Source organism: Pseudophryne corroboree, chromosome 10, assembly GCF_028390025.1.
Source record: "Pseudophryne corroboree isolate aPseCor3 chromosome 10, aPseCor3.hap2, whole genome shotgun sequence".
NCBI lineage: Eukaryota > Metazoa > Chordata > Amphibia > Anura > Myobatrachidae > Pseudophryne > Pseudophryne corroboree.
The window spans coordinates 61,056,451-61,200,629 of record NC_086453.1 but is presented as its reverse complement, the minus strand read 5'-3'; the positions used below and the strand labels follow the sequence as shown (position 1 = coordinate 61,200,629).

The 144,179-nt window shown below is 47.3% G+C and overlaps 2 protein-coding genes across 2 annotated transcripts in view; one reads left to right on the top strand and one right to left on the bottom strand.

The window, feature by feature from the left end:
• Positions 1-18,760, bottom strand: part of GYS1 (glycogen synthase 1) — a 120,782-nt gene extending 102,022 nt beyond the window's left edge. Inside the window, exon 1 of the mRNA XM_063942452.1 lies at positions 18,398-18,760. Coding sequence (XP_063798522.1) covers positions 18,398-18,515 — 118 coding nt within the window. The 5' untranslated portion in view covers positions 18,516-18,760. The remainder of the gene's footprint in view (positions 1-18,397) is intronic.
• A 42,641-nt stretch (positions 18,761-61,401) lies between these two features.
• On the top strand, positions 61,402-124,412 carry RUVBL2 (RuvB like AAA ATPase 2). The gene is made up of 15 exons (XM_063942451.1): positions 61,402-61,566; positions 64,151-64,199; positions 67,961-68,016; positions 78,332-78,473; positions 79,919-80,048; positions 97,122-97,188; positions 97,570-97,676; positions 97,868-97,961; positions 98,042-98,165; positions 108,479-108,573; positions 108,708-108,826; positions 109,250-109,369; positions 109,504-109,633; positions 111,425-111,539; positions 124,258-124,412. Exons 1-15 carry the CDS (start codon positions 61,552-61,554, stop codon positions 124,281-124,283), a joined length of 1,389 nt encoding a protein of 462 aa, XP_063798521.1. The 5' UTR covers positions 61,402-61,551; the 3' UTR covers positions 124,284-124,412.
• Positions 124,413-144,179: the final 19,767 nt, after the last annotated feature.

The following is a 144,179-nucleotide window of genomic DNA, read 5'->3' as shown; positions in this document are numbered from 1 at the left end:
TCCCTTCACAAACCGTGCAGTTGCTCTTTCCTACCTGGAGTGTCGCTATCTGCTTTGGTGCTTCTAGTACAGTCTGGTCTGTATCTCAGCACTGAGATACAGACCAGACTGTGCTAGAAGCACCACAACAGAGAGCGACACCCCAAGCAGGAAAGGAGGAACTGCACAGGTTTTGAAAGGTATAGGGTGCTAGAAAGAACACTACAAAAGGCCATTCACTTGCTGTAAAGCCCTACATCAGTTGGTGGGGTCACAGGGACATTTCAGGCAGGTATATCAGCCTCCATCTTCCTTATACACATCTACACTATGATTCAGGCATTAGTGATTGCTCTTGTATATACAGGACACGGAGACATTATGGGCCCGTCACGCTGCATTTACCTGCTCAGTAATAGATGGTACCTGTAGACTATTATTTAACCCCAGCTCTCAGTCACTCCCAGCTGCCTTCTGTCACCTTCCCAATGATTCATCAAGCTTACTCATTTGGACTTAATCAGAAGTCACTTTCAGTGTGGGAGAAGTTTCCCCAGCACTGCCAGATTGCCAATTAATTACACAAATGGCCAAAAGATTAGCCCGGGTTAGGTGTACTCAGTAATTATTTGTGATATTCACTCTCCAGCAATACTCCGCAGGTGATTGTCCATGGGTTTTTTTTTTTTTTAAATCACATTGTTTGTAACGTTTCTGCTTTGTTATGTTGTTTTCACTTAAGGGCCCCATACACTAGAACGATAATGCCCGATTTAATCCGATTTCGGGCATTCGGCCCAATATATCGGGTGAAATCGGGCATTTTGGAGGCGTTTCCGATCCAATCCGATGCGCGTTCCCATGAGCAACGGATCGGATCCTCCAGATTGAACGTGCTGCACTCGTGATAGGTCGGACCCCGCAGGCATGGTGGCATCGCCCAAGCTATATCGTATGCAAAATGACAGCATACGATATATCTTGGCCGATCCTGCCGCCCGGGAGGCTGCCGGAGTGATCGCCTGCGATATGTCAGCTCACTGCAGTTATTTTGATGCTAATACAGAGCACGTTGCCTACACTACAGCAGTGTTACGGCAATTGCAGGAAATAATGACTGACATTTCTAGGGTGAAAAGTGGAATATTAAGCAAGATACACAATCATTTTGACAAAATGTTGACTAAGGTCCTGGTTAGATTGGGACACTAATGACGCCGCAGCTGCAAATGTGTACACAGATACTTTGTGCAAATATGCAAATGCCGCAACAGCCTGGACTTGTAAAGAGACATCCACGGTGATCAGTCAGGGAATCAGCAAAATGCAGCATGTTAAATTGCATACCTTTTTTACTAATGGCTTTGGATGGATATCTCCCCGAATGCTATGACATGGCAATCACAGCAATCGGTAAAGAAACGTGCTTTTATGGGACAGCTCAGACTTCATTGCATTAGTAAAGCATTATCACAATGATAAAGGTTTAGGGGCTTGTTAAGTGGGTTGAGGAGTCAGAGCCAGCCCTAGGCATAGATAAACTAGACAAATACCTAGGGCATTTGGGATGCCAAGGGGCATCCCAAGCCTAGGACCGGCTCAGCTTAACTGCAAGCAGCGGCCGTTTGCGGGACAGACCGTTGCGGGGTACTAGGACCCAGCAGCTTGCCGGAAGGGAGACCCAGCTCCGACCTGCACTGGCTCTGTCCTAAGTTACTTGGGCGGCAGTCCAATAGGGCTGTAAGTATTCTGTGTTACTGGGAATATGATTGTCTGTGAATAGTACTATGCAATGTGTGTGTGCGTGTGCGCAATCTGCATGGTAGTGTGCAACGTGTCTGTGAGTGTGCAATCTACATGGTAGTGTGCAATCTGTATGGAGTAGTGCAATGTGGCTGTGAGTGTGCAATCTGTATGGAGGTGTGCAATGTGGCTGTGAGTGTGCAATCTGTATGGAGGTGTGCAATGTGGCTGTGAGTGTGCAATCTATATGGAGGTGTGCAATGTGGCTGCGAGTGTGCAATGGTGTACATTGTGATTGATTGATTGATTGATTGATTGATTGATTGATTGTGCATTTCTACTAGGGCTGTGATAGTCTAATGTGAATGTGATTGTGCAGTGTGGCTGGTGATGTACAGGGTTGCTATCAGGTGGGGGGACTTCTGGGACTGGAGTCCCGGGCCCTGATAGCTGACAGAGCCCAGCCGCCGGCAGAGTTCATCATTACACAGAACAATGCAAACGGCTAGCACTGGCTAGAGAGGGATATGAATGAAGGACTCATCACTCCGCTAAGCTGTGTGATTAGTTATTCATTAATTAACAAATCAACCAGCGCTAGCAGGAGCAAGATCAGAGAATGCCTCCATTCTGCCTCCATAGTTGATCCACCTGCAGTTCTTCTCCTCTCCTCCCCACCTGCTTTCACTGGCTAAATAGTGTGCACTGCACTGAAGATGCAAATGTGAGATTGCAGCTGCGGTGCACAGCGGTACCTCTGCCCCTCTCTCCTACAGTATGTCCCCTTTACTATTTCTGTTTCTGCCCCCTCCCCACATCTGTGTCTCTGGGACCCCGAAATCTGTTTACCTGCCCCTTCCTGTTACTGTGTCTCTGCTCTCTTCCCCCCCCCCCCCCATACCTGTGTCTCTACACAATACCATATCTGTGTCTCTGCTACCACCCGTGGAGGTGGGGGGCCCAGCCCTTTTCATTTGTACTGGGCCCCACAATTTCTGTGGGGCCCAGTACAAATCAATGGCTGCCCTGGTGATGTGCAATCTGTACAGACATGAGCAATTTAGCTGTGGCCAGAAGCATAGAGAGGGCGGAGCTTAGAAGGAACTTGACAGTTGCCAGGTCACATGATGAGCAGAGCCTGTGTGAGGCCTACACACAGTATGCTGTCACTGGAATGCCAGTGTCTCCCCTCTCAGCTGTGCCATTCATTCTCCATCCAGAGCCTGGTCCAGCTAGCACTCACACCCTGCCAGCACAGGTGGGTCTATGAAGAGTACTGTAATGTAATGTCAATAAGAAGCAATGCGGTTTAATGTAAATAAGGAGCAATACAGTGCAGTGTAATGTGAATAAGGAGCAATACGGTGCAGTGTAATGTGAATAATCACCAATACTGTGCAGTGTAATATGAATAATCAGCAATACGGTGCAGTGTAATGTGAATAAGCGGCAATACGGTGCAGTGTAATGTGAATAAGCGTCAATACGGTGCAGTGTAATGTGAATAAGCGGCAATACGGTGCAGTGTAATGTGAATAAGCGGCAATACGGTGCAGTGTAATGTGAATAAGCGGCAATACGGTGCAGTGTAATGTGAATAAGCGGCAATACGGTGCAGTGTAATGTGAATAAGCGGCATTACGGTGCAGTGTAATGGGAATAAGGAGCAATACGGTGCAGTGTAATGTGAATAAGGAGCAATACGGTGCAGTGTCATTTGAATAAGGAGCAATACGGTGCAGTGTAATGTGAATAAGGAGCAATACGGTGCAGTGTAATGTGAATAATCAGCAATACGGTGCAGTGTAATGTGAATAAGCGGCAATACGGTGCAGTGTAATGTGAATAAGCGGCAATACGGTGCAGTGTAATGTGAATAAGCGGCATTACGGTGCAGTGTAATGGGAATAAGGAGCAATACGGTGCAGTGTAATGTGAATAAGGAGCAATACGGTGCAGTGTCATTTGAATAAGGAGCAATACGGTGCAGTGTAATGTGAATAAGGAGCAATACGGTGCAGTGTAATGTGAATAATCAGCAATACGGTGCAGTGTAATGTGAATAAGCGGCAATACGGTGCAGTGTAATGTGAATAAGCGGCAATACGGTGCAGTGTAATGTGAATAAGCGGCAATACGGTGCAGTGTAATGTGAATAAGCGGCAATACGGTGCAGTGTAATGTGAATAAGCGGCAATACGGTGCAGTGTAATGTGAATAAGCGGCATTACGGTGCAGTGTAATGGGAATAAGGAGCAATACGGTGCAGTGTAATGTGAATAAGGAGCAATACGGTGCAGTGTCATTTGAATAAGGAGCTATACGGTGCAGTGTAATGTGAATAAGGAGCTATACGGTGCAGTGTAATGTGAATAAGGAGCAATACGGTGCAGTGTAATGTGAATAAGGAGCAATACGGTGCAGTGTAATGTGAATAAGGAGCAATACGGTGCAGTGTAATGTGAATAAGAGGCAATACGGTGCAGTGTAATGTGAATAAGAGGCAATACGGTGCAGTGTAATGGGAATAAGAGGCAATACGGTGCAGTGTAATGTGAATAAGCGGCAATACGGTGCAGTGTAATGTGAATAAGCGGTAATACGGTGCAGTGTAATGTGAATAAGCGGCAATACGGTGCAGTGTAATGTGAATAAGCGGCAATACGGTGCAGTGTAATGTGAATAAGCGGCAATACGGTGCAGTGTAATGTGAATAAGCGGCAATACGGTGCAGTGTAATGTGAATAAGCGGCAATACGGTGCAGTGTAATGTGAATAAGCGGCAATACGGTGCAGTGTAATGTGAATAAGCGGCAATACGGTGCAGTGTAATGTGAATAAGCGGCAATACGGTGCAGTGTAATGTGAATAAGCGGCATTACGGTGCAGTGTAATGGGAATAAGGAGCAATACGGTGCAGTGTAATGTGAATAAGGAGCAATACGGTGCAGTGTCATTTGAATAAGGAGCTATACGGTGCAGTGTAATGTGAATAAGGAGCTATACGGTGCAGTGTAATGTGAATAAGGAGCAATACGGTGCAGTGTAATGTGAATAAGGAGCAATACGGTGCAGTGTAATGTGAATAAGAGGCAATACGGTGCAGTGTAATGTGAATAAGAGGCAATACGGTGCAGTGTAATGTGAATAAGAGGCAATACGGTGCAGTGTAATGGGAATAAGGAGCAATACGGTGCAGTGTAATGGGAATAAGGAGCAATACGGTGCAGTGTAATGGGAATAAGAGGAAATACGGGGCAGTGTAATGTGAATAAGCGGCAATACGGTGCAGTGTAATGTGAATAAGAGGCAATACGGTGCAGTGTAATGTGAATAAGCGGCAATACGGTGCAGTGTAATGTGAATAAGGAGCTATACGGTGCAGTGTAATGGGAATAAGGAGCATTACGGTGCAGTGTAATGTGAATAAGCGGCAATACGGTGCAGTGTAATGTGAATAAGGAGCAATACAGTGCAGTGTAATGTGAATAAGAGGCAATACGGTGCAGTGTAATGTGAATAAGAGGCAATGCGGTGCAGTGTAATGTGAATAAGAGGCAATGCGGTGCAGTGTAATGTGAATAAGAGGCAATACGGTGCAGTGTAATGGGAATAAGGAGCAATACGGTGCAGTGTAATGGGAATAAGGAGCAATACGGTGCAGTGTAATGGGAATAAGAGGAAATACGGGGCAGTGTAATGTGAATAAGCGGCAATACGGTGCAGTGTAATGTGAATAAGAGGCAATACGGTGCAGTGTAATGTGAATAAGCGGCAATACGGTGCAGTGTAATGTGAATAAGGAGCTATACGGTGCAGTGTAATGGGAATAATAAGAATTTACTTACCGATAATTCTATTTCTCATAGTCCGTAGTGGATGCTGGGACTCCGTCAGGACCATGGGGAATAGCGGGCTCCGCAGGAGACAGGGCACATCTAAAAAAGCTTTTAGGTCACATGGTGCGTACTGGCTCCTCCCCCTATGACCCTCCTCCAAGCCTCAGTTAGGTACTGTGCCCGGACGAGCGTACACAATAAGGAAGGATCTTGAATCCCGGGTAAGACTCATACCAGCCACACCAATCACACCGTACAACTTGTGATCTGAACCCAGTTAACAGTATGATAACACAAACGAAGTAGCCTCTGAACAGATGGCTCACAACAACAGTAATAACCCGATTTTTGTAACAATAACTATGTACAAGCATTGCAGACAATCCGCACTTGGGATGGGCGCCCAGCATCCACTACGGACTATGAGAAATAGAATTATCGGTAAGTAAATTCTTATTTTCTCTAACGTCCTAGTGGATGCTGGGACTCCGTCAGGACCATGGGGATTATACCAAAGCTCCCAAACGGGCGGGAGAGTGCGGATGACTCTGCAGCACCGAATGAGAGAACTCCAGGTCCTCTTTAGCCAGAGTATCAAATTTGTAAAATTTTACAAACGTGTTCTCCCCTGACCACGTAGCTGCTCGGCAAAGTTGTAATGCCGAGACTCCTCGGGCAGCCGCCCAGGATGAGCCCACTTTCCTTGTGGAATGGGCCTTTACAGATTTAGGCTGTGGCAGGCCTGCCACAGAATGTGCAAGTTGGATTGTACTACATATCCAACGTGCAATCGTCTGTTTAGACGCAGGAGCACCCAACTTGTTGGGTGCATACAATGTAAACAACGAGTCAGATTTTCTGACTCCAGCTGTCCTTGAAATATATATTTTTAATGCTCTGACAACGTCCAGTAACTTGGAGTCCTCCAAGTCGCTAGTAGCCGCAGGCACCACAATAGGCTGGTTCAAGTGAAATGCCGAAACCACCTTAGGGAGAAATTGAGGACGTGTCCTCAATTCTGCCCTGTCCGAATGGAATATCAGATATGGGCTTTTGTATGACAAAGCTGCCAACTCCGAAACTCTCCTGGCTGAAGCCAGGGCCAACAGCATGGTTACCTTCCATGTAAGGTATTTTAAATCTACCGATTTTAAAGGCTCAAACCAATGAGATTTGAGAAAATTTAGAACCACGTTCAAATCCCACGGTGCCACTGGAGGCACTATTGGGGGTTGTATATGTAGTACACCTTTGACAAAAGTTTGTACTTCAGGCACTGACGCCAATTCCTTCTGGAAGAAAATTGATAAGGCCGAAATTTGAACTTTAATGGACCCCAATTTGAGGCCCATAGACAATCCTGCTTGCAGGAAATGTAAGAATCGACCCAATTGAAATTCTTCCGTTGGAGCCTTCTTGGCCTCACACCACGCAACATATTTTCTCCAAATGCGGTGATAATGTTGTGCGGTCACTTCTTTCCTGGCTTTAATTAAAGTAGGAATAACTTCCTCAGGAATGCCCTTCTCTTTTAGAATCCGGCGTTCAACCGCCATGCCGTCAAACGCAGCCGCGGTAAGTCTTGGAACATACAAGGTCCCTGCTGAAGCAGATCCCTTCTTAGAGGTAGAGGCCACGGATCCTCCGTGAGCATCTCTTGAAGTTCCGGATACCAAGTTCTTCTTGGCCAGTCCGGAGCTACCAGTATTGTTCTTACTCCTCTTTTCCGTATAATTCTCAGTACCTTTGGTATGAGAGGCAGAGGAGGGAACACATACACTGACTGGTACACCCACGGTGTTACCAGAGCGTCCACAGCTATTGCCTGAGGGTCTCTTGACCTGGCGCAATACCTGTCCAATTTTTTGTTGAGGCGAGACGCCATCATGTCCACCTTTGGTTTTTCCCAACGGTTCACAATCATGTGGAAAACTTCTGGATGAAGTCCCCACTCTCCCGGGTGAAGGTCGTGTCTGCTGAGGAAAACTGCTTCCCAGTTGTCCACTCCCGGGATGAACACTGCTGACAGTGCTACGACATGATTCTCCGCCCAGCGCAGAATCCTTGCAGCTTCTGCCATTGCACTCCTGCTTCTCGTGCCGCCTTGTCGGTTTACGTGGGCGACTGCCGTGATGTTGTCGGACTGGATCAACACCGGCTGACCCTGAAGCAGCGATTTTGCCAGGCTTAGAGCATTGTAGATCGCTCTTAGCTCCAGTATATTTATGTGAAGAGACGTCTCCAGGTTTGACCACACGCCCTGGAAGTTTCTTCCCTTTGTGACTGCTCCCCAACCTCGTAGGCTGGCATCCGTAGTCACCAGGACCCAGTCCTGTATGCCGAATCTGCGGCCCACTAACAGATGGGCAGTCTGCAACCACCACAGGAGAGACAACCTTGTTCTCGGTGACAGTGTTATCCGCTGATGCATGTGCAGATGCGATCCGGACCATTTGTCCAGCAGATCCCACTGAAATGTTCGTGCATGGAATCTGCCGAATGGAATCGCTTCGTACGAAGCCACCATCTTTCCCAGGACTCTTGTGCATTGATGTACTGACACAGTTCCTGGTTTTAGGAGGTTCTTGACAAGTTCGGATAACTCCCTTGCTTTCTCTTCCGGGAGAAATACCTTTTTCTGAACCGTGTCCAGAATCATGCCCAGGAACAGCAGATGTGTTGTCGGGGTCAATTGAGATTTTGGAAGATTTATAATCCACCCGTGTTGCTGAAGCACTACTTGTGTTAGCGCTACACCGACTTCCAGCTGTTCTCTGGACTTTGCCCTTATCAGGAGATCGTCCAAGTAAGGGATAATTAATACGCCTTTTCTTCGTAGAAGAACCATCATTTCGGTCATTACCTTGGTAAAGACCCGAGGGGCCGTGGACAACCCAAACGGCAGCGTTTGAAACTGATAATGACAGCCTTGTATCACGAACCTGAGATACCCTTGGTGTGAGGGGTAAATCGGGACATGTAGATAAGCATCTTTTATGTCCAAGGACACCATGAAGTCTCCTTCTTCCAGATTCGCTATCACTGCTCTGAGTGACTCCATCTTGAACTTGAATTTCTTTATGTACAGGTTCAAGGATTTCAGATTTAGAATAGGCCTTACCGAACCGTCCGGTTTCGGTACCACAAATAGTGTGGAATAATACCCCTTTCCCTGTTGTAGGAGGGGTACCTTGACTATCACCTGCTGAGAATACAGCTTGTGAATGGCTTCCAAAACCGACGTCCTTTCTGAGGGAGACGTTGGTAAAGCAGACTTTAGGAACCGGCGAGGGGGAGACCTTTCGAACTCCAGCATGTAACCCTGAGATACTATCTGCAGGACCCACGGGTCCACTTGTGAGTGAACCCATTGATTGCTGAAAATCTTGAGTCGACCCCCCACCGTTCCTGAGTCCGCTTGTAAAGCCCCAGCGTCATGCTGATGGCTTTGTAGAAGCCGGGGCGGGCTTCTGTTCCTGGGCAGGGGCTGCTTGCTGCCCTTTCTTACCCTTTCCTCTGCCTCGCGGCAGATAAGACTGTCCTTTTGGTCGCTTTTTATAGGAGCGAAAGGACTGCGGCTGAAAAGACGGTGTCTTTTTCTGTTGGGAGGGGGTCTGAGGTAAAAAAGTGGATTTGCCGGCAGTTGCCGTGGCCACCAGGTCCGAAAGACCGACCCCAAACAATTCCTCTCCTTTATATGGCAATACTTCCATATGCCTCTTGGAATCCGCATCACCTGACCACTGTCGCGTCCATAAACTTCTTCTGGCAGATATGGACATCGCGCTTACTCTTGATGCTAGAGTACAAACATCCCTCTGAGCATCTCGCATATAAAGGAAAGCATCCTTTAATTGCTCTAGAGTCAATAAAATACTGTCCCTATCCAGGGTATCAATATTTTCAGTCAGAGAATCCAACCACACTACCCCAGCACTGCACATCCAGGCTGAGGCTATTGCCGGTCGCAGTACAACACCAGTATGTGTGTATATACTCTTCAGTGTAGTTTCCAGCCTCCTATCTGCTGGATCCTTGAGGGCGGCCGTATCAGGAGACGGCAACGCCACTTGCTTTGATAAACGTGTGAGCGCCTTATCCACCCTAGGGGGTGTTTCCCAGCGCGCCCTAACCTCTGGTGGGAAAGGGTATAATGCCAATAACTTCTTGGAAATTAGCAGTTTTCTATCGGGGTTAACCCACGCTTCATCACACACGTCATTCAATTCCTCTGATTCTGGAAAAAATACAGGTAGTTTTTTCACCCCCCACATAATACCCCTTTTTGAGGTACCAGCAGTATCAGAGATCTGCAAAGCCTCCTTCATTGCCGTGATCATATAACGTGTGGCCCTATTGGAAAATACGTTTGTTTCTTCACCGTCGACACTAGATTCATCTGTGTCGGTACCCGTGTCGACTGACTGAGGTAAAGGACGTTTTACAGCCCCTGACGGTGTCTGAGACGCCTGAACCGGTACTAACTGGTTTGCCGGGCGTCTTATTTCGTCAACTGACTTTTGTAATGTGCTGACATTATCACGTAATTCCATAACTAAAGCCATCCATTCCGGTGTCGACTCCCTAGGGGGTGACATTACCATCATCGGCAATTGCTCTGCCTCCACACCAACATCGTCCTCATACATGTCGACACACACGTACCGACACACAGCAGCCACACAGGGAATGCTCTAATCGAAGACAGGACCCCCTAGCCCTTTGGGGAGACAGAGGGAGAGTTTGCCAGCACACACCAAAAGCGCTATAAATGTATATAAACAACCCTAGAAGGTGTTGTTTACTATATATGCGCTCTTAATATATAAATATCGCCAATTTATGCCCCCCTTCTCTTTGTTACCCTGTTTCTGTAGTGCAGTGCAGGGGAGAGACCTGGGAGCCTTCCTCACCAGCGGAGCTGAGCAGGAAAATGGCGCTGAGTGCTGAGGAGAATAAGCTCCGCCCCTTTTTCGGCGGGCTTTTCCCCGGTTTTTAAGAAACTGGCCTGGGTTAAAATACATACATATAGCCTTAATGGCTATATGTGATGTATTTATTTTGCCACTAAAGGTAATTATATTGCTGCCCAGGGCGCCCCCAGCAGCGCCCTGCACCCTCCGTGACTGAGTCAGTGAGCCGTGTGACAACAATGGCGCACAGCTGCCGTGCTGTGCGCTACCTTCAAGAAGACTGAGGAGTCTTCTGCCGCCTGCTTTCCGGACCTCCGTTCTGCCGTCTCTTCAGCGCCTGTAAGGGGGATCGGCGGCGCGGCTCCGGGACGAACCCCAGGCTGACCTGTGTTCCGACTCCCTCTGGAGCTAAGTGTCCAGTAGCCTAAGACTCCAATCCATCCTGCACGCAGGTGAGTTGGAAATCTCTCCCCTAAGTCCCTCGATGCAGTGATCCTGTTGCCAGCAGGAATCACTGAGATTGAAACCTAAAAAAAAACTTTTCTAAACAGCTCTTTAGGAGAGCCACCTAGATTGCACCCTCTCGGACGGGCACAAAAACCTAACTGAGGCTTGGAGGAGGGTCATAGGGGGAGGAGCCAGTACGCACCATGTGACCTAAAAGCTTTTTTAGATGTGCCCTGTCTCCTGCGGAGCCCGCTATTCCCCATGGTCCTGACGGAGTCCCAGCATCCACTAGGACGTTAGAGAAAAGGAGCATTACGGTGCAGTGTAATGTGAATAAGCGGCAATACGGTGCAGTGTAATGTGAATAAGGAGCAATACAGTGCAGTGTAATGTGAATAAGAGGCAATGCGGTGCAGTGTAATGTGAATAAGAGGCAATGCGGTGCAGTGTAATGTGAATAAGAGGCAATGCGGTGCAGTGTAATGTGAATAAGAGGCAATGCGGTGCAGTGTAATGTGAATAAGAGGCAATACGGTGCGCCAATGTTCCTTGTGGCAAGGGTACCAAAATGAGGATTGCTATGGGTGAGGGGTGATGGGTGTTGCTGTGGTGTGTGTTCCTGGGTTATGGGTGCTGTGCTCGGAGATGGGTGCTGGGTCAGAGGTTGAAATAGTGGCGGTGCTAGAGGGTACCAGCCAAATTATTGCCTAGGGAAGTGGTTCCCAAACTTTTTTGAATCACGGTGCCCTACAGTATCAGAATTTTTTTCACGGCAGCCCTAGGACAAAAGTTTCTTATTTTAGAAATTTTGAAAAAGATATTAAAATAAAGTAATGTGTCTATATGTCATCCTTAGGCTCAGTTATCTGGCGAGAGACAGGATTTGCGTCTGTTTGTCCACATATTTTATGATTAGCAGCCACTGGCACTGGTTTTGCCTATTATATTGACAATACATAATTTTAATTGGTCCTGTACCACCACTCCAAGGCACCCCTGCAGGTTCCCTAAGGCACCCCAGGGAGGCATGGCACACAGTTTGAGAACCACTGGCATAGGGCATCAAATTGGTTAGGGCCAGTTGAGGGTATTGCTTAACTGTACCCCATGGGACCACAGCTGGATACACAGTATGCGATTCTCGGCCCGGCATGGTCAGATAGGGCCAATAATTGTGTAGTGTGTATGCAGCACCAGGGCTCATTGGATGGACTCGTGTTGCACGCGTTATGTCGGCCCAGTTGTTTTGGTATCAGAAAGTGCAGTGTGCAGACCTCTAGCAGACATCTGCCGACAGTTGTACGGAGACACTGATCAGCTATGGGATTTGGAATGGAAAGGGTCTGTAGGGTGTAGTATGTATTTTGCCCGTTTACAGGATGGCTTTGGTCAGTCTGATTCGTCCTACTCATTAATATCATTGGGCAAAATCTTATAGTGTACACAGCTTAACGCCGTGTAGACCCTGGAACTTCCAGCACCCTAAGGAATCAAGCAGGGAGCAGGTGTCTCTGTCCTGATCCAGAGGACTTAAGGCCCATACACATTACACGATGTCGCTCTGTGAGCGACATCGTCTAACGTTTCCCCCTCCCGGGCCGGCCGGTCGGCGGCCGCCTGTACGCACTGAGCGATATGACCGCTCATATCGCTCAGTGACGTCACACCCCCGCCAGCCCTGCATGAAGGTCGTGGACGACAGTCCACATCCTTCATGCATGCCCTACCGACAGCGACGATCGTTGCCGACCCGCGGGGCCGCGCATCGGTCGTCGCTGGCGGCATACACACTTAACGATATAATGAGCGACGTCGCTCAAGGAGGGGGAAAATGAGCGACGTCGCTCATTATATCGTTAAGTGTGTATGGACCTTTACACAACGCACTTGCATCACAGGCATTTATCTCTGTTTTACACATGCCAGGACTTTATTTGCCTTTGCAAGCGCTGGCTGGCACGGGGTGTGCAGCTATTCAGCTTTGTAAATCCCCTCTCAATCCTAGTTCTCCAACTGTATTCCATTTATTACACGAGCAGCATAGGTCAAGGTGCATAGCCTTATAGTTATCTGTATTATATTTAATGTGTAATTGCACAGCCCCATTAGACAATAAACCCTCTCTGTAGGAACTGACTACCTGTGCCCTGTGTAACCCTACGTAGCTTAGGGTCATCAGCACATGTGGACAAATGACATCCTTAGCCACCTACAAGCTCATAATGAAATTAGACCGTCCCCAGTAGTGGTTCTAGGAGGAAACTACTAATGGCTGCACAATGTGTTCCGTTTATGCCTCTACGCAAGTTCAAACCTTATCCCCTAGACATAGGACACTTATCTTGGGAACAAGACTATTATATGGAACAGAATTGAATGCTTTGGAAAATATCCCATTGATTGCATTACCAAGATCCTGTTCAAACAACGATACAGCTGTCTGCACTGTTCTCTGCTGGCTCATTTCCATACATCACAATGTCCTTGAAAGTTCAAGGTCTCCCTGGGCTTCCCTTCTGGAATCTGTGCTTCCCCCATCATCCTCCTCTTTCCATCTTTCCAGAAGGCAAATAGAATTACAGACATACTGTATAAAGCAAAGATCAGGGAGACCTGGTCAAAGAGCTTACAATCCAATGGGAAAATGTCATGGCAGAGACAAACTGAGCGAGTGAATGTCAGAGTAGAGACTGAGAATGAGGGTGAATTAGTGACTGTTTTGTAAAATTTATTAAAAAACATTCATTTAGAATACACCCTCCCCATTAATTATAATCTGCTATTTAATCTTGCCTTTATTTACAGATGTCCATTATATTTGCTGAAGAATCAGGCGCTTCTATACCTTATTTTTGACAAAATAAATAAAAAAATCGAAAAATAAGATTACAATTTAAAAAAAAAAAACGAAAAAAAAAAAAATTACACCGGCATACGCGGTCACTTTTCAGTAGAACAATCCTAACGCCACGATTCCCCATAGAGCAAATAATTTCTATTAGTCTCCAATTTATAAGCAGATTACACTTCCCATTTGTCACTAGACTGATAAGGTATTCTCTTATCGCTTGATAAGCATAATTTAATAGCACAATTGGTGTTTCCGCATTACTGCCTATTTACCTATCTCCTTGTTCAGCACATGAACACGCAAGTGTCTCACCGCAATGAGGAATATGGAAAAACGTCTCAACCCAGGAGGCACAATCCATTTCCAAGCGGTGCGATCTCTATTGATAGCAGCCTTTAGACAGTAGCTGGCCGTCTCGAAGATTTGCACATTAAATAGATCAATATTATCAAAACTGCATCTCCGTTTTTTTCTTAAAAATGCAGAGCTATTTATGCAGCTACCACTTTGCACAAGAGTATAGTATATGGGGGGGGTAATTCCAAATTGATCGCAGCAGGATTTTTGTTAGCAATTGGGCAAAACCATGTGCACTGCAGGGGGGGCAGATATAACATGTGCAGAGAGTTAGATTTGGGTGGGGTGTGTTCAATCTGCAATCTAATTTGCAGTGTAAAAATAAAGCAGCCAGTATTTACCCTGCACAGAAACAAAATAACCCTCCCAAATCTAACTCTTTCTGCACATGTTATATCTGCCTCCCCTGCAGTGCACATGGTTTTGCCCAACTGCTAACAAAAATCCTGCTGCGATCAACTTGGAATTACCCCCATTGTTTTATTTTATTCTTGGAGCTGCAGCTAATTCTCTCTCTGTCTTGTTGCCCTCTCAGTATTGACTATGCTGCACTCAGTGGCCAGCAATTAACGGATAACACAGGGGGTGAGTCAGACTTGATCGCTGGGCTGCTAACTTTGCTGTCCTGCGTTTAGATAGTCGCCGCCTCCAGGGGGGAGTGTAAATTTGCTGTGCAAGTGTGCGATCACATGTGTACGCCGAGCTGCTAAATTCCACTGCGTGCAGTCTCTGCGCAGCCCAAGACTCACTCCTCCAATGCGATCAGAACGGGCTGATTGAGGCTGGAGCTGATGTCAGACACCCTCCCTGGAAACGATTGGGCACACCTGCGTTTTTCCAGACACTCCCAATAAACAGTCAGTTACCACCCACGAATGGCTTCCTCCTGTCAATCACCTTTTGAACGCCCGTTTCGCACCCACCCGTCGCTGACCGGTAATAAAGATCATTATGATGATAAATAACGTGAGATATCACACAGCCAATAACAATCATTTGGGCAGTACGGACGGTGTAATGGTTAGCATTACTTCCTCGCAGCACTGAGGTCATGGGTTCCATTCCCACCAAGGACCTAGCGTGTATATGTTAATATAGAGTGTAAGCTCCACTGGGGCAGGGACTGATGTTAATGGCCAAATAGTCTCTGTAAAGCGCTGCGGAATATGGGGGTCATTCCAACCTGATCGTAGCTGTGCTAAATTCAGCACTGCTACGATCACTTACACTGACATGCGCGGGGACGCCCAGCACGGGGCTAGTCCGCCCGCATGTCAGGCCGCCCCCCCCCCCCCCCTCCGTACAAGTACAAAAACATCGCGCAGAGGCAATGCTTTAGTACTTGAAGAGTAACTCCCAGCCAGCGCACCTCCTGTGACGGCACGCAGCCGCTGCGGCCCGCCCCCCGCACGCTCCGACCACGCCTGTGTTGGCCGGATCGCGCTTGCAAAACGACGGCGTACCGCCCAGCGATCGCCTCTTCCTGTCAATCAGCCAGTGGCGATCGCTAGGCAACGACAGCCGTCGGCTGTTAGCCATGCGCCGGCGCATGCACAGTTCTGACCCGATCGCTGTGCTGCGATGAACTGCAGCGAGCGATCAGGTCGGAATGACCCACTATGTGCGTGCTATATAAATAACTGGTAATACATAAATAATATGGAACAGTACACAAATTGTATCATGAACTCTATACCTGTATTTAAAAGCAAAAAGATCATTTTTCTGACAATGTTGTGTGTGCGCCCTGGGGGCATTGCTGTAGACTGAAGCATTTTAGACAATTGATGAGAGATGCTGCACGTATGCTTTGTACATGTGCCAGACGAACATACTAAATTACTACATGCAGAGGCAGAGCATGCTACAACCAGGACGCCTTGCTCTGCAAAAGCATGGTGTAACCCTGGCAGGAAGAAGGTGCAACCTCAGTATCCAGGCCCTCATCTGGTGCATTGCCTAAACTGTGCCATATGTAGGCAAGACATGTACTCCCAGCACAGTAGCGGCTCTTGCCACGGGCAAGCAGGCTTTTTGCCTGGGGTGCCGCTGTCCCGAGGGCGCCGCCGCCGTGGCAAGAGCCACTACTGGTGCTGTACGGTGCGCCTGACGTCATCGTGCACCGCACGGCATTGCGGGAGCGGAAGCACGGCAAGGTGGGTGCAGTGCTATGGGAGAGTCCGATGAGCTGCGCCTGTGGCCGGAGACTGAGGGCAGCAGCGGTCGGGAAGCAGGAGCAGGTGAGTTTTTTTTATTTTATTTACTTACATTTTTTTTTGTTAAGCGGCGCTACTAGGGGCACAACTCTACAGGGGCCACAGTACTGGGGGCACAACTACAAGGGCGCCCCTTTCCATGAAGCCACACTCCTATTTTTTGCCGCGCGCCTACCACGCACACTAAGCCTGTTTTACCTGTCGGGGGGGACATAGGAAACTTTCGTCCTGGACGCCACAAGGTCTACAACCGCCCCCCCCTGTCCCAGCAACAAGCAGCACAGGCTGTAGATAGGCTCTCTGATGTGTCCTCATTGTTGAGATCCACAAATGTGCCGGGGAATGTATCTCAAGCCATTTCCAAATTAATTATTTTATATACAGTATAGGTTTCGGCTATAAAGTCATTTACCTGGTATACACTGTACAATTATCCATCCAATATGCAGTTTATCGCTGATCGGCCAGATAATTGTACAGTGTGTTGTTCATTCATAAGCACTAACAGGAACAGTCCCGCACCAGTATATGATTTTACTGTAATATCAGATTATTAAGGGCTTAACTCACAATCAACATATCTATATTGGTATCCAATTAAGGGGTCGATTTACTAAGCCTTGGATGGAGATAAAGTCGCTGGAGTTAAAGAACCAGCCAATCAGCTCCTAACTGCCATGCCACAGGCTGGGTTTGAAAAATGACAGCTAGGAGCCGATTGGCTGGTACTTTATCTCCATCCAAGGCTTAGTAAATAGACCCTTAAATTCCTATGAAATTGGTGTTGAGGTGCTACCCACTACTCTATTGAGATCAAAACACCAACACAAGACAGAGTAGTCGTGTATGAGCACTAAGGGCTGTTTCACACGCAGCGTTTTTGCCCGGATGGCAAAAAGCCGGACCAACTTTGTCTGGCTTTTTGTCATGCGGCAGAGTCTTTCACACACAACGGCTTTGCGCCGTGTGTAATGCTGTGCGCATGCGCAGCAGCAGACACGGCTTGAGAAAAAACAGTTGTGCGCGAAAGCTCCCATTCACACACACGGTTCACTGCATACAAGGACGTCACGGCCCCGGCAGCCGGACTTTTCAGTGGATATTTCCGGCTGCAACCCGGCAGCCGTTCCGGGGCCGTGCCATGTGAAAGCACCCTACACTTTACATAATTAAATACAATACAGGAACGGGAAAAAGCCCTAAGGGGCCTATTTGTCACCATAGGCTGCGGATGACAGGTGATAAAATCGTCCATATTCGCACTCCGATAATTGATTACATTGCACGGATGTATCAATTATCGCATGCAGGCGCAAGCTGTCCCTGCGATAACAATTCGCAGCATCATCAGTGTACAAAATCATCGAGCATGACCGAAAGTTAGAAATTAGTGAACCCTTGACACCTGGTGAATGCCAGATGACTATACTTGTATCTAAAATTAAATTTCACAATACTAGCACACATATATCATGTAGATATTATATCATGTAACCATGATGTATGCACTATGTAAGTATATCCTGTATGCTTTATGTATATTATCGGGTGTAGTATGGTATGCCGGCGGTCGGGCTCCCGGCGACCAGCATACCGGCGCCGGGAGCCCGACCGCCGGCATACCGACAGTGTGGCGAGCGCAAATGAGCCCCTTGCGGGCTCGCTGCACTCGCCACGCTGCGGGCACGGTGGCGCGCTACGCTATTTTATTCTCCCTCCAGGGGGGTCGTGGACCCCCCCCCCCCGAGGGAGAATAAGTGTCGGGATTCCGGCGCCGGTATACTGTGCGTCGGGATCCCGACAGCCGGCATACTGAAGACCACCCATATTATCTTTATGCAGCCTGCCCTGCACCATGAAGTGCATTATGTACACCATATAGTGCCTGCAGACTGCTGCCCTATGCTTGCTGGCTGGCAGAGTGATCCCCATGGCATGCTGTGCAATCTCCTGCTGGTTGCACCATATAGACAGATGCTTCCTACATCCTGCATATGACACACTGACATTGCACTAGCCCACAGAGGTGCCCAGAGGGCACAGCAGGGTTACCTTTATTGGCCACTTCCCAGGCCACCTCGAACAGCACAGTGTTGTCCAGGTCCAGGTCATCGTCCCAGTCCTCCAGACCGGTGAGGGAGGTGACGGACAGGCTGCGGGCGAGGGGCATCTTGCAGGAGGGTGACAGAGCCGGGCTGCTGCACTCTGAGGGCTGGTTACCAGGGTCAGTCAGCGGTGGCAAGGGTGGCCTGTCCTTGAACTGTCACCTCCTGCTTGCACCCACTAACCCTCCACATTGACTGACTCCGCTGCTGCTGCCCCCTTGCAACACTGTGACAGCCAGCAACACCTCCGCTCACCACCAGCCCTCACGCACGGGGCACGCCCCCACTGCCCGGAGTTAAAATGGAGACGAGCGTACTCGCCCTGCTGTGTACGTTTCCCTGGCCAGAGATTGGTTTGGTGATGCGGACACGTGGGTTGAAAAATACGGCATTAGAGTAGAGGGCGGAGCTCTGCTATAGGCAAGGAAGAAGAGGAGGGATTGGCTAATGTTACTGTCAGTTATAGTGAGTGGCAAGTGTCTGCGGCGCGTGGTGTACGTGCAGGCAGGGGGTGGGAAGAATTGCGCAATATAATTGTATGTAGGCACAGACCCTTGCTGGTCATGTGGACCCTGGAGCGCAACCTTTTATAAAATCATGGCCACACACCCTTTGTTGCTGAGTGGGTGTACCTAAATTAGGCCCTTGGAGCACTAGAAATCCCAGAGTGTCATGTTTCCTCCATTTTATTCTAGCATGTTGTTTGCAAATTTAAATACCCCTCCTCAATAAATATTATTCTACATATCCCAGAATATCCAAATATGCTCTGCCATGGCCATATTAGAAGATGACAGGTGCAGTCTCCATCTGGTCCCCCTCCTCTTTAGCTCGGAGCCCAGGGCAAGATGAAGAGTGGCGCCCCCCCCTAAAAAAAAACCTAAATGAAGCACCATCTGGCCACGCACCAGAAGGGGTGTGGCCACATACCAGAAGGGGCATGGCAACTGAAAATGGGGCGTGCCAACATGACTATCACCTACCCCCTGTGTTGCTTTTCAGCATACTATCACATACCCTCCAACTGTACCTTTTTAATAGGTACAGTACCTTTTTTTGATGGTCTGTACCGATTTTTGGCTCTCCAAACTTCCATTGAAAGTATAGGAAAAGGTGCAGGATGAGCAGTGTGGACCTCTCTGGACCCAGGGCCCCGTGTGCACTGCGCACCTTGCACCCATTTCATACTGTACATGCCACTGACTCTGGCAATGTCCCTGGGAACGACTGTGTATACCGGTATGGGTCGTTGGATCGACAGTCATTAGGTCGACCACTATTGGTCGACAGAGTCATTAGGTTGACATGGTCATTAGGTCAACATGTACTAGGTCGGCAGGTCAAATGGTCAACTTGATGTTTTTTTTACTTTTTGTGGTGTCGTTTTCTTCGTAAAGTGACCGGGAACCCCAATTAGTGCACCGTGTCCCCTCGCATGGCTCGCTTCGCTCGCCATGCTTTGGGCAAGGTGCCTCGCTCCGCTACCGCTGCGCTCGGCACAGGTTACCATTCCCAATTGTAGTCCACGTGGATCGTAAAGTATGAAAAAGTCCAAAAATTTTAAAAAAAATGTGAAAAACTCATGTCAACCCTTTTCCATGTCGATCTAGTACATGTCGACCTAATGATCATGTCGACCTAATGACCATGTTGACCAATAGTGGTCGACCTAATGACCGTATCCTGCGTATACAGGGTTGGACTGGTCCACAAGGGTACAGGCAGAGGTTAAAGTGAGTAGGAATGGGGCGGAACTGCGTTCCGCTAGTTCCATTTGGAGACGGAACGCAGTTCCGGCTCACTTAACCTAGGGAAATGCCAGGCACCTGCTGAGACGGTGTTAGCAGTGGACGCTGATACTTTCCACCTAAGCGCAGCCGGAAGCCAGAGCTCACTCCTGAGCTCCGGCTTAGGCAGTGTGTGCGACTGTGCGCTATGGGAGAGATGTCATGATGTCTCTCCCATAGCTGTGAGGAGCGGGCGCCAGACGGAGGCTGCGGTCCGGAAGCAGGAGCGGGACATTTGAGTATTGTGGTTTTGTTTGTTTTTTTATCTTTTGTGTGTGTAAGCAGCGCTACTAGAGGGGGGAATTGGGGGCATGTCTACTGGGTGGCAAACAAACTGGGGCATAACTACTGGGGGCATACCAACTAGGGCAATAACTACTGGGGCAGAGGCGGAACTACCGCCAGTGCAAGCAGTGCGTTGCACTGGGGCCCGCCTCTGTCCAGGGGCCCAAGCATGTAATGAGTCAAATTGACTCATTACATGCCGCTGTGTGCTGCGGGCAACCGCTGCCCGCAGCGCACAGCCGCCCACAGAGGAGAGGAGCAGCGGCACGGACGGGGGAAGGAGGAGGAGGGAGGTGGAGGAAGGAGCCGCAGCAGCGCTTTGTTACTGGTGGAGGCGCTGCTGCCCCTCTGCTTCACTATAGGCTGTCTTCCAAGTACAGCCTATAGTGAAGCAGAGGGGCAGCAGCGCCTCCACCAATGACACAGCGCTGCTGCGGCTCCCTCCTCCACCTCCCTCCTCCTCATTCTCTACTGCCCGGGAATCGTCTGACGCTGCACCGAGGAGCCTGAGCCAGCGGAGAGGGTAAGTATAATTCATTCTTTCTGTCTTTCTTTCTTTCTTTCTTTCTTTCTTTCTTTCTTTCTTTCTTTCTTTCTTTCTCTTTTTCTTTCTTTCCTACAAAAAAGGGGGACTGTCTGCCGCAATGTGTAAAAATGGGGAATCTGCCTGCCGCAATGTGTAAAAATGGGGAATCTGCCTGCCGCAATGTGTAAAAACGGGGAATCTGCTTGCCGCAATGTGTAAAAACGGGGAATCTGCCTGCCGCAATGTGTAAAAACGGGGAATCTGCCTGCCGCAATGTGTAAAAATGGGGAATCTGCCTGCCGTAATGTGTAAAAACGGGGAATCTGCCTGCCGCTATGTGTAAAAATGGGGAATCTGCCTGCCGCAATGTGTAAAAAGGGGGAATCTGCCTGCCGCAATGTGTAAAAATGGGGAATCTGCCTGCCGCTATGTGTAAAAATGGGGAATCTGCCTGCCGTAATGTGTAAAAACGGGGAATCTGCCTGCCGCTATGTGTAAAAATGGGGAATCTGCCTGCCGCAATGTGTAAAAAGGGGGAATCTGCCTGCCGCAATGTGTAAAAATGGGGAATCTGCCTGCCGCTATGTGTAAAAATGGGGAATCTGCCTGCCGCAATGTGTAAAAAGGGGGAATCTGCTTGCCGCAATGTGTAAAAAGGGGGATTCTGCCTGCTGCTATGTGTAACAAGGACACGCTGTCTGCCGCAATGTGTAAAAAGGGGGAATCTGCGTGCCGTAATGTGTAACAAGGGCACGCTGTCTGCCGTTATGTGAAAAAAGTGTACGCTGTCTGCCGCTATGTTTAACAAGGGCACGCTGTCTGCCGTTATGTGAAAAAAGTGTACGCTGTCTGCCGCTATGTGTAACAAGGACACGCTGTCTGCCGTTATGTGTAAAAAGGGGGAATCTGCCTGCCGTAATGTGTAACAAGGGCACGCTGTCTGCCGTTATGTGAAAAAAGTGTACGCTGTCTGCCGCTATGTGTAAAAAGGGGACGCTGTCTGCCGTTATGTGTAAAAAGTGCACGCTGTCTGCCGTTATGTGTAAAAAGGGCACGCTGTCTGCCGTTATGTGTAAAAAAGGGGGACGCTGTCTGCCGTAATGTGTAAAAAGGGGACGCTGTCTGCTGTAATGTGTAAAAAGAGGAATCTGTCCGCCGTAAGGTGTAAAAGGGTCTCTACCTGGTGTAGTGGTGCTACTGTGCGGCGTAATTTGAATAATGGAGACAACTGTGCACCGTTTTATGAATTGGTATTATTTTGTGGCCACACCCCTTCCCCACGAAGCCACGCCACTATGTATTTTTGCGCGTGCCTACGGCGCGCACTGCCCCTGTTTTGCATGCAGGGGTGGGGCTCCAATGCCGTTTCTTGCACACAGTGCTAAAATGTCTAGTTACGGCACTGTTGCTAGGTATCCACCTCCCTGAGCAGGTTCCCCTCACCAGATCCTCTCCAGGGGTGAGGGGGTGGACTTGGATGGAATGGGGGATGGGGGGGGGGGCCCAAGCCATTTTGTCGCACATGGGCCCACCGCTCGCTGGTTCCGCCACTGTACTGGGGGCAAACTTATTGGGGGCATATCTACAGCGGGCATACTGTAACTACAGGGGGCACATCTGGGGACATAACTACGGGGGGAAAACAGACTGGGGGCATAACTACTGGGCGCAAACCTACTGGGGGCATATCTACAGCGGGCATAACTACAGGGGGCACATCTACAGGAGACATAACTACAGGGGTATTACTACTGGGGGCACACCAACTGGGGGTATAACTACTGGGAGCAAATCTACTGGGGGCATATCTACAGCGGGCATAACTACAGGGGACACATCTACTGGGGATATAACTACGGGGGGCGTTACTGCTGGGGGCACACCAACTGGGGGCATAATTACTGTGGGAAAACCTTCTGGAGGCATATCTACAGCGGGCATAACTACAGGGGGCACATCTACTGGGGACATAACTACGAGGGCACACCAACTGGGGGCAAACCTACTGGGGGCATAATAACAGGGGGCACATCTACTGGGGACATAACTATGGGGGGCATTATGTGTTTTAGGGGTGCTACTACTGTGGGCTTTGTGTATAAGGGGCACTAATGTGTGTCATAACATGAATTAGGGACACTACTATGTGGCGTAATGTGAATAAGATTGTGCTACTGTGCGGCGTAATTTGAATTGGGGATACTACTGGGTGACCACGGACCTTTTTTCGAGGCCATGCCCCCTTTTGTGTGTCACGCGCTCCCTTTCTTTAACAAGCATAGGTGGTGGGGGGTGAGTTCCACCACCTCTCTAGGACCATTTTAAGCACTGGGTACAGGGGAATCCCCTGGTGGGCCCTACTGCCTGGGCCCCCACTTCCTACTCTAGGGATCAGGTTTCAGACTGTGCATTTGAATTATGAACTTGTTACCTTATACTTCACAGGACTATGGTGTATTTTCTACAGTGCGTTGCTGTTATGATTCTGCTACATTATCATACATGCAGTATTTCCTATATATATTTATAAGGGGCCCAGACCATACACTCGCTAATAGTTAGCCAAGCATCTGTGGCAGTTGACCACACCCCCTCTGGAGATTGGCCACACCCCTAAACATGGGCCCCATCCCTGCATTCCCCTGGAGGACCCTTCATGCCCCAGTCTGACACTGTGTGTATGTGACAACTTTGTAAACCTGCAGCTATATGGTATAGTGCATTGGGGTGTGATACGGGTGACCAGCGTTTGGGATGCCGGCGGTCAAAAGACCGACAGCAGCATACCGATGATGAGAATCCCAACATGGGTCTTGTAAGTCTAATTACCTACCCCCCGAAACCCTCCCTTCCAGCAGCCTAACCTGCCTTGGTGGTGCCTAAATCCCCCCCTTCCCGCCTCCCCGCAGCCTAATCCTTTACCCCTGCAGCCTAACCCTCCCCAGTGGTGCCTAAACCATACTTGCCTATCCTCCCAGAATGGCCGGGAGGCTCCGAAAATTGGGTGGTCCTCCCAGTCCTCCGGAAAGGTGGGCAGATCTCCCGCTTTCCCTGGCAGTCACCCGCACCAACGTCCACAGCAGAGAACAAGTGGGCTGCCCGAGGAGGGTACAATGACGTGATTCGCACTGAATCGTAGCTCCGCCCCCGCTATACAGTGCCTGTTTTCTTTGCACTGTCTAGTGGGGGGCCACGATGACGCGATCGCGATGCCACACCCCTGGACTGCTCACTTCCCCTGAAGGCCACGCCTCCGGACAGCCCACATTGCCGCTAGCCATGCCTCTATTTGCCTAACACGCTGCCACCTCCCGGAGGAGGGTGTAGCAAGGAAGGCACCTATGGCCTAAACCTAACCCCCCTCACCGCAGCCTAATCCCACCCCCCTCAACAGCCTAACCCTCCATAGTGGTGTCTTCACCTAACCCAAGCCCCCGCAGCCTAACCCTCCCCAGTGGTGCCCAAACTGCCCTGCCACCCACCCCCACCCCATAGGCTAACACAGGGGGTTATTCAGACGTGATTCCTGTTCTGCAGATTTGCAAGCCGGACGATTATCGGTAGACTGCGCATGCGTACGGATCGAAGTATGCTTGCACGAGGCGAAATAGCAAGAAAATCCAGCAACTTTTTGATTGCTGGATGTATGCAAGTTGATTGACAGGAAGTCTACGTTTGGGGGATGGTAACTGGCCGGTTTCTGGGAGTGTCAGGAAAAACGTTTTCATCACACTGTAGGAGTAGGTCTTGGGCTATGCTGGAAAAATCATTAGATGGTGAGCGAGTTGCGAACGGATTTGCAGCTGACCGGCGATCGCAGAGATTTTCACAAGCCATACACAGACTTGCACGGGGCGGGTTATCACTCTGTCTGGGCGGCAGTTATCTGATCACAGACCTCTGCAATGACAATAGGAACTGACAATAAATGATAAAAAAAAAAAACACCTTATTAAAAATGTCATAACGTGCAATATACTGAATATAGTATATGCTATTGAATGCTCATGGAATCTAGTCTATATAGGTCACACCTGAAGACAATTTAAGGTGTGCCTAAGTCATACTTACCTACTATCCCGGAAGATGCGGGAGGCTCCTGTTTTTTGGGGTAGCCCCCCGCACCCCCGGAAGAGTGGGCAGGTCTCCCGCATCCTGCTCGCACCCTAGTGATGCCAGCAGGATGGAAAGATATTTTCCCGTATTTGCAGGTCCGTTGGGTGAGGAAGGGTTAAAATGACGCAAATCGCGTCATTTTAGCCCCGCCCCCTTCCCGTGGACCTGTGAATCGCGGCATTTCCCTGGTGAGGGGCGGGGCTTGGTGATGTCACAGTCCGGGCCCGCCCCCTGAAGACTCCTGCAGCGTCTCCTCTCCGGGCTTCTCCCGGGGAGGAGAAATACAATGTAGGCAAGTATGGCCTAAGTTAGGGTTATTTACCACCTCATCCCTTTCATTCTGGACACATAGCTGGTTAAAACCAGGTGAAATGGAGTCTTGAAGTCAACCAGCCACCAAACCTGTGTAATTAATGTGTCCAGAAGTAAAGGGATGAGGTGGTAACCCTAGCCTAAGTGAATATATATATATATATATATATATAAAAATGTGTGTGTATATATATATATATATATATATATATATATATATATATACATAGGACATCTGTAAAGGCTTAAGGTGCATATAGTAAAAATCGGGAGGAAAGTAAGTGCAAATCGCACCACGTGTACACAGCTTGCGATACCGATGTGCGGCAGACTTGCCTACTCTCCCGGAATGGCCGGGAGGCTCCCGAAAATCGGGTGACCCTCCCGGCCCCCAGGAGAGCAGGCAAGTCTCCCGATTACAGGGGTCCCCCCCTGCCCGGACGTCCACTTAGCGAGTAAAGTGGGCGGTCCGGGCAGGCGATGACGCGATTCTTGTTGAATCGCATCATCATAACCACGCCCCCTGCTGTATAATGCCGGTAATAGCGGCATTACACAGCGGGGGCGGGGCTTACACGACACGATCCCGTGGTCACGCCCCTGGCCCACCTCCGCCACACCCCCGGTCCGCCTCCGCCACACCCCCGGTCCGCCTCCGGCCCACCCCCCTCTGCACGCACATCGCAGCACGCACATCGCAGCCCGCCCCTCTGCCGAGCCGACCTGGCTGCTCTCTCCCAGAGAGAGCAGCCAAAAAGTCGGTAAGTATGATGTGCGGTCCCACGGGGTCAGTATCACAAGAAAAAATAGACTGTGCAGGCAAGTAAATTTTGACTTAAAGTATAGTCAAAATTGACCATAGCCAGAGCCGGCCCTAACCAATATGATGCCCTAGGCAAGATTTTGGCTGGTGCCCCCTAGCACCACCGCTAGTTCTGCAGGAGATGCCTGGCATGAGTAAGCTGGCAGCTCTGCTAACGTCGGGCGCCTTTTATTTATGAAAATGCATCATATTATTTGCATTACTATGCAGCTAGGATGCACAAGCAGCTTCTGCTGATTAAAATGATATGCAGCATGCCTATATTCTGTGTGCGACTGCGGCTACATTACAGTGATTTCAAGGAATACACTGCAACGTAGCATGTTGTATGCAGATACAGCTGCAGTCACACACAGAATATAGGCATGCCGCATATCATTTTAGTCAGCAGAAGCTGCTGGTGCCCCTAAGCATACCAAATGCCCTAGGCATTTGCCTAGTTTGCTTATGCCTAAGGCCGGCTCTGACCATAGCCAAAACTTGCACAGAGCCAAAATCGGAAGCACACATAGACAATATAGCATAGTCAAAATTGCATATAGAACAGGAGACAATCCCGGTGAGGATGTTTATAAAAATAAATGTTCTTTTTCCCTTGCCACAGTTTAATCATGTGCTATACACACTGGCCCTCATTCCGAGTTGTTCGCTCGCAAGTGAATTTTAGCAGATTTGCTCATGCTAAGCCGCCGCCTACTGGGAGTGAATCTTAGCATCTTAAAATTGCGAACGATGTATTCGCAATATTGCGATTACACACCTCGTAGCAGTTTCTGAGTAGCTTCAGACTTACTCGGCATCTGCGATCAGTTCAGTGCTTGTCGTTCCTGGTTTGACGTCACAAACACACCCAGCGTTCGCCCAGACACTCCCCCGTTTCTCCGGCCACTCCTGCGTTTTTTCCGGAAACGGTAGCGTTTTTTCCCACACGCCCATAAAACGGCCTGTTTCCGCCCAGTAACACCCATTTCCTGTCAATCACATTACGATCGCCAGAACGATGAAAAAGCCGTGAGTAAAAAACCTAACAGCATAGCAAATTTACTTGGCGCAGTCGCAGTGCGGACATTGCGCATGCGCATTAAGCGGAAAATCGCTGCGATGCGAAGATTTTTACCGAGCGAACAACTCGGAATGACCTCCACTGCTTTGATTGTTAGGGAGTGCTACCCTCAGCCTAGGAGACTACAACAACACACAGAAAAAAAAAGCTGTTTTCTGGGTGCACTAAGAACCTGATTTTTACAATTAACTGTATAAAATATACCTTTTATTATTAACTTTTTTTTTTTAAATTCAGCCACATGATATATATAAAATTAAGTAAGAAAAGTGAAAAGAAGTTTAAGAAATTGTGAATTAAAATTAATATTTTATCCACAGAGACTGCTGTTGCTGTGTTGATCTTCTAATCACAGCATAATGGTGGTAATTCCAAGTTGATCGCAGCAGGATTTTTGATAGCAACTGGGCAAAACCATGTGCACTGCAGGGGGGGGGCAGATATAACATGTGCAGAGAGAGTTAGATTTGGGTGGGGTGTGTTCAATCTGCAATTTAATTTGCAGTGTAAAAATAAAGCAGCCAGTATTTACCCTGCACAGAAATAAAATAACCCACCCAAATCTAACGCTCTCTGCACATGTTATATCTGCCTCCCCTGCAGTGCATATGGTTTTGCCCAACTGCTAAAAAATTTCCTGCTGCGATCAACTTGGAATTACCCCCAATATCCCCTGCTGCCGATGATAACTTTAGCTTTAAAATTCTGCTGACTCTCAGTATTATTCAGCAATCATGAATTGTTTTCACTAATATGTTGCTAAAGAGTATCATATCACACATATTGGGGGTAATTCAGAGTTGATCGCAGCAGGAACTTTGTTAGCAGTTGGGCAAAACCATGGGGGTCATTCCGAGTTGTACGCTCGTTGCCGATTTTTGCAACGGAGCGATTAAGGCAAAAAATGCGCATGCGCATGGTACGCAGTGCGCATGCGGTAAGTATTTTAGCACAAAACTTAGTAGATTTATTCACGTCCGAACGAAGAATTTTCATCGTTGAAGTGATCGGAGTGTGATTGACAGGAAGTGGGTGTTTCTGGGCGGAAACTGTCCGTTTTCAGGGAGTGTGCGGAAAAACGCAGGCGTGCCAGGATAAAACGCGGGAGTGTCTGGAGAAACGGGGGAGTGGCTGGCCGAACGCAGGGCGTGTTTGTGACGTTAAACCAGGAACAAAACGGCCTGAGCTGATCGCAATCTGTGAGTAGATCTGGAGCTACTCAGAAACTGCTAAGAATTTTCTATTCGCAATTCTGCGAATCTATCGTTCGCTATTCTGCTAAGCTAAGATACACTCCCAGAGGGCGGCGGCCTAGCGTGTGCAATGCTGCTAAAATCTACTAGCGAGCGAACAACTCGGAATGACCCCCCATGTGCACTGCAGGGGAGGCAGATATAACATGTGCAGAGAGAGTTAGATTTGGGTGGGGTGTGTTCAATCTGCAATCTAAATTGCAGTGTAAAAATAAAGCAGCCAGTATTTACCCTGCACAGAAACAAAATAACCCACTCAAATCTAACTCTCTCTGCACATGTTACATCTGCCCCACCTGCAGTGCACATGGTTTTGCCCAACTGCTAACAAAGGGGGTCATTCCGAGTTGTTCGCTCTGTATTTTTTTCTCGCAACGGAGCGATTAGTCGCTAATGCGCATGCGCAATGTCCGCAGTGCGACTGCGCCAAGTAAATTTGCTATGCAGTTAGGTATTTTAATCACGGCATTACGAGGTTTTTTTCTTCGTTCTGGTGATCGTAATGTGATTGACAGGAAGTGGGTGTTTCTGGGCGGAAACAGGCCGTTTTATGGGTGTGTGCGAAAAAACGCTACCGTTTCTGGGAAAAAGCGGGAGTGGCTGGAGAAACGGAGGAGTGTCTGGGCGAACGCTGGGTGTGTTTGTGACGTCAAACCAGGAACGACAAACACTGAACTGATCGCAGATGCCGAGTAAGTGTGGGGCTACTCAGAAACTGCTAAGAAGTGTCTATTCGCTATTTTGCTAATCTTTCGTTCGCAATTTTGATAAGCTAAGATTCACTACCATTAGGCGGCGGCTTAGCGTGTGCAAAGCTGCTAAAAGCAGCTTGCGAGCGAACAACTCGGAATGACCCCCAAAGTTCCTGCTGCGATCAACTCTGAATTACCCCCATAGTTTGTAACTCTTTTCTTATTTGTATCAATAAACTTGTTTTTGCAGAGATATGTGTTTTATTTGTGACACTTGCTCCAACACTGATAGGGCTGGATACATATATGTTTTTTTTATAATCTGTATTGAGTATAATTGCACCGTTCTTATATAATATTAAATATACATTCCACTTATATAATATCTCTATATCGTTTATGCCAATATATTCGTGTCCTTTATGTCACTAATGACACCATATTCTATATTAGTGAATTTCCCATGGCCATAAATATAGAGCTATTCTTTATTTAGGGAACATTAGTGTGTACTCATTCACATATGCATTCACTATAGATAAACAATAATATCCATTCCCATAAAGATATTGCACAGGTATTCTATGGCTGATACTGTCCCGTTTCCATTATTACTCCTATTCGTAAATTGCTTCTATGGTAGGGTGCAGTGTTATATTTCTATTAGATGTTAACAGCCGCTTTGACCCTTTTCCTGCGGCTCTCACACTATGTGATCCGAGCCGAATGCAGCGGCTCCGGATACCCGCCGCGTGCGGCCTGCCACTGCTCCCTGCCCGTGGTCCCAGGTCGGACGCCGATAGCAGTGCGCTGTGAGCGGTGATTACAGCACTTTCACTGCCCTACCCTCCTGTCAGCCGTGCCCGTCTTAGTAACGTTAGTAGGAGCATGCATACATATAGTGTTATTGACAGAGGCAGAACTCTGGGAGGCAACGGAGTCATCTGCCGCCGGGCTCCTGCTCTGAAGGGGGCACCTCTCCTCCCATTCTATGACACTATTGAATTCAAATAATTGATAGCTGTTGCTGTCTTTTCAGTGGCCGACTTCCTCACTGGTCCCTGCACCTTACAAATCACACCCTCTTTATTATACTGAATATACACATTTTACAGGTATCACACCAAGGATTAGAAAATAGAAACCACGACCTATTACACTGGAAGCAGACACCTTACTGATGAAGCTGTTTGCTCCTGTATAGGAAATATGAGAATTGTAACTATATGAAGATACTTCTCTGACAATTACATGTAACTTCATGTAGCTAGAATTATAATGCTTCCTCTACAGGAGCAAATAGCTCCATCAGTAAAGTGTCTGCTGTTAGTGTAACAGGTCATGGGTTCTAATCCTGGGTATGACTGCTAAGAAATGTTTAATTTAAAATAAAAGACAATTAAATGTATAAATACAGTATATACATTAATGCACACATACATACATATATTTATCCTAATATAGGAAATAGGGGGGCACCAAAATTTATCTTGCCTCCGGGCAACTGTGATGAACTTACGCCACTGGTTATTGATATTACATTAGCAGCAGCAAGTCACAGCAATCAGCAGTAAATGAAATTACATTATTATCTAAGGGATTATCTTTTGCCCCTAATACGGTTTCCAATGGGTCTGAGCTGTTTATAGATATTAAAACGCCACTTTGCAAAAAAAAAAAAAAAAAAAACTGATGTGGGAACAACTGGTTCAAATGATGGTAAAATATTCAAAAAGAGATCTAATTTTTACCCAATAGAATCAAGGGGGAGCTATATCAATGCATTTTCGAGTCTAGTTAAAAAAGATCTGGATAAATTATGCAGTGATTAATTTAAGTTTAAAGATAATCTGAGTAAAGGAGAAAGAGCCTGCTTTAAAGACCCTAGAAAGTGATCCTCTTTTGGTCATTAAGATGGCGGACAAAGGAGGGGGTGTTGTGTTGCTAAATAGGATTGCTTATTTAAGGGAGTGTGAGAAACTCATGAATGATAATATAACATAAAAAATTGTCTAAAGATCCCACTGATCGTATTGTAGAAGAAGTGAGAAGTTTATTAGATAAGGGAATAAAAGATGGTAGCATTAATTCCGATGAGTATGGTTATATGTTTAATCCATTTTCTAGGGTCCCTATATTTTACAGTCTACCAAAAATACATAAGCGGCTAGATAAGCCACCCAAACACCCTATAGTGTCCGGAATAGGATCGGCTTCCTTGAATATTTCAGAATATGTAGATGCTCATATAAAGGGTTATGTATTGAAATTGGAGTCATACATCAAAGACTCCACACAGATTCTAAAGGAACTTGGTGAGCCAGAATGGAGAAATGAATATAATTGGGCCACGATTGATGTTGAGGCCGTTTACACTAGCATCCCACATGTGGGGGACTAGAGGCCACAAAAATGTATTTAGACGGAGACTCAGATTTAACTGAAAATAAAAAAAAGGTTTATATTGGAATGTATAGAATATATACTCAAAAATAACTATTTCCAAGGGACATTTTTTAATCAAGAGTGCGGTGTGGCGATGGGAACAGCTTACGCCCCAAGTTTAGCGAATTTATATTTGGGAAAATGGAGGTTATTGACAATAACAATCCTTTCTTAAATCATATACACCTGTATAAGCGTTTTATAGATGATATTGTGATTGTCTGGTCAAGAGGTAATGATATTTTTGATGAATTTATGGTACATCTAAATAATAATAATTATAACTTGCGTTTTACCTCTAATTATCAAAAAGATACCATTGGGGGGCGTGGCCTGGAGGCTGACTGAGCAAGCTGCATATTGTGTGAGCTCCCAGGGACCTGGGAGTTTCTATATTAATAAATAGCCTTTTCCCAAATATTTTTTCGCCCCAAGCACAAGGAATATCACCCCAAAGCAGCAGAGGAGGTAGTGAGTGAGAGCTGCGGAATCGGGGAGCCGGTTTTCTGGCTCCCGCGGATTGCGGCCCACTCGCTGCCCTGAAGCCGGGGCCCAGATTTACACGCTTCCCCCCAGTCGAGCGGTCGGCCTTACCACGATATCGGAGGGACCCGCCTGGACCTTGCTGACCTGCCAGGGGACCCGGTCTGGCTGGCGTGGGAGACCAGGGACCAGCTTGAGACCGAGAAGCACGACCTGAAGGACGAGCGGCAGCTAGCCAGCGGGAGGATCGTTGAGAGGGAGAAGCGGCGGCGGATCGGAGGAGAAGCCGGGACGCTGTGGAGGTGAGCACCCTACGACCCTCGGTACACTGGGGTGACTGTGCATCCCTCCCCCGTGTGTTCGCGCTGACCTCCCGTGGCGCGCTGCTCAGTGAAGACGGCCGGCCCGCCTGCGGCTCTCCCCCTGCCTGACGGGATCTGACTCGTGGTGTCGGGTGAGTTAGACCGACCTGCCGCAGCACAGAGACTCACGGGGACAGCACTGCACACAGCACCGGAGCCCCAGCCGGCTGGCTGGGTGAAACAGGAGCCCGCACGGCTGCAGGAGGGTTCGCATCGAGGCGCGAACGGCGGCCATTTTGGATGCGGAGGAGAGGGGCAGCGGAACGGCAGTAGCCCAGAGAGGGAGCCTGGGAACCCCAAGAGGTGGCCGAGGGTGTCACATATAAGCAGTGAGGCCCTACCCTGCTGCTGGGCTGATACTATAAGGCCATTGAAACAATAAAAAAAAAAAAAAAAAAAAGAAAACGAAAGGAGTACCACCCTTGTTCGGTTGAGATCCGGATATAGCGGGTGCTAAACTGAGAAGTAGGAGCCTCCCGGAGCGAAGGAAGCGCCCCTCCCCTTGCGGTCAAGATCGGTGATACCAACTACCCGTAGTCGGCAGGCAACTCGGAGAGCCCCGGCCCTCTGAGAGTCCGCCCGCGGCTGTGGGCGGCTCAAAGGAGGGAACGGAGGAGAAACGCAGACCGAAGCGTATGACAAACATCCAAACCTAACCCCTCTGCTTCGGGGTCGCCTCATATAGCAGTTTAAACCCATCCTTGGTGGCTGGACAGCACCTGGGGATTTGCACTCGACCTCATCAAAAGTACCTCCTCGTTATAGAATAATAGATCCCCATAGAGGCCCCTGTGCATAACCTTGCCTCTACACAATCTGTGGCCTTTCCCTGGGGGTACTCGGGCTACTCGGAGCACGGGACTACACATAGAAGAGGATGTCTAGTCGCCTAGCCTTGCCGGCCTTGCCCATACCAATGTAAAACAAGCAGCTTCCTCTACCCATGCCAATATCTACGTGACATCTCGAGGATCTTGGAGACAGCGGAGCCCCTGAATTATACAATCTCCATATTATACAAGTTTTCAATTTAAGTGATCGGAACCGTCGACCCATTTCCCCCGGGCATTAGTATGCCGGCTAGACGCAATAAGTCATCAAAGCCTGCACAGCAGCTTTCTTTTTTCAAATCATCTACAAGGATGTCGGGCTCTAAAACCACCGGTCCCTCCACGACAGATAAGATCCCGCAAACTCCCCCCTCCCAGGAGGTACCACCTTCAACCCCCAAAGCTGCCACAAGCCTGGACAATGTCAAAGATTGTGACGCTTTAACTGTGGGCACGATGAAATTACTTCTGTCTCGCTTCAAGGAAGATGTGGCAGCGGAATTTCGCACCACATTATCGGTATGTCAACAATCCATAGATGACCTAGGTGGCCGCACTGACCATCTGGAAACCAAAATGGAGGAGGTCGTGGGATCCCACAACAACCTACTAGACGCCCATGACGCTTTGGAAGCAGAGGTTAAGCTTTTGCGGGACAAAGTCACAGATTTGGAGGACAGATCGCGTCGAAGCAATCTTAAACTACGGGGAGTCCCCGAGTCTGTGTCACATAGCAGTTTACACGACTATGCCGTGGCCCTATTCAAAGCTTTACTACCCCAGTCCCCCCCGACAGACCTCATCATCGACCGGATACACCGACTGCCAAAGGCTAGAGCAGCTCCAGGGGACGCGCCTAGAGATGTCCTTATGAAAATGCACTACTTCCACGTGAAGGAGGCCTTGCTAAAGGCATCCAGACCAACGTCGGACACATCTTCAACCCTTAAAGGCCTTCAACTGTTTGGAGATTTATCCGCAGCCACCCTATATAAACGGCGGTCCTTTAACTCCGTCACGACAGCCCTCAGAAAGGCGGATATTCCTTATCGTTGGGGTTTCCCCACCAAGCTGCTGATCCACCGAGATGGCTCCACGGTCTCAATTTCCTCCGCGGATGAAGGAATAAAGCTGCTCAAATCCTGGAACATTACGGAACCCTCTGTGGACTCCTCACCCCGTAGACTCCAGCAGGACTGGTCTTCGGTAAAGTGAGGAGACCTACATGAGTCGTGAAAGCTTCCAAATATACTACCTTTCCACACCTTCCTGATGGCTCTCTAGCTATGATGACTGTATTGCTAGCTGTACCTATACTCCACCCAGGGGAAATGTTACGACCCGGGAGAGACTTTGAATGAAGTGGGAGTTCGGTCCATGCTTCAGCAGTACTCCTAGATTTGTATACTGTATCCTATGGGCGTCCTAATTTGCTTTTTTCCCTTTCTTATAAGCAAGGTATTTGGAGCTTCCCTGATAAGGCCGGTCCCCTTCCGAAATAAATCAGTTGATATAACACAGGTATTTGATAAAGGGAGCGAGCCGCTGGAGAGTCTTTAAAGATGCCATTGATTTCATTGTTGGCTGTTATGCCATTATCTCAGGTTGGATTGTTTTCTTGTCACACATTTTAAGTTCTGTATGTTCTATTTACTAACATAGGAACCTACATGCTCTAATAGAATCGAGATGTTCATGTGTCCTGCATAAGATTACAGTATTAATGTTTGGCAATGGGTAGGCGCTATGCCACTAACCCCCCCTATAGACCACACAGCCGCCTTATTATGGCGACTGGTTATGATCTCATGAGAGATCGATTCAGTTTTGTTTTTCTAATTTTTTTTCTGTCTTCATCCCTGTTCCCAGACATGTCCCCCTCCCCCTTTCAGGTATATTGGTTTATTCACGGAAATTGCTTTAGGGAAGTATCAGTCCCGGTAGTGATGGATTATGGTTAATATAGTCTCGATTAATGCCAAAGGGCTAAATTCTCCCCATAAACGTAGAGTAGCCCTGAATTCTTTCCATAAACTCAAGGCACAGGTGGTAGCAGTACAAGAAACCCACTTTCAGAGTCTAAACCCCCCATCCTTCACTAATTCATGCTATCCCCAATGTTATATGGCTAACGGACCCGCCAAGAAAGCTGGCGTGGCCCTTCTTATAGCACAACATTGCTCGTTTGTTCTGTCCAACAAATATGAGGACCCTGACGGGAGATATTTAATCATAGTAGGCAAATTAGAAAATGTTGAAACCACTTTGGTCTCGTGCTATGCACCTAATGCCAAACAAATTCCGTTTCTTAGAACATTCTGTAGAACTCTTAGGGAACATACTAGAGGAGCCCTTTTGATTTTAGGTGACTTTAATATGGTACTGGATCCTACTGTTGACCGCTCCCGCCCGACCCGGACCCTCCGTAGCAATCCACCCCAGGAACCCACAGGCAAATTTGGTCAACTACTAGCTGAGTATGCACTGTATGACGTTTGGAGGGCTAAACATCCGACTGAACGGGACTATACTTTCTATTCTCACGTACATAGTTCATATTCACGAATAGACTTAGCACTAGCTGATAAATGGACTTTAGCGGCCATTAGCAAGATAGACATATTACCCATGTCCTGGTCGGATCACTCACCGCTTATGCTTGTTTGGGATGCCAATAAAAGGGTAGTCCCCCATGCCCCCTGGCGAATGGGCCAACATTTGCTGACCCACCCCGAGGCTATTCAGGCCATCCAGCATTCTCTGGATTTATATCTGTCCACTAACTCCCCCGGGGACACATCCGTCTTCACCCATTGGTGTTCTCTGAAAGCCGTGATTAGAGGTTCTGCAATTCAAAGTGCGGCTAGACTTAAACGGGATTATAGGAAGAGACAAGCCTCAGCCGAAAAAGAGGCCGCCCGGCTGGAAGCTGCACATAAAATTAGCCCCGATAATAAAGCCCTTTATAAACAACTTCTCAGTGCCCGCGACAAAGTAAACTCCTTTGCCCTAACTGAGGTCCACCGCAACCTGCAGCGGTTAAATCAAAAATATTATAGGCTGGGTAATAGGGCGGGTCGGTTACTGGCGCGTAAATTAAGGGGACGTAGAGCTAAGGAACGTATACATGCGATCCATACATCTTCAGGAGTTAAAGTAACCGATCCGGTTGAGATAGCAAATGCGTTTGCTGATTATTACTCACGGTTGTACAACCTAAGGGATGACCCTAGTACCCCTCAACCTACCCCGGCTGACATTACCGGATTCTTGGAAGGGCTATCGCTCCCTAACATAGATTTACAAACTCGCGAATCCCTTAATAATCCCTGGTCACTTGACGAAGTCGAAGCAGTCATTGACTCCTGTCCAGTAAATAAGGCCCCTGGCCCGGATGGATACCCCTCCAGTTTCTATAAAACATTCAAATCTACCCTTGCCCCGCTCTTAAAGTCAGTCTATAATGAAGCCTCTAGCTCCACGTGTTTTCCGAAAGAGATGTTAGAAGCTCGAATAGTTACCATCCCTAAGCCGGGAAAATCCCCTACGGTGGTTCAGAACTACCGCCCAATAGCATTACTGAACTCCGACCTCAAAATGTTCGCTAAAATGGTTGCGAATAGGATCGCTCCCCTCCTGCCTGATTTAATTAATCCGGATCAGGTTGGTTTTGTTCTGGGCAGGCAAGCGTCAGATAACACACGTAGGGTTATTAACCTGATTGACCGCTGCCAGGCCAGGAACGAGCCTCTTCTGCTTCTATCTTTGGATGCAGAAAAAGCATTCGATAGGCTCCATTGGGATTATTTGAGGGTTACCTTAGGCCATTTTGGATTCACGGGCAGGATACTAGGTTCGATCTATGCCTTGTACTCCTCCCCTTCGGCCTCGGTTTTCACCAATGGGTGCAGCTCCTCTATATTTAATATTACAAATGGGACCCGGCAGGGATGCCCATTATCACCCCTTATCTTTATATTAGCTGTGGAACCACTGGCAGAACGAATCAGGGTGGCAGACTCCATTGTGGGTCCAGTAGTGGGAGGGAGGCCACATAAAATAAGTCTTTTTGCAGACGATATACTGGTATGTCTTAGGGAACCCGAATCGTCTCTACCCCATCTACACTCTCTTTTAAACTCCTATGCAGCGGTCTCCTACTACAAATTGAACACTACTAAGACTGAGGCCCTCCCCTTAAACATTTCTGACAGCACTCTGAGTCGTCTAAAGAATGATTATAAATATGCGTGGCAACTTAGATCGCTTAAATATCTGGGGGTCCACCTATCTAGAGGGCGAGACTTAATGGGGTGCAACTATGACCCGCTTTATCGTGCATTTGAAGTGTTAATTAAAGATTGGATGATGCAGGAGGTGTCCTGGGTCGGACGGGTAGCGGCGGCAAAGATGGTCCTTTTGCCAAAGCTGATGTACCTCTTTCGTACCATCCCGAGGGTTTTCCCTAAAGAAGTCTGTAATAGATTTAATCGCCTATTGACTAAATATATATGGGGGGGCTTAAAGCCGAAAGTAGCTAAATCCACGTTGACAGCGCCAAAAGATGCCGGGGGAGTAGCATACCCAGACCTGGAAAGATACCATATCGCTTGCATACTCACCCAAGTTAGGGATTGGTTCACGCAGGGCAATGTTAAACCGTGGGTTTCCCTGGAACAGGAAGCAATATTCCCCTACACACTATCAGACATGTTATGGTTGCCTTTCAAATCAATCCCAGCCAGAGTTGCTGAGTGCCCAGCAGTGCACGCAACCTTACTGGCATGGAAGGAGGTATCAAAGTCTCTCCCCCCTGGGGCTCTGCCCTCCCCCGAGCTATCCCTCAATGCTATAGCCCTGTTGATCCCAGATTTGCAGTTACACCACTGGCGAACCCTGGGTCTTAACACTTTGAAAGATGTTCTCAGAGATGGAGCCTTAGTCCCCTTCTCCTTACTTCAGGATCAATTTCAGGTACCTAAACAAGACTTTCATAAATATTTACAATTACGACATTGGCTTCAGAGTTGCTCTCCAAGTAGGGCCCCACATACTGATCCCCCTAAAATACTGATGTCACTCCTCAAACCTAGAGGCAATAGAGGAGGCATTTCTAGATGGTATCAACATATTGTATCCAAATCTCACCATGGGGTGTTCCCTGCACAGACCAAATGGGAAAGAGACCTCCCAGCAGTATTTACGGAGGATACCTGGAAATACATATTTAAGTCTTGTTTTAGAATCTCTAAATGTGTAAACCATAGTGAAATGTACTATAAACTGGTCCATAGAGTATATTTAACACCGGACCGTTTACATAAAATCTGGCCTGATGTCTCCGCTAGTTGCTGGAGAAACTGTGGGATGGTGGGCGATATTTTGCACATTTTTTGGTTATGCCCGGTGATCCGGACTTTGTGGACTGAAGTGTTTCTTTTCATTTCCCATATATTGGGAATAGCCCTTGTGCCCGATCCTCTCTTAGCACTCTTTCACTATTACGGGAAGGAGATGTCCAGCAGTGACAGATATATTTTGGGACATATCCTCATAGCTACTAAAGCCGCCATCGCTTCCAAATGGAAGTCTGCAGTTATTCCCAATATTTCATTGATAGAAAAAAGTGTCCATCAACATTATATGTTTGAAATAGCAGAGGACAACTGGGCTCCAAGTAGGTCCTCCATAAGTAAAAAATGGTTTAAATGGTCCCTTTATAAGGAAAATCTAGGCCAAAACAGAGCCCTAGCAGACACTCCAGACCTTGCTGTGCTTTGCTCCCCAATACACACTGGCATCGACTAACTAAGTGATGCAATCCCCCTACCACTCACTATACTAACATCCCATTGTTGTACCATGATATTCCTGATACGTACCTTCCCTTCCCCACATGTCTTTATTAGTTATGCTTTGTATGTTTACCCCCCCCCCCTCCTCTTGTTTTTTTTTTCTTTTTACCCTCCGATTTAATTGTATTTGTATATGTAAGCTGTTTGAAAACTCAATAAAAATTTAATATTAAAAAAAAAAAAAAGATACCATTGAATTTCTAGATCTCATACTGGATAGTAAGGACTATATTAGAGGTGACTTGGTTAACACCTATACCCATATTAAAGGGATAGATAGGAACAGTTATGTTAATTTTCAGAGTTGCCGCTATAAAAAATGGATTGAAAATATTCCTTATTCTCAGTTTGTAAGACTAAGGCAAAACTGTTAAAAACTGGAAACATTTGAGGAACAAGCAAATATCTATAGTATGAGATTTAGGGAAAAGAACCATCCAGAACCGCTTATAAAAAAAATGCTATGAGAGAGCATTGAATAGAGATAGGAAAGCGTTAACGACATATAAGGAAAAAGATAAGAATTTAACCAATGCCTATGGGGTTCCATTTGTCATTAGATTTAATAGTAAGGGAGGAGAGATTTAGAAGATACTAAACAAACATTGGGCTATTTTATGTCTCGATCCTCTGTTAAAAGAAGTTATCCCTCAACATCCCAGGATCGTTTCAAGAAAATCATGTTCTCTGAAAAATAAGCTAGCTCCCAGTAATTTAAAACCCATTGAGGATAATAAAAGTGATAATAATATTGAAGGCTTCTTTGCTTGTAAGAAATGTAAAGTGTGCCAATACGCCCATAGGGATAATAAACAGTTTTTTTTATTCCAGCACTAAGAAATCATGGAAGATTAAAGGGAAACTAAGTTGCCTGAGCACTCATGTTATTTATCTTTTGAGTGTAGTTGTGGGAAACGTTATGTCAGAAAGACAAAACAGACCTTGAAATTACGCATATTAGAGCACACACGTAATATTCGTCATAAAGTGGAAAATCATAGTGTCCCTCGACATTTTAAAGAATGTGCAAACTTGAGTTTGAAAGGGTTTACTTTTAAAGCAATAGAAAAAATATGTCTGGATGAAAGGAAAGGAGATTTGTTGAAAAAACTATCTCAGCGAGAAACATATTGGATATATACTTTGAATACGTTTGTACCCTTTGCCTTAATGAAGGTTGCGACATAGTGCTGTTTCTGAATGAGTAGAGTGTCCGTCTGGGTTCCTAGAGGTCCGTGAATGGCAGTGGCTAAGTCCCGATGAACGGGTCTCACTCTGGAACTCAGATAGACACAGTAGAGTTTATTAATAAGTATTGTATGAACTGCTTTGTATTGATATATAAACTATATGAATAAAGGTTCCTTTTAGTATATATGAAATATAGTGATACGGGAGCTTATAGCCTCTTATAAGTATTGAGATTGTTGTAGTGTGGCTTTAATGAGAATGAAGGATATAATATTAATTTTATGAAGAAACATACTTATCCATCTTATAAAAAGTTATGTGGAGAACAGCTGAGTTCCATTAAATAAATCCAATCAAATATCTGGGTTTTATAAGTATTGAATATATAGGGTTTTAGTATATTATCTGATGCTATTTGTGATAAAATTGTAATGGAGAAGGTATTAACCACGTTCCAATATAGGCCCTCATTCCGAGTTGTTCGCTCGCAAGCTGCTTTTAGCAGCATTGCACACGCTAAGCCGCCGCCTACTGGGAGTGAATCTTAGCTTATCAAAATTGCGAACAAAAGATTCTCAAAATTGCGAATAGAAATTTCTTAGCAGTTTCTGAGTAGCTCGGGACTTACTCTGCCACTGCGATCAGTTCAGTCAGTTTCGTTCCAGGTTTGACGTCACAAACACACCCAGCGTTCGCCCAGACACTCCTCCGTTTCTCCAGCCACTCCCGCGTTTTTCCCAGAAACGGTAGCGTTTTTTCACACACACCCATAAAACGGCCAGTTTCCGCCCAGAAACACCCACTTCCTGTCAATCACATTACGATCACCAGAACGAAGATAAAACCTCGTAATGCCGTGAGTAAAATTCCTAACTGCATAGCAAATTTACTTGGCGCAGTCGCAGAGCGAACATTGCGCATGCGCAATTAGCGGAAAATCGCTGCGATGCGAAGAAAAGAGGATTTTGGTACTTACCGATAAATCCATTTATCTGAATCCTCTAGGGGACACTGGAACATCATATACATTAGGGGTGTGAAGTCTTGCAACAGGAGGTGTGGCACAATCTAAATTAAAATATTGTCTGCACAGCCGGCTCCTCCCCCCTCACGCCCCCCATCCCTCAGTTTGGAAAATTTGACGGAGAGACTAGGACATGAGACTACAAAACCAATGGCGAGGAGCCTACCGTACAACAAAGTCAAACAGCAACCTAGCAGTCTGTTAACAGAAAACCAATGCTGTTTGCACGAACAGTTCAACAAGAACCTGTAACACAGCAGGTTGACAGCACCGAGGCGGGCGTCCAGTGTCCCCTAGAGGATTCAGAGAAATGGATTTATCGGTAAGTACCAAAATCCTCTTTTCTCTTTCATCCACTAGAGGACACTGGAACATCATATACATTAGGGGACGTCCCAAAGTTACTCCCAAGGGTGGGAGTGCTGTCAGTAGCATGTCAAACCATACGTCCAAACTTCAAATCTTTGGACGCAAAAGTATCAAACTTGTAGAAGCTTGTGTCTGCAGACCACGTTGCCACTCTGTAATGTTGAGTGGCTGTCACCCATGAGGTGCCCACCGATCTCGCGGCATGGGCACCAGCCCGAAACGGAAACCATATACCACAGGATAATTACTGCATAGTGGTAATCCTAAGCTATCTGGACAGCGTTTGTGTAGACGTAGACCAACTCCTCCTTGTACCATCAAAAAGAACAACAATCGGTCCTATAGTCAGATGGACGACTTAACTTGCACGGATATCTGTACAGCTCGTACAACCTCCAAAGACACTGCCCCATCAAAAAGATGGCATCACCATTGGCTGGCCTACGGGAAAACCCCCCCCCCACAACCTATGGGAGAAAACTCTGCCCGTGTACGAAGTACTTCCCTATCGCCCTGGAGAAATAGAAAAGGGACACTTCCGCCACAAGGCTCCCAATCAGAGACCCATTTGGTCTATACTAAGGCAAGTAACAACAGGACTGTCCTGGAGAGAAAATTCATCCTGCTCTCTACCAAAAGCTCAGAGGTCGTTGAATTGAAACATTCCCACCTGAAGGTGAGGCCCCCCCAGCGCCATGGAGTGCTCGGAAAAAGAGGTATCCTCAGAACTTTTCTTTAAAAAATCTGAAAACCCCTGTAAGGATGCTAAGCACTGTCGAAAAAGGATGGAGAGGTGAAAATCTTAACTGTGAAGTAGCCTAACACAGGCCACCAAGTAAACCGGTCCGGAGAAAACGTAAAGTCTAGACAGAGGGAATCCCCCCGGAAGCCAACTCGTAGTCCTGACCCCAGTCCATCTTCTGTAACAATGCAAGGTCGTGACCGGCTCCCGCTGTCTTTATAGGAATAGACGCTGTAAACTTTCTCTCTGAAGGACAGTCTCCACGGGTCTACCGCTAGCAGACCTCGGAAAACCGTGCACTAACTGCTGCGGAACCAGTGTGGTGGAATGACAAGTCGCCCACACCCCTTTCCGTTTGGTCCTCGTGAATACCCTGGGTATAAACTGAAATGATGGAAGCTTGTAAACACTTCTGGAAGACCAAGGAAGTGTCATGCTTCCACTTCTAGATACCATGTGCCGGCCACAGACCTAGGTAGCTGATGGTTGTGTCGAGAGGCCAGTAGGCCTACAGGAGGTAGCCCCCCTCACCATCTCGATACCTGGATGCATATTCTGTCTACTGCGATACTGTTGCATTCGTGGAATGAACTATACTGAAAAAGAAGATGTTGTGCCTTCCTGCCCACAACAAGATCTTTGTGGCTACTTTTAGTGCCCTCCTTGTTCCTTCGTGATGGTTTACACATGCTGTCGTTGTGACATTGTCCGAGTCCCATCACTAGGTGGTTTTTTTTTTTGGCTAAACGAAGATGTATTGTAACTGCAATCAGCTCGAGACTGTCTATGGGTAGACTATTTTCTTGTGACGTCCATCCGTTCTGAAACTGATGTTACTCTGGGATGGCACTCCAACCTTCGAAACTGGTATCCGTTGTGAGGATCCCCCAATTCTAAAAACCAAATCTCTTCCCTGCTGCGAGATTCGTTAGTAACGACCCTCAATATGAGGGAAGTTTGTGAATGAAATCAACAACTTGTGAAATCGAAACCAAATGCGAACTTGCTCTCTTAGCAATGAGGATCACCTGGAAAGGTTTGTAGTGAAAAACTGCCGTACTGCAGAGTCTCCCGAGACGTTGTACCCCAGAGGTAGAGAACCCGTCTGTTTGTAGTACCTGATCCACCAGCCTCAGCATGTCCTGGATCTTGCTCTGCATTTGTACAGTCTCCAAGATGAAACCTGGAAATTGAACCCTTGGAATTGGCATTAGGGTGGATTCCTGGAAATTCCAATCCACCCACCTTTAGTGAGAAATTGATCAGGCGGCTTCCTTGAGCAGCTGTTTCTGGAGGATGGCTTATATCAGCAGAGCATCCTGATCTCGACCTCCAACAGTTTCAAACTTGTGACCCTTATCACCCTTGGGTTGATTTCTCTGGAATAAGTAGGCCAGTAGAAAATGGGTCAACAAACCTTGAAAATGAATATCAGTATGACCGATATGGGCATGACAAAACAGTATACGAAGAGAACCCCTTACCTCCAGAGTAGGGATATTAATAATAATAATAGCGCAGCCCGTTGGATTACTTAATGTGGACAAACACTATACGTTTGGTCCCAGCAACTCTCTTTGTAGGAAACACCGAAACGTGGTTATCAATGCCTGCGCTTTTGAACGGAATGACAGCTTAGGTGTTGTCAATATCTTTCAGTAATAGAGGGAAACAACCCCGTTTTTGATACCAAATTCTCTACGCAAGTCTCGAATCCGGTCTCCCTAGAACCTCGTATCCAAGGTGCGTTGGTATATAGACCTGTTATTGGCTATTTTGAATAGTCGCACCATTCCGAATCGAGAACCAAACTAGTTCAATACTGGGCCAGAATAACAGCTACTGCCTATTGGTATATTCTATGACATTCGGTAGGCAGAAATCTTATGTCTGATAATTATTTGGCCAAAGGAGGCATAGCCCTTCATGGAAATTGCCTTCCAACTCGGTAATTTTAACCGTTTTACTGAAACAGCGATCTCTCAGTTCCGTTTGAGATGGTCTTGGAACTAGAGGTTATATCTTCTTGTCACTGTCAACCTACACATGACCCCTGTTTTGCAGTGGGACTGTAATGAGTAAGGATGTCCCGTTTGCAGGTTAAGCAGAGGTGCGCTACCAACGTTATGGTATTCTTTCCCCTTCTGTGGGAACCGAATTTCTGTTGTCACAGAAAATCATTGAGAGACACAGCCGAGATCGGGATGGATGCTAACCTCCCTAACAGCCTGATAAGGATATGAGGCTAACCTTCGGCTATGCCCCGCTAGTCAAAGAAAAACTTAATTAGACAGCCGGAAGCATGGACTGATCGCCTCTAGTTAGTTACGCATCTAACGGTTCGTACACCGTTAAGAGAGCCAGCACATCTTACCACTCGTACTCTAAGGCAGGTAAAAGGGTCTTACTGACGTGTTAGGACATCTTGTCACATATGTGCGGATGGAGGAAGTCTTAAGCCTGAAAACCTCCCCGTTTAGGATGGGCTCACAGCCCCTACTCAAGCAGTGAAATATATGTCAGGGTAATCCTTTCACAACCTTGATGGCTCACTGGCCTCCTGGTTGTATGCCCAGTCTTATCGCGCACACGAGGGCTGTAAAGCGTAGTGCTCATCTATGTAAGCCCCCAAAGTAATCTCTTGCAATTTATCTTTAGAGAAAACATACATACCAACTCCGCCCGACCTTCACCCATTAGCATAGGTGGCGAAGGGCCGTAGAGAGAATTAGGAGCTCTGACGAGTATTCTCAAACAGTTAGAAATCTTCTGTCTAGTAAGAAATAAATAACAAATATAAATACTTATTTAACTATTCCCCACCAGCCCACCAACTGTTGACACAGATAGCGCTGAGTTGGGTGACATCGTCTGAAGCTCCCTCCCCCGCCGGACCTGTCAGCAGCGTCCGTTGGAGGCATTATGTACATATAATATATCATTTGATGGATGCCAAAGGTAACTGGAGTTACCGTGCTTAGTAGAAAAATCTTTGTTTGTGCATGTGAAGGTGACAATGCACCCCCGCAGAATACTTGTAGTGCATCTCATCTGTATAATAGGTAACGGAGTACCGTAATATATGACGGGAACAATTGTACACTGGATTCACTGAAAGAGAAAATTTGAAATAAAATAATAATTATTCTAAACAGCCTCATTGCAACCCCACACATGTAACTGTGATTCAGTACTGACATCGGGTTGATATCCAGAACGTTCCCTTTATTTTCACAGGATCTTTGAAGTAGAAGTCCATTGAAAATAAAACGCATAAACATGCTTGATTAAAAACTCCTAGAAAATCCTTTGCAGCAGAGACCTAACATAAAAACTACCAGCAGAGGGAGTAGTAAACTATTTTTCTTATCCTGTAACTACTAGGTAGAGAAATCCCTCCCTCAGTTCTGACTGGCTGAGAAAAATGGCTCCACTAAAGGGGGCGTTATTGTTGCTGAGAAGCAATCTTGGCGCCTCTGAATATATTAAAGATGGCTGCCATTAAAAATATGTGCTCACATCATTAAAACACTACCTTCTACCTATATCCCCCACAATGTCCAGGCCGACCGCCCCACACTCTGTTAAATACCCCGCCAGCTCCCCTTAACCCTCCGCTCCCAGAGCGGCCGGTGGAAGGGGTCCTTTTGCGGGCAGCTGCGCTCCCTAAGCGGGCGGCGGGGAGTGCACACTAGAGCGGCTGTTATAGGATCCCTATCGGGCGGTTATTCTATTAGCGGGCGGTTGTGCTTCTACTAGCGGGCGGCGGAAATGCTGTGCCCGCGCTCCCTAGAGCGGCCGTTGGGATCGAAGAGCAGCGCTACCAACAGCGGCAACTCCGGTACCCCTACTGATACGGCGTTGTGCCGGAGAGCGAGAGAGAGGACGGCATAGGTAAGCCAGGCTGGCTTTCCGGTTATTACATGTGTGCGGGCGGCCTGCCCGGCTCCCCTGCTCATGTCCTCGCGGTAGGCTGCGCTCTAATAGCGGGCGGCAGGAGACCCCTTGGAGAAGGTTAGTCCTCTCCCTGACGTTGCTGCTGATCATGTCTGCGGAGGGAAGAGGGGGGTGGCGGGCGGGGGATGCTGTACTTGTAAGTCGGCTTCCTTGTGTGAGGAAACAGCGTCTTGTACTTCTATTACCCTATTGCAGGGAGCCACAGCCACCTTAACCCCAAACTACCTAAGTGTAGATGTCCCTCTAGGGGCTACTCACTGTCTCTGTGCTCCGGATTTTCTGTGAAGAGAGCAGTTGATCCCTTTAGCTGGGACCTTAGTCTCCCTCCAGTGATTCCTGCACCCTCCTTTTATTAGGAGGGATAGGGTCTCTCAAAGTAAGTTCTGCCTGCATCCTCCTTTTGTTAGGAGGGATCGGGCTATTTCTCATGCTAGAGAAGGAAAAGAAAAAATAAATAAAATAAAATAAATAAATATTTTGTGGAGCAAAAGCTCCTATGTGCTTCCTCCAAGCACAATTTTTTAAACTGAGGGATGGGGGGCGTGAGGGGGGAGGAGCCGGCTGTGCAGACAATATTTTAATTTAGATTGTGCCACACTTCCGGTTGCAAGACTTCACACCCCTAATGTATATGATGATCCAGTGTCCCCTAGTGGATGAAAGAGAAAATTACCGCGCGAACAACTTGGAATGACCACCAGAGTGCGGCTAAGTAAAGGGTGTTAATTAGCTCTTACTACAGGTGTTATTACGACACGGTAGAAACGGAGGTTAAATTTACAAATGGTAATAGAAGTGGATTCAAGTAATTTAAATGTGTTGGACGAGGCTTGTACCTTCTACCATATGTATGATGTCATTTGTATTGTGTAGGTGTTTAATGTTACAAACATGGTTTAGTGTGTATCCAAATGTTCTACTAATTAGTGAGAACCAATGAGAGGGTTCAGATTTAAATATTTAAACGAGGGCGAGTATATCAGAGCCCTATGATGGACATTATCCACATCCCCTGACAAAGACCACGATTGGTCGAAACGCGTTGGAGGTAGCTACAAACCGTGGACAGTGTGACGTCACCCGCCGGGTCCGGAGCCAGCGTGAGAGAGTTGGTGAGACCGACACAAAGCACAGCACTGACGGTTTTCATTATTGTCGCACTTGAACTCTTAAACTAACATGTATGTGGATATTTATTTTTTATTATAAAGATTATTACCTTTTAAACTCATGAGTGCGTTCTCCTAATTCTTCCCAGCATCAATACCCTATACTCCATTGGCTTGGAGTTGGATGCAGCTGCACTTGGAGGATTTACAGGAGAGAAACTCTGGATTACACGGATAATTTGCGCAGAGACTGAGTATTTATTGTTGAGTACGAATATACATATATATATATATATATATACACATATGCAGAGTCTAAAATATACTCATATATCGGTCCAGTATGCATATATATTTATATATAAATATACAATATGTATATATATATATATATATATATATATTCAGTAGGGAAAGCCGGCGCACGAGATCCCGACATATGAAATACCAATGGGAGTATAAGCCAATGGGGGTGAGTAAAGGGTGTTATACCCAGCGGTGCAAGTATGCGGGTACGGGTGGGTACGGCGTACCCTTAAGAATTTCGCCGTGGGTACGCCGTACCCACACCGACGGGCCGCCGCTTGCTACCGCTGATGTGAGGGGAGGAGAGCGCAGCCTGCGCCTCTCCTCCCCTCAATGTCTTCTTTCAAATCAGCGCCGCCCGTGAGCCAATCAGAGCTCGCAGAGCTTTGATTGGCTCACGTATCGGCGCTAAATACTGAACTCACCCGCCGGAGACTGAGGGGAAGGAGAGGCGCAGGCTGCGCTCTCCTCCCCTCACACAAGTCAGCAGCAGCGGTGAGCAGGGGAAGGGGGATTCTGCTGCTTCAGGAATACCTGCCACTGTGGGGGGCAATGTATACCTGGCACTGTGGGGGGCAATGTATACCTGGCACTGTGGGGGGCAATGTATACCTGGCACTGTGGGGGGCAATGTATATCTGGCACTGTGGCGGGCAATGTATATCTGGCACTGTTGTGGGCAATGTATATCTGGCACTGTGGGGGCAATGCATATCTGGCACTGTGGGGCATTCGTGTATCTGGCACTGTGGGGCATTCGTGTATCTGGCACTGTGGGGCAACGTGTATCTGGCACTGTGGGGGTCATATGTGTATCTGCCCCTCCCCCATATGTGTATCACGCCCACATTTCCATTGGACACGCCCCATATGGCATTTGGCCACGCCCATTTTTCAGTGCGCGCACACAGTACCTGTAAGACATTTTTTCTACTTGCACCACTGGTTATACCCTCTCCCATACCGTCCTTACCCTAACCCTCCCTACCCGCTGCCTAACACTAACCTCCCCCTGTAAGTGCACCTAACCTTCCATCCCCGCTGCCTAAACCTTATCCTCCTGCCACGCAGCCTAGCCTTAACCTTTGTAGAATAAAAACGCAATATTTGTATGAGATATGTATGAGATATGAAGGGGCAGGTGCAATATTGCAATTTTCATCAGGGTGCTGCTTACAGACATAGGGCCTTATTCAGGTTGATTTGCATCTGAGATGCAATCACATATCCCCAAATATGGGCCCAGTGCACACACTGTGCGTGCATGGGCAGGGAAATGCGATCACATTGCAGTAATACAAATGGTTCAGCCTGATTGACAGGCAGGGGTATTTGCGGGGCGGTCGGGGGCGGCAATGCGACAGGAACACAGGCGGGTCTGGGTTGTTTTCGGGGGCGGCCGCGTGTAACATCAGACAGATAAGATGGTGGCGCTGCGCATGCCTTCGCAGCCAGGCAGGGGCCATCACTTATATTGCAGGGCCAGCGATGCGATCACAATTGAATTGCAGTCGCATTGCTGGCGGCCATTAGCATGCTGGGCGGCCTTGCTGTGTGCTGGGCGGCCCCCAGCATCTGATCGTCAGCAGTTGCAGTTTTGCTAAATAATCAAATCTACAACTCAAGCTGAATAAGGTCCATTATACTTACCGAGCTAAATACTCACACTGGACCACCTGGGGTGCCGCAGGATCCCAATCACATTCGTTGTTTGCAGTTCGCTTGTGGTAAGACTGCTCCGTAACACAGAATCTTACAAGACCTGTGATGTCATAATGCACGGTGAAGCGGCACCATGAACAGTCCAATGTGTATTTAGCTTGGTAGCTGGCACATATATGTATGTGCATATGCATCGTGGCAAGGATGAGCGTGGCTACATCTATATATATATATGACTACATCCCTCTTTTACGTACTCCCCTTCTGCATTTACACACTGCTGCATTCTTATTTTCCATTGGTCAAAGCCGTGCTGTAGCTCATTATCTGTCAGCTGTCTCACAGCTCCGTTGTTTTCCTCTTTACCTCAATAACTGATGCAGAACGGGTCCCTTGAGTACAGATTTGACTTTATGGAAAATAAAGAAGTCACATGGTGCTAGATCTGGTGAGTGGGGAGGGTGTTCTAGCACTGCAGTCTGTCTCTCGGCCAAATACTTACAATAGAAAAAGAGAGAGACCCTGTGGCGCAGATATGGTATAAAATACAATACAGTCCCTTTAAATTTTCCTTGCTGGGGATAGAAGATTTCTTCCAAGAATGTCGTCCTTCTCTCCAGGGGTTCACTCCAAGTATTAGCCTCAAAATAGGAGGAAAATATTCTTAGTGTAACACTGTGGGGTCTGGGTGGAATACACTTTAAGATATATGATGTTGCACTCACATTTTATAATAATTAAATATGCCCATCATCCTCCATATGTCTGTTTCTCCTTCTCCGCCAAATGTGTGGCTCAAATAAAGAGAAATATTTAGTGCAACACTGTTGGTTAAAAACTAAAACTGAATTTATTACAGAATTGCACTCACATTAAATAAAACATAACAAAGCATATAGAACCTCCTCAATAGGGTAAGATGATTCTCACGACAGATAGATTCGGAACCAGCCGGTCCAACCGTCAAAGGAAGATATCACCGTTCCCAAGATGTTTCCAGAGGTAAGTCCAAAAGTCCAGAGTCCAAAGAAATCCACCTGCTTTACGCGTTTCGGACTTAGAAGTCCTTCATCAGAAGCATATATATATGACTACATCCCTCTTTTACGTACTCCCCTTCTGCATTTACACACTGCTGCATTCTTATTTTCCATTGGTCAAAGCCGTGCTGTAGCTCATTATCTGTCAGCTGTCTCACAGCTCCGTTGTTTTCCTCTTTACCTCAATAACTGATGCAGAACGGGTCCCTTGAGTACAGATTTGACTTTATGGAAAATAAAGAAGTCACATGGTGCTAGATCTGGTGAGTGGGGAGGGTGTTCTAGCACTGCAGTCTGTCTCTCGGCCAAATACTGCTTCACAGAGAGAGAGCTGTGTGGGCTGGAGCGTTGGATGAAACTATTTTTACACAACTCTAGAACATTTTGTAGTAATGTTAAATCGCTGTTGCGCCTTCTGGAACCCAGTCTTCCAAAATAATACCCTTGATACAGATCTTTCCCGCTATAGCTTTTCTACGTATAGCAGCATTCTGTAGATCGCGATATGCCATGTACATCCGTATCAGCTGCAGCCCCATTGTAGTGAATGCATAGTGGGAGCCTGCATACGCACGTGACCCGCTATGCCATGACTTTTGTAAATGAACACATCTGTATGTATATATATATATATATAACGTGTGAAGACAGCCCGGCACTCCTCTATGTGTCCAAAATGCCCCGGTGCCCTCGGTTGGAAATCAGACAGCAAGCAAAAAAATCCGCGGCACTCAGGGTCTTGTGAAAGCGTAATTTGTATTAAAACATCAACATAGTTTCCATCGACGTTTCGGGGACTTCAACCCTTTGTCAAGATTTGTCATTTTGCACACATCTTGACAAAGGGGTTGAAGTCCCCGAAACGTCGATGGACACTATGTTGATGTTTTAATACAAATTACGCTTTCACAAGACCCTGAGTGCCGCAGATTTTTTTGCTTGCTCTCTCTCTATATATATATATATATATATATATATATATAAAATGAACATGGCTTTGAGTTTAGATTTGCTTTGACGTGCTTTCTTCATTCTTGGTGATGATGGTGTTTTCCAGTGCGTGGACGGGCGTTTTGTCTCAGGATCGTACTGGGAGATCCATGTTTCATCACCAGTAATAACTTTATCTAAACAAAATGTGAATCCTCTTGAATTTGTTCTAAAAGTTGGCTTTTTTTTTCTACATTTACATTTGTTTTTGCAAGGCCTTCCTGGATGATCATCATCATCAACATCCTCACGATGACCACTGCGTCTTTTGTGTCACTCTTGTGACACAATTTAACTACAAAATTTAAGTTAATACGTTGCTGTACCTTTGAACTAAGCATTTTTATGACACAGGAAAAACGCAATTTGTTTGAACAGTGTGCAACAGCAAACTATCTGTATGAGAAGGATGACACTTCTCTTACAGCACTTTATAAATAGAAATTGTTGCATTTCATTAATAAACCATAGTTTGTGTTTTTTAATGGATTTTATTTCTCAGTAGTCAATAATATAACAGGGGGTGTGAAGGGTTAAACATGCTATATGAACTGTTATGTGCTTGAATAGACACGTACGCACTCTCTACAGGATGCCCTTGTCTGTTCATACAATATAAGGCTTGTTTGTGTCTTATCTTCAAGGACAGTTACATACCAGATCAAACCTGTTACTTCTACTTCTGTGTGTTACTAAATATCCTGCATGTAATGTCGTATGCTACTTCTATTTATCCAATCATATGCTTGCACATATTGTATACACCCATGTTTCTTATCTATATAGTACGCTGTAATTTTTACAATAAACAGAGTGATTCTTAACTACAGCTGCGTGCTTACTCTTTGTGTTAAGAGTTACTCTCACGGGTACCTAAGGGGTCATCAAATCGAGGTGGTTCAGAGATATAATCCTTACAGTTTGGGGGCTCGTAGCCGGAATCTAGGCGATCGTCCCCTGCCCGGTAAGATAGAGAATTTTATTGTCTGTCTTTTCCGTTCAGGGATTGCGATTACTACTAGATCTGAACTCATTTCGTGTTCCGGGAACACGTGACAAGAAATACAATCCAAGTCCGGGACTTGGCAGAAAAGAAACTTGTTTTCTTAAAGGCGCCGGGCGCCACATAAAGGTATCAGGGATACCATAGAAGGACCAGGGGTCCATATAATCTTTAAAGGCAAAGGTATCAGGGATACCATAGAAGGACCAGGGGTCCATATAATCTTTAAAGGCACAGGTATCCGGGATACCATAGATGGACCAGGGGTCCAAATAACAACGCCTCCTCGATTTGATCACCTAAATATTTGTATGTCTGTCTTATAAGTACTCATATTGTAATTTTTCTATTAAGGACACTCAGTGAACGGGTGGTAAGTGCACGGACACTGAGTGCCAGAGGACATTGTTGTTTACAGTGATTTTAAGTACATTTGAAAGTTGATTTGTAACAAATAACATTGTCCACGATTGCAGAGATATTAATTGTACGGGTGGTAAGTGTACGTACATTTGGTATCACAAGTTGTACTGTTGTTGTTTTCTGTTCCCGGTAGTTTGTGTAGGAAATATGCACTCCCACATGTTACCAATGATCTATGATCAGATCAGCTGAATGCATACATAGACTATTGTTCCCCTTCCCTGTTATTTGTGAATTCTTTTAGAAATATATTGCGTGGGTGGTAAGTGTACACGCACTATATGACACTGTGTTTGGAACAATCTATGTTTTTTTTTATGATAAAGATTGTTATTAATTCAGTTTAGACACGTTAGTTACTTATTGGTAATATGGGATCAGATCAGAGTAAAGAGACTGAATACCCCCCTCCCCTCCCGGGAGAGACCTGCAAGGAATATGTTGCTCGTGTCTCCCCTACAAATTACTACCTTGTTAACCCCTGGCTAGACAATTTAGTGGGATGAACTGAGTGAACATCTGGACGCAGTGTTTAAAACCCGCTCGTCCCTAACAGTAGCTTGCAAACAGAAACCTAGTGAGAATGTGACTGAATTCTGGAAGAGATTTAAAAAAATGCTGGTCAGACGAAGCAGGTCTCACCCTAGTAAATACTGACAGCTTAATTATTTCCACATTTATAAACAACCTGCTGCCTTCTGTGACCTTGACAGTAAAACAAAGTGTTTCTAGTTGGACCTCAGACAACATTGAGGAATTCAGTAAACATTTATATGAGAAGGAAGCAGCAGGCTGTTTTGACATTAAAAAGACTACTCAAAACGTACTGACCCACAGTTTTCAGAACCTCCGGAGGCAACACAGGAACCCTCGCCCCCAGCGGGACACCCCACATAATAGGGGTCCCCCTGCACCTCCAAACAGACGACATACATCCTGCTTTAACTGTGGCTAGGATGGACACTGGGCTAGGGACTGCCCCTACCCCCTTAACAAACCTAGGCAGCCATCAACTGAATCTGCCCCCCTTAGCAACGTTCCCAGGGACCCCCCAAGGTTCCAGATTGACTGGTAGGGACAGCCCCGCTGACGGGGCCCGGAGGAGGGTGTCCCGACTTTCATGCAATAAGAATCAATGGGATACCCACAAAAGCTTACTCCACTGTACCTATCCCTATTGACACACCACGGGGACATTACATAGGGACTCACTCATTCACTGTCATACCTGACTGTCCAGTTAACTTGCTGGGAAGAGACCTCCTTACTGAACTACAGATAACCATCACCCCTACTGGTGGGGGTATGGACATAACCTCACCACACTTCCCCGTGCTCACTGAGACCACTGAACTAGATACAATAGACCCCCTTGTGTGGGCAGAAGGTCCCTTCGACACAGGACTGATATCTTGCACACCATACAAGGCCACACTCAAACCAGACTCACAGCCAGTGTACCACAAACAGTACCCTTTGTCACAAGAAAAGATAGAGGGTCTTAGACCCATGGTACAACAATTTTTAAAGCAAGGCATTCTCAAACATGTAGTATCCCCATACTGCACACCAGTTAACCCTGTAGCTAAATCAGATGGGACTATAAAGTTTGTACAAGATCTTAGGGCAATTAATCAGCTAATTGTTCCCATTGCACCTATTGTACCTGATGTAAACTCACTCATCTCAGCCATCCCTGTACACGCTGCATTTTTCCCAGTAATTGATTTAAAAAAATGCATTTTTCAGCATACCAGTGGACCCTCAGACACAATTACTTTTTGCTTTTTCTTTTGAGGGCAAGCAGTTCCCTGGCACCCCCCCTATGGTTCTGTCCTGCTACAGTATGCAGATGATCTGCTTCTCTGTAGTCAAACGGAGGAGGCCTGCCGAGAGGATGGTATATCACTGTTAAACTGGCTCTGTGAATGTGTCTAAAACAAAAATGCAATGGTGTAAAAAGCATGTCGATTATTTGGGTTTTGTACTCACAGAGGGAGAAAGGAAAATCAGTCCACAACGCATTCAGTCTGTATTGGGCCTGGTCACCCCAACTACTCAGAAGGAAATGCTATCCTTTCTGGGCATGATTAATTATTGCAGACAGTGGATATCTGATTGTTCCTACTATGACAATATCTTGAGACAAGCCACTCTCAATGACAAACCTAAACAGATTCAATGGTCACAAGAAATGTTAACTGCATATGAAAGTCTAAAATGTATGTTGGTAAAAAGTCCGGCACTGGGCCTCCCAAACTATGTACTGCCGTTTCATTTATATGCAAGGGACAACTGTAAAACCATGGCGGGGGTACTGACTCAATTTCATGGAGGCAAGCTGCGCCCCGTGGCATTCTTTTCCAAAGTAATGCCTGTGTCGGTCCAAGGTATGCCTGCCTGTCTTCGGGCACTAGCGGCCTGTGCAATGGTAGCTGAAATGGCAACTACACTCACCCTAGGACACACCACTGTACTTCACACAACCCATGATGTTTTGGCCATTCTTAAAGGATTACATACACAACACATGTCTGCCCAACGCCTTAGTGGCTATGAAGTACAATTGCTGGGAAATCCCTCCCTCACCATCAAGTATGCTAATACAACTTCAGGTCCTGCCCCTATTCTAAACGCTCTTCTTGGTCTCAAAGGTCCCCAAGATGACTTGCCCGACGACCATGACTGCTGTCTGACCATAGAGACTGAGACATCTCCCAGACTGGACATGTCCCCCATACCTGTTCCTGGCTCTGACCATGTTTCTGTTGACGGCTCTTGTGCTAGACCAAATGACTCCACATACCAAGCCATGGCCGTCATAACCCCACCCATGATAGATGATCAGTATCTATTTACTGAACTCCAAGTTTCTGCCTCCCCCAAAGATTTAGCTGATTGGTTGTTTCCAATAATGCAGAAGAATCCTAAAACAGGATTAATCTGCAAAGAGGGGAAGCCATGTATACCTCAAGCAAGCCCTCCCTATCATACTAGCAGAAATCAGAATGACTCCCCAGAAAACCCTAGGTTATTCACCTTTTGAAATACTCATGGGAAGACCCTTCCCCACACCCTGGGCTAAGAAACCACTAATAATACAGGAAGGCGACTTAGAACTCATAAGGGAAGAGTACGTTAGGTCCCTGATAACAAAACTAGATGAAATTGAACACAAGGTTGTTTGTAAAAATCCTTTTAACCCACAGGAACCAACACACCCTTTCCAGGTCGGAGACAGAGTCGTGGTGAAGGTGCTTCCCAGGAATAAGAGTCCAGGAGACTTCACCTATGGTCCAGAAACAGAAGTTGTTGCAGTAACCAGAACAGCTGTCCTTACTGAGGAGGGGCCCACCTGGATCCATGCATCCCGAGTAAAGAAGATACCCAGCCCAAACCGCGAAGCAAGTCCAGGAGAGGTACTAACGGGGGCAGACAGCCCTGACCTCCAACGAGGAGAGGTACTAACGGGGGCAGACAGCCCTGACCTCCAACCAAGATGACCTCACACATGGAGAAGATGATTGTGAACCACGGACCCCGCTGGGCATGTGTTATCCTAACCCTCATCACAGTCCTAACACTTCCCTGTAGAACTGAGGTTGACATCTCACAAAAGGAAGGGGTGACCACCTTATGGTATAACTCCTCCAACACACACGTAGCCACCTATGTCTTAGATTACTTTATGTTCTCCAAGCTTGCTGAAGCAAAACACTCTATACACAAAAAAAGAAAATCAGGAATATCTGAGACAGTTTATATTTGTGTTACTGATTCATGGTGGGGATACAACTGTGATTCCTGGGGATCTGTGGGGTGGAACACAGGAATTGACTGGGGGTACAGACCATCAGATGCCTTAAATAGATGGAGCCAACCTGGTGGAATACCTCTACTCTCTAGAATGTCTATCTTTAAGATGGACGAGGGCCCAAGTGCATATAGGTTCAGATTAAACATAGAACGCCCCAGCAGAGCAGATAAAGGTACCTATGTAGTTGGAATATGGTGGGGAACAGGGTACTATAGCGAAAGGCAAAGCTTTCATTTATGGGACATGTTTAACAATCCAGCGTATCAGTCTAAGGCTATCCCCCAAGGTAAACCCCTAAGGCCTCATATAGCTACCTTCAAGGATATGATAGCCATTAACAATCCCACCTTTGAAGACATCCTAGCTATTGAAACTGGTTTCTCTGACATCAATTTCTGGTTAGAATGGATGAAATATAGCGCCAATAAACATAATAAAAGTAACTGCTATGTTTGTGGCAGATCTAGGCCTCACCTAGGCACAGTGCCCCTTAATATACCCCTAGAGCAGGAAAGTTGTTTTTTCAGCCTTTACAACGGCACCAAAACCAATGACAGCCAATGTGAAATGTGGAAAAAGGAATACCCCATACTCTCAAAAAACCCCAACCCTGGTAACACAATAACTATATACCCAGGTAACTACACCTGCTACAACTCCACTAGCCACTCTGGTAAGGATTTTAAAAATTTTCCTCCTGGATACTGCTCAGAAACACGTAACACCATCCTAGTTAATCAAACCAAGTCCCTAGGGGACATTTATTATATCTGTGGAGATTTAAAACTCAGAACTAGATTAAATATCCCATGGAAAGGTCAATGTGCCTTAGCCAAAATAATTATGCCATTACACATACTCCCAACTAATGAAGGTTCCCCTACCTCAAACACTGCTCCCACACATAGAAGAAAAAGGGAAACTCCAATAGGTAGCTTCGATCCACATGTTTATATTGACACAATTGGGGTCCCAAGAGGGGTGCCAGACGAATTCAAAGCTAGAGATGAAGTAGCTGCAGGATTTGAATCCTTAATCCCTATAATAACTGTCAATAAAAATGTTGCATGGATCAATTATATCTACTATAACCAACAGAGATTCATTAATGATACCAAAGTTGCACTCAAAGGTATAGCTGAACAATTAGAAGCCACCTCCCAAATGGTAAAGTTACCCTAGCCATAAAAAAACTAGATGATTTATCCATAGAGCTAAAAAAAGAAATTCTGGTATTGACAACCCCTGGAGCCAATACTTTGATTGGTTTGAAAATTGGAAACAGGGTCTTGTTCAACTAGGAATCTACATATTGATTGTGATAGCAATTTTTTGTGTTGTTTTCTTTTGCATTATACCCTGCTGCAGAAAACTCGCCACAAAAGGTATTGAAAACTCGCTTATGTATAAAGCCGTCCTTACAATCCCTCCTAACTCCCCTGCAGCCTATAAGCAATACCTAACTGAATATAGAAATAAAAAGCTCCATGTAAAGAATCATGTTATATAAATATATGATTCTAAGAGGGGATTGAAGGGTTAAACATGCTATATGAACTGTTATGTGCTTGAATAGACACGTACGCACTCTCTACAGGATGCCCTTGTCTGTTCATACAATATAAGGCTTGTTTGTGTCTTATCTTCAAGGACAGTTACATACCAGATCAAACCTGTTACTTCTACTTCTGTGTGTTACTAAATATCCTGCATGTAATGTTGTATGCTACTTCTATTTATCCAATCATATGCTTGCACATATTGTATACACCCATGTTTCTTATCTATATAGTACGCTGTAATTTTTACAATAAACAGAGTGATTCTTAACTACAGCTGCGTGCTTACTCTTTGTGTTAAGAGATACTCTCACGGGTACCTAAGGGGTCATCAAATCGAGGTGGTTCAGAGATATAATCCTTACAGGGTGTGCTTCACATAAGGTGGGATAATGAGGTGGTGTAAGGTTGGTGAGTAGCTATGCTGTGTATGGTGCTAGCCACACCCCACATCACAGACCACACCCCCACATCAGTGGGCACACCCTTATTTCAATAGTCACACACCTGCCATGCTGCTCACACCCCTTGTGGTGACACACAATAGGCCCTTCATAAATTTCAGCTCCAGGCCCATGAGGACGTTAATCTGGCACTGGGTGCAGTCTCTGCAATAAGGGGCAATATGTAACATGGGCAGTCTACTTTCTGCAACATGGGGTAATATCTAACAGGTGCAATCTCTGTAATACGGGGCATTATGTCAAATGGGCAGTCTACTCCCTGCGACATGGGGTAATATCTAACAGGTGCAGTCTCTGCAATAAGGGGCATTATGTAACATGGGCAGTCTACTCTCTGCAACATGGGGTAATATCTAACAGGTGCAATCTCTGCAATACAGGACATTATGTCATATGGGCAGTCTACTCTTTGTGACATGGGTTAATATCTAACAGGTGCAGTCTCTGCAATAAGGGGCATTATGTAACATGGGCAGTCTACTCTCTGCAACATGGGGTAATATCTAACAGGTGCAATCTCTGCAATACAGGACATTATGTCATATGGGCAGTCTACTCTCTGCGACATGGGGTAATATCTAACAGGTGCAGTCTCTGCAATACGGGGCATTATGTAACATGGGCAGTCTACTCTCTGCAACATGGGGTAATATCTAACAGGTGCAATCTCTGTAATACGGGGCATTATGTCAAATGGGCAGTCTACTCCCTGCGACATGGGGTAATATCTAACAGGTGCAGTCTCTGCAATAAGGGGCATTATGTAACATGGGCAGTCTACTCTGCAACATGGGGTAATATCTAACAGGTGCAATCTCTGCAATACAGGACATTATGTCATATGGGCAGTCTACTCTCTGCGACATGGGGTAATATCTAACAGGTGCAGTCTCTGCAATACGGGGCATTATGTAACATGGGCAGTCTACTCTCTGCAACATGGGGTAATATCTAACAGGTGCAATCTCTGCAATACAGGACATTATGTCATATGGGCAGTCTACTCTCTGCAACATGGGGTAATATCTAACAGGTGCAGTCTCTGCAATACAGGACATTATGTCATATGGGCAGTCTACTCTCTGCAACATGGGGTAATATCTAACAGGTGCAGTCTCTGCAATAAGGGGCACTATGTAACATGGGCAGTCTACTCCCTGCGACATGGGGCAATATCTAACAGGTGCAGTCGCTGTAACACGGGGCATTCTGTGCAACAGGGGCAGTAATCGAAACCTAGGGCAATTCTCTGCAGCAAGAGGAAATATTCTCTATATCATTACCAATCATATTCTACATTGATTTGTTTTCTAACAGTGCGGTGATCCAAATACATACCTCCCAACATGACCCTCTCCAGGAGGGACTAAATGCTCTGCTTCTGGACTTCCCTCTTAATTTATGATTGTCTTCACCTGTGGCGAAACACCTTTCTTAACCATGAACCTGTTCAACACAGGTGCCGGCAATCATAAATTAAGAGAGAAGTCTAGAAGCAGAGCATTGTGTCCCTCCTGGAGAGGGTCATGTTGGGAGGTATGCAAATATAGCCCATAAACATGCCATATTATGACGGAAAGAAAGACCATGGACATTGGGTGCACTTCAATCACATGTATATTAAAATTTACATTCTTTCTTATTATGCAAGGTACAGTTGGTGGCCTCCAGCATTGCTATGATACATTCACAGTGGCATACAGCACCCTGTGCCCACCTTACCACCATGTGATTGCTCTCAGTAGTTACCTAGCCTGCATGGCAGCTCACAATCATTATCATGGTACCCTGAGATGGCCATTATACTAAATACTCATTTTGGTGCCTGTGTACATTACATATTGCAAGCTGCGTATAGTAACCACTATGTCCTCAGCGTTACTATGAATGATATATATATATATATATATAAATAAATAAAGTTAGTATACAGCACCAGAGCCGGCCCTAACCAATATGATGCCCTAGGCAAGATTTTGGCTGGTGCCCCCTAGCACCGCCGCTAGTTCTGTTGGAGATGCCTGGCGTGAGTCAGCTGGCAGCTCTGCTAACATCGGGCGCATTTTGTTTATGAAAATGCGTCTTATTTGCATTACTATGTGGCTAGGATGCACAAGCAGCTTCTGCTGATTAGAATGATATGCAGCATGCCTATATTCTGTGTGCGACTGACTTTCTCTGCATATACGAAATGCTACATTACAGTGATTTCCAGGAATACACGCAACGTAGCATTTCGTATGCAGATACATCCGCAGTCACACACAAAATATAGGCATGCCGCATATCATTTTAATCAGCAGAAGCTGCTGGTGCCCCTAAGCATACCAAATGCCCTAGGCATTTGCCTAGTTTGCCTATGCCAAAGGCCGGCTCTGTACAGCACACTGTCAGTCAGCGGTATTGATGGAGTCTGAGACGAGCCACAATCCTGTTCCTGTCCCTGTCCCTGTCCCCGTCCCCGTCCCCGTCCCCTCCTCTCGTCTGGGCGGGTGCCTCAGCTCTGGAACGCTCAGTGAGGGGTGCTGTTTCCTGCCGGGGCGGTATCAGTGTTACACCTCTGAGTCTACTCTCCTGCGCACCCGGCGGTTGGTGAGGTGAGGCTGCAGCAGCATGGCGGCTATGGCGGTAAGAGACTGTGGATCATGGTAGCTACAGCCGGGACGTGGGCTGTAACAGGGGAGGGGTCAGCGCTGCGCCGGGCTCCCTGTGTGGAGTAATGAGCACGGCGCTGTGTCGGGCTCTCTGTGTGGGGGAGTGGGCTCAGTGCTGTGCCGGGTTACTGTGCTTGTGCGGATGAATGGACTCTGCGCTGTGCCGGGCTCCCTGTGTCTGGGAATGGGCACGGCACTGTACCGGAATGGACTCAGCGCTGTACAGGGCTCCCTGTGTGGGGGAATGGCACCGCACTGTACCCGGCTCCCTGTGTCTGGGAATGGGCACGGCACTGTACTGGAATGGACTCAGCGCTGTACAGGGCTCCCTGTGTGGGGGAATGGCACCGCACTGTACCCGGCTCCCTGTGTCTGGGAATGGGCACGGCACTGTACAGGGCTCCCTGTGAAGCAGGACATATGTAACAGGAGGTGCTCAGCGCTGTGCCAGGCTCTGTGTGGAGTAATAGGCACATCGCTGTACCAGGCTCCCTGCGTGAGGGAATGGGCTCAGCAATGTGCCATGCTCGCTGTGCGGTGGGAATGGATTCGGTGCTGTGCCTGGTTCCCTGTGTGGAGTAATGGGCACAGTGCTGTGCCAGGCTCCCTGTGTTTGGGATTGTTTCAGAGCTGTGCCAGGCTCCCTGTGTGAGGGAATGGGCTCAGTGCTGTACCAGGCTCCCTGTGTGAGGGAATGGGCTCAGGGCTGTGCCAGGCTCCCTGTGTGATGGAATGGGGTCAGCGCTGTGCCAGGCTCCCTGTGTGATGGAATGGGCTCAGCGCTGTGCCAGGCTCCCTGTGTGGGGGAATGGGCTCAGCGCTGTGCTAGGCTCCCTGTGTGAGGGAATGGGCTCAGCGCTGTGCCAGGCTCCCTGTGTGAGGGAATGGGCTCAGCGCTGTGCCAGGCTCCCTGTGTGAGGGAATGGGCTCAGCGCTGTGCCAGGCTCCCTGTGTGATGGAATGGGCTCAGCGCTGTGCCAGGCTCCCTGTGTGATGGAATGGGCTCAGCGCTGTGCCAGGCTCCCTGTGTGATGGAATGGGCTCAGCGCTGTGCCAGGCTCCCTGTGTGATGGAATGGGCTCAGCGCTGTGCCAGGCTCCCTGTGTGATGGAATGGGCTCAGCGCTGTGCCAGGCTCCCTGTGTGATGGAATGGGCTCAGCGCTGTGCCAGGCTCCCTGTGTGGGGGAATGGGCTCAGCGCTGTGCCAGGCTCCCTGTGTGGGGGAATGGGCTCAGCGCTGTGCCAGGCTCCCTGTGTGGGGGAATGGGCTCAGCGCTGTGCCAGGCTCCCTGTGTTTGGGATTGTTTCAGAGCTGTGCCAGGCTCCCTGTGTGATGGAATGGGCTCAGCGCTGTGCCAGGCTCCCTGTGTGGGGGAATGGGCTCAGCGCTGTGCCAGGCTCCCTGTGTGGGGGAATGGGCTCAGCGCTGTGCCGTGCTTGCTGTGCGGTGGGAATGGATTCGGTGCTGTGCTGGGTTCTCTGTGTGGGGTAATGGGCACAGCACTGAACAGGGCTCCCTGGGAACTGGGACATATGTAACAGGAGGAGCTCAGCGCTGTGCCAGGCTCCCTGTGTGCTGAGCCCATTCCCTCAATGTGCCGTACTCGTTGTGCGTTGGGAATGGTGTTGTGCTGGGTTCTCTGTGTGGAGTAATGGGCACAGCGATTTGCCAGGCTCCCTGTGTATGGGATGGTTTCAGAGTTGTATCGGGCTCCCTGTGTGGGGGAATGGGCTCAGTGCTGTTCTGGGCTGCTTGTGTGGGGGAATGAGAACAGCATTGTGCCAGGCTCCCTGTAAAGCATAATGGGCATGGTGCTGTGCCGGGCTCCCTGTGTGTAGGAATGGGCACGCCGCTGCGTCGGGCTCAGTGCTTTGCTGGGCCCTCTGTGTGTGGGGGGGAATGGGTTCTGTGCTTTGCTGGGCTCCCTGTGTGGTGGAATGGGTCTGGCACTATGTCGGGCTCCCTGTGTGGAGAAATGGGCACAGCGCTGTTCCGGGCTCCCTGTACGGAGTAATGGGCACAGCGATATACCAGTCTTCCTGTGTGGGGGAATGGGCTCCCTGTGTGGAGGAGTGGGCACAGACGCTTGCCGTACTCTCTGTGCAGGTGAATGGGCTCAGCGCTGTGTCGGGCGCAGTGAGGGAATGAGCTTGGCACTGTGCCGGGCGACCTGTGTGGGGAAATGGGCACGGCATTGTGCTGTGCTCCCTGTATGTGGGAATGGACTTATGGGCGCCGCACCTCAAAAATTTAGGGAACCACTACCCATGTACACTAAATGGTACAGCAATACAGTCAGCTTGATACGTGCAAGTAAATGATGATCTGCAGACATTTGTTTTTCTGCAATATAAGTTACTGTCTCTGTTAGCTGGGAGTTGTTGTCATTTAACATTAAGGCCTATTGAATGGAGCAAAGAGATCACGCCACATGTTCTGTTGGGGTATAAAATCCTGAACCTACTGTACCAGGACAGCACCTTTTGCATGCACTTTTTACTTGTACATTATATACACGGTCGTGTTCCTTAGGTAATGGGTAATATTTTTTCCTAGACAACCAAGGTCCCTGAGGTACGAGATGTAACCAGAATAGAGAGAATAGGTAAGTATTTCATATTTATTCATTTAAAAAAAATAGTTGTTTGCTATTCTTGTTAGGTAAGGGAGATTAGACAATTTATCTTTAAATAATAAATACAAATAAGTGCCCAGTTATGTGTCTTTATATTTTACTGCACTAATATGATGATGCGTATTGTTACTGCAACTTGTGCAATATTAATGTAGATGCTGATGATCATTTCCTGTGTCAGTCTGTAAGAAGGTTCCCATAGAGACAGCTCAACAATCAACAAGCCGTTTCCATAGTAATAAGTTCTGTCAGTTAGCAACACCCAAACTTCCACATGCCCTCTGGCTATGGGAATTTAGGATTGTTATACACCATTAAATTCACTAAAGTTCTAATATTCTAAAACTTTCTGTTTTAAAAAGGTCTTGAATAAAGGAGTTTCTTAATTGCTTCGATACAGGAATTAAAATAGTTTTGTATTTATTACAAACCCACTTTAGCAGTATAGTGAGCCGTTAAATACTCCTTATTAGCTATATGGGTAATGCAGGCATTTAATAGAATATTTAAAGTGTGAAGTTTAATTTTGTGTATATCATGCTCTGAGCTTTAGCACACTTTGTAAAATGCCCGTTATGTAGTGTTATCTCTTATCACATGCATGTTTCCACCACAGTAGCGCAAGTTAAGCATTGGTAAAGTTACTAATGTACCATGAAGTGGCGTAATGTACTCTATAGGCCATGGGTCTTCAACCTGTGGCCCTCCAGTTGCTGTGGAACTACACATCCCAGCATGCCCTAACTCAGTTTTAACATGCCTCAATAGTAATACTGTGGCAAGGCATGCTGGGATGTGTAGTTCCACCGCAGCTGGAGGGCTAAAGGTTGAAGACCCATGTTATAGCCTATGGGTATACTAGAAGCCACACAGATGGCTGGTGGTGACATAAAGGATAAAGCAATGGAATACATTACTAGCCTTCAACAAAATACATTGGCCAAGTACCATGTCATCTGGAAAATATGGTATTTCCGACACTGTTGCAATGCCGGGTTCTTTATAAACAGTTTACCTCTTTAGACGATGCTGCCCCAATCTGCAGGTCCCAGGCTCGCTTCCCTCCCCTGTTCCTCTGGCCCCTCCCCCTCCTTTTTTTATTTTATTTTTTAAATTAAGTACTTTTTATTGAAAAGATTTGTTCAATTAAGTACATACAAATACAGGTTGAGTATCCCATATCCAAATATCCTGAAATACGGAATTTTTTGAGTGAGATAGTGAAACCTTTGTTTTCTGATGGCTCAATGTACACAAACTTTGTTTAATACACAAAACTATTACAAATATTGTATTAAATGACCTTCAGGCTGTGTGTATAAGGTCTGTATGAAACATAAATGAATTGTGTGAATGTACACACACTTTGTGCATTAAACAAAGTTATTAAAAATATTGGCTAAAATTACCTTCAGGCTGTGTATATAAGGTGTATATGAAACATAAATGCATTCTGTGCTTAGACGTGGGTCCCATCACCATGATATCTCATTATGGTATGCAATTATTCCAAAATATGGAAAAATCCGATATCCAAAATACTTCTGGTCCCAAGCATTTTGGATAAGGGAGACTCAATCTGTAATAAAAAGACCAATAACCTAGCAATACAGACTACACAATAAGCAAAGTCATATTCTGCCAGCTGCAGGGGTGACACATTAAAGAATCACAAAAGCCATAACATACATAGTGAAATGGAGAAATGTCGTTATAGGACAAAACATGAGAAAGCTGCAGAAATGAACAGTGAAAACATCAGTTACCACACAGTGTTGTCCTATCATCCGCACTAGGACCATAAAGAGGAAAAATGGGGCATACAGAGCAATAGAACGCGTTTAACATCAGATGCGCATGTTGACTACACACAAGAGGGACATTAATCTGGATCTTGGGTTCTACGTTCCACCTATCCCACCGTTTATGATACGCAGCCATAGAATTCCTGCTGGTATATAAAAACCGGTCATGACTGCAAACTTCATTGACCAGCGCTCTCATTATCCCCCTCTTTCTAACAAGCTGTCTCTTCTGTTTGGTTTTCCCTTGCCCACCCACTCCTTTTCCCTACACAAGTGCAAGTTTTAAGACCTATCATAACAGTTGCGTCAGCCGGTGTAAAATCACTGGGCAGCGCGGGGTTACCGCTTGCACACGCACAAACAGTCATATTAGTTGAACGGATTCTCATATTAATAGTGTTCCCTCTAGAAAATGTAGAGGGCAGGGCGCCGGACAGCGGGGGCACACGTGTGTCCGAAAAGGGGGCGTGGCCATGAAACGTAATTTAAGTGAGCGGTGCGGCCCGCATACGTTATTACAGGGGGCGGCCGGCGGCGTCCCTTTTGGGGCATGCTCTCCCACAGCATACATGCGCACGGCATCTTTACACGCTGGGAGGGCAGGAAGTGTGCGGCTGTTTAGCAAGGCGCCGCAGAAAGGGCAGGGCGGATTTTGCCCTTAAAAAATCGGACAGGGTGCGCGCCCTGCTAAAACAGCCTAGCGTGAACACTATATTAACATAAAGTAGTACATCAGGCTTCATTCTGCTGCTGACCACAACTACAGCCACTTTGCATGCCACTATGGGGTAAATTTATATCCCTTTTATACCGCATAAATAGTCCGGTATCGACCAGGTATATTGCCGGGGCAACGTGGGTAGCTGTACGATGTGAAAGGGCCAGTCCCAAATTCCCGGTCCGTCTGACCCGGTAATTCAACCTGGGAATAAAGAAGAGTTATTACTAGGTCAGGTGCAGTGTTGACGGGTTACCTGAGTCGATGCAACCCGGTACCCGATCATAGCTTTGGGAGAAGTGGCGTTGAGATGATCTAATCTCCTAGCGCTGCCCCCGATGGCAAGCTGAACCGGCAATATGCCAGGATGGGAAGCCAGTTCTGAGGCTCCAATGCCAGGTTGCACCCGGGAAGGACCTGTTTCCAATTCCGGGGTGCGACCTGGCATTAGCGATCTGAAAGCGGTATTACTAGGATGGGAGTTCTGTTTAAGATGGGATGTTGCCCATAGCAACCAATCAGATTCCAGGTATTATCTTCTGGAAGGTGCTAGATAAATGAGAAGTAGAATCTGGTTGCCATCTTAAATAGAACAACCCTTCTTAGTAAATTTACCCCTTAGAATCAGTCCTAATGTTAAGTTGATGATAAGAATGCAACGGGATATGGAGTAGTCTTTATACCTATACACATCTCCCTGTTCGTAAGAAAAAAGAAAATGCTCCCTCAACTAATGCCACATGATGCACTGTAGGTTGGGAGTTGTTCCCTGCTGGAATGTGCCCATTAGGGTATTTGTAAAGGTACTGCCTGCCTCTGTTGCTGTGGGTAAATGAGGGATGCTGATGGTAAGGAATAATATGGCTGATGTTAACAATCTTTAAAGTCAAATTTACCATTTATATTTGGCTTCCTGTGTGTAATAAATACATGTTATCACTCAGACGCTACCAATGTTGGGGCAGAGCAAACGCTGCTTGATATGACCGGCTTCTCGTATCATGTGACTTCTGACCTCAGAACTCGCTGATTATAGTTTGCACAGAAAGCAAAAACGCGTGGTGTCTGATGTGTACTATGGCATGGCATTATAATGTTACTTTTGTATTAAACAGTATATACTACATAAGAGTATTGCAAATAATACGTTATTCTTATGTACATGTGAAGATTATAGGTTTTTAACCATTGTGTGATCTGTTTGTTAGGTGCCCATTCTCACATCCGAGGGCTTGGACTGGACGATGCACTGGAACCTCGGCCGGTAAGGCCAGCAATATGAGCGCTTGCTTAATATGGTGCGAGTGTGATGTACCATGTGACAATCCAGTATTTCACTTCTGACCTCTACAGCAGAACTGGTTGATCTGGGTTATAGCACATTTATTTCTCTAACGTCCTAGTGGATGCTGGGAACTCCGTAAGGCCATGGGGAATAGCGGGCTCCGAAGGAGGCTGGGCACTCTAGAAAGATCTTAGACTACCTGGTGTGCACTGGCTCCTCCCACTATGACCCTCCTCCAAGCCTCAGTTAGATTTCGTGCCCGGCCGAGGTTGGATGCACACTAGGGGCTCTCCTGAGCTCTTAGAAAGTTATAGTCTTAGAATTTGTTCTTTTCAGTGAGACCTGCTGGCAACAGGCTCACTGCAGCGAGGGACTAAGGGGAGAAGAAGCGAACTCGCCTGCTTGCAGCCGGATTGGGCTTCTTAGGCTACTGGACACCATTAGCTCCAGAGGGATCGACCGCAGGCCCAGCCTTGATGTTCGGTCCCGGAGCCGCGCCGCCGTCCCCCTTACAGAGCCAGAAGCAAGAAGATGGTCCGGAAAATCGGCGGCATGAAGACTCCGTCTTCACCAAGGTAGCGCACAGCACTGCAGCTGTGCGCCATTGCTCCTCTCACACACTTCATACTTCGATCACTGAGGGTGCAGGGCGCTGGGGGGGGGCGCCCTGAGGCAGCAATAAAAACACCTTGGCTGGCAAAAATACCTCAATATATAGCCCCAGGGGCTATATATGAGGTAAATACCCCTGCCAGAAGTCCATAAAAAACGGGAGAATAGGCCGCGAAAAAGGGACGGAGCCTATCTCCTCAGCACACTGGCGCCATTTTCCCTCACAGCTCCGTTGGAGGGAAGCTCCCTGGCTCTCCCCTGCAGTCTACAAGGGTTAAAAAAAGAGAGAGGGGGCACTAAATTTAGGCGCAGTATACATTATATATATATATATATATATATATATATATATATATATATATATATATATATATATATATATATATATATATATATATATATATATAAAGCTATAGGGGACATAACTCAGTTAGTCCCTGCAGTATATAGCGCTCTGGTGTGTGCTGGCATACTCTCACTCTGTCCCCCCAAAGGGCTTTTGTGGGTCCTGTCCTCGTTTAGAGCATTCCCTGTGTGTCTGCGGTGTGTCGGTACGGCTGTGTCGACATGTTGAATGAGGATGCTTATATGGTGACGGAACAGAGGCCGATATATGTGATGTCGCCCCCTGTGGGGCCGACACCAGAGTGGATAGAGAGGTAAAAGGTATTAACCGACAGTGTCAACTCCTTACATAAAAGGGTGGATGACGTAACAGCTGTGGGACAGCCGGCTTCGCAGCCCGCGCCTGCCCAGGCGTCTCAAAGGCCATCAGGGGCTCAAAAACGCCCGCTCTCTCAGATGGCAGACACAGATGTCGACACGGAGTCTGACTCCAGTGTCGACAAGGTGGAGACATATACACAATCCAATCCGTGACTTGATCCCGGCAATAAAAAATGTGTTATACATTTCTGACTTTAACCCAAGCACCTCTATAAATGGGTTTTAGGTTTGGGGAGAAAAAACAGGCAGTGTTTTGTTCCCCCATCAGATGAATAAATGAAGTGTGTGAAAAGCGTGGGTTCCCCCGTTAAGAAACTGGTAATTTATAAAAAGTTACTGATGGCGTACCCTTTCCCGCCAGGAGGATAAGTTACGCTGGGAGATATCCCCTAGGGTGGATAAGGCGCTCACACGTTTGTCAAAAAAGACTGCCGTCTTAGGATACGGCCACTTTAATAGGTACCTGTTGATAAAAAACAGGAGGCTATCCTGAAGTCTGTATTTACACACTCGGGTACTAGACTGAGACCTGCAGATAGTGCTGCTGCAGCGTGGTTGGTGACCCTGTCAAACAGGGATAATAGTTGGCAAACATAAAAACATATTAAAGACGTTGTCTTATATATGGGGGATGCACAGAGGGATATTTTGCCGGCTGGCATCCAAAATAAATGTAATGTCCATTCTGTCAGGAGGGTATTAGAGACCTGTCACTGGACAGGTGATGCTGACTTAAAAAGCGCATAGAGAGCCTTATAAGGGTGAGGAATTATTTGGGGATGGTCTCTGGGACCTCGTATCCACAGCAACTGCTGGGAAGAAATAATTTTACCTCAGGTTTCCTCACAGACAAAGGTACAGTCCTTTCGGCTTCAGAAAAGCAAGCGGGTCAAATGGCGCTTCCTTTCTGTACAGAGACAAGGGTAGAGGGAAAAAGCTGCACCAGTCAGCCTGTTCCCAGAATCAAGATTCTTCCCCCGCCTCCTGTGAGTACACACCATGACGCGGGTGCTCCACAGGTGTAGCCAGGTACGGTGGTGGGCCGCCTCAAAAATTTCAGCAATTAGTGGGCTCGCTCACAGGTGGATCCCTGTTTCTTCCAAGTAGTATTTCAGGGGTACAAGCTGGAATTCGAGATGTCTCCCCCCAGCCGTTTCCTAAAATATGCCTTGCTGACAACTCCCTCAGGCAGGGAGGCTGTGCTAGAGGCAATTAATAAGCGGTATTCCCAGCAGGTAATACTCAAGGTGCCCCTACTTCAACAAGGACGGGGTTACTATTCCACACGGGTTGGGGTACCGAAACCGCATGGTTCGGTGTGACCCATTTTATATTTAAAATCCTTGAACATAAAAAAATTCAAGTTCAAGATGGAATCGCTCAGGGCGGTTATTGCAAGCCTGGACGAGGGGGATTACATGGTATCCCGGGACATCAAGGATGCTTACCTGCATGTCCCCATTTACCATCCTCGCCAGGAGTACCTCAGATTTGTGGTACAGGATTACCATTACCAAGTCCAGACACTGCCGTTTGGACTGTACATGGCACCGAGGGTGTTTTATCAAGGTAATGGCCGAAATGATGATACTCCTTCGAAAAAAGGGAGTTGTAATTATCCCGTACTTGGACAATCTCGTTATAAGGGCGAGGTCCAAGGAGCAGTTGGTAGTCGGGGTAGCACTATTTTGGAAAGTGCTACAACAGCATAGGTGGATTCTAAACAGTCCAAAGTCACAGCTGGTTCCTATGACACGTCTACTGTTCCTGGGGATGGTTCTGGACATAAACCAGAAATAGTGTTTCTCCCGGAGGAGAAAGCCAAGGAGTTGTCATCTCTAGTCAGAGACCTCCTGAAACCAAAATAGGTAGCGGTGCATCATTGCACGCGAGTCCTGGGAAAAATGGTAGCTTCTTACGAAGCAATCCCATTAGGCAGGTTCCATACAAGAACTTTTCAGAGGGACCTGTTGGACAAGTGGTCCGGATCGCATCTTCCGATGCATAGGCTGATAACCCTGTCTCCAAGGACCAGGGTATCTCTACTGTGGTGGCTGCAGAGTGCCCATCTTCAAGAGGGCCGCAGGTTCGGCATACAGGACTAGGTCCTAGTGACCATGGATTCCAGCCTTTGAGGCTGGGGGGCAGTCGCACAGGGAAGAAACTTCCAGGGACTTTGGTCAAGTCAGGTTATTTCCCTACACATAAATATTCTGGATCTGAGGGCCATTTACAATGCCCTGAGGCCAGCAAGGCCTCTGCTTCAAAACCAGCCGGTACTGATCCAATCAGACAACATCACGGCAGTCGCCCATGTAAACCAACAGGGCGGCACAAGAAGCAGGATGGCGATGGCAGAAGCCACAAGGATTCTCCGATAGGCGGAAAATCATGTGTTAGCACTGTCAGCAGTGTTCATTCCCGGAGTGGACAACTGGGAAGCAGATCTTCTCAACAGACACGACCTCCACCCGGGAGAATGGGGACTTCCTCCAGAAGTCTTCCAATAGGATTGTACACCATTGGGAAAGGCCACAGGTGGACATGATGGCGTCCCGCCTTAACAAAAAGCTATAAAAGATATTGCACCAGGTCAAGGGACCCTCAGGCGATAGCTATGGACGCTCTGGTAACACAGTGGGTGTACCAGTCGGTTTAGGTGTTCTCCCCTCTGCCTCTCATACCAAAGGTACTGAGAATAATAAGAAGGCGAGGAGTAAGAACGATACTCGTGGATGGCCAAGAAGAGCTTGGTACCCAGAACTTCAAGAATTTATATCAGAGGACCCATGGCCTCTGCCACTCAGACAGGACCTGCGGCAGCAGGGGCCCTGTCTGTTCCAAGACTTACCGCGGCTGCGTTTGACGGCATGGCGGTTGAACGCCGGATCCTGAAGGAAAAGGGCATTCCGGAGGAAGTAATTCCTACGCTTACTAAAGCCAGGAAAGAGGTTACAGCAACTCATTATCACCGCATATGGCGAAAATATGTTGCATGGTGTGAGGCCGAAAGGGCCCCAACAGAGGAATTTCGACTAGGTCGATTTCTGCATTTCCTGCAAGCAGGAGTGACTATTGGCCTTAAATTGGGTTCCATTAAGGTACAGATCTCGGCTCTGTCGATTTTCTTTCAAAAAAGAACTAGCTTCAGTACCTGAAGTTCAGACATTTATAAAAGGAGTGCTGCATAGTCAGCCCCCGTTTGTGCCTCCTGTGGCACCTTGGGATCTCAACGTGGTGTTGAGTTTCTTAAAATCACATTGGTTTGAACCACTAAAAACCGTGGATCTGAAATATCTCACGTGGAAGGTGGTTATGTTATTGGCCTTGGCTTCTGCCAGGCGAGTATCAGAATTGGCGGCTTTGTCTTGTAAAAGCCCTTATTTGATTTTCCATATGGATAGGGCAGAATTGAGGACTCGTCCCCAGTTTCTCCCAAAGGTGGTGTCAGCGTTTCACCTGAACCAGCCTATTGTGGTGCCTACGGCTACTAGAGACTTGGAGGACTCCAAGTTGCTAGACGTTGTCAGGGCACTGAAAATATATGTTTCCAGAACGGCTAGAGTCAGAAAATCTGACTCGCTGTTTATCCTATATGCACCTAACAAGCTGGGTGCTCCTGCTTCTAAGCAGACTATTGCTCGTTGGATTTGTAGTACAATTCAGCTTGCACATACTGTGGCAGGCCTGCCACAGCCAAAATCTGTCAATGCCCATTCCACAAGGAAGGTGGGCTCATCTTGGGCGGCTGCCCGAGGGGTCTCGGCTTTACAACTTTGCCGAGCAGCTACTTGGTCAGGGGCAAACACGTTTGCAAAATTCTACAAATTTGATACCCTGGCTGAGGAGGACCTGGAGTTCTCTCATTCGGTGCTGCAGAGTCATCCGCACTCTCCCGCCCGTTTGGGAGCTTTGGTATAATCCCCATGGTCCTTACGGAGTTCCCAGCATCCACTAGGACGTTAGAGAAAATAAGAATTTACTCACCGGTAATTCTATTTCTCGTAGTCCGTAGTGGATGCTGGGCGCCCATCCCAAGTGCGGTTTATCTGCATTACTTGTACATAGTTATTGTTAACTAAATCGGGTTATTGTTGAGCCATCTGTTGAGAGGCTCTATTGTTTCATACTGTTAACTGTGTTTCATATCACGAGTTGTACGGTGTGATTGGTGTGGCTGGTATGAGTCTTACCCGGGATTCAAAATCCTTCCTTATTGTGTACGCTCGTCCGGGCACAGTACCTAACTGAGGCTTGGAGGAGGGTCATAGTGGGAGGAGCCAGTGCACACCAGGTAGTCTAAGATCTTTCTAGAGTGCCCAGCCTCCTTCGGAGCCCGCTATTCCCCATGGTCCTTACGGAGTTCCCAGCATCCACTACGGACTACGAGAAATAGAATTACCGGTGAGTAAATTCTTATTTTTTGCCTTATTCACTTTTTATTAATTCATTATACAGTGTACAAAGCAGAAAATGTATTAAACCTTCTAAAGCAGAGATATTGAACATGCGGCCCTCTAAGCTGCTGTGGAACTACACATAGGGGTATATGCAATTGCGGTCGAATTCCCGAAATTGTCGAAAAACTGGACTTTTTCGCCCAAAAAAGAAAAATTCGACAATGCAATTCAGTAATTCCCGTCAAAAAAAACGGACTTTCAAAATTCGACTTTTTGAAATTCGACATTTGTCAAATTCGACTTTTCTGCAATGGTACAAATGCGGCAATTCGACAAAAGTATATTCAATTGAAGTTTGGAAATTCGACAACAGTGCTTTCAGACAGTAAATTCGTCATTTTCAATCCGCCACACTTTGGTGGGTGAATCTAATAAAAAAAATTTAAAACATGTTTTTTTGGATGTTTTTTTTATTGGTAATAGCATATCTATTTATATTAGAAGGGATTAGGTACTTGGTTTGTCTTTTTGGGAGGCACAAGTATTATTTATATATTTTTAATTTTTATTTTATTTTATTTTTTAATTAGATGGAATGGTAAAATCCCGGAAAAAAATGGCGTGGGGTCCCCCCTCCAAAGCATAACCAGCCTCGGGCTCTTCGAGCCGGTCCTGGTTCTAAAAATCTGGGGGGAAAATGGACAGGGGATCCCCCGTATTTTTAAAACCAGCACCGGGCTCTGCGCCTGGTGCTGGTGCAAAAAATACGGGGGACAAAAAGAGTAGGGGTCCCCCGTATTTTTTACACCAGCATCGGGCTCCACTAGCTGGACAGATAATGCCACAGCCGGAAATCACTTTTATACAGCGCCCTGCGGCCGTGGCATTAAATATCCAACTAGTCACCCCTGGCCGGGGTACCCTGGGGACCCCTTCAATCAAGGGGTCCGTCCCCCCCCCCCCCAGCCACCCAAGGGCCAGGGGTGAAGCCCGAGGCTGTCCCCCCCCCCATCCAAGGGCTGCGGATGGGGGGCTGATAGCCTTGAGAAAATGACAAGAATATTGTTTTTTCCTGTAGTACTACAAGTCCCAGCAAGCCTCCCCCGCAAGCTGGTACTTGGAGAACCACAAGTACCAGCATGCGGGAGAAAAACGGGCCCGCTGGTACCTGTAGTACTACTGGGAAAAAAATACCCAAATAAAAACAGGAGACACACACCTTGAAAGTAAAACTTTATTTCACACCTGCCGACACACACATACTTACCTATGTTGACCCGCCGACTGCCACGTCTCCTGATCCGACGATCCGTGGCACCTGTGAATAAAATTATACTCTCCTCAATCCAGTGTCCAGATATAAATCCTCGTACTTGGCAAAACAAATAAACGAACACCCGACCATGCCGGACTGAAAGGGGTCCCATGTTTACACGTTTACCCTTTCCCCGAATGCAGAGACCCCCCCCGTGACTGCTGTCACAGAAAGGTCTCTTAAGCCAATCAGCGAGCGCAACGTCCTGGCACTCTGCTGATTGGCTGCACGTCTGAGCTGTCAGACAGCGCATCGCAAAGCCTCTCCATTATACTCAATGGTGGGAACTTTGCGTCAGCGGTGAGGTCACCCGCGGTCAGCGGCTGACCGCGGGTAACCCCACTGCTGATGGCAAAGTTCCCACCATTGAAAGTAATGGAGGGAGCTGTGCGATGCGCTGCCTGAGCTCACACGCGCATACAGCCAATCAGGTGAGTGCAACGAAAATAGCGCTTCCTGATTGGCTGAAGGGACCTCTGTGACAGGAGTCACGTGGGGTCCCGGCATTCGGGGAAAGGGTAAACATGGGACCCCTTTCAGTCCGCTGGTCCGGGTGTTCGTTTATTTGTTTTGCCAAGTACGAGGATTTATATCTGGACACTGGATTGAGGTGAGTATAATTTTATTCACAGGTACCCCGGATCGTCGGATCAGGAGACGTGGCAGTCGGCGGGTCAACATAGGTAAGTATGTGTGTGTCGGCAGGTGTGAAATAAAGTTTTACTTTCAAGGTGTGTGTCTCCTGTTTTTATTTGGGTATTTTTTTCCCAGTAGTACTACAGGTACCAGCGGGCCCGTTTTTCTCCCGCATGCTGGTACTTGTGGTTCTCCAAGTACCAGCTTGCGGGGGAGGCTTGCTGGGACTTGTAGTACTACAGGAAAAAACAATATTCTTGTCATTTTCTCAAGGCTATCAGCCCCCCATCCGCAGCCCTTGGATGGGGAGGGACAGCCTCGGGCTTCACCCCTGGCCCTTGGGTAGCTGGGGGGGACGGGACCCCTTGATTGAAGGGGTCCCCACTCCCCCAGGGTACCCCGGCCAGGGGTGACTAGTTGGATATTTAATGCCACGGCCGCAGGGCGCTGTATAAAAGTGACCCCCGGCTGTGGCATTATCTGTCCAGCTAGTGGAGCCCGGTGCTGGTTTTAAAAATACGGGGGATGCCCTGTCCATTTTTCCCCCAGATTTTTAGAACCAGGACCAGCTCGAAGAGCCCGAGGCTGGTTATGCTTTGGAGGGGGGACCCCATGCAATTTTTTTTTTCGTGTTTTTACCCGTTTTTTAAAAATCGGAACAAAATCCATCAAATCGGCCGTTTTTCGTCACCGGGACTGTCGAATCCGTTTTTTATTGAATATGGTCAATTTCGGCACCCACTTGCCGAAATTAGACTGTCGAATTGTGTCGAATTAAAAAACGGCCGAAAAATTGCCGCGATTCGCCGCTAATTGCATATACCCCATAACATGGACAGCCGCAGTTATTTTAGGGGTATATTCAATTAAGGTCGAAATTGCCGTCTTGTTGAAAAGACTGCAGTTTTCAACTTTAAGGTCGGAAGGGGTTCCGACCTATTCAGTCCCCAGCATTTTTATTCGACAAGTCGGGGAATTCGACTTGTCGAATAGTACGTGATTTGGTGGTATAGCTGCCGATTCGCATACTTCTGAGGGAAACTGGGCCAAATTCGACATGTTTTGGCCCCGTTTCCGACCATCTCAGTTTGACTTAATAAAAAAAGTCGGACTGAGATGAGGGACCTGAGAGGAGGAGACGGGGGAGAGCCGCGGACAGACGGGGGACAGCAGCGCTACAGTACAGCGCTGCAGGAGGATGTGTCATAGCCGCCGCTCACGGAGCCGGGTGGACGCTGCCGTGAGGTCTGGTGGCTGTGACACATCCTCCTGCAACGCGGCTGTCCCCCCTCTCCGGTCCCTCATCTCAATTTGACATTTTTAAAGTCGAATTGAGATGGGCATTGAATAGCCCTTGTCGGATCCATTCCGACAGATGCATGTCAGAATGGATCCGACCTCAATTGAATATACCCCTTAGTATGTCCGAATAGCAAAACTGTGGCAGGGCTTGCTGGGATGTATAGTTCCACAGCAGCTGAAGGGGCGCATGTTAAAGACCCCTAAAGTGTGGAGAAGTTGGCAGCTTCTAGCTAGCATTTATCAAATATGTTGTTTAAAACGATAGCAAGAAGTCAACTGGTGCTATGGGCTACATCTCCACGCGTTAAACAGTTTGATACATCTCCCCCCTTAGTAGCCGGGTCCATATCTTCATTAAGTATTGGGCCTAGATTTACTATTCATCAGTTTGTCGCCGATGATAAGTGGCTCTGGCTGATGGATATAAAGTGGGAACAGAAGTAAATACTAAGCCAGCCTGGTTTACTAAATATCTCTGAGTAGTAAATCCAGCCCGTGGACTGTTCGCAAGTTAGTGGGAGGAGTTTGTGTGCTTTCTATGTATATAATGTGTTTGGATCATCTTTTATTTATATGATGCTTCTGGCTCATCTCTTATGTATACAGTGGGGGAATTCAATTGCTGTTGGTGCTGGCTGCCACTAGATGGCGCCCGACAGAGCAATCCAATTGTTGCTCCGATTGGACGCAAACAGCAGCCAGTGCAGACCTTTCTACTTGAATTGCGCCATCTCCTGTCACTTTTAAACAGTAGGTGCTTGGCCGGTACAGTTAACAATTGAATTCCCCCCCATAGTGTGTCTTTTGTTGTTCTCTGAAACATTCTCATTTATTTAGTTTTCATCACATCTGTCAAAAGGAAATTAAAACAGGCATGGCCTAATACAAAGGTAGGCAACCTGTGGAACTACACATCCCAGCATCCCCTGCCACAATTTTGTTTGCTGAGATGTGTAGTGCCACAGACTGTCTACCCCAGGTCTAATAAACCAGAAATCTAATACTGCATTTGGACGGGCACTTAGTTTCGTTGCATGCTGAACAGTATTAAAATTAAATAGAAATCTGTCTTTTTGGAAGTGAAACTGCCTATGGCCATGTTGATTAATGATGGTCCTTGGTAAATCTGTTCATGAATGATTACGGAAATATTCTTGCGCATGCAGCAGATGATCGGTTTATGAAGACCTCTGTTTACTTTGCGGGTGTGCCCATGCCCCCGCCTCCTCTGCGCCTTTCAGGCCATGCCTCCGCCTCCTCTGCCACTCTCCATCTCGTCTCAGCCTTCTCTGTGTCTCTGCAGGTATCACAAGGCATGGTTGGACAGCTGGCAGCTCGACGAGCCGCTGGGGTTATATTGGAAATGATCAAAGAAGGAAAAATTGCAGGACGAGCCGTGTTAATAGCTGGGCAACCGGGCACAGGAAAAACCGCCATTGCTATGGGTATTGCTGTTTTCTTTATACATGTTCATTGTGCGCTGTGGGTAATGCTTCTTACAGAATTGCTATTAAGGTGCATAAACTTTATAGCTTTGTCAGAGATGATTCCACATATGTGGGAAATTATTTGTAGTGTGAACTCTGATACATTGTGACCCTTGGTGGTTTCCACCATTAAAGAGCAGCGGGCCATACAGTATAGCTCTAGCTCTGAGGTTTGCTCATCAGCAAATTATGAATAGATTATTGTGAATTCTAAAGCTAGATCTAATATTCTCTGTACTATGATTGTGGATCAATAAGTAAAGTAACAAGAACTCGCACGTGTGTGATGTCCTCTATTACAGTCTAATATCCCGCCAGGCTAGAGCAGGTAGGCCGCTGCTTCCCCTTACATCCATCAGACTGCACCTCATATCAGTCATACTTTCCCAGCATCAGGTTAAGATGGCGGGCTGGGGGACACATGGTCACACATTGAGGTGCGTAGTGTGGTTGGATTTCTGCATCTAAGGTGCACATCAGCAGTTGACATTCATCACCAACTGGTTGAGGTGTATGGTGATGCCATGTCTTAGGAACAGGTTTGGGTTTGGTGCACGGCCTTTGATAATGAAGGACAGGCGTTCAGAATGAGCAGCGAGCCGGCCGGCCGGCCATGAACATCCACCACAGATGTCTATTTGTGCCACATTGAAGGTCTAATTCAGGAGAACAGAAGCATTTGAGAAGTACATGGATTAATGGCAAATTGCATCTGATTGTGAAGTTCAGCAAGCCATCATGTCCTGGCTTTAGTTGACACAATTTTTACTGTGCTGTTATAGATGCCGTTGGGACAAATGCTTAAATAAGTATGGGGACTATGGTCCTAATTCACCTGATGTGCAGCCCTCCATCTGCAAGTCAGCTCGCAGTGTCTCCAAGCCACAGCTTGATTGACAAGCTACAGTGTTTTGGAGGCGGAGAGGGAGCGTTCCTGGTCAGCATTTTCCGGGAGGGATGAGGCCAGGGTCTGCGTGGCTGCAAGGATATTTCACTGCCTCCCAAGCTGCCAGGAACCGGCCAGGCTGAGTAAGCCTCAGCTTACTCAGCCTGGCCAAACCTGCAACCGATGGTCGCAATGGTGATCACCGCCAGCATCTACGGACGCTGCACTCAGATCGCAAATGCAATGCAGGAGGTGTTGCTACATTTGTAGTTTGGTGGACTGAATTGCAAAGCCGCTTGTGTGCCGCAACTGCAATTCCGTCCATCTGAATCGGGCCCTATGTGGAAAATAAATCTGTACCAAGGTCATACTATGGATTATACGTATATGTAGAAGTTGAATAATTTTACGCAATGAGAGGACTTGTTATCTTGCTTATTGAACCACCCTCATATATACAAAGTGAGCTGTCTTGGTTGTGAACAAGTGTTTGACTTCTGTCTGTCTGCTGTAACAGGTATGGCTCAAGCCTTAGGCCCAGATACACCATTTACTGCCATCGCTGGCAGTGAGATCTTCTCTCTGGAGATGAGCAAAACAGAAGCTTTGACGCAGGCTTTCCGGCGCTCTATCGGTGTCCGAATCAAGTAAGCAGACCAATGTTAGGACTAATCCATTGTGCTTTCATGTTTGCTAATTTGCGTGTCCATTGTATTAAAAGAATTTCTCTGACGTCCTAGTGGATGCTGGGAACTCCGTAAGGACCATGGGGAATAGCGGGCTCCGAAGGAGGCTGGGCACTCTAGAAAGATTTATGACTACCTGGTGTGCACTGGCTCCTCCCACTATGACCCCCCTCCAAGCCTCAGTTAGATTTTGTGCCCGGCCCAGGTTGGATGCACACTAGGGGCTCTCCTGAGCCTTTAGAAAGAAAGTATAGAAATTAGGTTTTTTATTTTCAGTGAGACCTGCTGGCAACAGGCTCACTGCAGCGAGGGACTAAGGGGAGAAGAAGCGAACCTGCCTGCTTGCAGCCAGCTTGGGCTTCTTAGGCTACTGGACACCATTAGCTCCAGAGGGATCGACCGCAGGCCCAGCCTTGGTGTTCGGTCCCGGAGCCGCGCCGCCGTCCCCCTTACAGAGCCAGAAGCAAGAAGAGGTCCGGAAAATCGGCGGCAGAAGACATCAGTCTTCACCAAGGTAGCGCACAGCACTGCAGCTGTGCGCCATTGCTCCTCACACACACTTCACACTCCGGTCACTGAGGGTGCAGGGCGCTGGGGGGGGGGGGGGGGGGCGCCCTGAGAAGCAATAATAACACCTTGGCTGGCAAAAATACCACAATATATAGCCCCAAAGGCTATATATGTGGAAAATACCCCTGCCAGAATATAGGAAAAAGCGGGAGAATAGTCCGCGGAAAAGGGGCGGAGCTATATCCCTCAGCACACTGGCGCCATTTTTCCCTCACAGCTCCGCTGGAAAGAAGCTCCCTGGCTCTCCCCTGCAGTCCACACTACAGAAAAGGGTAAAAAAGAGAGGGGGGGCACTAAATTTAGGCGCAGTATACATTTATATAGAAAAAGCAGCTATAGGGGACATAACTCAGTTAGTCCCTGCATTATATAGCGCTCTGGTGTGTGCTGGCATACTCTCACTCTGTCCCCCCAAAGGGCTTTTGTGGGTCCTGTCCTCTGTTGGAGCATTCCCTGTGTGTGTGCGGTGTGTCGGTACGGCTGTGTCGACATGTTTGATGAGGATAATGATGTGGAGACGGAGCAGATGCCTTTAGAAGGGATGTCACCCCCTGCGGGGCAGACACCTGAGTGGATGAGCTTATGGAAAGAAATGAGTGCACGTATAGACTCCTTACATAAGAAATTTGACGACATGCCAAATGTGGGACAGCCGACTTCTCAGCTCGTGCCTGTCCAGGCGTCTCACAGGTCATCAGGGGCTCTAAAACGCCCGCTACCTCAGACCGCAGACCCAGATGTCGACACTGATACTGACACCAGTGTCGACGACGATGAGTCTAACCTGATGCCTACTAAGGCCATTCACTGCATGATTGAGGCAATGAAAGAGGTGTTACACATTTCTGATATAAATACAGGTACCACTAAAAAGGGTATTATGTTTGGGGAGAAAAAACTACCCGTAGTTTCTCTAACGTCCTAAGTGGATGCTGGGGACTCCGTCAGGACCATGGGGAATAGCGGCTCCGCAGGAGACAGGGCACAAAAATAAAGCTTTAGGATTAGGTGGTGTGTACTGGCTCCTCCCCCTATGACCCTCCTCCAAGCCTCAGTTAGGTTTTTGTGCCCGTCCGAGCAGGGTGCAATCTAGGTGGCTCTCCTAAAGAGCTGCTTAGAAAAAGTTTTTTATTTTCAGTGAGTCCTGCTGGCAACAGGCTCACTGCATCGAGGGACTTAGGGGAGAGAATTTCAACTCACCTGCGTGCAGGATGGATTGGATTCTTAGGCTACTGGACACCATTAGCTCCAGAGGGAGTCGGAACACAGGTCTCACCCTGGGGTTCGTCCCGGAGCCGCGCCGCCGACCCCTCTTACAGATGCTGAAGATTGAAGGTCCGGAAACAGGCGGCAGAAGGCTCTTCAGTCTTCATGAAGGTAGCGCACAGCACTGCAGCTGTGCGCCATTGTTGTCACACACTTCACACCAAGCGGTCACGGAGGGTGCAGGGCGCTGCTGGGGGCGCCCTGGGCAGCAATATTTTAATACCTTATGGCAAAAGAATACATCACATATAGCCATTGAGGCTATATGTATGTATTTAACCCATGCCAGTTATCTAAAACTACGGGAGGAAAGCCCGCCGAAATAGGGGGCGGGGCTTATTCTCCTCAGCACACAGCGCCATTTTCCTGCTCAGCTCCGCTGTGAGGAAGGCTCCCAGGACTCTCCCCTGCACTGCACTACAGAAACAGGGTAAAACAGAGAGGGGGGGCATTTTTTGGCGATATATTGGATATTTCTCTAACGTCCTAGTGGATGCTGGGAACTCCGTAAGGACCATAGGGAATAGCGGGCTCCGAAGGAGGCTGGGCACTCTAGAAAGATCTTAGACTACCTGGTGTGCACTGGCTCCTCCCACTATGACCCTCCTCCAAGCCTCAGTTAGATTTCGTGCCCGGCCGAGGTTGGATGCACACTAGGGGCTCTCCTGAGCTCTTAGAAAGTTATAGTCTTAGAATTTGTTATTTTCAGTGAGACCTGCTGGCAACAGGCTCACTGCAGCGAGGGACTAAGGGGAGAAGAAGCGAACTCGCCTGCTTGCAGCCGGATTGGGCTTCTTAGGCTACTGGACACCATTAGCTCCAGAGGGATCGACCGCAGGCCCAGCCTTGATGTTCGGTCCCGGAGCCGCGCCGCCGTCCCCCTTACAGAGCCAGAAGCAAGAAGATGGTCCGGAAAATCGGCGGCATGAAGACTCCGTCTTCACCAAGGTAGCGCACAGCACTGCAGCTGTGCGCCATTGCTCCTCTCACACACTTCACACTCCGGTCACTGAGGGTGCAGGGCGCTGGGGGGGGCGCCCTGAGGCAGCAATAAAACACCTTGGCTGGCTAAAATACCTCAATATATGGCCCCAGGGGCTATATATGAGGTAAATACCCCTGCCAGAATGTAAAAAAAAAACGGGAGAATAGGCCGCGAAAAAGGGGCGGAGCCTATCTCCTCAGCACACTGGCACCATTTTTCCCTCACAGCTCGGCTGGAGGGAAGCTCCCTGGCTCTTCCCTGCAATTCTACAGTACAGTAAGAGGGAAAAGAGAGGGGGGGCATTAAAATTGGCACTGTATACAGTATATTATATAAAAGCTGTTAGGGACATAACTCAGTTAGTCCCTGTATATATATATATATATAGCGCTCTGGTGTGTGCTGGCATACTCTTACTCTGTCCCCCCAAAGGGCTATTGTGGGTCCTGTCCTCGTTTAGAGCATTCCCTGTGTGTCTGCGGTGTGTCGGTACGGCTGTGTCGACATGTTGAATGAGGAGGCTTATATGGTGACAGAACAGAGGCCGATATATGTTATGTCGACCCCTGTGGGGCCGACACCAGAGTGGATGGATAGGTGAAAGGTATTAACCGACAGTGTCAACTCCTTACATAAAAGGGTGGATGACGTAACAGCTGTGGGACAGCCGGCTTCGCAGCCCGCGCCTGCCCAGGCGTCTCAAAGGCCATCAGGGGCTCAAAAACGCCCGCTCTCTCAGATGGCAGACACAGATGTCGACACGGAGTCTGACTCCAGTGTCGACAAGGTGGAGACATATACACAATCCACTAGGAACATCCGTGACGTGATCCCGGCAATAAAAAATGTGTTATACATTTCTGACTTTAACCCAAGCACCTCTAAAAATGGGTTTTAGGTTTGGGGAGAAAAAACAGGCAGTGTTTTGTTCCCCCATCAGATGAATAAATGAAGTGTGTGAAAGCGTGGGTTCCCCCGTTAAGAAACTGGTAATTTATAAAAAGTTACTGATGGCGTACCCTTTCCCGCCAGGTGGATAAGTTACGCTGGGAGATATCCCCTAGGGTGGATAAGGCGCTCACACGTTTGTCAAAAAAGGTGGCACTGCCGTCTTAGGATACGGCCACTTTAATAGGTACCTGTTGATAAAAAACAGGAGGCTATCCTGAAGTCTGTATTTACACACTCAGGTACTAGACGGAGACCTGCAGATAGTGCTGCTGCAGCGTGGTCGGTGACCCTGTCAAACAGGGATACTAGTTGGCAAACATAAAAACATATTAAAGACGTTGTCTTATATATGGGGGATGCACAGAGGGATATTTTACCGACTGGCATCCAAAATAAATGTAATGTCCATTCTGTCAGGAGGATATTAGAGACCTGTCACTGGACAGGTGATGCTGACTTAAAAAGCGCATAGAGAGCCTTATAAGGGTGAGGAATTATTTGGGGATGGTCTCTGGGACCTCGTATCCACAGCAACTGCTGGGAAGAAATAATTTTACCTCAGGTTTCCTCACAGACAAAGGTACAGTCCTTTCGGCTTCAGAAAAGCAAGCGGGTCAAATGGCGCTTCCTTTCTGTACAGAGACAAGGGTAGAGGGAAAAAAGCTGCACCAGTCAGCCTGTTCCCAGAATCAAGATTCTTCCCCCGCCTCCTGTGAGGCCACACCATGACGCGGGTGCTCCACAGGTGTAGCCAGGTACGGTGGGGGGCCGTCTCAAAAATTTCAGCAATTAGTGGGCTCGCTCACAGGTGGATCCCTGTTTCTTTCAAGTAGTATTTCAGGGGTACAAGCTGGAATTCGAGATGTCTCCCCCCAGCCGTTTCCTAAAATATGCCTTGCTGACAACTCCCTCAGGCAGGGAGGCTGTGCTAGAGGCAATTAATAAGCGGTATTCCCAGCAGGTAATACTCAAGGTGCCCCTACTTCAACAAGGACGGGGTTACTATTCCACACGGGTTGGGGTACCGAAACCGCATGGTTCGGTGTGACCCATTTTATATTTAAAATCCTTGAACACAAAAATTCAAGTTCAAGATGGAATCGCTCAGGGCGGTTATTCCAAGCCTGGACGAGGGGGATTACATGGTATCCTGGGACATCAAGGATGCTTACCTGCATGTCCCCATTTACCATCCTCGCCAGGAGTACCTCAGATTGTGGTACAGGATTACCATTACCAAGTCCAGACACTGCCGTTTGGACCGTATATGGCACCGAGGGTGTTTTATCAAGGTAATGGCCGAAATGTTGATACTCCTTCAAAAAAAAAAAAAAGGGAGTTGTAATTATCCCGTACTTGGACAATCTCGTTATAAGGGCGAGGTCCAAGGAGCAGTTGGTAGTCGGGGTAGCACTATTTTGGAAAGTGCTACAACAGCATGGTTGGATTCTAAACAGTCCAAAGTCACAGCTGGTTCCTATGACACGTCTACTGTTCCTGGGGATGGTTCTGGACATAAACCAGAAATAGTGTTTCTCCCGGAGGAGAAAGCCAAGGAGTTGTCATCTCTAGTCAGAGACCTCCTGAAGCCAAAATAGGTAGCGGTGCATCATTGCACGCGAGTCCTGGGAAAAATGGTAGCTTCCTACGAAGCAATCCCATTAGGCAGGTTCCATACAAGAACTTTTCAGTGGGACCTGTTGGACAAGTGGTCCGGATCGCATCTTCCGATGCATAGGCTGATAACCCTGTCTCCAAGGACCAGGGTATCTCTACTGTGGTGGCTGCAGAGTGCCCATCTTCAAGAGGGCCGCAGGTTCGGCATACAGGACTAGGTCCTAGTGACCATGGATTCCAGCCTTTGAGGCTGGGAGGCAGTCACACAGGGAAGAAATTTCCAGGGACTTTGGTCAAGTCAGGTTATTTCCCTACACATAAATATTCTGGACCTGAGGGCCATTTACAATGCCCTGAGGCCGGCAAGCCTCTGCTTCAAAACCAGCCGGTACTGATCCAATCAGACAACATCACGGCAGTCGCCCATGTAAACCAACAGGGCGGCACAAGAAGCAGGATGGCAATGGCAGAAGCCACAAGGATTCTCCGATAGGCGGAAAATCATGTGTTAGCACTGTCAGCAGTGTTCATTCCCGGAGTGGACAACTGGGAAGCAGATCTTCTCAACAGACACGACCTCCACCCGGGAGAATGGGGACTTCCTCCAGAAGTCTTCCAATAGGATTGTACACCATTGGGAAAGGCCACAGGTGGACATGATGGCGTCCCGCCTCAACAAAAAGCTATAAAAGATATTGCACCGGGTCAAGGGACCCTCAGGCGATAGCTATGGACGCTCTGGTAACACCGTGGGTGTACCAGTCGGTTTATGTGTTCTCCCCTCTGCCTCTCATACCAAAGGTACTGAGAATAATAAGAAGGCGAGGAGTAAGAACGATACTCGTGGATGGCCAAGAAGAGCTTGGTACCCAGAACTTCAAGAATTTATATCAGAGGACCCATGGCCTCTGCCACTCAGACAGGACCTGCGGCAGCAGGGGCCCTGTCTGTTCCAAGACTTACCGCGGCTGCGTTTGTCGGCATGGCGGTTGAACGCCGGATCCTGAAGGAAAAGGGCATTCCGGAGGATGTCATTCCTACTCTTACTAAAGCCAGGAAAGAGGTTACAGCAACTCATTATCACCGCATATGGCAAAAATATGTTGCATGGTGTGAGGCCGAAAGGGCCCCAACAGAGGAATTTCAACTAGGTCGATTTCTGCATTTCCTGCAAGCAGGAGTGACTATGGGCCTTAAATTGGGTTCCATTAAGGTACTGATCTCGGCTCTGTCGATTTTCTTTCAAAAAGAACTAGCTTCAGTACCTGAAGTTCAGACATTTATAAAAGGAGTGCTGCAGAGTCAGCACCCGTTTGTGCCTCCTGTGGCACCTTGGGATCTCAACGTGGTGTTGAGTTTCTTAAAATCACATTGGTTTGAACCACTAAAAACCGTGGATCTGAAATATCTCACGTGGAAGGTGGTTATGTTATTGGCCTTGGCTTCTGCCAGGCGAGTATCAAAGTTGGCGGCTTTGTCTTGTAAAAGCCCTTAATTGATTTTCCATATGGATAGGGCAGAATTGAGGACTCGTCCCCAGTTTCTCCCAAAGGTGGTGTCAGCGTTTCACCTGAACCAGCCTATTGTGGTGCCTAGGCTACTAGGGACTTGGAGGACTCCAAGTTGCTAGACGTTGTCAGGGCACTGAAAATATATGTTTCCAGAACGGCTAGAGTCAGAAAATCTGACTCGCTGTTTATCCTATATGCACCTAACAAGCTGGGTGCTCCTGCTTCTAAGCAGACTATTGCTCGTTGGATTTGTAGTACAATTCAGCTTGCACATACTGTGGCAGGCCTGCCACAGCCAAAATCTGTCAATGCCCATTCCACAAGGAAGGTGGGCTCATCTTGGGCGGCTGCCCGAGAGGTCTCGGCTTTACAACTTTGCCGAGCAGCTACTTGGTCAGGGGCAAACACGTTTACAAATTTGATACCCTGGCTGAGGAGGACCTGGAGTTCTCTCATTCAGTGCTGCAGAGTCATCCGCACTCTCCCGCCCGTTTGGGAGCTTTGGTATAATCCCCATGGTCCTTACGGAGTTCCCAGCATCCACTAGGACGTTAGAGAAAATAAGAATTTACTCACCGGTAATTCTATTTCTCGTAGTCCGTAGTGGATGCTGGGCGCCCATCCCAAGTGCGGTTTATCTGCAATACTTGTACATAGTTATTGTTAACTAAATCGGGTTATTGTTGAGCCATCTGTTGAGAGGCTCTATTGTTTCATACTGTTAACTGTGTTTCATATCACGAGTTGTACGGTGTGATTGGTGTGGCTGGTATGAGTCTTACCCGGGATTCAAAATCCTTCCTTATTGTGTACGCTCGTCCGGGCACAGTACCTAACTGAGGCTTGGAGGAGGGTCATAGTGGGAGGAGCCAGTGCACACCAGGTAGTCTAAGATCTTTCTAGAGTGCCCAGCCTCCTTCGGAGCCCGCTATTCCCTATGGTCCTTACGGAGTTCCCAGCATCCACTACGGACTACGAGAAATAGAATTACCGGTGAGTAAATTCTTATTATTTAAGCTGCTATAAGGAACAACACTTATATAAGGTTGTTCCCATATATATTATAGCGCTTGGGTGTGTGCTGGCAAACTCTCCCTCTGTCTCCCCAAAGGGCTAGTGGGGTCCTGTCTTCGATAAGAGCATTCCCTGTGTGTCTGCTGTGTGTCGGTACGTGTGTGTCGACATGTATGAGGACGATGTTGGTGTGGAGGCAGAGCAATTGCCGATAATGGTGATGTCACCCCCCAGGGAGTCGACACCGGAATGGATGGCTTTGTTTATGGAATTACGTGATAATGTCAGCACATTACAAAAATCAGTTGACGACATGAGACGGCCGGCAAACCAGTTAGTACCTGCCCAGGCGTCTCAGACACCGTCAGGGGCTGTAAAGCGCCCTTTACCTCAGTCGGTCGACACAGACACAGACACTGAATCTAGTGTCGACGGTGATGAAACAAACGTATTTTCAAGTAGGGCCACACGTTATATGATCACGGCAATGAAGGAGGCTTTGCATATCTCTGATACTGCAAGTACCACAAAAAGGGGTATTATGTGGGGGGTGAAAAAACTACCTGTAGTTTTTCCTGAATCAGAGGAATTAAATGATGTATGTGATGAAGCGTGGGTTAACCCAGATAGAAAAATGCTAATTTCAAAAAAGTTATTAGCATTATACCCTTTCCCGCCAGAGGTTAGGGCGCGCTGGGAAACACCCCCTAGGGTGGATAAGGCGCTCACACGCTTATCAAAACAAGTGGCGTTACCGTCTCCTGATACGGCCGCCCTCAGGGATCCAGCGGATAGGAGACTGGAAACTACCCTAAAAAGTATATACACACATACTGGTGTTCTACTGCGACCAGCCATCGCCTCAGCCTGGATGTGCAGTGCTGGGGTCATCTGGTTGGATTCCCTGACTGAAAATATTGATACCCTGGATAGGGACAGTATTTTATTGACTATAGAGCAATTAAAGGATGCTTTCCTTTATATGCGAGATGCGCAGAGAGATATTTGCACTCTGGCATCGAGAGTAAATGCGATGTCCATATCTGCCAGAAGGAGTTTATGGACGCGACAGTGGTCAGGTGATGCGGATTCCAAACGACATATGGAAGTATTGCCGTATAAAGGGGAGGAATTATTTGGCGTCGGTCTATCGGATCTGGTGGCCACGGCAACTGCCGGAAAATCCACTTTTTTACCTCAGACCCCCTCCCAACAGAAAAAGACACCGTCTTTTCAGCCGCAGTCCTTTCGGTCCTATAAGAACAAGCGGACAAAAGGACAGTCATATCTGCCTCGGGGCAGAGGAAGGGGTAAGAGAGGGCAGCAAGCAGCCCCTGCCCAGGAACAGAAGCCCTCCCAGGTTTCTGCAAAGCCCTCAGCATGACGCTGGGGCCTTACAAGCGGACTCAGGAGCGGTGGGGGGTCGACTCAAGAATTTCAGCGCACAGTGGGCTTGCTCACAGGTGGACCCCTGGATTCTGCAGGTAGTATCTCAGGGTTACAGGTTGGAATTCGAGAAGTCTCCCCCTCGCCGGTTCCTAAAGTCTGCTTTGCCAACGTCTCCCTCAGACAGGGCGACGGTATTGGAAGCCATTCACAAGCTGTTTTCTCAGCAGGTGATAGTCAAGGTACCCCTCCTACAACAGGGAAAGGGGTATTACTCCACGCTATTTGTGGTACCGAAGCCGGACGGCTCGGTAAGACCTATTCTAAATCTGAAATCTTTGAACCTGTACATACAAAAATTCAAGTTCAAGATGGAGTCACTCAGAGCAGTGATAGCGAATCTGGAAGAAGGGGACTTTATGGTGTCCCTGGACATAAAGGATGCTTACCTGCATGTCCCAATTTGCCCTTCACATCAAGGGTACCTCAGGTTCGTAGTGCAAAACTGTCATTATCAGTTTCAGACGCTGCCGTTTGGATTGTCCACGGCACCTCGGGTCTTTACCAAGGTAATGGCCGAAATGATGATTCTTCTGCGAAGAAGAGGCGTATTAATTATCCCTTACTTGGACGATCTCCTGATAAGGGCAAGGTCCAGAGAACAGCTGGAGGACGGAGTAGCACTAACCCAACTAGTGCTGCAACAACACGGGTGGATTCTGAATTTTCCAAAATCTCAGTTGACCCCGACGACACGTCTGCTGTTCCTGGGAATGATTCTGGACACGGTTCAGAAAAAGGTGTTTCTTCCGGAGGAGAAAGCCAGGGAGTTATCCGAACTTGTCAGGAACCTCCTAAAACCAGGGACAGTGTCTGTGCATCAATGCACAAGAGTCCTGGGAAAGATGGTGGCTTCTTACGAAGCGATTCCATTCGGCAGATTCCACGCACGAACTTTTCAGTGGGATCTGCTGGACAAATGGTCCGGATCGCATCTGCAGATGCATCAGCGGATAACCTTATCGCCACGGACAAGGGTGTCTCTTCTGTGGTGGTTGCAGAGTGCTCATCTGTTAGAGGGCCGCAGATTCGGCATACAGGACTGGGTCCTGGTGACCACGGATGCCAGTCTGAGAGGCTGGGGAGCGGTCACACAGGGAAGAAACTTCCAGGGAGTATGGTCAAGCCTGGAGATGTCTCTTCACATAAATATACTGGAGCTAAGAGCGATTTACAATGCTCTAAGTCTGGCAAAACCCCTGCTTCAGGGTCAGCCGGTGTTGATCCAGTCGGACAACATCACGGCAGTCGCCCACGTAAACAGACAGGGCGGCACAAGAAGCAGGACAGCAATGGCAGAAGCTGCAAGGATTCTTCGCTGGGCGGAAGATCATGTGATAGCACTGTCAGCAGTATTCATTCCGGGAGTGGACAACTGGGAAGCAGACTTCCTCAGCAGACACGATCTACACCCGGGAGAGTGGGGACTTCATCCAGAAGTCTTCCACATGATTGTGAACCGTTGGGAAAAACCAATGGTGGATATGATGGCGTCCCGCCTCAACAAAAAACTGGACAGGTATTGCGCCAGGTCAACAGACCCTCAGGCAATAGCTGTGGACGCTCTGGTAACACCGTGGGTGTTCCAGTCAGTGTATGTGTTCCCTCCTCTGCCTCTCATACCAAAAGTACTGAGAATTATACGGCAAAAGGGAGTAAGAACGATACTAGTGGCTCCGGATTGGCCAAGAAGAACTTGGTACCCGGAACTTCAAGAGATGCTCACGGAGGATCCGTGGCCTCTACCTCTAAGACGGGACCTGCTTCAGCAGGGACCGTGTCTATTCCAAGACTTACCGCGGCTGCGTTTGACGGCATGGCGGTTGAACGCCGAATTCTAAGGGAAAAAGGCATTCCGGAATAGGTCATTCCTACACTGGTAAAAGCCAGGAAGGAGGTGACTGCACAACATTATCACCGCATTTGGAGAAAATATGTTGCGTGGTGTGAGGCCAGGAAGGCCCCCACGGAGGAATTTCAACTGGGTCGATTCCTACATTTCCTGCAAACAGGATTGTCTATGGGCCTCAAATTGGGGTCCATTAAGGTTCAAATTTCGGCCCTGTCGATTTTCTTCCAGAAAGAATTGGCTTCAGTTCCTGAAGTCCAGACTTTTGTAAAAGGAGTACTACATATACAGCCCCCGGTTGTGCCCCCAGTGGCACCGTGGGATCTTAATGTAGTCTTGGATTTTCTCAAATCCCATTGGTTTGAGCCGCTCAAATCGGTGGAGTTGAAGTATCTTACATGGAAAGTAACCATGCTACTGGCCCTGGCTTCAGCCAGGAGAGTATCAGAATTGGCGGCTTTATCATATAAGAGCCCATATCTGATTTTCCATACGGACAGGGCAGAACTGCGGACACGTCCTCATTTTCTGCCTAAGGTGGTGTCAGCGTTTCACCTGAACCAGCCTATTGTGGTGCCTGCGGCTACTAACGATTTGGAGGATTCCAAGTTGTTGGACGTGGTCCGGGCATTGAAAATATATATTTCAAGAACGGCGGGAGTCAGAAAGTCTGACTCACTGTTTATATTGTATGCACCCAACAAGATGGGTGCTCCTGCTTCTAAGCATACGATTGCTCGTTGGATTTGTAGCTCAATTCAACTTGCACATTCTGTGGCAGGCTTGCCACAACCTAAATCTGTCAAGGCCCATTCCACAAGGAAAGTGGGCTCATCCTGGGCGGCTGCCCGGGGGGTCTCGGCATTACAACTCTGCCGAGCTGCTACTTGGTCAGGGGCAAACACGTTTGCAAAATTCTACAAATTTGATACCCTGGCTGAGGAGGACCTTGAGTTCTCTCATTCGGTGCTGCAGAGTCATCCGCACTCTCCCGCCCGTTTGGGAGCTTTGGTATAATCCCCATGGTCCTGACGGAGTCCCCAGCATCCACTTAGGACGTTAGAGAAAATAAGAATTTACTTACCGATAATTCTATTTCTCGTAGTCCGTAGTGGATGCTGGGCGCCCATCCCAAGTGCGGATTGTCTGCAATACTTGTACATAGTTATTGTTACAAACAAATTCGGGTTGTTATTGTTGTGAGCCGTCTGTTCAGAGGCTCCTACGTTTGTCATACTGTTAACTGGGTTCAGATCACAAGTTATACGGTGTGATTGGTGTGGCTGGTATGAGTCTTACCCGGGATTCAATATCCTTCCTTATTGTGTACGCTCGTCCGGGCACAGTATCCTAACTGAGGCTTGGAGGAGGGTCATAGGGGGAGGAGCCAGTACACACCACCTAATCCTAAAGCTTTATTTTTGTGCCCTGTCTCCTGCGGAGCCGCTATTCCCCATGGTCCTGACGGAGTCCCCAGCATCCACTACGGACTACGAGAAATAGAATTATCGGTAAGTAAATTCTTATTTTTCCCCCCATCAGATGAATTAAATGAAGTGTGTGAAGAAGCGTGGGCTTTCCCTGATAAAAAATTGGTAATTCCTAAGAAGGTACTAATGGCGTTCCCTTTCCCGCCAGAGGATAGGTCACGTTGGGAAACACCTCCTAGGGTGGATAAAGCGCTCACACGTTTGTCTAAAAAGGTGGCACTACCGTCTCCGGATACGGCCGCCCTCAAGGAACCTGCTGATAGAAAGCAGGAGGCGATCCTGAAGTCTGTATACACACACTCAGGCATTATACTTAGGCCAGCTATTGCGTCAGCATGGATGCAGCTGCGTGGTCAGATAAACGGTCAGAAAATATTGACACATTAGACAGAGACACGATCCTGCTAACCATAGACCATATCAAAGACTCAGTCTTATATATGAGAGATGCACAGAGGGAAATCTGCCGGCTGGCATCTAAAGTAAGTGCATTGTCCATTTCTGCTAGGAGAGGCTTATGGACTCGCCAGTGGACAGGAGATGCAGATTCTAAAAGGCACATGGTGAGGAATTATTTGGGGATGGTCTCTCGGACCTAGTTTCCACAGCAACGTCTGGGAAGTCAGCATTTTTACCCCATGTCCCCTCACAGCCTAAGAAGGCGCCGTTTTATCAGGTTCAGTCCTTTCGGACCCAGAAAAACAAGCGTGGAAAAGGCGGGTCTTTTCTGTCCAGAGGCAGAGGTAGGGGAAAAAGGCTGCAACAAACAGCAGGTTCCCAGGAGCAAAAGTCCTCCCCCGCTTCTTCTTCCAAGTCTGCCGCATGACGGTGGGGCTCCACAGGCGGAGCCAGGTACGGTGGGGGGCCGCCTCAAGAATTTCAGCGATCAGTGGGCTCGCTCACAGGTGGATCCCTGGATCCTTCAAATAGTATCTCAGGGGTACAAACTGGAATTCGAGGCGTCTCCACCCCACCGGTTCCAAAAATCTGCCTTGCCGATTGCTCCCTCAGACAGGGAGGCGGTGCTAGCGGCAATTCACAAGCTGTATTCCCAGCAGGTGATAATCAAGGTACCCCTACTTCAACAAGGCCGGGGTTACTATTCCACACTATTTGTGGTGCCGAAACCGGACGGTTCGGTGAAACCCATTTTAAATTTGAAATCCTTGAACACATACTTGAATTTGAAAAAATTCAAGTTCAAGATGGAATCGCTCAGGGCGGTTATTGCAAGCCTGGACGAGAGGGATTACATGGTATCCCTGGACATCAAGGATGCTTACTTGCATGTCCCCATTTACCATCCTCACCAGGAGTACCTCAGATTTGTGGTACAGGATTGCCATTACCAATTCCAGACGCTGCCGTTTGGACTGTCCACGGCACCGAGGGTATTTACAAAGGTTATGGCGGAAATGATGATACTCCTTCGAAAAAAGGGAGTTTTAATTATCCCGTACTTGGACGATCTCCTAATAAAGGCGAGGTCCAAGGAACAGTTGTTGGTGGGAGTAGCACTATCTCAGGAAGTGCTGCACCAGCACGGCTGGATTCTGAATATCCCAAAGTCACAGCTGGTTCCGACGACACGGCTACTGTTCCTGGGTATGATTCTGGATACAGTCCAGAAAAAAGTGTTTCTCCCGGAGGAGAAAGCCAGGGAGTTGTCATCTCTAGTCAGAGACCTCATAAAACCAAAACAGGTATCGGTGCATCACTGCACGCGGGTCCTGGGAAAGATGGTAGCTTCTTACGAAGCAATTCCCTTCGGCAGGTTCCATGCCAGAATCTTTCAGTGGGACCTGTTGGACCAATGGTCCGGATCGCATCTTCAGATGCATCGCTTAATAACCCTGTCTCCAAGAACCAGGGTGTCTCTACTGTGGTGGCTGCAGAGTGCCCATCTTCTAGAGGGCCGCAGGTTCGGCATACAGGACTGGGTCCTGGTGACCACGGATGCCAGCCTTCGAGGCTGGGGGGCAGTCACACGGGGAAGAAACTTCCAAGGACTATGGTCGAGTCAGGAGACTTCCCTTCACATAAATATTCTGGAACTAAGGGCCATTTACAATGCCCTAAGTCAAGCAAAATCCCTGCTCCTACACCAGCCGGTGCTGATCCAGTCAGACAACATCACGGCAGTCGCCCATGTAAATCGACAGGGAGGCACAAGAAGCAGGATGGCGATGGCAGAAGCCACAAGAATTCTCCGATGGGCGGAGAATCATGTACTAGCACTGTCAGCAGTGTTCATTCCGGGAGTGGACAACTGGGAAGCAGACTTCCTCAGCAGACACGACCTCCACCCGGGAGAGTGGGGTTTTCATACAGAAGTTTTCCAGATGCTGGTAAACCGTTGGGAAAAACCACAGGTGGACATGATGGCGTCCCGCCTCAACAAAAAGTTAAAAAGATATTGCGCCAGGTCAAGGGACCCTCAGGCGATAGCTGTGGACGCTCTAGTGACACCGTGGGTGTACCAGTCGGTTTATGTGTTCCCTCCTCTGCCTCTCATACCAAAGGTATTGAGAATAATAAGAAAGCGAGGAGTAAACACAATTCTCGTGGTTCCGGATTGGCCAAGACGAGCGTGGTACCCGGAACTTCAAGAGATGCTCTCAGAGGACCCGTGGCCTCTACCGCTCAGACAGGACCTGCTACAGCAGGGGCCCTGTCTGTTCCAAGACTTACCGCGGCTGCGTTTGACGGCATGGCGGTTGAACGCCGGATCCTGAAGGAAAAGGGTATTCCGGAAGAAGTCATTCCTACGCTTATTAAATCCAGGAAAGATGTTACGGCAAAGCATTATCACCGCATATGGCGGAAATATGTTGCATGGTGCGAGGCCAAAAAGGCCCCAACAGAGGAATTTCAGCTAGGTCGATTTCTGCATTTCCAGCAAGCAGGAGTGAATATGGGCCTAAAACTAGGCTCCATTAAAGTACAGATCTCGGCTCTGTCGATTTTCTTTCAAAAAGAACTAGCTTCAGTACCTGAAGTTCAGACATTTGTGAAAGGAGTGCTGCATATTCAGCCCCCGTTTGTGCCTCCTGTGGCACCTTGGGATCTCAACGTGGTGTTGAGTTTCTTAAAATCACATTGATTTGAGCCACTAAAAACCGTGGATCTAAAATATCTCACGTGGAAAGTGGTCATGTTATTGGCCTTGGCTTCAGCCAGGCGAGTGTCAGAATTGGCGGCTTTATCATGTAAAAGCCCTTATCTGATTTTCCATATGGATAGGGCAGAGTTGAGGACTCGTCCCCAGTTTCTCCCTAAGGTGGTGTCAGCGTTTCACCTGAACCAGCCTATTGTGGTGCCTGCGGCTACTAGGGATTTGGAGGACTCCAAGTTGCTAGACGTTGTCAGGGCCCTGAAAATATATGTTTCCAGGACGGCTGGAGTCAGAAAATCTGACTCGCTGTTTATCCTGTATGCACCCAACAAGCTGGGTGCTCCTGCTTCTAAGCAGACTATTGCTCGCTGGATTTGTAGTACAATTCAGCTTGCACGTTCTGTGGCAGGCCTGCCACAGCCAAAATCTATAAATGCCCATTCCACAAGGAAGGTGGGCTCATCTTGGGCGGCTGCCCGAGGGGTCTCGGCTTTGCAACTTTGCCGAGCAGCTACTTGGTCAGGGGCAAACACGTTTGCAAAATTCTACAAATTTGATACCCTGGCTGAGGAGGACCTAGAGTTCTCTCATTCGGTGCTGCAGAGTCATCCGCGCACTCCCGCCCGTTTGGGAGCTTTGGTATAATCCCCATGGTCCTTACGGAGTTACCAGCATCCACTAGGACGTCAGAGAAAATAAGAATTTACTCACCGGTAATTCTATTTCTCGTAGTCCGTAGTGGATGCTGGGCGCCCATCCCAAGTGCGGATTGTCTGCAATACTTGTAAATAGTTATTGCTAACTAAAGGGTTATTGTTGAGCCATCTGTTGAGAGGCTCAGTTGTTTTCATACTGTCAAACTGGATATAGTATCACGAGTTGTACGGTGTGATTGGTGTGGCTGGTATGAGTCTTACCCGGGATTCAAAATCCTTCCTTATTATGTCAGCTCGTCCGGGCACAGTGTCCTAACTGAGGCTTGGAGGAGGGTCATAGTGGGAGGAGCCAGTGCACACCAGGTAGTCATAAATCTTTCTAGAGTGCCCAGCCTCCTTCGGAGCCCGCTATTCCCCATGGTCCTTACGGAGTTCCCAGCATCCACTACGGACTACGAGAAATAGAATTACCGGTGAGTAAATTCTTATTTTATCTGTGAAACTTGGCCTGAGCCCCTCACTGTAGGATCATACAATCTAAAGATGTTCCTGATTTCTTTCCAGGGAAGAAACAGAAATAATTGAAGGTGAAGTTGTGGAGGTTCAGATTGACAGGCCAGCGACGGGAACAGTGAGTTCTGTGTATTCTTCATGAGTCCTACTTTCAGTGTCATCTCCATGGGAACATTAGCCGGGTGGCTTACATGTAAATCTCTCTCTAGTTACATGTGAAAATGTAACTCTGATGTTAACCACTGTAACTAGCTGTTCTGTCCAGTTGTTTAGGGTGCAGCTATGTTCAGGCTGTATATACATGGTCGTAGGTCAAGTCCTGAGACTTTCATGTACTGTGTGTTATTGGAAGGCTGTCAGCCAGAGTTAGGTTTTGCATCCACTTCTATATTTGTTTATGGTTATAAATGTGCCGATTACCTGCAAAACATTTGTATCCTAGTTTATAGAATAAAAATATATACTATATCTTACAGTTGCTTTTATTTCTTCCTGTAAGGGTGCCAAAGTGGGTAAACTGACCTTGAAAACAACAGAGATGGAGACCATTTATGACCTAGGAACAAAGATGATTGAATCATTGACAAAGGAAAAAGTCCAGGCCGGGTAAGCTCTACATGTGCTTTAATCAAACACATCTTGCATTTATGAAACCGAGGATAGGTCACTGTTTCCCATAAAGCAACAGTACAGACTGGGTGTATACAGTCCTCTGACCATCTATATACTTTTTCTTTCCCTTCTGTAAGGGGTCATCTTGTATGTGTGATACATTTTTACAGTGCTCTGTTTTGTAGGGATGTCATAACCATTGATAAAGCAACAGGCAAGATTACAAAGCTAGGTCGTGCGTTCACCAGGGCGCGGGATTATGACGCCATGGGATCCCAGGTATGAGTGTGCACTGATGAGATGTGCTTCAGGGTTTTTCAGGGAGTCTTAAAGCTGACATCCCTCCTGTCTTTCTCCAGACTAAATTCGTGCAGTGCCCGGATGGGGAGCTCCAAAAACGCAAGGAAGTTGTCCATACCGTGTCGTTACATGAAATCGATGTCATTAATAGCAGGACGCAGGGATTCCTTGCACTCTTCTCAGGTGCGTCTCCAGGAGATGAATTCTGCTTACAGATAAATGGCTGTGACATCTGTCCGTTCCTTCTGACTTCTACCTACAGTATCATAGACTCCTCCGTGATATTTGTGCACCTCCAAATGTGACTGATTTAGATGGAATATACAAACCTTTATGTAACAGTGGTTCCTAAACTTTGTCCCCAACAGTTCACATTTCCAGGTTTCCTTACAGAGTCACATGTGAAATAATTAAATGGCACTGGTGGGGGCATTGTATCTGGCACTGGTGGGGGGCATTATTTGTATATCTGGCACTGCTGAGGGGCATTATTTGTGTATCTGGCACTGTGCATTACTTGTAGCTGTGACACACTTTAGTGAGTCCACACCCACTTTCGCAGGAACGCACGCGCATTGGAGGAAAGGGGTAGCTTCTTCAGAGGTTTTATTTTCCGAAAGTAGCTCACACCCCAATTAAGGTTGGAGACCACTGCTGTAGGCCTTGGTTTGCGTACCAGTGACTGTGTGCTGCTGTATAAGTGGTACAGTAGCTACATGACTAGTCTTGGCCACAGAAACAGCCACCATTTGCTTGGCCACGCTGCGGTCACGTCAGAAATTCTGTGGCGGTGCACCTCCAACTCGAGTCCACTGGGACGACTGTTGTTTGGTCTCTAAGTTGAAACTGTAGATCCAGGATTCCTCGCCACCAATGATCTCACAGACAGAGATTGAGCGACTGCCATTAAACCTGGCCAGTATGTTCTGGCACCAAGTCACCGGAGCCGCCTCCTGCTCTCGAGTCAGCTGATGGGGCATCCAGCATGCAGAAACCTTGCTCAGGCCAAGCTTTTCGTGGAGTAACAAGCAGACTATCTCCTTCTTTAACTTGACCACGGTCACCCTGGCGTCGACCTCAATTATGGCCCGTGCAGCAACGTTGTCCTCTGTGATGTGGACATAAGTCGGCCACAGCAATCCTAGTCTTTCAGGGACCATCTCTCATGCAGCAGTTCTGCAAACCACTCAAACACAGTGGTTCGGGGCAGTGCTTCCTCCCGAAAATCAGCTTTCAGACTATCAAAACTCTCCTGCTGCCGCATACCACTCTTGTAGCGTTAGAAGATCATGACTCTCCAGTGTCCTCTGAGCTCCATAATATTTGTGAATGAAGTGAACATGCCGACTTCTTCTGTGTGCAGTGCTGCTTATATATGGTTTTGGGCAACCGCATACTTGCTCCATGGTAGTTAGGAGAGGGAACGGTCACCGGCCTTACGAGGTGCAGAGCCGCTTCCCCACTGCAGGACCACCGTCCTGAGGGGTTGCTGCTCAGCGGGGCACTGCGCCTTGGCTGTCACAGCTGCAGCACGCCGTACACCCCAAACGCTGCCTGAAGGTGACATCGCTGGTGAGTACACACCGGGGGCCCTGCTAGGGAGGGCTGACCACGGGCGCGGCGTACGGGACCCTTCTCTCTCTCTCTCTCTCTCTCTCTCTCTCTCTCTCTCTCTCTCTCTCTCTCACATACAGTAGGCTTGCAATATAACTGTGTGTTATTGTGCTTACTGTGAAACATGGGAAACACAAGCTGTGCAGTGTATGTCACACCAGATTATCTTCATTATCTACTGATTCTGTTTCCTGTGAACAATGCAGCCAATCTTTGCAAATCAGTGAAGGGGCTGGGAGAGAGGTTCCAGAGCCCCACTGGTTAGGGTCTCTTAAAACTTTGATGTCAGATATGTCATCCCAGGTCACTGCTAATGTGCAGAAGACTCCGCTACTACAGTAAGCTGTTGCAGATTTAGCTGCTAGGGCAGATGCACCACAGCCCCCCCTCTCTCATGCAGGTCCACAGAAGCGTGGGTTACCTGCTCTACTCTCTGACACAGATGATATACAGGAGGATGGGGATGACTTGGTTCCTGATAGCGGGGATCCTGATTATGCTCAGGGTATTGAACCCCTAATTCTGACTATAAGGAATGTGTTAAAGCTCCCTCTAGAGGACGCTGCTTCACAGCAGTTGTTTTTCTTTATTCAAAAACAAGCCTAATGTCACTTTCCCTGACTCTACAGAGTTAGATGACCTATTCAAGCTGGCCTGGAAAAATCCAGACAAAAAATTCCAAGTGTCCAAAAAAAATTTGCGCACTTTCCCATTTGCTCCTGAAGGTATGAAATTTTGGGAGGAACCCCCTGAGGTGGATGTATCAGTCTCTCGCCTGTCCAAAAAGGCGTTACTGCCTGCTCCAGGCTCCTTTACCATGAAGGATCCTGGGGATAGGAAGATAGAGACTACACTCAAATCTATTTACATGGCAGCAGGTGTCTCAAAGAGCGGTCATTGCGGGTTGCTGGATGACCCATACCATTCATTCCTGGGCCTCTCGGGGGGATATGCCCTTGGCACTGTGGTGACCCTCCTAAAACACATTCAGGACACTACACGTGTCCTCTGTGATTCGCTCAAGGAGATGGGGGACATTAATGCTAGGACGTCTGCCATGGCGGTGTCGGTGCGCAGGTCCTTGTGGTTGCGTCAGTAGACTGCGGACGCAGAATCCAAACGTAGTGTAGAATCCCTCCCCTTTTCTGGGGAATGGCTCAATGGGGTTGAATTGGATACCTGGATTTCTAACGTTACGGCTGGGAAATCCACATTTCTCTTCTCTGAGGCCCCGCCGGCGAGACGCTCCTATCCGGGGCCATCTGTCCAGTCCTTTCGGTCTCACAGATTTTGATCTAAGGCCAGAGGTGCCTCCAATGCGACTAGAGGCACCAGAGGTAAATCCAGAAAACCTGCAAGCACCAGCTCTCAGGATCAGACCACCAGTTCTGCTTCTGCTAAGGCCTCAGCATGGCGGTGCCCATCCACCTCGAGGTGGGAGCTCGACTGCGTCACTTCAGCCACATCTGGGAGACTTCTTGCCAGTATACCTTGGTCAGAAATCTCGGTTCTTAAGGCTACAAGCTGGAGTTGGACAGTACTCCCTAACGATTTTTCAAATCAAGCTTACCAGCTTTGGAGGATATGCAAGTTACGTTGCAACAGGCCATCCAAAAGTTGGTCCAGTCCCACGTCATTGTTCCAGTACCAATACCGCAACGCGGCAGGAGGTTTTACTCCAACCTATTTGTGGTGCTGAAACCGGACGGTTTGGTAAGACCCATTTTGAATAGACAATCCTTATTTGAAGGTGTTCAAGTTCAAAATGTAATCCCTGCGAGCCTGGAAGAACAGGAATTCATGGTCTACTTGGATATCAAGGACGCCTACCTCCATATTCCGATTTGGCTGCCTCATCAGGTGTACCTACAGTTTGCCCTGCTGGACTATCACTTCCAATTCCAGGCTCTGCCCTTCGGCCTGTCCTCAGCCCCGAGAGTATTCACGAAGGTGATGGCGGAGATGATGTTCCAACTCCGGGTCCAGGGGGTCAATATTGTCTCTTACCTGGACGATCTTCTGATAAAAGCAAGATCCAGGGAGCTTTTATTGCTCCATATCGAACGCACTATCCATCTTCTGTCAGACCATGGGTGGATCCTCAACTTACAGAAGTCCCACCTGGAGACAACTCGGAGGCTTCTGTTCCTGGGGAAGTTGCTGGATTACTGGGGCCCAGAGGTGTTTCTACCGGAAGACAAGGCGAGAACATTTCAGGAGATGGTCCGCATGGTACTCCGACCTACTCGAGTGTCCATCCATTTCTGCATAAGATTGTTAGGAAAGATGGTCGCCTCCTACGAGGCCATCCAATATGGCAGGTTCCATGCCAGAACTTTTCAGCTGGATCTCCCGAGCAACTGGTCCGGTTCACATCTTCAGATGCACCGGATGATACAGTTGTCGCCTCAGGCCAGAATTTCCCTCCTGTGGTGGCTGCAGTCCTCCAATCTCCTGGAGGGCCGGAGTTTCGGAATTCAGGATTGGACCCTCCTCACGACAGATGTGAGTCTACGAGGATGGGGAGCTGTCACCCAAGGGGCGCAGTTCCAGGGTAGGTGGTCAGCCTACAAACGCCTTCTTCCGATCAACATTCTGGAACTTCGGACGATCTACAATGCTCTGCTTCAGGCATCTCCTCTGCTCAGGAAACACGCAATCCAGGTGCAGTCGGATAACGCCACAGCAGTGGCGTACATCAATCACATCAATCACGTAGATACTCCTCTGGGCAGAAAGAAATGCAAGAGCAATGTCAGCAATCTTCATTCCGGGTGTGGACAACTGGGAAGCGGATTTCCTGAGTCATCACGATCTCCACCTGGGAGAGTGGGGACTCCACCAACAGATGTTCCAGCAGGTCATCAACCGGGGGGGGGGGGGGGGGCTGCAAATAGACTGGCTTCTCGACTCAACATGGAATTTCACTGGTATTGCTCACGAACCAGGGACCCTCAGGCCTTTGCCTTACCGGCTGGTCTACCTGTTTCCTCCGATTCCGTTGCTTCCAAGCATCAGAAATCAAGGAGTCCAGGCAATTCTAATTGCCCCAGATTGGCCTCGTTAGGGCGTGGTACGCGGATCTTCTGGACATGTCAGTCGAAGACCCTTGGCCTCTACCACTACAAAGAGATCTTCAACAAGGACCGTTCGTCTACCCAGACTTACGGCGACTTCGTTTGACATGCTTTGACATGTTTGACATGTTTTGTTTGACATGGAGGTTGAGCGGAACATCCTAGCTCATAAGGGCCTTTCCAAAAAGGTTATTGCTACCATGGTTCTGGCCAGGAAACATGTGGCGTCAAAACACTATCATCATATCTGGTGAAGATAATTCAAGATATGTCTCTTGGTGCGGGGAACGCACGTATCCGCCTGCGGAGTTCCACTTGGGACATTTCCTGCAGGCTGGTGTGAATAAGGGCTTACGTCTGGGTTCCATTAAGGTCCAGATTTCAGCCCTCTCCATTTTCTTCCAGAAGAAATTGGCAGTGTTGCCAGTTCAGACCTTCTTGCAAGGGGTACTCCACATCCAACCTCCTTTTGTGCCACCTACGGCACACTGGGATCTGGATGTAGCGTTGAAATTTATACAGTCCTCCTGGTTTGAACCTCTGATGACGGTAGAAGACAAGTACCTCACGTGGAAGACGGTGATGTTACTGGCCCTGGCTTCTGCTCGACGTGTCTCAGAATTGGGGGCCTTGTCGTGTAAAAATCCATACTTGGTCTTTTACGAGGACAGAGCGGAGCTCCGCACTAGGCAGCAGTTCCTGCCGAAGGTTGTCTCTGCATTTTACTTACAGTTCAGTTGCGATTTCATCGCTGATTTATTATCATGCGATAGATCGTATGGTAATCAAGTGATAGGCACGTCACCGGCGGGTGGCCATCACGCATCGCAGTGCGATATATTGCATGTGTTTTTAAAAACACATGATCGCACTGCGATGCAATAAATATGAAGTGCAGCACATACTATCATGAGACGTGATATTCGAGCGGCGTGCCCACGCATTGCGTTGCATGGTACCTTAAATGTGCATACAGTACTTCGATTTCTCTCACAGATGCGGTTGAAATCGAAGGATTGTATGCCATATGGGCTACATTAGACCAGCTTTGGAAGGACTTATAAAATAGTATTCCGGGAGAAGATGTAGTAATTCTAGCGGAACATATTAAGGAATCTGTTATATATTTAGGGGAAGCAGCTAGAGATATTGGCCATGTGAATTCCCGGATTTCAGCATCGACTTTTGCGGCCAGAAGAGTCCTTTGGCTAAGGTCATGGCAGGTAGACACGGAATTTAAGAGAGTGGCAGAAGCACTTCCGTTTACAGGTGACATTCTTTTTGGAAAAGAACTAGACACGTTAATTTTACAGGCTATGGGTGGTAAATCTGCTTTCTTGCCAACCCTTCCACCTCCTCCTAAATGCTCTTATGCTGGATTTTCCTTTAGCTCCTTTTGCTCCACTCAACCTTTAAGAGAACGCGGAAGAACTACACACTTCCGAGGTAGAGGTTGCGGCAAGCAACCAGCCATTTCTTGTCGTCAAGACCCAAAGTGTACAGAAAAGACCGCTGTATGACAGTCTCCCCACCGGGGCCCAAGTACGGTGGGAGCATGGCTTTGAAAATTTCAAGATGCCTGGTTCAAAATTTCCGACAGTGCGTGGATTTGCAATGTCTCCCTAGGGTACAAGCTAGATTTCAACGCTTTGCCACCATAGTAATATTTTGCAACGTGTCTTCCAATTTTTCTGGACAAACGTGTAGCCCTTCAAGGTGCAATACAGACCTTAGTGGAATCTGCAGTGTTAATGCCAGTACCACTGCTTCAACGAAAGAAGGGTTACTATTCCAATCATTTAAATCAGTTTCTAACTTATTACCAGTTCAAAATGGAGTCGCTCAACTCCAGTGATTTCGAGCCTGGAATGCAAGTAATTTATGATATCTCGGACATCAAGGATGCATATCTGCACATTCCGATCTGGGATCCTCACCAAGTGTTTCTCAGGCTCGCGATTCAACAAGACAATTTTCATTTCAGCGCATTACCATTCGGACTGTCCACAGCAACCAGAGTACTTACCCAAGGTCATGTCAGTGATGATTGCTCACCTCAGATCATTGGGAGTCACAATAATACCATACCTCCTCAAAGCTCCATCCGATCACTTTCTACAGGAGCATGCTCTATTAACATGCAGTGTGTTGGTAGAGCACGGATGGATAATCAATTTTCGGAAATCTGACCTTCCATCCAGTTTCTCGGTGTGATCTTAAACACCAACGTACATAGGGGGTAATTCCAAGTTGATCGCAGCAGGAAATTTTTTAGCAGTTGGGCAAAACCATGTGCACTGCAGGGGAGGCAGATTTAACATGTGCAGAGAGAGTTAGATTTGGGTGTGGTGTGTTCAATCTGCAATCTAATTTGCAGTGTAAAAATAAAGCAGCCGGTATTGACCCTGCACAGAGTATACAAAGATTAGTCCAGGCTGTTCTCAAGCCACGTCAGGTATCAGTCCATTTATGCATTCATATGCTGGGGAAAAGGGTAGCGACCTTTGAAATTCTGGAGTTTCCATTCACGTCCCTTCCAGTTGGCCCTATTACATCAATGGTCGGTTCTTATCTGCACATTCGACTGTTGGTTTGTCAAAACCCGAGATACTAATATCGCCTCTTTGGTGGCTCCAACTGCACAATCTCACTGCAGACAGGCGGTTCTGTATATGGGACTGGACACTTCTAACGACGGACGCCATCCTCAGAGGATGAGGCTCGGTTGTGTTGGACTTCCATCTTCAGCGCCACTGGTCTCCACAAGAATCACTATTGCCAATAAATGTGTTGGAACTGAGAGCAATCTGCAGTGCGCTAGTACAAGCTGCACACATTCTTAGATCCACTGCGGTAAAGGTTCAATCAGGCAACGTGACTGCTATAGCGTACGTAAACAAACAAGGCAGAACTGGCAGTCGCATGGCGATGCAAGAGGTGACACGCATTCTCCAGTGGGCAGAATTCAACGCAGTCATTCGCTCTGCAGTGTTCATTCCAGGATTGGACAATTGGGAAGCAGACTATCTCAGCCGGCAGGATCTCCATCCAAGAGAATGAGCACTTCACCCAGCGGTATTCGATGTCCTGATACAATGCTGGGGATGTCCAGAGGTGGATCTCATGGCATCCCAACTCAATCATCAGCTTCCTCGATACATTTCCGGAACACGGGATCCTCAAGCGGAAGCTGTGGACGCTCTGGCCGTGCGACCTAGTATACGTGTTTCCTCCGTTCCCTCTTTTGTCTCGGATCCTCGAGAATCAAGAGGGCCACTCATGGTGATCCTTGTGGCACCAGATAGTCCTCGAAGGACTTGGTTTTCAGACCTGCGCTCTCTTCGGGCAGACGATCCTTGGCCTCTTCCTCTGCGTCCGGATCTACTGCAACAAGGACCCTTCGTGCATCCAGACTTACCACAACTACATTTAACGGAATGGCTATTGAGGCAGACATCCTAAAACGCAAAGGGGTTCCGGAGGGTGTGATTCCCACGATGTTGCGGGCACGGAAACTAGTGACTGCAGCCCACTATCATCGCATCTGCCGGTCTTATATCTCTTTCAGTGACCGAAAGGGGTTTCCATTGGATTCCTTTTGTCTCACGGTTCTTGCTATTTTTTTCAAGCATGTTTGGATTCTGGACTCCGTCTAGGATCCCAGAAAGTTCAGGTATCTGCTTTTATCGATTTTCTTTCAGAAATGCCTAGCGCTCCTGCCGTATGTGCAAACTTTTCTACAAGCCATTTTGCAGGTACAGCCTCCGTTTGTTCCACCTACAGCTCCTTGGGATTTAAATCTGGTGCTGGATTTTCTTCAGTCATCCTATTTTGAGTCCTTGGATGAAACCGACATTAAATATCTTGCTTGCAAGAATGTTTTTCTATTAGCCGTGGCTTCAGCCCGGAGGGTATCTGAATTGAGTGCCTTGTCTTGCAAACCTTCCTACTTGATTTTTCATCCTTACAGGCAGAGTTATGAACACATGCTTCCTTTCTTCCTAAGGTCGTGTCGGTTTTTCATATCAGCCTATCGTGGTACCAGCCTTACGGGAAGATTCTGGAACTCCCCCTACTCTGGTTGTAGTGAGAACTTTGTAGATTTATAGATTGTACAGCATCTTTACAGAAGTCTGTTGCTTTATTCGTTCTTTAAGATCTCCCGCATCGGCGGTGGCCTGCTACTAAACAGACCATGGCCCACTGGATTTGGTTGACCATTCATCAGGTCTGTCTCCACCAGTCTAGAGTAACTCCATTATCCACTGCTGCCCACTCTACACGCTCAGTTGGGTCTTTGTGGGCAAGTAGTAGGGGGGCTACCATGTCTCTGATGTCGATCAGCCACTTGATCCAGTATTCATACGTTTACTATATTCTACAAGTTCGATACTTTTGCGGCTTCATCTTCACGGTTTTTTAGTCTTGTTTGGCAAGTTCTTCAGCGATCTCCCGCCCAAGGGGGAAACTTTGGGATGCCCCCAAGGCCTTGAAGTTGTGCCAGTGTCCCCTAGTGGCTAATAGAAAAAGGAGAATTTTGGTACTTGCCGATTTAAATCCCTTTTTCGGAAGCCATAGGGGACACTGGCCGTCCACCCGTTGCTGTTGCTGTTCTCTTGCCTTCGTTGTTGTTCTGTTGTGTTTTAATTGTTATGTGCTTTCTTCCCTCGTGTAGTTCTGTTATCCTGTTCCCGTCTCCTCTCTGCTAATTCTTAACTGAGGGATGATGGGGGATAGGGGTGTGGTATGGAAGGTCGACAGTAACTAGGTCGACAATGTCTAGGTCGACCACCATTGGTCGACAGTAACTATGTCGACAGGATGTCTATGTCGACAGGGTCTTTAGGTCAACATGTTCTAGGTCGACAGGTCAAAATGTCAACATGAGTTTTTTTATGTTATTTTGGTGTCGTTTTCTTCGTAGAGTGACCAGGAACCCCAGTTAGTGCACCGTGTCCCCTCGCATGGCTCGCTTCGCTCACCATGCTTCGGGCATGGTGCATTCGCTTCGCTCGGCACAGATTACCGTTCCAATCGTAGACCACGTGGATCGTTGAGTATGAAAAGGTTAAAAAAAAAGAAAAAAATGGCGAAAAACGCATGTCGACCCTTTGACCTGTCGACCTAGAGCATGTCGACCTAAAGACCCTGTTGACCTAAAGACCCTGTCGACCTAGTTACTGTCGACCACTAATGGTCGACCTAGACATTGTAGACCTAGTTACTGTCGACTTAGAGACCGGATCCCGGGGGATAGAGGGGGAGGAGCCGGTTTCACTTCTTAGATTATTTAAAGTGCCAGCTCCCTGTAAAGCCACCATCATCACCCCACGGTCTTGAAGTTGTGCCAATGTCCCCTATGGCTTCCGAAAAAAGGGAATTTATCGGTTAGTACCAAAATCCTCCTATTCCTCATTAGTAATGTCTGACAAGTACGCACAATGCAGTTTGCAAGAAGTCTAAATAGGGTGACATGAAAGGAACCCTGACCTCTCTTGAGGCACTTTTATGCCAATATTCATAGCCTTAACTGATAATGGTCAGTTAATCAGCACTCTCATAAATATTGGCTAAGCCAACAAGATGGCTGCCCCCACGTCAGAGACCAGCCATCTTTCTGCAGGCACATGTGGTTTTCTCATTTCCATTTCCCTGCTCCACTTATGTTGATACAATTGTTCATTTTTCCAGTAAGCTTTGGTTTAAAGGAAGATTGTTTGGGTACTTTCCATAATTTGCCTTAAAATAGCCCTCTTGCGTTGATATGTCACAAAACTAGTATCCTGACTTTTCTTCACGATGCAGGCGATACGGGAGAAATAAAATCAGAGGTCCGGGAGCAAATCAACGCTAAGGTGGCAGAGTGGCGAGAGGAAGGGAAAGCGGAGATCATTCCAGGGGTACGTAGACCGATGTCTGCATATTCTGACATTTTGTTGGATTCCAAGGACCTATATGAAGTCATGATGGCTGCATGTCTCCTGTAGTCTCTGCACTCTTTAAATGTCAGATTTTTCTGCCTGTCCTCCATCAGGTGCTGTTCATTGACGAGGTTCACATGCTGGATATTGAGTGCTTCTCGTTCTTGAATCGGGCTCTGGAAAGTGACATGGCCCCAGTCCTTATTATGGCCACAAATAGGGGTATCACAAGGTACGTAAGAATAGTATAGCGCCATTCTGTTATCACCTTTATGTAATATGTTTAGATGTTCTGCATTGACTTGTCGCTGCTGAACGGTGGTGGGAAGTCTAAGAGTTCTTTAGTTTTATTATCATTCATATATGTGGGTTTTTCTTTAATCGCACAAACTAAATGGTTACAGGTTTTATGAGGAAATCAAACCCTATATTCTCTATTATTTTATTTGTCTTTGTAGCCGGTCTGTTACTTTATGAATGTGGTTTTAGTTCTACTGGATACATTTTTACTTAGTAAGGTCTTGGGGCATGATCCTGATGGACCAATTATTCATGTCGCATAATGCAAACCATGTACATATATAATTCTGATCATGCCAATAATCTTTACACACACTTCCTATCATTTAAAATGCTGCTTGTTTCCCCTTTACAGGATCCGTGGCACAAACTACCAGAGTCCTCATGGTATCCCTATTGATTTACTGGACCGGTTACTGATCATCTCCACGTCACCTTACAATGAGAAAGAGACCAAGCAGATCCTGAAGATCCGGTAAGAGGGTCTCCATTGTACAAGTAACCGTGTGACTGCGGATTGTAAGCTCAGCACTTGTAACCGCGATCCAGACACACTAAGCTTTTTAGTGAGCTATTGTGCTGTGACATTGATTTATCCATTTTGTGTAGATGTGAAGAGGAAGATGTGGATATGTGTGAAGATGCCTACACTGTTTTGACCCGGATCGGCCTGGAGACATCTCTGAGATACTCAATACAGCTCATTACTGCCGCAAGTCTGGTTTGCAGGAAGAGGAAGGTGAGTCACATTGCCTTGAAAAAGTATCTTTTATGTTTTATTTTGTATTTCTTTATTTTTATTTTATTTTTTTTTAAAATAGGAAATCCTCTATATATTCTTCCCTCCAAAAAGATATAAAAGTAAAACATAAAGGAGTACATTTGAAAAAGCTGAAACCTCATTTATTCAGCATTTATCGCCCCTAGTCCAGTAGATAAACCCTCTATGACAGGCATTTACAGCCACTAGTCTTTATAGATAAGTCTGTGGCTGGGACGGAACAATATTTCCGCTGTACAAGCTAGGTCAGGTTTGTTGGGATGCAGCAAAGGACATAGTCTTCCCACAAGTTGATTGGTTTGAGAAGACTGCGAATTGGCCACTGAAAGACATTGGGGCAATGCAGCAAATTTGTTAGCAGTTTGGCTAAACTGTTAACTTGTGGAAGGGGGGGGGGGGGGGGGGTTGTCAGATATAACATGTGCAGAGAGAGTTAGATTTGGGTGTGGTGTGTTCAAACTGAAATCTAAATTGCTGTGTAAAAATAAAGCAGCCAGTATTTACCCTGCACAGAAACAAAATAACTAGAGATGAGCGGGTTCTGTTTCACTCGGATTTACCCGAATCTCCTTATTGGCTAGCGGACATCACGTGTTTTGGTTAGCCAATAAGAAAAATCCAGAAAATAAGAAATGGCGATAATTCTGGCGTAAAGAACCAAGTAAATCCAAACCCGCTCATCTGTAAAAATAACCCACCCAAATCTAACTCTCTGCACATGTTACATCTGCCACACCCGCAGTGCACATGGCTTTGCTCAGCTGCTAACAAATTTGCTGCTACGATCAGGTCTGAATGACCCCCATTGGTTTTATTCCTTCTAAGCTAGTATGGCAGCGAGTTCTAGTTTGTTAGCAAGTAACTTTCTTCCTTGGCAAAACCAACTTGTGGAAAGGTTTTGAAATAGTTTGATTTAACATGATACTTAATTCTTTAAAAGAAGGATTATTTTGGGCAAAGATCCACAAGCTTTCCCATTCAACATATGAGACACAAGTGACCATATTCAGAGAGATCTCAGAGAGGTAGAAAATGGGCGTAAGTATTGGAATTGCGTACATTAATCAGGCCCCCAGTCATTACACGTGGACTAGCAGTTGTCAGAATGCAGCAGGACAGCCTGGCTCACAGCGGGGTGTACACTGAACACGCAAAGTGGTGAAGCTGTATTTAGGCTTCATAATGCTCAGCGGGCCTAATTTGGGGTCACAGCGCTGTTGCAAATACAGACACCTACAGCAATCATATGTCTTATGTGACTATCTGCCAGTATTCTGACTCGTACATTTCCGGCCGTGAGAGCAGGCGTTGTCACTAGTAACGGCACTTCCACCTAACTCCATGCTTGGTGCAGAAGATGCAGCTGAAAATGTCGGGCGCACACCCTCTGCGCATCTATGGCTATAGTCTCCGTATGTGCGAATGCTTTTGAGCTGTCGTCAAGAAGCACGCAAGATGCGTATGACTCAGATTTGCTTATAGCTCCTGGAAGTTGTGTGTTAGTTGTGCCGCCTGTGCAATTTACTCGAGATCACGGGACGTGTCCTCATTAGGACTCGCATTAGGTCCGCTATATTTGGCTAATACCTGATCACTATTGTATAGCAGGGTTACCATGTGCAGGTGGATGACACAAAGAGAGTGTACTCCCTGTAACCTGTCCACTATTGTATTGCAGGGGAATGATTGTGCAGGTGGATGACATAAAGAGAGTGTACTCCCTGTAACCTGACCACTATTGTATTGCAGGGGAATGATGTGCAGGTGGATGACATAAAGAGAGTGTACTCCCTGTTCCTTGACGAGTCCCGATCCACGCAGTACATGAAAGAATACCAGGATGCCTTTATGTTCAATGAAATGAGTAAGTGCACGTGAGGCCTCTCCTTCCGGTGACACTGAGCATACATTTGAACAAGAAATATTTAGGTGGCTGAGACATGCAGACTGTGAATACCTTTTTATTTGAAAATCAACATTGTTAATAAAGTATATTTACATACAGTACATTTATTTGTTAATTCATAACAAGCTATATTCTAGACTTTCGATATGTGTGCCGGCAGACATGAAGCAAATTTTTTCTTGACTGTACATAGCGGTAACAGTTTCAGCATTACTGTAAATGTCTATAGGAATGGTGCAGAAGTTAATACATCTGCTCTAATTATCACATTCAAATACGGACCTTTGTGCCTCTATGTATTTAGCCAAATTGGTCTGCACGTGCTCTATCCGATGCCAGTTTTTCAAGTGTACATTTTCATTGTAGTTGGGCAGGGTGTGTATATATATATATATATATATATATATATATATAACACTGGGCCTGAGTCATGTTTGTAAGTAAAGCAAATTAACAAGCAACTGGGCAAAACCAGGTTGCACTACAGGTGGGGCAAATGTAACATGTGCAGAGAGTGTTAGATTTGGGTGGGTTATATTGTTTCTGTGCATGATAAATACTGTCTGCTTTATTTTTACAATGCAAATTTAGATTTCATTTTGAACACACTCCTCCCAAATCTGACACTCTCTGCACATGTTACATCTACCCCACCTGCAGTGCAGCATGGCTTTGCCCAGTTGCTTGATAATTTGCTTTACTTACAAACATATATCAGGTCCACGGGTTCTTAAGCTAGGAAAGTTCCTGTTTACCTCACAGCTCAAAATACATCGATTTTAATTTAAAAAAAAAACAAGTTAATTATATGTACACCTGGATCTCAGATGTTGGTGTTTAGGCAGACCATTGGTTTAGCATTATGGGGTGTATTCAATAATAGTCTGATCCATTCCGACATGCATTTGTCGGAATGGATCCAGCAAGCAGTGTGCCTCGTCTGTGCTGCTGCTGTCTGCAGCCCCCCGTGTGTGAGATCACAGGGAGCTGCTGTAGGGAGCCATGTAGCCCAGTGCCGGCCGGGGTGCGCTGCCGGGAGAGAGGAGCCTGGCCGGTTAGACGCCTGTCATAGGTACCTGCCCGCCGGTAAGCACTCTCTCTCTCTCTCTCTCTCTCTCTCTCTCTCCCTCCCTCGCCCCGCTCCCCGGTCTCCTCTCCTCAGTCCGACTTTTTTTTAAAGTCTGATTGAGATTGTCGGAAACGGGGCCAAAACCTGTCTGATTTGGCCGCGTTTCCGACAAAAGCACGTGGATCCGTGGCTATTCCACCGATCCACGTGTTTTCTGACAAGTCGGGAATTCCCGACTTGTCGGGGGAAAAAACAGCCGTTACTGAATAGGTCGGAACCCCTTCCGACCTAAATCATTCGGAAGCTGCCGTCTTTCCGACAAGACGGCAGCTTCTGACTCTTAATGAATACACCCCTGTGTGTGCACCCCTTGTACCTTGTGTGCATTATGCCAACTGGTGTCATTTTGTGTAAATCATTGCAGTGCTAGAAGCCGGTGTTATAGTGTGTAGTTTGGTAATGTAATGTTCTCCACCATAAGTAGCTGCCTCAGGTGACTTAATTGGACGTTTCCGTGTGTTACCATTGTGTAATTGTGCTGCCATGTAATTTAGGTTACAGTTATGAAGTGCAAGGCCATTCCGATACACAGGGTTATACTGAGCACGAAGGCCAATTTTTGGTCCTGACGGCACCCAGATGAGGTTACAAATTGGTATGCGAACGTGGATAGGTTTGCTGTGGAATACATATTAGGGGTGTTATGAATACTTAGAGATTTTAGGAATATGATCATATATGGTATGGTCACCTTGCCAAGAATATTGGTGCATACAAGAACGTACATAGTCTTCTCACTCAAAAGTCTTAATATCTGGTCCAGATTTACTGGCATATATTCTGATGGTTTTCTAATAATCCGCATTTCCAAATATCAAAACCCATCCACACAAAGGAGGAGGGCGTCCTACGCGAAGCACGGTGTGACATGTAAATGTAACAGAGCTTAGACAGGGTTTTGGAAGTTACCACTTCAACTAGGTCTGACAGACGCCAGAGTGCTGCAGTAGTCCAGACATGGAAGAGATCTGACTCAAGCTTTCCTCTCAAGAAGAATCCTCAAGCCACTTAATTTTCCTCCTGTTTGGATATGGATTCATCTAGAACACGGGTGGCCTAACTTAGTCCTCAGGGACCCCTAACAAGTCATGTTGTCCAGTTTGCCTTGCTGGTGAACAGGTATATTCATTACTAGCTGAAACATTATAAAAGACCGCTGGTGGTCTGGTAAACAGGAACTGTTGGGGGTTCTTGAAAGTTGAGTTTGGCAACCCCTGCTCTAGAAGGCTGGGATTGGTCAACTTGCTGCGGGCAGAAGGCAAGTTTTTTACATTTAGTGAGGATCCGATTTCTACAGATTTATCTTTGTTGAAGATGCTCAACTAGTGGATTTCTTTTTGAGGCAAGGGTCAAATCTGCCAAGAAGTTCCAATTCTCATGCAGGCTTCAGACACTATCCCTCTTAGTGACAATAGGAGTCCCTCTAAGGTGAATTCACTAATAATGCGCTTGTCAAGAACACAAAAGCTGTGATTCCCAATGCTGCGTCTTTTAAGGATGGCACAGATAGGAATACAAAGCCATCTTGTTTAAGGTCCAAATATATTGCTGCTGAGGCCTCTTGGACCCATCTTCACATCTGCATGGGTTAACAAGACTTTGAGTGGCTGGTCGGTACAGCTTTCAGAAGATCTGTTGTCTGATAAGCCAGGACTGAACTGAAGAACATGGTTTACCACATTCGGAAGGCATATGAATGTCTGGCCATTGCTGATCTTGATGCAGGACTACTGTAATTGCGGCATGGATTTTAGCAACCGTTCTGGCTTAATGCATGGAGTACTTACGAAGGACTCAAGCCCCCACCTTTGCAGGTAATTATTGTTTGAACATTGACTGTATTAAATGATTAGTCATGACGCAGGGGGAATAGCTCTTTCCAGCCTGTTAATGCTCTCAAGTTTAAGGAGCACAAGAAAGAGGAAAGCTGTCTTGGTCTAATGACATAGTCACCCACCTAGACAGTCTCTTCCACCCAGGAGCATTTGTGGTGTGGCCAGCCTACGTCTTTTCCGGTATCAGTGGTTAAGTGCCACATCAGAGACCCTACGTCTTGGAGAAAGGTCTCAGCTGGAAGTGTTACAGCAGATTGATTACAGATGGCATTAGCCAGATGTTGTCACCTCGGTGGAACCACAAATTTGTGTTTCTGTTCTTTTAGACCTCGTCAGTTGCGTGAAATTTTCATCTAGTTTAGTTGTTGGAGACGTGATGCAAACGTGAAGTCTATGTACAAATTTTCCTGTAATCCATAATATGTATGACCAGGAACTGTGTGTCACTGAATAAGAAGGGTAGGCTGTAGTTTTACCGTGCAAATTTTCCTGCAATCCATTATTTGCATTTTTCTGGGCTTCGTTGAGGATTAAGCAGATTCCAAGTGGAAAATACAACTTTTACTGATGGTCTTTTTGACCTACTGGAAAGAACTCCATCAGTTTCTATCACCCCAGCGAAGCCACCATGGTTTACAAGTACTGCACAGATCTCTAGTGCAGAGTTTCCCCATCTCCAGTCCTCTGATGACCCTTACAGTGCATGTTTTCCAGATGTCCTAGCTAGTGCACAGGTGTACTCATTACTACTGTAGCCGACACATATTAATAAAAGATCACAGGTGGAGCGTAACTATTTTACGTGTGATACTGCAGAGATCTGTGAAACATGCACTGTTGGGCGTATCCTGAGGACTGGAGTTGGGAAGCATTGCTCTTGGATCTGTGCCTATGGTTTGGTGGCATCAGGGCTGGGTTCCCTAAGGGAATTGGGCCCACAAAAAATTTTGTAGGCCACCCCTAGGTATTACCCATTTCTAGTGCAAATATACTTGAGGCTTATGCACTACTTGTGTTGCAGTGGATACGGGTGTTAGTGTAAAAAAAAACAAAAAAACTTTTATGGTGCACAGTGTGAGGATACGGATTCTCTGATCACTCAGGTAAACCGTTTAGTAAAATGGCAAATGCCCTTTATTTGAATTATACACACACAGTACACTATACAATTAACCATTACCAGCCTGATGGTATCTCACCTACTATGTCCCCACAGTAGTGTATGTTTACAGATGCCTGCGGACTCCTGCCGTTACGTGCTGGCAGTATTCCTGCGTCACCTGTCCTGGGATACCATCTCACACAGCGCCCATCACCACAGATTCTCCCCACTGATGGCACCACAATGCCTAGTCAGCGCCTGTACAAGTACATCCGCTCTCTAGGCCTTCACCAGTAGAGCCCGCTGCTCTTTATATACCCTACCCTGTCTATTCAGAACACATGCAGGTCAGTCAGGGTGTCAGAGTTTGATGAGAAGTGGAGACGGGTTGCGATTCTGTGACCGGCGGTCAGGGGACCGAACCCTAAATATACCTCCGGTCGGCATGCAGACCAACAGGGACGACACCCGTAGAGTGGAAATAGGACCTGTGGAGAGCGCAGCGATCCACCGCACCTGCAAGGAGCTTTGTTGACATTGCGCCCCCCCCTCCAGGCCATCATACAGCCAGGATCCCAGCGTCTGTATTGTGACTGCCGGTCACATATACCCAACCCGCGGGGACGAGCTGTCTGAGTTCCTGTACACAATGAGGTGCATAGAATCAGATGGTATGTGGTTCGCATATCACTCGTCACGATACCGGCTGTTGCAACAGCGATGCCGGGACACCGACGGGGCACCACACCGCCGCCGGAATACCGCCGAGGTAGGAGATTCCCCCTCTATGGGTGTCCACGACACCCATAGATGGAGAACAGAACCTGTGGCAAGCGTAGCAGGGCTCCGTTGCGCTCATCCCCCTGCCGGAATTCTGCTGCTCGGGATGCCGATGTCTGAATACTGACTGGAGTATCCAATATGGCCACCGTTGTGTACACATCAAACCACCTTCGTCTGCTTTTCTCTAACGTCCTAAGTGGATGCTGGGGACTCCGTAAGGACCATGGGGAATTAGCGGCTCCGCAGGAGACTGGGCACAACTATAAAGAAAGCTTTTAGACTACTGGTGTGCACTGGCTCCTCCCACTAAGACCCTCCTCCAGACTTCAGTTAGATTCTTGTGCCCGGCTGAGCTGGGTACACACTAGGGGCTCTCCTGAGTACCTAGAAAGAAAGTATATTTAGGTTTTTTATTTTACAGTAAGATCTGCTGGCAACAGACTCACTGCAGCGAGGGACTAAGGGGAGAAGTAGCGAACCTACCTAACAGGTGGTAGTTTGGGCTTCTTAGGCTACTGGACACCATTAGCTCCAGAGGGATCGACCGCAGGACCCGACCTTGGTGTTCGTTCCCGGAGCCGCGCCGCCGTCCCCCTTACAGAGCCAGAAGCACGAAGAGGTCCGGAAAATCGGCGGCAGAAGACTTCGGTCTTCACCAAGGTAGCGCACAGCACTGCAGCTGTGCGCCATTGCTCCTCATGTACACCTCACACTCCGGTCACTGATGGGTGCAGGGCGCTGGGGGGGGGGGGGCGCCCTGAGGGCAATATATGACACCTTGGCTGGCAAATATACATCATATAGTCCTAGAGGCTATATAGATGTAAAATTACCCCTGCCAGTATTCCAGAAAAAGCGGGAGAAAGTCTGCCGAAAAGGGGGCGGGGCTTCTCCCTCAGCACACTGGCGCCATTTTTCCCTCACAGTTCCGCTGGAAGGAAGCTCCCTGGCTCTCCCCTGCAGTCTGAACACTACAGAAGGGTAAAAAAGAGAGGGGGGGGCACTAAATTTAGGCGCAGTATAGATAATATATATATATGATATATATAAAAAAGCAGCTATAAGGGAAAACACTCATTGATAGTGGGATCCCTGTGTTATATAGCGCTCTGGTGTGTGCTGGCATACTCTCTCTCTTGTCTCCCCAAAGGGCTTTGTGAGGTCCTGTCCTCTGTCAGAGCATTCCCTGTGTGTTTGCGGTGTGTCTGTACGGCTGTGTCGACATGTTTGATGTGGAGGCGGAGCAAATGCCTGTAAACGTGATGTCACCCCCTGCGGGGTCGACACCTGAGTGGATGGTGCTGTGGAAGGAATTACGCGACAGTGTCGACTCCTTGCATAATAGGTTTGACGACATACCTATTGTGGGACAGCCGGCTTCTCAGCCTGTGCCTGCCCAGGCGTCTCAAAAGCCATCAGGGGCTCTAAAACGCCCGCTACCTCAGATGTCGACACGGATACTGACTCCAGTGTCGACGACGATGAGACTAATGTAACTTCCAGTAGGGCCACACGTTACATGATTGAGGCAATGAAAAATGTGTTGCACATTTCTGATGTTACCCCCGGTACCACAAAAAAGGGTATTATGTTTGGAGAGAAAAAACTACCAGTAGCTTTTCCTCCATCTGAAGAGTTAAATGAAGTGTGTGAAGAAGCGTGGGCTTTCCCTGATAAAAAGCTGGTAATTTCTAAGAGGTTACTAATGGCGTACCCTTTCCCGCCAAAGGATAGGCCACGCTGGGAAACATCCCCTAGGGTGGATAAAGCGCTCACACGCTTGTCAAAGAAGGTGGCACTACCGTCTCCGGATACGGCCGCCCTGAAGGAATCTGCTGATAGAAAGCAGGAGGCTATCCTGAAATCTATATATACACACACAGGTGTTATACTGAGACCGGCTATTGCTTCAGCCTGGATGTGCAGTGCTGCTGCTGCGTGGTCAGATTCCCTGTCAGAAAATATAGATACCCTAGACAGGGACACTATATTGCTAAACGTAGAGCATATAAAAGACGCACTTTTATACATGAGGGATGCACAGAGGGATATTTGCCGGCTGGCATCCAAAATTAGTGCAATGTCCATTTCTGCCAGGAGAGGGTTATGGACTCTGCAGTGGACAGGAGATGCAGATTCCAAACGACACATGGAAGTTCTGCCTTATAAGGGTGAGGAGTTGTTCGGGGATGGTCTCTCGGACCTCGTTTCCACAGCAACAGCTGGGAGTCTACATTTTTACCCCATGTTCCCTCACAACCAAAGAAAGCACCGTATTATCAGGTACAGTCCTTTCGGCCCAATAGGGGCAAGCGGGTTAAAGGCGTGTCCTTTCTGCCCAGAGGCAGAGGTAGGGGAAAGAAGCTGCAGCATACAGCCAGTTCCCAGGAGCAAAAGTCCTCCCCCGCTTCCTCTAAGTCCACAGCATGACGCTGGGGCTTCACAGGCGGAGCCAGGTACGGTGGGGGCCCGTCTCAAAAACTTCAGCAATCAGTGGGCTCGCTCACGGGTGGATCCCTGGATCCTTCAAGTAGTATCTCAGGGGTACAAGCTGGAATTCGAGACGTCTCCTCCCTGCCGTTTCCTCAAATCTGCCTTGCCAACCACTCCCTCAGGCAGGGAGGCAGTGTTACAGGCAATTCACAAGCTGTATTCACAACAAGTGATAGTAAAGGTGCCCCTACTTCAACAAGGAAGGGGTTACTATTCCACAATGTTTGTGGTACCGAAACCGGACGGTTCAGTGAGACCCATTTTAAATTTGAAATCCTTGAACACATATATAAAAAAATTCAAGTTCAAGATGGAATCGCTCAGGGCGGTTATTGCAAGCCTGGACGAGGGGGATTACATAGTATCACTGGACATCAAGGATGCTTACCTACATGTCCCCATTTACCATCCTCACCAGGAGTACCTCAGATTTGTGGTACAAGATTGTCATTACCAATTCCAGACGTTGCCGTTCGGTCTATCCACGGCTCCGAGGGTCTTTACCAAGGTAATGGCCGAAATGATGATACTCCTTCGAAAGAAGGGAGTTTTAATTATCCCGTACTTGGACGATCTCCTGATAAAGGCGAGGTCCAGAGAGCAGTTGCTGGTAGGGGTAGCACTATCTCGGGAAGTGCTACAACAGCACGGCTGGATTCTAAACATTCCAAAGTCACAGCTGGTCCCTACGACACGTCTGCTGTTCCTAGGGATGGTTCTGGACACAGAACAGAGAAAAGTGTTTCTCCCGGAGGAGAAGGCTAAGGAGCTGTCATCTCTAGTCAGAGGCCTCCTAAAGCCAAAACAGGTGTTGGTGCATCACTGCACGCGGATCCTGGGAAAAATGGTAGCTTCCTACGAAGCGATTCCATTCGGCAGGTTTCATGCAAGAACCTTTCAGTGGGACCTGTTGGACAAGTGGTCCGGATCGCATCTTCAGATGCATCGTCTGATAACCCTGTCTCCGAGGACAAGGGTGTCTCTGCTGTGGTGGCTGCAGAGTGCTCATCTTCAAGAGGGCCGCAGATTCGGCATACAGGACTGGGTCCTGGTGACCACGGATGCCAGCCTTCGAGGCTGGGGAGCAGTCACACAGGGAAGAAACTTCCAAGGACTATGGTCAAGTCAGGAGACTTCCCTGCACATAAATATTCTGGAACTGAGGGCCATTTACAATGCCCTAAGTCAGGCAAAACCCCTGCTTCAAAACCAGCCGGTACTGATCCAGTCAGACAACATCACGGCGGTCGCCCATGTAAATCGACAGGGCAGCACGAGAAGCAGGACGGCAATGGCAGAAGCCACAAGGATTCTCCGATGGGCGGAAAATCACGTGTTAGCACTGTCAGCAGTGTTCATTCCGGGAGTGGACAACTGGGAAGCAGACTTCCTCAGCAGGCACGACCTCCACCCGGGAGAGTGGGGACTTCATCCAGAAGTCTTTCAAATGATTGTAAACCGGTGGAAAAAGCCACAGGTGGACATGATGGCGTCCCGCCTAAACAAAAAGCTAGAAAAATATTGCGCCAGGTCGAGAGACCCGCAGGCGATAGCTGTGGACGCTCTAGTAACACCGTGGGTGTACCGATCGGTTTATGTGTTCCCTCCTCTTCCTCTCATACCAAAGGTACTGAGGATAATAAGGAGAAGCGGAGTAAGAACTATACTCATTGTTCCGGATTGGCCAAGAAGAGCTTGGTACCCGGAACTTCAAGAAATGATGTCCGAGGACCCATGGCCTCTACCGCTCAGACAAGACCTGCTGCAGCAGGGGCCCTGTCTGTTCCAAGACTTACCGCGGCTGCGTTTGACGGCATGGCGGTTGAACACCGGATCCTGAAGGAAAAGGGCATTCCGGAGGAAGTCATTCCTACGCTGATTAAAGCTAGGAAAGAAGTAACCGCAAACCATTATCACCGCATATGGCGAAAATATGTTGCGTGGTGTGAGGCCAGGAAGGCCCCAACGGAGGAATTTCAGCTGGGCCGTTTCCTGCACTTCCTACAGTCAGGGGTGACTATGGGCCTTAAATTGGGTTCCATTAAGGTCCAGATTTCGGCTCTATCGATTTTCTTCCATAGAGAACTGGCTTCACTACCTGAAGTTCAGACTTTTGTTAAGGGAGTGCTGCATATTCAGCCCCCTTTTGTGCCTCCAGTGGCACCTTGGGATCTCAACGTGGTGTTGGATTTCCTGAAGTCACATTGGTTTGAGCCACTGAAAACCGTGGATTTGAAATATCTCACGTGGAAAGTGGTCATGTTGTTGGCCTTGGCTTCGGCCAGGCGTGTATCAGAATTGGCGGCTTTGTCATGTAAAAGCCCTTATCTGATTTTCCATATGGATAGGGCAGAATTGAGGACTCGTCCCCAGTTTCTCCCCAAAGTGGTATCAGCTTTTCATCTGAACCAACCTATCGTGGTGCCTGCGGCTACAAATGACTTGGAGGCTTCCAAGTTGTTGGATCTAGTCAGGGCCCTAAAAATCTATGTTTCCAGGACAGCTGGAGTCAGAAAGACTGACTCGCTCTTTATCCTGTATGCGCCCAACAATTTGGGTGCACCTGCTTCAAAGCAGACTATTGCTCGCTGGATCTGTAGTACGATTCAGCTTGCACATTCTGCGGCTGGACTGCCGCATCCTAAATCAGTAAAAGCCCATTCCACGAGGAAGGTGGGCTCTTCTTGGGCGGCTGCCTGAGGGGTCTCGGCTCTTCAACTTTGCCGAGCAGCTACTTGGTCGGGGTCAAACACGTTTGCAAAATTCTACAAGTTTGACACCCTGGCTGAGGAGGACCTTGAGTTTGCTCATTCGGTGCTGCAGAGTCATCCGCACTCTCCCGCCCGTTTGGGAGCTTTGGTATAATCCCCATGGTCCTTACGGAGTCCCCAGCATCCACTTAGGGCGTTAGAGAAAATAAGAATTTACTCACCGGTAATTCTATTTCTCATAGTCCGTAGTGGATGCTGGGCGCCCATCCCAAGTGCGGATTGTCTGCAATACTTGTATATAGTTATTGCTTAACTAAAGGGTTATTGTTGAGCCATCTGTTGAGAGGCTCAGTTGTTATCATACTGTTAACTGGGTATTGTATCACGAGTTATACGGTGTGATTGGTGTGGCTGGTATGAGTCTTACCCGGGATTCAAAATCCTTCCTTATTGTGTCAGCTCTTCCGGGCACAGTTTCCCTAACTGAGGTCTGGAGGAGGGTCTTAGTGGGAGGAGCCAGTGCACACCAGTAGTCTAAAAGCTTTCTTTATAGTTGTGCCCAGTCTCCTGCGGAGCCGCTAATTCCCCATGGTCCTTACGGAGTCCCCAGCATCCACTACGGACTATGAGAAATAGAGTTACCGGTGAGTAAATTCTTATTTTTTTGGAGGGCTGTTTATTTCACAGGGACAGCAGGTGCACAGGTGTATTCATTACTCACTGACACATTTTAAAAGATTTACAGGTGGAGCTACTTATTTCACTTGTGATTATGTGAGGCGACCTGGAAAACATGCACTATTTCCAGTCTTGAGTACTGAGTTTGAGAGCCCTAAGCAATAGGGAAACTTGTTACAATTCATTTTGTAACAAATTGTTTGTTAAGTCTCTGGCCACACATCGCGGGCAAGTGAACGGGACCCGCTGGGCTGCAAGGAGACTGCACATGGACGCCTGTGCAGGCGCCCACACGTGCGGCAGTCTCATTGCAGTCGGCCCGGATGACAGGACGGCGGCATTTCAATGTGAACACGTACATACTTGTGCCGCACTGTGTTTTATTGAAATCTCGTGTGTCACTGATCCCGAAGAACAGGATCCGTGTGAACACAAAACCCCGCTTCCTGGCCAAGAGTGGGACCCGCTTGGCTGCTATCTGTGGCCAGAGCCTAAGTGTTTCTATTCTATTTTATTTCAGACATACTTTTTGCTTTTTATTTATGGCTCTGTTATACCTCTCCTGTTTGTTATGCTGCTCTGTTGCTTTTCACTAATAGCCTAAAGGTGGGTACACACTGGCCGATGTAGAACGGCCGATATATTGCGGGTCCGTCGGCCAGTGTGCACGGGCGATATGTCTGTGAACTCCGTCGTTCACAGACCTATCACGTCGGCCCCGCAGCACAGCCGACGGCCAATATATCTAGTGGCCAATATATCTAGTGGCCAATATATCTGTTGGCGCATCGCTGTGTGTGTGTACGAGCGACCAGCCGGCCGCCCGTACACTTACTGTGGCGGCCGGCGGTGATTGACAGCTGAACTGGGCGGGTGTGTGTACACGCCCGTCCAGTTCATGACGTCAGTCCCCGACAGATCGGGCAGTGTGTATGCACAGCACACTGCCCGATCCATTCATAGATATATCTGCAGATCAATTTATCTGCAGATAGACCTCTCAGTGTGTACCCGCCTTAAAACCTCATTGGGATCGATTCAATTCGGCAACAGTTGAATAGCGCCGGGAATTAGCTCCCGACGCTATTCAATTCAGCTCCAGTTAGGTCGGCGATGGCCCATTCTCACCGACTTAACAGGTAGTTTTGTCGGGAGAACGGGCATTCTCCGACTTAACTACCCGCGGCGATGCTGATTCCCGACAGAATCAGCCTCGCGCCAGCCGCGCGGCAGCACTTTTGTCTGGTTTCTTCTCTCATCACCCGGGGATGAGAGAAGAATTTCCGACAATTGAGGGTCAGTCGTCGCTGTATTGAATAGCGCTGGGAGCAAACTCCCGGCGCTATTCAACTGTTGCCGAATTGAATCGACCCCATTGAGTCTATAAAAATGCATTCACGCTGCGATAAGTTAATATTTGTCTTTTAGCTGCGTTTATTGCACAGATAAAACATAAAATAAAAACAAACAAACATTTGCAAACATATTCTGACAATGTTTCCTTTAAAGGGCCCTATTCAGTTAGTTGGGAGTGAGTATAGCAGGGGGGTGCAAATGCGTTTTATTTCTTGTTCGGCATGCAGTGAATTTACTGCATTTGCATGTAATGAACATGAGCTGAAATTTTAAATAAAGCTGTTTTTAGTCTGAATATTAGATTAAATCTAGGACACTAACTTCCCAACTAAATGTGACACTGTCTGCATAGGGTAAAACAGGTAACACACTTGCACAAACTACCAATCTATTACAGTGGGTGTGTTTGCATGTGAGGCCCTCCTGTATATGTTGTCTATTCACTAATACTGCATATTGACTTAGCCGCAGTTAGCACGGGTCATCTGCCACTATCCTGGCAATGCTTCTTGCAGCACAGTGACTCTAACATATACTGTAAGATGACGACTGATGAAGACTCTTACGTGTCTTTTCTTTGTCTCTGCAGAAGGAGATACAATGGACACATCTTGATTGCTGGAATGGTTTATCTACTTGTCCGTTTTGTTCTATTTGTTCTACCCTTTGGTGCTGTCAAAACTTGTTACATGCCTTCATCTGCTTTCTTTATTCTTTTATATATAATTAAAAAAAAATACCGTCTTTGTGTGTTTGTACCGTACATTTGTTCTTACAGTTTTAGAAATATATCATAAGGATATCCTTACAAAGAAATAAGGCTCAAATAAGGTTTGAGATAAAAATATGGTAAAAAAAAGGGGCAGACTAGATGGGCGAAACAGTTCTTATCTGCCGTCACATTTTGTGTTTCTATAGGACAGATGTATGAAGCCTGGAGAAGTGATAAACCAGTGATAAGTGCAAGGTGATAATGCACCAGCCAGTCAGCTCCTAACTGTCAATTTACATATTTAGCTGATTGGCTGGTGTGTTATCACCTTGCACTTATCACTGCTTTATCACTTCTCCAGGCTTAATACATCTGCCGCTATATTCGGTGAGGTTTTGGGTACTTGCACTTATGGTACTTACAGGTCAACAACAATAATAGCACAAGAGTAGGAGTGTTACCACTAAAGTAATATTTTTAGTAAAGAAAAGGCAGGTCTCTTTTTTGTTTTTTTTATTAAGTTATTTAAAAAAATGTTTAGGAGGCATCTTGTACCCTCCCATGTTGATTTCCCAGTGTAACAATATCCCCCCCCCCCCCCCCCCCCAATGGCATAACCCCTGCCCACCAGTGTCTATAGGTCCCCATTGTGGCACCACCCTTACTGCTGATTCTGGCAGGCAAAATCCGCAATGATATTGTCTGTCAAACAAAAAAATAAAAAAACATAAATAACTAAAAAATTTAAATTAAAGATACTGAATGGGTCAGTAATACCAGTTTGCTGCAACGCATTCCACAGAACTGACGTCTGCTTCCTCAGACTGGTGACGTCATTTCTGTAAAACATGTTGAACTTCTCTTGAACGGCCGATATATCGCGGATCTATCGGCTAGTGTGTATGAGCGATAGGTCTGTGCTGTTGGAGAGAATTGGCAATTGTCCGTTCTTAAAAGCGTTTTTCTCCAGTATTCTTCCCGGCTGCAGTAAGGGGATCCTCTGGTCTTGGGTCTCTTTCACATACTGGATTAGTCCAAGCACCATCTGCAAAAAGGGGTCTGCCCAGGGGGCACCGACGCGACCCTCCCCTTTCTCAAGGTTAGCTCCTGATGTGCATGTCTTAAAGGCCCTACACACTTGCCGATGTGTGCGCCCAATATGAACAATCTCGGTCAAGAAATTGTTCATTTCTGCAGCAGGTTACATTGGTTTCCACAGGGAAACATCGGGGTCTTGGGTGTAGAGTGGATCTTGATACAGATCTTGATACAGAGACAACAACAGGCTAAAGCTTTAGGCTGTCCCAGGATGCATTGGGGCCTCCTCTATAACCCAGTCTCCAGGCAATGTGAGCTCAGTTTTCAGTTGGTGTCTGCAGCAGGTCACTTAACAGGTGGACTGCACTGGGCAGCCCTGAAAAAGCTTTTTTCTGACTGAAAATTTCTTCAAAACTGGGATATCAGGGCTGTATGTCATGGTGACACTTCAGCGCTGCAGCTCCATCACCTCCCAAGCGGCTTTGCATACTGCCGCAGCCTGTTCCCGGGTACTTAAGATGGAGACGCTCCAGCTTTAGGCACACAGTCGCAGTCGCGTGGCTGCTATGGGGAGGAGGTTAGAGAGTCCCCCAGACGGGACCCGACATTAAATTGTGTTCCGTCTGCGGCCTAGGGAGACGGGTCACGGCGCTATTGTGGACACGGTCACCGAGCAGGGACCCCACTAGACCACCAGGGCAATAGAGCACAGGTCAGGTGTACTAATGCCCCATTTAAGAAGGCTCGCTAGTACCTGGTGTGGAAGTCTAGCATAGGACAGCTGGCGCTTGACCTGTAGCCTCTCCCCGGCCCAGGGTGACATCTACTGAGAGATTTTCCCACCCTGGAGCTGCCTCACACTCACCCTCACTCCCTGACTGAGACGCTTGGCGCCATCTTCTGAGCATAGCTACGGCTGGTCTCTGGGACTGCAGGGCAAGGTCTCCCTTGTAAAGCCGCCTGTATACAGCGCTGTGACTTTACACTTGAGATTTCTACATGTCTTTATACAGACTGCGCTAGTTAAGAAAAAGTGTACCTATTACAGGATATATTGTACGTACAAGTATTCTGATATATACCTCCGGTCTAGGACCGTGCTGTGTTTTTATTTATTTAAATATATAGTTAGTGTATGTGTGTATATGTGTGTATATATCTATATCTCCCCTATATAATAGCCCAGATCTGTGACTTTGTGCTTCATTTGCTAACGCTGGGTGGAGTCAAAACACTGGGCGGAGTTAGTCAAATGAGTCACAGATCTGGGCAAATCTATAGGAGACTTGGAGCAGGAGCAGATGGTATGGGCATGGCACAGGCAGGGGTGCATACCTCCCAACTTTCTTCAGGCAGGAGGGACACACACACAGCAAAAAGGGGGCATGGCTAACTGGAAAGGGGGCGTGGCTTCGCGGGTGGACCCGCGATCGCGAGCCACGCCCCTGTTTTCGTCAGTGAGGTGGCATGCCCAGCGCTCTGTGAGCTGCTGGCAAGTCCCCAGCGGCGGATTATGAGTCCGGGGGGCCCAGGGCACTTGAGACAGGAACCCTATCTCATTGCTGTGCCTGCTGTGGGTTTGGGGACGTGGCCTAATTGCGGCCCTCGTGGCCACGCCTCCTTATGCAAATTCCGGGATTATTATTTTTTTTTTATGGGATTTTGGCCCCTCAGCTAGGGGTAAATCCAGAGGGGGTGGTCGCTCCCCCCTACACACCCGCACAGGCAGAAGACAGCAGGGAGACTGCTGCCTCCCTGTAACACCACAGACCTGCCAACAGGCAGCAGCGTGTGCTGACTGTAGCACAATGCTGCTCTGTTACTGGCAGGACGGGGGAGCTTCAGAGCTGGGACAGAGCTACTCCAGCCGGGGGGCCCCCTAAAACTGTGAGGCCCGGGGTATGTACCCCCTGGGCCCACCCTTAATCCGTACCCCCTGATGCCCCCTCTCCCTCTGTCTCCACTAAATAGACGCTGTGTGCATGCTAAGCAGAACAGCGAGTACAGGAGCTTCCCAACTGCCCCCCACCGCGGGACACTGCGGCCCGCGGGTGGGATAGTGGGACAGACCCGAAAAAATGGGACTGTCCCGCTAAAATCGGGACAGTTGGGAGGTATGGGGGTGTGTGAGGGGGTATGCCATACAGACAGACGGGCACCGGCTTACTGTGTGCTTGACCCCCCACATCAGCATACTCAGCAGGGTCTCTCTGACGCGGAGGAGCGTCACTTTCTGGCACACTCCACGCTTCTTAGCTGCAGTTTTGTGGGGCACCTGCCGCTGTGCAGGTTCCGTACTGCCTCTGTTATCTCCAGCCCCGGCAACCCCAACGCTAGCTGCAGCGCTGCCGCCCGCAGTGAGGTGCGCCCAGCTCCTTCACACACTTTAGCCGGCGGGCAGCGCTGCAGAAGTCCACGCTGCTTGCAGGCTCCGACCCCCTCTTCCCTCCAGCCGCAGTGTCTCCTGGGGGCTATCCAGTCACTCCCAGTCTCCCCTTACCACAGTGCCCGGCAGCCGCGCGAGGTCCGCGGTGTGTGACTGAGGAGTGGGGGGGAGGGATGCGGACGGGCAGAGGAAGCAGTACTCCAGCCTGAGAGCGTCAGCCATGCCAAATCTCCACCAGCAGCAGATCCCAACAGGTTGGAGTGGAACAGCAGCAGCCAGCAGCAGTGACTCCGGTAAGACACATCTGTCTGTCACCACTGTTTTGTCCCTAATACCAATCTCTCCCGTGCCCTGTGTTCTGTCATGTCCCTGTCACCCCTGGCCTTGCCCTGTCACCCCTGGCCTTGCCCTGTCACCCTTATCCTGGTTCTTTCACCCTTATCCTGGCCCTGTCACCCCTATCCTGGGCCTGTCAACCAAATTCTGGTCCTGCCGCCCCTATCCTGTCCCTGTCACCCCTATCCTGTCCCTGTAATTTCTGTCCTGGCCCCGTCACCCCTGTCCTGGCCCCGTCACCCCTGTCCTGGCCCCGTCACTGCATACCCTCCAACTACCTTTTTGGCAGGTACAGTACCCGCAGCGCCTCCCCAATGCACCACACATCCGCACCTTCCCCTCCACCACATGCGACACTCCACCCCTCCCCCACACGCTGTGCCTCCAGACCCCCTACACCACCAGCGGCTCCCACTCCCCCACCACCCACAGCATCTGCAGACACCCTCCTCCATTCGCGGTCTCCCCCTCACCCACCCACGGCACCTCCGCACCTGCCCCTCCACCACCTGCAGCGCCTCCGGACCCCCTTCCCCGTCCGCCGCACCACCCGCACCTGCCTCTCCCCCACCGCGGTGCCTCCGGACCCCCTACCCCACCCCCGCCCCTTCCCATCCCACAGCACCTCCGGAACCCTTCACCCATCCGCAACATCCCTGCACCTGCCCCTCCCCCACCTGCAGTGCCTCCGGACCCCTCCCCCATCTACAGCCCCCACTCTTCTGTCTCTCCCCCACCCGCAGCACATCCCGACCCTTCCCCCCGCATCTGCCCCCCCTCCACCTGCAGCATCTACAGACACCCTTACCCATCCGCAATCCCCCCCGCACCCGCTCATTCTGTACATCGTGCCCTGCAGGTGCTGTTCACGCCGTCGCAAGGGGCTGCGCCTCCTTCACCATCGCACGCCTTTTCATTGTGCAATATTTAACCACTAACAAAGGAATGCAGGTAATACTCCATATAATACAAATATTGAACCCCATATAGGCATGCAAGGGTTAAAGGGGCGTAGCCCCTTGCGACGGTGTGAAGAGCGCCCGTAGGGCGCGTTGAAGCACCTAGTGTATGTGTGTGTGTGTGTATATATATGTGTGTATATATATATATATATATATATTGAAGCAAAAAGCCCGGCACTCCCAATAAGGGTATCAGCTTGCCCCGGTGCCCTCAGAAGTGCATGCCATATGAAAAGAAAAACTGCGGCACTCAGGGACTGGTGAAAAAGCAAATGTATTCAGCAATACATATATAACATCCATGTTATATATGTATTGCTGAATACATTTGCTTTTTCACCAGTCCCTGAGTGCCGCAGTTTTTCTTTTCATATATATATATATATATATATATATATATATATATATATATACATATATATACACACACGACTTTTACAACTCCGGCACTCCAAGGATCCACGGCGGGATTGTCCTGCTCCGGTGCCCTCCCCAGGGTCTCACCCTAGATGATAGCTGTGCAATAAGAGGCGGCACTCGGAGACCTTGTAAACTCTGAAAATGTGTATTAAAGTGCTACATTAAATCAACATTTCGGGGACCACCGTCCCCTTCATCAGGATAAGTGAAAACAGTGCAACAATATATAGACAAACTTACCCCCCATGGAAAATACCCCACCGGCATTCACCGCTGGCCACGCCGTCCTGACTTTCTGTCACTCGTCCCGGTGCGCATCAACTGATGCGGTAGCGATGTCACGGCTGCCAGCCGGGTGGCCATGGTGACGCTAGTATACAAAACACTTAGATCAGCGCATGCAGTGCATATCACTCCAGCAGTACAAAAAGCTTTTACACAGTCTTGTATACAATGAGCTAAAAAAGTGCTTAAAAGGCTAGACATCAATACACAGACCTCCTAGCAAAGTGACGAGGCCTAAACTTAAAAAAAAAACCAAGCATAATAATAAAAATAGACAATTAAGAACATACCTGTAGTGCTAAGATAAAATGGACTATACACGTCCTCATGTAGCTTAAGTCAATCTAGTGCATACAGTGATATAGCAATGAGACTGCTTTTCAAAATGAACTCTCATACATTTGACCCCAAGGTTTCAGTAAGGTGTACTGACCACTGCAAATCATATGTACCCATAATGTAATAGCACCTATAGATGAAATAAAATGTAATAACATTTAAGGACAACCTCCCGCACAACGGGCTCGAACTCTTCATAAAACTCTTTTATCAGAAAAGATTTTTTATAGGAAATTTATCAGTCCCAGATTATCATTAAAGCCCCCTGGTCTTGGTGTATTTAACTTATATATCCATTTGGACTCCAGTTGCAGGAGCAATTTTCCCCTAATGCCCACCTTGGGAGATTCGGGGACATGATAAAAGTAGCCATACTATGTTTGGACTCTAGAAAATGATGAGCGACCGGTTGTTCACCTTCACCTGTGGTCAATGTGTTTCTAATTGCTTGCCTGTGTTTAGCCATTCTGGTCTTAAATTGGCATTTTGTCATTCCTATATAGTACCTACCACAGAGGCGTATGATAGTGTATATCACAAACTTCGTCGAACATGTCAAAGGCCGCCAGATAGGGAATTTTTTGCCAGAAAAAGAATGTGATGTGTGAGCACGTCGTACAGCCAGTGCACTTAAAGCAACCATTTTTTCTAATCTGGACATTGACATGTCTAAATTTAAAAGAACACCGCCCAATCTTAACCAATATGTTTTTAAGGCTCCTCCCCTTAGAGTAACTGGGTAACCTTTTGTTCTGTAATACCTGTAATTCGGGGTCTGACGTTAAGATAGGCCAAAGTTTCTTGGCCTTCTTATTAATGGAATCACTTTTAACATTATAGTCTCTTACCCATGGGATAATATTGGATGTGTCTTTCTTATTGGAGGAATTAAGTAAATCCTCTCTTTGGCGACTTAATGCTTTTGTCTTAGCTGCCTGCAGCACTTTGGGGGGATAACCTCTGGCAAGGATTCTTTGTTCCATTTCCCTCAATTGCTTATGTGTTTCCTGTTCATCAAAACAAATTCTGCAGACACGTAGAAACTGAGAAAATGATTGCCCTGTGATAGTGGACGACGGATGTAAACTGTCGTATCGTAGCAATGTATTCCGGTCAGTTGTGTTTTTGTAAAGGCTGCTGACCAAATGCCCCTCCTGTATTTTAATTTGGACATCCAGAAAACAAATATCAGTCTGGCTAGTGTTCGTCGTAAACTTGATGGGGCTGTCTGTCAGATTATGGACTGTCGCAGTACTAACTGCGCTCCGGGGCTCAGCGGTACATAGTGCGGCACTGTGAGAGGCGCCCTGAGCCAGCACCTACACCCTACACTGACCACCAAGCATGTCAGGGTCCCAGGATCGCTGCCAGTAGTGTTCCTCAGGCAAGTATAATCTTCAGAAGAGCAGGAAGCAGCGCCATGAAAGGGGGCGGAACTCAGGAGAACCCAGCCGCGTTCAGCGCCATTTTCCTGCCTGCAGAAGCGCTGTCAGTGAGAGCTGTCCCTCCAAATCAACTCCAGCTAACTTTTACGGTACCAGGGGGTTGTAGAAGGGGGGTGGAGGCTGTATATGTGTGCTGTGCAACCTATTAGGGTACACAGTAAGCGCTGGTTAGGGATCTCCCTATCTTGTTGCGCTGTGTGTGGGTTGGCTCCAATCTCTGTGTGTCTCTTGCCATTGTTGGGGGGGAAACTCTGTCTGCCCTTCCCTGTGTGTGTGTGTGTGTGTGTGGAGTGTTTGTGGCTTCCATTCAGCTATGTCCAGGGACTCTGTGTCATATGTATGAATGCCATTTTTAGATTTCTCACAAATATTTAAAATGCCCGCTCTAATATATATTGTAAATGCCTGCACATCTTATTACCAAATCCCATAAATGTGCGCTGTACATCGCACAACACTGCATCATAGTAACATAGTATCTGAGGTTGAAAAAAGACAATTGTCCATCGGGTTCAACCTATTTGTGGTCTCCTATGCATGATGATTTGACTAAAATTTCTGACTGATGCTGCTGTCAGCCGTTGCATTTTATCCCTATTTATAGTAACTATAATGCATGACTATACACCATACCCCTGGATATCCTTATCCATTAGGAATTTATCTAACCCATTCTTAAAGGTGTTGACAGATTCCGCCATTACAACTCCCTCAGGCAGGGAATTCCAAACACGTATTGTCCTTACCGCGAAAAAGCCTTTACGCCGTATTGTGCGGAATCTCCTCTCCTCTAACCTGAGCGAGTGTCCACGAGTCCTCTGTGTTGATCTAACCAAAAACAGGTCCCGCGCAAGCTCTGTGTATTGTCCCCTTATATATTTGTAGATGTTGATCATATCCCCTCTTAGTCTCCGCTTTTCCAATGTAAACATGCCTAGTCCTATAAGCCTTTCCTTGTATTCCATCGTCTCCATGCCCTTAATTAGTTTGGTCGCCCTCCTCTGAACCTTTTCTAGCTCCAGAATATCCTTTTTGTAGTACGGTGCCCAGAATTGTACACAGTATTCAAGGTGTGGCCGCACTAGTGATTTATATAACGGGAGTATATTACTCTCGTCCCTAGCATCAATACCCCGTTTTATGCATGCTAATATCTTATTAGCCTTCTTTGCTGCAGTCCTACTTTGGGTACTACTGCTTAGCTTGCTATCTATGAGGACACCTAAGTCCTTTTCCAGTACAGAATCCCCTAATTTTACCCCATTTAGTAGGTAGGTGTAATTTTTGTTCTTGTTACCACAGTGCATTACCTTACACTTGTCTGTGTTGAAGCGCATTCTCCATTTGGCTGCCCATGCTTCTAATTTAACTAAGTCGTTCTGAAGAGACTCGGCATCCTCCTCTGTATTTATAGCCTTACACAATTTGGTATCATCTGCAAAAATTGATACCATGCTCTCTAGACCTTCTGTTAGGTCGTTAATGAAAATATTGAACTATAGCGGTCCTAATACTGAGCCTTGCGGCACACCACTTAGCACTTCAGTCCAAGTTGAAAAAGATCCATTAACCACAACGCGCTGCTCCCTATTATCTAACCAGTTTTTGACCCAAGTGCATATTGTGCTTCCTAGCCCTGATTCTTGTAGCTTGTAGATAAGTCTCATGTGTGGTACAGTATCGAACGCTTTGGCAAAGTCTAAAAAGATTACATCCACGTCTTTACCCTGATCTAGGTTTGCGCTTACTGTTTCATAAAAGCCAAGTAAGTTGGTTTGACAGGATCTGTCCTTCATAAACCCATGTTGATTCCTTTTAATGACCTTATTGACTTCAAGGAACTTCTGAATACTATCTCTTAGAATACCTTCCAATACTTTCCCCACTATATAGATGTAATACTAACTGGTCTATAATTACCTGGTTCAGCTTTACTTCCCTTTTTGAATATAGGCACTACTTCCGCTATACGCCAGTCTTTGGGAACCATACCTGATATAACTGAATCCTTAAAGATCAAAGATAGCAGTTTTACCAGTTCAGAGTGAAGCTCCATTAGAACCCTTGGGTGAATACCATCGGGCCCTGGTGATTTATTTATGTTTAAATGTTTTAATCGGTCACAGACTACTTTCTCGCTTAAATAAGTACCCATCAGTGGGATATTCTCATTATTGAGATTGTGTGTCAGTCCCTGAATTGGGTCCTCTCTAGTGAATACTGTTGAAAAAAACTAATTTAGTGTGTCCGCTATGTCATTAACATTTTTGCTTAAGACTCCCAACTTGTCTTTTAAAGGGCCTATACTCTCCTTCTTTAATCTCTTGCTATTAATGTATTTAAAGAATTTTTTGGGATTCGCTTTGCTTTCCTTTGCTACTAGTTTTTCAGTATCTACTTTAGCCGCTCTCATTTCCTTTTTGCAAATTTTGTTACATTCCTTATAGTGCTGAAATTACTCTGCTTCCCCGTCAGATTTGTATTTTTTAAATGCTCGCCTTTTCTTGCCCATAAGTTCCTTAATCTTTTTGTTAAGCCACATCGGTTTATGATTTTTATTCCTTTTTTTGCTGCTCATAGGAATAAATTTGAGTGTATTTTTAGCTAGCAGGAATTTTAGTACCTCCCATTTCTCCGTAGTATTTTTTCCTAAAAACAAACCTTCCCATTCAATATCCCTGAAAAATACCCTCATCTTTTCAAAATTTGCTTTGCTAAAGTTTAGAGTCCTAGTTGAGCCAGTATAGGGCTGTTTATGGAAACTGATATTGAATGTGACCATATTGTGGTCGCTGTTTCCTATGGGTTCCCCTACTATAACACCTGATACCAAATCCCCATTGTTTGTTAATACCAGGTCTAAGATTGCATTGTACCTAGTTGATTCCTCAATTAGTTGGACTAAGTAGTTATCATTAAGTGTGTTTAAAAACATATTGCCCCTAGCTGTATCACATGAATCGTTTTTCCAGTTTATCTCTGGATAAGTTAAAATCTCCCATCACTACTATGTCTCCTACTCCTGCTGCTCTTTCAATTTGCTTTAGTAACAATTCCTCATCAGATGCGTTGATACCAGGCGACCTATAGCATACACCCAATACTAACTTTTTTAATTCCTTTTTCCCCGCATGCAATTTCTACCCATAATGTCTCGACAGTGTCTACAGTCCCCTCCTGAATATCTTCCCGTATATCAGGTTTTAAAAACGGCTTTACGTAAAGACACTCCCCTCCACCCTTTTTATTTAATCTGTCTCTCCTAAACAGTGTATAGCCCTCTAGATTGACTGTCCAATCATGAGATTCATCCCACCAAGTTTCAGTAATGCCTATAATATCATACTGTTTGCTTGCTGCAAGTATTTCTAGTTCACCATTTTTACCAGTAATGCTTCTGGCGTTTACATACATACAACTAAGATAAGTATTTTCCCTTGCGTAAGGGACATCTTTCACCTTATGTAGCAATGATGACCTGTAATCGTCATTGGTTATTGCTTTGGTAAAATCTCTTTTAGTACCCATGTTAGTAACCTTACCGCCTGCTCTTACCCTCCCCCCAACTTCTCCCCCATTTCGTTTACTACCGCCATCCCCACTATTCTCACTGCATGATACGTAGTTTCTAGCTAAACCCTCCCCCCAGGCTCCTAGTTTAAAATCTCCAACCTTCTAACCATCCTTCCCCCCCCCCCCCCCCCCCAGCACCGCTGCCCCCTCCTCAGTCAGGTGCAATCCGTCACGACAAAAGAGATGGCGCCTGACTGAGAAGTCCGCCCAGTGTTCCAGGAACACAAACCACTCTTTCCTGCACCAATCCCTAAGCCACACATTTACCTCCCTAATCTCCCTCTGCCTCCCTGGACTAGTGCGTGGCACGGGTAAAAATACCGAGAATATTACCTTAGATGTCCTTGCCTTCAGTTTCTTTCCTAAGTCCCTATAGTCTTTCTTAAGGACATCCCACCTTCCGCTAACTTTGTCATTGGTGCCAACGTGCACCAAGACCGCCGGGTCTTTCCCAGCCCCTCCCAACAATCTATCTACCCGGTCCGCGATGTGCCGTACCCGAGCACCCGGGAGACAACAGACTGTATGGCGATCACGGTCCCGGTAGCAGATTGCCCTATCTGACTAGGTACCTCACTATCTTTTATCCCAACCGCGCCAGAGGGACCGCTCCTCTGGATGCTAGAGGGAGCAGCCTCCTCCGGCACCGTCATTTCTTCACTATCATCCTCCGATTCCTCGTCCAATCGGGCAAATTTGTTCGGGTTTGATAGTTCGGAGATGTCGAGCCTCCCCCTCTTTTTCTTCCTTCTAACTGTGACCCAAATGGCTACCTGATCATCATCCTCTTTTACCAGTGACCTCTCCCGCAACTCCTCTACCGTTCTGTCTAAACTACGCTCGAGATTGTGAATCTCCCTCAGTCGCGTAACGGTTTGCTCTAGATCAGTTACCTGGGCTTCCAGGGCAACCGTTCGCACACACCTCGTGCAGATGTAATCACACTGGGCCGGTAGCTCCAGGTGTGCATACATCTTGCACGACATGCACTGAGTGAGGTCCCCAATCACAGCCCCTCCCATATTGTTTGTAAGGTCTAACTCCCTGTTACTCTCAAAGAAAAAGCAGCAAAAATAAAAAGTAGAAGACAAGCAATCTCACTTATACAATAATTAAGCTGGCTTATACTTATCTATCTTTGTGCGGTTCTTGGTCCTTCACTTTTATGCAGCCGTAGTACTCTCTCCTGCGGCACCTATACTCCACTTAGCAGTTACAGTTGTTCCAGCTCACTGCACCTCCTTTTCACTCGGCTTCCAGCTCCTGCTAAAAAAATTTTTTAAAAAAATGCCCCTCACACACGCACAATCACAGCTCCTCTGCTACTTCAAGTAAGAGACCCTCTCACTCACTCACAAGGTCAGCCCCTTGCAGCCTCACCAGAAGTTTAATGGTACTGCAAATGTGTGTTTCGGATTGTGTATTATAAAACTCACCTTTTTCTGTATACTAACTCACCTTTTGCTGTTTACAACTCACACTTATAAATCCAAGCAGCACTTAAACAATACAAGCCCTTACACAGAGCACCAAGAGAAAACACTACACCCACACATTATCTGAGTTCCAAAGCTCATTGATATATATATTTGTTATTAAAAAGGATATGGATTCAATATATATTACAAAGTACAGTATACCTATAGTTACAACTCATACAGTAAGCAGTTAATACATAGTTACATACAATTACAGTTACATGCCAGCGATACAATTACCATTCCCTCCAATGTAGCTTATGTCTCCCTCTCTCTGTAAATAAATACAGGAACTGATCTGCCAGCAAGTCCTCCATCTCCCTCTCAGACCAAAAGCAACTGACTCTGAGCCCACAAGAGACAGGAACTACCTTCCTGTGTGACTAGTTCCTGGGGGAGGGGTCTCTCTCTCTCTCTCATTTATGATTGAGTCACTATTCTCTTTGTATATGCTGATCAGGTTCAGCCCTGAAGACTGCCAAAGGGGCTGGCCAGAGTTCCCTGTTCACTGTATCATTCATTGTTCTAACAAAGTGATTTTAGCTTTTATACATTCAACCATAACTATCCGCTGCAATGTCCTACAACTTAATAACAAGTATCAAATTAATCTACACATTAAGCTGGTTGTTTTAATAGTAAATATGACCGGTGTATCTGGTTTCGTTCAAATAATACACATTCATGACATTACTTCAATATATATAGTTCTAAATCATCATGAGCTCTGGCGCTTGATATTATAATTATGTACTGTATGAAATAAGTGTCGAATCCATCTCTGTGGCATGTCCGTGTAAATGCGTGTGTTACCATATATTGCTGTGCTCGCTGCGCATATTTGCAAGTATAGCGACTTAAATGTGTGTAGTTTGTATGTTCTCTTTATGTAATATTTTTGACTTTGACAGTCCACCCTTTGGCAGTAAACAATAACTGGCATCAATTATTAACATGAGAAAAAAATATTTTATACCATTATCGGTGACCTAGACACAAGTATGTATGCATTTCGCAAATCAGACACTTGACTATATTTGGGGAAGGCAGGGAGGAGGACGAGACATCCTCTATATGCACTCGGTGGTCACGGGACCACTGGTTGGGTGTGGGACAACATTCAACCTATAGAGTATGCTGGGACAGTGCTTTGGCCTATAATGTCTGATTTGCGACGAACATTTCACACATACATGTACCTACGTCTTTGTACACTGATGTTTGGATTCTATTGAGGTTCTGCTGGGTAGGTGAAAAAGACACAAATAAATCGTGACAGTGACACATAAAATTTTCATGATCTACATATTCCTATCATTTTCTGAACATTGTTTTCATTTCTGGAACGTATGCTAATTCTGTTTAATCATTGAACAAATAACATAAATAGTGTCCTTCCTAAATAACGTAAACCTTCGGAGTTCGGGGAGAGCCACTCATAATGAGCTCTTTATCTGCAATGTGTGAATAGCCATTGTCTGACTGTTCCTGATTACCTCTGAACTCCATAACTACTAGACCTTTGATTTTTCTCTGATTTTTTAACAAACTGATCGGCTAATCCTGGAATCCTATAGGGAGATCACTCCTTCCTACAGAACCAGTTCCAGTCTCACACTCGACTCCTCATAAAAAAAAAAAAAACCTCGCAAAAATAGAATATCCTGAAAGAAAATGTTTGTCAGCGGGAAAGAGAGAAAAGAGAAATAGAACAAAACAACTCTTGTTCATAACAAATCAATTACAATGACTGGTCTTTCTGCAGTCCTTTAGCACGCTCAGGTAGTGTCCAACAGTGCCGTCTCTCAGTCTTCATGGAACAGAGTCTCTGGTGATACTTTTGCGATCTCTTTGCCTTGCTCTTTGAGAACACAGTTCACTTGGAACACACAGTTCACTTCGATCACACAGTTCCCAAACTCGATGAATGTGAGCAATAAACTACTTTGTCACAAGTTCTTTCCGGGTCAGCGGCCTTCTTGCAGTGGGACGAGTGGACCCAAATCTCTCTTTCGGCTACCTTTAGTGCTGTCAACAAATCTTGGTATGGTCCTTCCCACCTGTCTATTAGGCAACCTGAGCGTAAGAACAATCACACAGTCTCTTGGTTCATAATCAAGACAGTTAGCATTTGGCATACCAGCAATCAACAGTTTCAAGTTCTTTTGTCAAGTTCTCAAATGCTGGCTCATCTCAATAAGGTACTGTACTGTCACCTCATTGGTGTATTTCTGATCATTGTGCGGATCAATCATGACATTTGTCTTCCAAAAACAACCCAAAAAGAGACAAATACCAAAACAAAAACAAATTTCGAAGAGGGTGATTCGTCGAGTGAAGATCTGGGAGTGGTTCCGAAGCTACATAATACTAGTGGCAGTATTTATTATGACAATAGTACAATTTCAGGCTTTGCTCCTACTTCCAGGGGTATCCTTATCTACACACAATTTTCTGCGCAATTTTTCTTTGCGGTAAACACAGCAGCATCCGTGGTGGCAGGAAATGCCTCTACCCAGTTTGATAAAACATCAGTGCACACCAATACATAACAATAATTCCTAAAGGGTGTTGACTGTACGAAGTCGATTTGTATTTCCTGAAAAGATCCGTCTGCAGGAGGGATATGGGATGGCTCTGTTGGTATTGCTTTACTAATATTCTTCCTCAAGCAAGTAAGACAGGTCATTGCTCTCTTACCTGCATGAGAATAGAATCCTGGCGCACACCAGTAGGCTCTCATCAGCCTGCACCTACCCTCTTTGCCTAGATGAGTCAGACCGTGTGCCACCTCAGCTAGACTTGGAAGGTATGCTCTGGGGGCTACTGGCGTACCGTGTCCACAGTCCTGAGGACTCCTGCCAATACCCCTTTGTCCTCCAGACTGCCTCTTCCTACAGGGAACACAAATGTTTGTATCTTAATTTAACTATCGTGTGTTTGCAGTGTAGAGTACTATGAGCATAACTCAAAAAGAAAAAAGAAACATCTCTGTAGGAGAGAAGGAAGAAGAAAATGAAAAAGAAAATGTCAGGTTTGCCATTCACCAACAGGCATATCGGTGTCTATACAAAATTTCCCTTCACCAGTATTCCCATTCTCCACCCTTTGTGCATGACAAGGCACACTGCAGTAATACTGGTGTCATCGTGCTGTTGAGATATACTGGGTTTGGGCAGAACTCTGAAGGACCTAGGTATGTGGAGTTTGAACTGTACTTGGGTCCATGTATTGTACCACCCTGTGTGAACACAAAAGATGAAGAGGAAACTGTAGAGAAACAGAATAGAGGTTGGTGACAGATGAGTTTGTAGAGGTGGAGAAGATTTTATAAAAAATTGACAACTGGATTGGGCACTACGGGGAAGTGATTCTGTGTGTCTTATCTCTACTGGGACTATCCCAGCCATCAATCCAGTGTCCTGTCCATCCTAATTCATAGGGAACCCGGTATCTGTGAGTTAATTTCCTCTACCTGTGATGGACATGCATCTAGAACAGCGAAATGTAACATTAGTAAGTTGCATTTATTTTGTTCTTCCCATGAGCCGAATCTGTGTTTTCTATATGGCTTATGATTCTTTACTATATGTCCCTTGGTCCCGTCTATGTGTTTAATAATGTGGCCTGTGTTTTCTGTCTAGGGGATCTATATGGACTATGTGTCCTACTACTCCTACAATCTCTGGCAAAATGCCCTTCCTTCCAAGTGTAACATTAATTAATTGACCATTAGGGATCTGGGGTTTGAACTGATGGGTCTTTCCTGTATGTGCCAGTATACTTACCTCAACCTCTCCACCTGTTGTTCTCTGTGCCTAACACTATTCTGGTGATGTTTAATAGCACACTATCTAAGATTAGCTACTGTGACCTTTCCAATTTTGCAAAGAAGTCTGCACCCTGACACTCAATGCCTTATTGAGCCCGTCCATTTGCACAGAGACAGCCACCTCCCATTTGCCGAATTAGTGTTTACCAGTGGTCTTATCCAGATGGAGAGTTTTCTATTTCTGCAAAAGACAAAAACAAAACAAAAAGTTTAACAAGCTTCTAGGTCATGCGAAGTATTCATTCAATCCTTCTCATCCCGTATTAAGGGTCTGTACATGGTCCATCAAACATTTCCGAGCTCATCTTTACTAGGGGCATTACTAGGAACAAATACTTCTTATATGGTAACTGAAAGAAATACCCTGGGGTTACCTTGTCTCTGTCCGCTTTCCTGCTGGCAAATACTAATATGCGGACAGGTTTTTCTCCATGTCTGACGTTACTTTCTTGATTTGTTTTTGTTTAATTTTTTTGGATTTTACTATATATGTACACGAATGATACCAAACTTACCTGTTCCGCTGGTCTCAGCCACTTTCCCCACAGGCTACTGCTCTTCTTTTACCGGTTGGATACTCCTCTGGGTGCATGAGAAATGGCTGAAAACGATCAGGTCACCTTCTCCTCCTACATAAAACTTCAACATTCATTAGTACATGTCATGCCGACACGGCCGCTGCGCTTACCCCTCCGGGTGCGCTGGGCTTCCTGGCGGCTGTCCCCGCTGGTGGTCCCCGGCTCCTGTTGCTCTGTCGGCGCTGGTCCCGGCGGATGTCCGGGGGACGGGCGTCGCGGGTGCGCCTGGCGTCCCCGGGGGTCAGATGGACGGGTGACGTCATCGGCGCTCTCCGCCAATCGGAGAGAGGCGGGAAGTTTAAATTCAGACGCCGGCAGAGCTCCGGTGCCTGAGTATCATCAATTCTGCTGTCAGAAGCTGTGATCTCCAGGACTCCCACGTTCCTGCGGTCTCCGTGCCTCCAAGCACCTCCGTGCCTCCAAGCACCTCCGTGCCTCCAAGCACTTCCGTGCCTCCAAGCACCTCCGTGCTTCCAAGCGCCCAAGCGCCTCCACGCACCTCCGTGCCTCAATACCTGTGCCCCCAGCACCTCAGTGCCTCAGCACTCAGCATCGCTGTGCCTCCGGCACTTCCGTGCCTCAATACCTGTGCCTCAATACCTGTGCCCCCAGCACCTCAGTGCCTCCAGCACCTCTGTGCCTCAGCACTCAGCATCGCTGTGCCTCCGGCACTTCCGTGCCTCAATACCTGTGCCTCAATACCTGTGCCCCCAGCACCTCTGTGCCTCAGCACTCAGCATCGCTGTGCCTCCGGCACTTCCGTGCCTCAATACCTGTGCCTCCAGCATCTCAGTGCCTCAGCATTCAGCATCTTTACAAGTCTTGTCTTTCAAGAGACCTTCAAGCATTCCTCCGTGCCTCCTGCCTGCCGTCTTAATCCTGTATGAGGAAGACCTACATCCGGCCATCTCTACTGCGACCCAGTAGCGGTTCCTCTTCCCGGTCACCGGAAGAAGCCCCGAGTCCACAACACTTTCCAATCAGGTCAGTGATAGTATACTCAGGCCACATGGACCCGGGGAATCGGAACACAGAGTCGAGCGCCATCCAAAGTTTGGCTTCCCGAGTTCAGTCTCAAGAGGCGACACAGGATCAGGTGATGCAATATCTCCAGGAACTGTCAGGCCGATTGGATCAAATCCAAGCATCCTTAGCCTCCGCAATTCCGGCTCCAGCTTCCGTAACTGCTCCAGTTGCTGTTTCCAGTAATGTCCAACCTCCGGCTGGTACCAGGTCACGTCTTCAGCTTCCTACTCCTTCCCGCTACAATGGGAACCCAAAGAATAGCCGTGGTTTTTTAAATCAGTGCGAGGTGCACTTCGAGCTGCTCGCTCATAACTTCCCTACGGATCGCTCTAAGGTAGCGTATATCATTTCCCTGCTTGAGGGATCAGCATTGGATTGGGTGTCTCCATTGTGGGAACGATCTGATCCCGTGGTTTCCAACTACACCAACTTTATCACGTCCTTTCGAAGAATCTTCAACGAACCCGGCAGGATGACCACTGCTTCTTCCGATTTGCTCCGTGTTCGTCAGGGCTCCCGTTCCATGGGTCAGTACGTGGTTCATTTCCAGACCATTGCCTCTGAATTACGCTGGAATAATGATGCCCTGAGAGCTGCCTTCTGGAACGGTCTCTCCGATCGGCTGAAAGATGAGCTGGTTACAAGGGATCTGCCGGATCCATTAGAAGAGTTGATTTCCCTTTGCGTCAAGGTGGATCTTCGGATGTAGGAGCGTGGAAGAGAACGTAGCCGCTCAGATCGTTCCGGAATCCTACTCCTAGACCGGTGGCTATGCCTAGCTCGGACGAGCCCATGCAAATTAACCGATCCCGACTGTCTCCGGAAGAACGACAGCGTCGTCGTGAGGGTAAACTTTGCCTTTACTGTGGAGCCGCAGATCACTTTCTCAAGTTTTGTAAATCCCGTCCGGGAAACGGGCAGGCCTAGCTTGTTCCGGAGGAGTCAAGCTGGGGGTTACGACAAAATCTTCTCCAATTTTGGACTGTTTGCTTCCTGTAACTCTATTCACCGAATCAGCCTCCAAGTCTTGTGAAGCCCTGTTGGATTCCGGGGCTGCGGGGAACTTTGTTTCTTCCTCCTGTGTCCAAAGCATGGGTTTAAAGTTACGGCCTATCGAGCGGCCTATTTAGTTGACGGCTATCAACGGGACTAGAATTTCCAAGGGTCTCATAATGTGGCGCACGGAGCCAGTTAAGCTGCAGATCGGGGCTCTACATCAAGAAAGTCTGGAACTCTTGGTGATCCCAGAAATGCACCATGATCTGGTCCTTGGAATGCCTTGGCTAAAAATTCATAATCCTCACATTGACTGGAAGTCTTCACAAATTCTGTCCTGGAGTTCCTTTTGTCACGCTAATTGTCTCACTCCTGTTTGTCCGCTCCGTGTCTCTTCCAAGACGGATGAAGAGCATATTCCGGAGGCATATCAAGGATACAAGGATGTGTTTTCGGAACAAGCAGCTGATCTGTTACCACCTCATAGGCCTTGGGACTGCCCTATTGACCTTGTCCCAGGGAAGACGCCACCTCGTGGTCGCACATATCCCCTATCACTTCCCGAGACTCAAGCTATGTCGGAATATATTAAGTCCAATCTGCTCAAGGGATTTATTCGCCCCTCTTCCTCCCCTGCTGGAGCGGGCTTCTTTTTCGTGAAGAAGAAGGACGGGGGGTTGAGACCATGTATCGACTACCGGGGCTTAAACAATATCACTATCAAGAATAAATATCCCTTGCCATTAATCACAGAGTTATTTGATAGGGTTCGTGGTGCCCGCGTTTTCTCCAAACTCGACTTGAGGGGAGCTTATAATCTTATACGCATCCGAGAAGGGGATGAATGGAAGACTGCCTTCAATAACCGAGTTGGGCATTACGAATACTTGGTGATGCCGTTCGGTCTTAGTAATGCTCCTGCTGTTTTCCAGGGATTCGTCAACGAAATCTTCTGAGATATGTTATATCAGAGTGTTGTGGTATATTTGGACGACATACTGATTTTTTTCCAAGAATCTTGTTGAACACAGGACTCAAGTCAAAGAAGTGCTCCACCGTTTACGAGAGAATCATCTCTATGCTAAGCTTTCCAAATGTACCTTTG

Coding starts and splice junctions, on each gene's coding strand:
- RUVBL2 (XM_063942451.1), top strand. Junction 108,574..108,707: donor AAGCGGAGATCATTCCAGGG/GTACGTAGACCG, acceptor GTCCTCCATCAG/GTGCTGTTCATTGACGAGGT. Junction 109,370..109,503: donor AAGCAGATCCTGAAGATCCG/GTAAGAGGGTCT, acceptor CATTTTGTGTAG/ATGTGAAGAGGAAGATGTGG.